This window comes from Pecten maximus, chromosome 16, assembly GCF_902652985.1.
Source record: "Pecten maximus chromosome 16, xPecMax1.1, whole genome shotgun sequence".
Lineage (NCBI taxonomy): Eukaryota > Metazoa > Mollusca > Bivalvia > Pectinida > Pectinidae > Pecten > Pecten maximus.
This window is the reverse complement of record NC_047030.1, coordinates 20,268,196-20,390,091: the sequence shown is the minus strand read 5'-3', so window position 1 is coordinate 20,390,091 and position 121,896 is coordinate 20,268,196. Positions and strand designations below refer to the sequence as shown.

Here is a 121,896-nt window from a genome sequence, read left to right as displayed (position 1 = left end):
GATTATATCAATACCTCTTCATTTTAACACGTCACACAGATACATGATACGTACATATTATTCTCTTTACCTGTGTTGACCTGGTTTAATTCCCCGATGTACAATAGGGTGTACGTCAGACCGGGCCGGGTATGTGTCCAGTTCACTAACCCTCTAATCACTGATATGTCGTAACCACTGTAACATAAGATCTTTCCACTAAAGGACATGGTCAGATTGTCCGGTTAAAATGGTCGTTATAAAAAAAATATGGACACAAGAAGTCGATCACCTAGGAGACAGTCACCCCCACCTCCGTACAGGGCCAGGTAGTAGTTGTATACGTAGTAGCAGCACTATATATTTTGTCAATTTGAATCACGTATTTGTAACAGATCAAAATCATTTATGTTACACGCTTATCCCTATATATTACGTTAATCCTATTATTTTATCAATCCTAACGAAAATAAAATAGCAGTTAGCTTAAAAACAAAACATTATAGTCGGGTGGCACAGTGGAAACACATTCGCTTTTCACCTAAGTGGCCGGGGTTCGATTCCCCGATCGGACGTGAAAAGGTATTGGGTCTCCTGCCCGACCACGTGGGACCCCGCGCGCGCTTCCACCCGGAACAACAAGTGCGTTTAATATCAGTTGATATAACCACTTTGCAATTGTCGTAAACATAATGAAGTTAATTTTTAACCAATATAAAAACAACTTTTATTCTACCAGTCTCTCACACGTTTTAGCGTACAGTAATAGTACCTTCGCCCTCTATTTCTCCTTACCCTCGCCTCTTAATCCTTCTTCCTCTAGCTTTCTATTTTTGTTCCTTGTCTCTTATCCGTCTTTCCTTCATTTTTTATTTTTTCTCCTTCGTGTCCTATTCTTTTTTTTTTTTACTTTATATCCTTCTTTCCCTCTGTCCTTCTACCATTATTTTCATTTCATTTTCATTTCAACATATTTTATTGATAATCAAATGGATTGAACATCAGGCTAAGCCTATATTAAAGTTCTCCCCATAAATTATTACATTTATTTCAAATAATTAGTATTTGGTTATTAGTCAAGAATGGAAATTACAGTATATATATATAGAAAGAGTATTTGTGAATAATATATAACGATAATCTTATGTATTTTCTTTTTCTTTATAACAATTTTCAAATTATTGTTAAATATTTATGAGAACTCGTTTACTATGCAGGAGAGAGACAAGTGCCTGATCAACAACAGAGTTTCTGACTATAATGTCCATCTGGTAAATACCAGTAGTCTTCTACTCATGTGTTGACCAAACACGCATCTCCCTACCGCATATAAACTGGTACCATATAAGAATTTAAAATAAAACATAAAATTGTATAATTCTGATTAAGTCCAAATCAAATAAGATTATCAATTGAGATTGTTCATAGGAAGGAGATAAATCAATTATACATAACTACATAAGTCACCACATCTCACCCAACTTTACCCTTTTCTTTTATCTCACCTTCTGTTCCTATTTTCCCCTTGTCTTCTATTCTTCCTTTCCCTTCGTCTCCTATCTAGCTTTACCTTCGCTTTATATCCTTTATTTCCACTAGCTTTCCATAAAGTTTTTCCTCGCTTCTTCTCCCTTTTTCCTTTCGACTTCTATCGATCTTTTCCCGCGCTATCGTTTACTATTTTTCCTCGCCTTCTCGTCAAGTATTACCGACATAAGGTACGAAACCAAGCATATTTAAAAATTTAAATCAATTAAACGAGGGCAAAATGAAAAAATAAGCAAAAATATAGATTTTTATTACATTTTTACAAGTGAAATATCAAAAATTATTCATTCTATAAAAGTGATATTTTTCACTAGTGAAGAATATCATATTTTTCACTAGTGAAAAATATCACTTTTGCTGATTTGACCAATCAAATTAATGATTAGAAAATACCAAAATAATTGACCAATCAGAAAGCCCGACATATATGTCAGCACCTGGACAGGGGAAACTACTTTTTTTGTTTACAAATTATCGCTGTAGTCCTAGTTAGCATACGGGGTAGGGTTTTCGTTGATAAAAAATGTAAGAAACAGAATATCTAACAGTGTCTTCAGTAAAACCAAATATATTTCACGAGTGGGGCTAATATTTTGATATTTTTCACGAGTGCGCAGCACGAGTGAAAAATATCAAAATATTAGCCACACGAGTGAAATATATTTGGTTTTACTGAAGACACTGTTAGATATCCTCTATGTATAGAGACTCATGGAAAAGTACAAGGTGAATAAGACTAGGTGATCCGGAAGCGTAAACGTCTTCTACTTCAGTAACGGCACCAGCCTTACAAATCTAGGTCACGACGACACCCGTCATACAAATCTAGGTCATGACGACACCCGCCATACAAATCTAGGTCACGACGACACCCGCCGTACAAATCTAGGTCACGACGACACCCGCCATACAAATCTAGGTCATGACGACACCCGTCATACAAATCTAGGTCATGACGACACCCGCCATACAAATCTAGGTCACGGCGACACCCGTCATACAAATCTAGGTCATGACGACACCAGCCTTACAAATCTAGGTCACGACGACACCCGTCATACAAATCTAGGTCATGACGACACCCGCCATACAAATCTAGGTCACGGCGACACCCGCCATACAAATCTAGGTCAAATCCAGATTAAGATATAATCTGAAATGATAGCTAGGGTGGTGATAACGAAACCACTTGGTATAACAGCAAACATCAAACACGTCTGAATCCATTTCGTATCAGAAATATTTCCAACCGAGATCATGATATCGACCATACAACATTCTCATGGTCTTCATTAAGTTGTATCTCTCGAAACTTTGTGTTGTTAATTTCTCCGTCAGTAGTCGACAACTGTAACGGAATTCGTAATAATGGGAACAATACCTTGAAATCCTATGTTGCGGGTGCATGGAAGTTGCTATCTAGAAATGGAAAATTAACAATCAGGATATCATTTAAAGATAACACATCGTGAAACATCTAAAGGTAAAATTGAAGAACTTTGCAAGATTTCAAAAAGTTCTTCAATTCCATCCGCTTCAAAAATAAGCCAGTCTACAGAGGGGCACAGTTTATTTATGTTAACCATAAATTGTTTGTATTTATATATATAGCTCTTATCATCACGGGTAAACACAAATCACAGGGACTTGAGAATGTGTTACAGTCTACATGTATTTTGACCTCCCTGAGTGTGTATAGCACATTTTCAGACGATATAAAATTAACACCAGGGTGTCATTTTTACCAAATGTTAATTTAGCCCCCCCCCCCCCCCCCCCCCCCCAAAAAAAAACGTCTGAAAATTTGCTATACACACTAGGGGAGGTCAAAATACATGTAGACTGTAACAAATTCTCAAATCCCTGTGATCAGAATTACAAATGTCTTGTTCACTCTCCGACCACAAACAGCACAGTGGTATACATTTTGTACATATACCTACGTACATTGTATAACTGTCTGTGTATATTCAGGCAGAGACCTATATAGTATATAGGTCTCTGATTCAGGTCACCATTGATCATCTACTTAAGTCGTCAAAGTAACGCATGACAGGTTATATAAGTAATAAAGTGACGTCTCGTCATCGACGACATTCATTTGATGACCAGGCGAGATCCGCGGACATTGTAGTAGACGGGGTCAGGAAAATTCCGTCTAGACAATGCAAAACGTAGTTTCAAAGTTGGTCGGGATCAGTGCCATGTACACAAACATCGGCGTAGTTTAAATTAATCGAGGACTTCAATTCAAGCTCTACCTGAATAAAACGGCTTAACACTCTACGAAACGTGAACGCATTCATCCATGACAACTTTCTACACCACGTGATGTTTTATTTACCTGTGTGAAGTAACCTGACGGACCAGTCGTAATCCCAGATCTCGTTAATGTGCGTGTTGGTCTAGCGGCGTTGTCTGGTCATATTATGTTTATATTCTCGTTACGACTATCAACAGAGACATCTGGTTAACAGCGATGGATGGATTACGTCAGAGTGTTACAACACTGATTACTGTTTGTATTTTAGCGTATCAAGGTAAGTTTAATACCTACACTCGATGTTTGTGTACCTGTGTGGATGGTGAGGCTCGCTATAGGGCCTCACGTGTGTTGAGAAGATCGGGATATTGCCATAGAAATTGTATTCGGTTAGTTTCTTACACTTCTTATTCATTTGTTTAAAAAATGTAAAATCTTATATAGGTGAACATTCGCCGACCCCGTGATCTCCCCAAGCACTTAAGTATATATGATAAAACAGCTAGCAACTGTGTTCTGTGTGTAGTCCGGTCACAATGGACACCGAGATTTTAACTGACCACTGCAATGGCATACTGTTATCACAACGATTTTTCCCGTCGTTGTAATATTTTTGTAGAATATATATAAAATCCAAAGATGTTAAAATACGGTCCAAGATAAAGTATTTATTACACTAAACTTTCTAGGAGTCGGCAGGCGATTTACGGAATATCCGAAAATCGACCCGTACAGTCCGAACTCTAGGTTCTAATTAATTTTACAAAACCTTACACATAGTATTTAAGCTAGAGTTAATACAAATGATTGACAGGTGGCATTTTAGTACTCAGATGGTCACATTTCAGACAGGTGAGATAATAAGCTTAATTGACCTTTGTCCGAGGCTAGGTGTCATACCTGGCCAGACCAGTTAATTAACTCAATTAACATCAAAAGGTAAATGTACATACATATTGCGCGGTTTAATCCGATAACAATGAGAAAAGGGGAATTATACATATCACTTTCAAAAGACAGACAGCTGGTTGAGATGTAATTAAATGATTTGTAAGTGTAACATTTTTACAAAGAGAAATTAGACATCGAAGAAGTCCAAAATTATGGAAAATGTAAAATGTCTAATAATGTTTATATTACAACAAATTTCATAAAATTCACTATGAAATATCCCTCCGGCTCCTGTAAAGTCGCGTCCCGCGACTTGTTTAAAATCTATCTTAGCTGTTCACTACTGTATGTCTAAAGTTCGGCCGGAAGTTAACTGTTCGTTGCTCCAAAGATATGCGCGATCGTTGCTGTCGTGAATTGTTATTTTGTGTTTGACCATGATATCCACTAAGCTGATTTTGTAGGCTCAAAATCACCCGTTGTTTCTGTTTGACTTGCTCGTCCTTCTCCGAAATCCTCGATTTTAAATTTGATATCTGTCTACTTGTTTGTTCTTTTTCTTTGGCTGTTATGTGAAGGCTGTTTATTGTCTCGTCCTTGCTCTTCATTATTTTCTTTCTATTATCCAAAGCTTTTTCAAGTTCTTTTATTTGGGACACGTAATTGTTGATGGTGACACTTTTTAAACGCGTACATTCCTCTTCTAGAATTCTGTTTGTTTCTTCAAGCTTCGCGCACTTTACAGAAATAGTCGAAATTGTTGACTTTGCACGTACAAGTTTTGATTGGAGATTGGTAATCTGATGTGTGATGGAAGATTCTTTCGGAAATTCGTTGTCAAATTCATCGGTAGAAATATAATAAAATGGTAAAACAGAAAGTACTTGTTTCGTGTCTCGGAATTTCCTGAGCCTTTCGGAATCTCGTCGCCGTTTAGAGGAAGATTTGTTCTTTTTCTGATGCGTTACCTGCACCACAGACTCGCTGTCCGAAGATACATGTATACGGACAGGAACAGGACGTCGATACGTTTGTGGACGCTGCCTGGTCCAAGAAAACGATCCTGTAACACAATTTGTGCTGTATTGTCTGCTCCGTGCAAAACACATTCTTGAAAAATGTCCAACATTTCCACAAAGAAAACAGTAACATCCTTTTGCAGGACAGTGCATCAGGTGGTTAGAGTTAAAGTGTCTACCACACCTATAACACGATGTCATCCTGACTTACTGTTATAACGTTATTCTGGAAAGTTCCAAAATATGACGAACACAGTCTTGGTGTAGTTCCAGTTCCGTGTGATTCCGATGATCGGTTTCTTCCCTTGTTTGTGGGAATATCGCTTGGCAGTAGAGGTTCCAGGAATCTTGTACGTAACTTGACTTATACAAATTAATGTGGCAAGTTACTCCGGTTTCTAGCACCAATTTATCACAACGATTTTTCCCGTCGTTGTAATATTTTTGTAGAATATAAATAAAATCCAAAGATGTTAAAATACGGTCCAAGATATAGTATTTATTACACTAAACTTTCTAGGAGTCGGCAGGCGATTTACGGAATATCCGAAAATCGACCCGTACAGTCCGAACTCTAGGTTCTAATTAATTTTACAAAACCTTACACATAGTATTTAAGCTAGAGTTAATACAAATGATTGACAGGTGGCATTTTAGTACTCAGATGGTCACATTTCAGACAGGTGAGATAATAAGCTTAATTGACCTTTGTCCGAGGCTAGGTGTCATACCTGGCCAGACCAGTTAATTAACTCAATTAACATCAAAAGGTAAATGTACATACATATTGCGCGGTTTAATCCGATAACAATGAGAAAAGGGGAATTATACATATCACTTTCAAAAGACAGACAGCTGGTTGAGATGTAATTAAATGATTTGTAAGTGTAACATTTTTACAAAGAGAAATTAGACATCGAAGAAGTCCAAAATTATGGAAAATGTAAAATGTCTAATAATGTTTATATTACAACAAATTTCATAAAATTCACTATGAAACTGTTACCGATGATTTTTCGAAGCATAGGCGGGTGCCGTATTTTATATCATCCAAATAACATTAATATATATATTTCATTTTTTATCTGTAGAATATTAAAATTAGAATTGTAATTTCCTGTGAATTTGGCCGCTCGGTCCTTTGCTCGAAAAAAAAACTGGAGCAAAAATTGTATGCAGTTTGATTTTTTTGGCATATCAGTCAGTCTTTAATAAAACTCATGATCATAGTTACTAGGAAAGATTGATGCCGAGTAATTCACAGGTCAGGGATTTCTTGATATTTTTAATTTGCCACTTACATGACTTATGAACATGTGGTTTATTTAAATCTAAATATGCTAACATCGCAATTTACGCATTGGATAGTTACATATACTCAACTTCCTGGTAAACCCCATTTACCGGTCACCTGTCGAGGTCTCTACTGGTAAACCCCATTTACCGGTCACCTGTCGAGGTCTCTACTGGTAAACCCCATTTACCGGTCACCTGTCGAGGTCTCTCTACTGGTAAACCCCATTTACCGGTCAGCTGTCGAGATCTCCCTACTGGTAAACCCCATTTATCGGTCACCTGTCGAGGTCTCTCTACTGGTAAACCCCATTCATTGGTCACCTGTCGAGATCTCCCTACTGGTAAACCCCATTTACCGGTCACCTGTCGAGATCTCTCTACTGGTAAACCCCATTTACCGGTCACCTGTCGAGATCTCCCTACTGGTAAACCCCATTTATCGGTCACCTGTCGAGGTCTCTACTGGTAAACCCCCATTTTTTTTTTTTTTTTTGTCCGCTTCCTGGACTAGGTAAAAGTCCAAAAAACGTGACGCATATTTAAAGTGTATTACCATTTAAATTGTGATTCAGATCTATAAATAGTTGAACCACTCGACCGTATCGAATACACCTACTCCTAAATGCAACTTCAGGATTCTTTGTACATTAGAGATGTGTATCGGTAGTCAACGAGTTATTGATACGGGATATCGGCCAAATTCAATATCCGCGGTGTAACTTTGAAACATATGTATTTAAAATATAGTATTCCTTGTTTCGTTTCAATATGTATTTAAGATACCCATATAGTTCGAATTCGCTTATAATTGAATTTGACACCTAAATAAGCTTGAATTGGTGGATATTTTAAAGATAATTTTTTGAAGTTTTTCAAGTTAATAAATATCTTTGATTATATTTTGTAATAAGTTAAAATGAATTACACAGACATACAATTAATTGCGACGACGACGACGAGTTTCCATATTGCGTGTACCTATATATATCTATATACTGTAGTTTATTGTCAGTAATGACCCCTGAGGTTTACGAGTACGTTGTATACATATGTAGTACATACACTTTATAACACTAGTTTATGTATTCAGCTCTTATATGGTAGGTCTGTCAGATAGGTTGTGATCGAGGAACAGGAGTTTCCTATTCAACACAGCAGACGTTATATATATATATATAGACGTTTTTTGTTCTGTCTATCAAAATGTCTAACCTCTGATGTTGGGGTCATAGGAATCTCGGGCTAGGGAACCAAGGAAGGGTGTGAGTTTTCCTCCAGAAGAGGGTGTGGGGGTAGGGGTTGTGTGATTTTTTCTGCGGAAATCGAGGGGGGGGGGGGGGGGGGGGGGGGGGGGGGGGGGGGCTTATAATTCGAACAGGGAATGTCTTCAATCTGTCATATTTATCAAATATCCTTATAAGTAATGTTGACCTCAACAGCTTACCATACACCATAACATAGTGGACATACAAAGTATATCAAATCCCGAACTACTTCAGACGGATAGAGATATTTACAGACAGGTATATAAATGTGTTGGCAGATGTACGTATATATGTATCTTGAGGCTACAAAGGCAAGGTGTGTCGGGAAACCTTTGTCAAGTGTGTGATACACAATACATACAACGTATATATAATTAGTGTGTACATCACATTTAACTCCATGTCCAGGCGCACGCTATGATGTACAGGAGGGTTGTATATGGGGGACGGACAACCATAATGTGTATTGGTACAGTTATACAGTAAAATACAGTACATTTCGGTAGTCGGCGATGAAGATTTTCAGAAACTACCGGTAAGAAACACCACAGCTCTTCAATTATTCAAACTGTTTCTCACATGAGGGCCAATTCACATTGGGAATCAATAAATGACGTCACTGATAAGAGACGTGTTACTTTTTGTACGTGTATAATTATAATTACTATGTACAACATTGGAAATTTCCTTTTCATATCGGTTAATATCATGTCCGGGTTAATAAACACCCCTGTTCTCCTCATCTGAAAACTATGATTGTAGAAATATAACATAAACTCGGATGTTACATTGTTTTGATGACGTCCTTATAAATTGGAACTTTATCATGCTCTCAAACAAATTCAGTAATTTTCTGTTGAAGATTTGTATGGGTCGCAGTTTCACTTTTGATAATCCACTGTAGTAAGATGACTTTAGTGGAACATGTAATATCCGTGTATCCAATACTTGGTCGGACGTGAAAAGGTATGGGGTCACCTGCCCGACCACGTGGGTTTTCTCTGGATACTCCGGTTTCCTCCCACAGTTAGACCTCTCGCGAGCTTCCATCCGGGCCAACAAGCGTGATTGATATAAGTTTATATAACTTGTTTCGCAAATGTTGTAAAATATATAAAGTTTACATTTACATCCCATACTTTTACGAAAATATCAGTGCGATAATGAGTACTTTGGTGTATATATATACTTTTATTGGTATTGTGTTAATATCTGCTTTCTCGTGGTTATGTGACCTCATTAGAGGTAAAAATTCTATTTATAAGTTGTACCCATTTGTGTACAAGTCTCCGTACAGATCGCGTATATCGAGTTCCATTAATTTCTCTTTGTATTCTGCCTGCATAAACTGAGGACATCCCTTTAAGATTTCCGACTGTATATATTATTTCCTCAATACACCTGAAGGTCGTGTCGGACAGGTACAGACAGATGTGATATCACGTGCTTAAACCACAACTAAGGTTTCAGATGACAGGAGAGATGACTGATGATTATGTTATATCGTGTACGCCTTACCAAGTTATTGAATATATCCTGTTAATAAACTATGACGTCTTTTTAAAAACCTGTTTTAAGGTTTTTCCCACATTGAAAAAGACAATTATCTGTCTCGTGAGCTTTAGCTGTAATCAAAGACTTGTATATCAGATATACAAGTATCTGCTGTAATGAGTTTCTCAGAAATATATGAGGAAGTTCCAACAGGTTATCAGTTAATGAATCCATTGTATAACCGTTCATGACGCTATGAACGCAGTGTTGTAAAGATACAAAATGTACCGTGATACATGCAGAAGATAACATACATTGTATTATTATTCTTTTTATTTCCTCCAATAATAAAGATTTCATAAACAGAATATTTAAAGTACAAACAACATCCAGACGAGGATCATATACATGTTTACAGTTATTTCACAGGTGAAAAAGACATTTGATAATTATTAGTAATTAAGCGGTTCATATATTTTAAACATTTGATACAAAAAATCTTGAATTTGTGAGTCTAAAATATTCAATATCTTCATTTGACATTTCATAGTTAAACGTTCTTCCCAACAAAATATTAGTTAAATCAAAGTCTGACGAATCATATAGATATGTAAAGAAATGTATACCCATGTTTCTGAATAAATGACACCACAATTCGTCTCGAAAACATGCAGTTTATCACAGTGAAGGATTATAGGTATTATAGTATCACTGTATAACATACCAAAGTATTGATATAATTCCATGTTGTTAAGCAAGCGAAACGTACACATACTCTAAGAATAGAGAACAGAGAACAAAATCATAGACGGAATATGTACATTGAACAGATAGAGAGGACAGAATTATAGACGGAACATTGAACAGATATATAGAGAACAGAATTATAGACGGAACATTGAACAGATAGAGAGAGGACAGAATTATAGACGGAACATTGAACAGATAGAGAGAACAGAATTATAGACGGAACATTGAACAGATAGAGAGGACAGAATTATAGACGGAACATTGAACAGATAGAGAACAGAATTATAGACGGAACATTGAACAGATAGAGAGAACAGAATTATAGACGGAACATTGAACAGATACAGAGGACAGAATTATAGACGGAACATTGAACAGAATTATAGACGGAACATTGAACAGATATATAGAGAAAAAAATTATAGACGGAACATTGAACAGATAGAAAGAACAGAATTATAGACGGAACATGGAACAGATACAGAGGACAGAATTATAGACGGAACATTGAACAGATACTGACGAAACATTAAATTTCGAGTGGACATTTTCATTCTTTTAAATCACTATGACAACAGGGCGTTCCCTGTAACGAGTCATTTTGTGGTTATATATCACATACATATCTTTCTCTATTTAAAGCATGACCTAAAATTTGACTTATATGTATATAAAGGTAAACCAAAGGACACTGCAGACATAACCGGTTTGTTTGGTTTGTATTATGAGAATATAAATAGTGATTCAAGGGACTTACGGCTCACAATTTAACTGAACACCAATCTATTAAATGAGTCTACAGTATCCTGAAGTGTAAACTGGTTCTACAGCAAACAAGTCAGAATATCTCATGGTAAAGTTATACGGAGGACAAACTACCGACAAGTGTCGAAATCATGTACTGTATATTTAGTTAATGTACAACTGTATATAACATGTACCTTTTGTTCGTATTTAAAGAAAATCACGAACAAAAAAGTTAAAAAGGAGGCGATATAATAGAACTTCGAGTCAAGCTTATAAAAGTAACAACTGTTCGGCCTGATTAATAGTCGGTTAGCCTACGTGACTGTAGGACAGAGAAATCGTTAACGACTGGGACTGACATCTTTGGTAGTATCTTATCAACAGACGAAGAGAGTCGTGTTCTTCTCTATGAACAACACTTTGTCTGCCCCATCTTGTCATATACAATGGCACATTTTTTCATGTGAATTTCACCAGAAAATGTTTACGTAAAATTCATATGAAAAAATCCACTTGAAATTAATGTGAACATCAGTTGAAATTCATGTAAAGTTCACTTGAAATTGATGTGAAATTTACGTGAAAAATTCTCATGTGAATTTCACCTTTTCGCCCTTTTCACGTGAAATTTTTCATGTGAATTTCACAAGAAAAGTGTTCACGTGAAATTCACATATAAAGATTAACGTGGAATCAATGTGAACATCAGTTGAAATTCATGTGAAGTTCACTTGAAACGCATGTGAAATTCACGTGAAAATTTCCATATGAATTTCACTTTTTTTGCCCTTTTCACGTACAAATTTCATATGTAGGTTTCCCCTTGGTGCCTAGATATGCATATTGCATTTTGAGACCAATTGAAAAACAACATGGCCGATAGGCAGCCATCTTGGATTTTGACAATTGAAGTTTGTTATCGCTATTCCTGAGAAAGCACTGAAGGGATCTTTCTCAAATTTCATAGGTTCCCCTTGGTGCCTAGTTATGCATATTGCATTTGGAGACCAATCGGAAAACAACATGGCCGACAGGCAGCCATCTTGGATTTTGACAATTGAAGTTTGTTATCGCTATTCTTGAGAAAGCACTGAAGGGATCTTTCTCAAATTTCAGATGTAGGTCCCCCTTGGTGCCTAGTTATGCATATTGCATTTTGAGACAAATCAGAAAACAACATGGCCGACGGGCAGCCATGTTGGATTTTGACAATTGAAGTTTGTTATCGCTATTCCTGAGAAAGTACTGAAGGGATCTTTCTCAAATTTCATATGTAGGTTCCCCTTGGTGCCTAGATATGCATATTGCATTTTGAGACCAATTGAAAAACAACATGGCCGACAGGCAGCCATGTTGGATTTTGACAATTGAAGTTTGTTATCTCTATTTCTCAGAAAGCGCTGAAGGGATCTTTCTCAAATTTCATAGGTCCCCCTTGGTGCCTAGTTATGCATATTGCATTTTGAGACCAATCGGAAAACAACATGGCCGACAGGCAGCCATCTTGGATTTTGACAATTGAAGTTTGTTATCGCTATTCTTGAGAAAGTACTGAAGGGATCTTTCTCAAATTTCATATGTATGTTCCCCTTGGTGCCTAGTTATGCATATTGCATTTTGAGACAAATCAGAAAACAACATGGCCGACAGGCAGCCATCTTGGATTTTGACGATTGAAGATTGTTATCGCTATTTCTGAGAAAGTACTGAAGGGATCTTTCTCAAATTTCATATATAGTTTCCCCTTGTTTGAAAAGTACTAGAGGGATGTTTCTCAATTTACACAGATTAGTAAAAGGAAGGGAAAAATAGAGAAAAGATCAATCTGACATGGAACCTATAAAGATCGTTCAATGGTAGGCGCCAAGATCCCTCTGGGATCTCTTGTTTCATTTCCTGATTTATGTTCAGTGGTTTCAGAAATTAGAAAAATGTCTCTAGTACACTATATATTGGTATACGACATTATTTTAATTAACTGAGTTGCACAAAATTGACCCGCAAGGGCTACCAATTCATGTGCATAAATGTATATTTGAATGTACACAACTTTAAGGTTCAAAATTAATTTTGTGCTTGACTCTTTGATTCTGAATGAGAATAATATTGCAAAGAACAGGAACAAAGTATAATCGTTCACCACAATGAAATACATATAGCTTTCAAACATTCAGAAATATTACTTTTTTTTTTTATCTATCATTTGATCCTTAATTAAAGATATTAATCTACTTGCATGTATAGTTATAACGACCATATAATATATTTAGAAACACTGACTTAGTCACGTGACGCCACCAGAAAGTTGGAAAACAGTCATTTCAGAATAACACCACCTATATAAGTATATATATCCCCTTTCCAGCAGTTATGCCATGCTCCAGCATCCCAAAACCTGTCCACTCCCTTCGATTTCCTCCTTTTGATATGAAGATTTAATAGTGTTTATAAATGAAGTCTTAAATACCTTACCAGGCAACCAAATTGTTAGACTTTTACATAAAAGAAAGCAAAGAAAAAATTACGCAAACACTAAATTCGAGTTAAATATTGTTGTTTTATCATATAGATTCTACAATTTTCAAAAACCGTTAATGAACACTTTCAAATCAGTGAGTTTTAGCCCTATTTTTTGTCGACATTCAGAACAGTTTCCCCTAGACAAAAAATGTGTTTTCCAAAAATTTCAGTGGTACATGTATTTTCCCAAATGGAAAACAGCAATAAGATAACTACTAAGTATATTAAACTGAAAGTTAAATGTAGTGTGGGCGGAGATAAGTTTTTATAAATAGTTCGGTTCATCGGGCCACTTATTCAACTTTAAGATGGATATATACATACAATAGGATCAGTCGAAATACTATAAGACGTGGAACATACTATTGGAGAGATTGTATATTAACCTTAATAGCGGTGACAATTTCACTTAAACTCCAATTTCCCCGTTTCTTGAGACCAAGATTCTTTAAACGTCTCTTCAAGATACGGTAGCTGCAAAATCATTTTGAATACTTATGCATATATCACATAGAATAAAATAAATCAATCAATTACTCTCCATCGAACTTCCGAACACGAAGGAGCGAAGGAGCAAAAATACGATGGCGAAGGAGCGAAAACACGATGGCGAAGGAGCGAAAACACGATGGCGAAGGAGCGAAGTTCCATCGCTCCTTCGCCATCGTGTTTTCGCTCCTTCGCCATCGTATGCGACGAAATTTTGATCTGCTTCTGAAAAAGAAATTCCCATTTTAACAAGACTTGATAAATATTAACTTAAAATAGTTCATATTTTTCTACATTTTCAAATTTATGTTTGCAAAGCATTAGCAAATACAAAGTTTGGTTGGGATTTTTTTTCCAGTTTCCTACAAATATTGACATATTGCCATACTGACAAATATGGACATCGGCCACATATAATGCATGTAACAAGGTTCATAACTGTTAAATTAAGGGAGTTTTAAAAAAGAAACTACGCGTTTTTTTAAGCGACATTGTTAAAAGCAACATGACACAAGTAACCGCCATAGTTTGGTGACATACGTGTTTTTATGCCACCGTCCCCTCCCGTCGCGTCGCGTCGCGTCGCGTCCCGTCCCGTCCCGTCCTCTCCCTTCCAGATGCAATGTAACTAGCTAACCTCAGGAACTGCTGAGGTTTCGGGGTACAGTATCAAGTGGCAGCGGGGACATTTATGTCTTATAGACATTTTTTAGTTCCAAAATATACTGTGTACAATACGTTTGTTAGAGCGGCAATGTCCGATGCCTCGATTGGTTATTTAATTATGAATTAAACTGATGAAATTACCTTGAACTTATATACCGAATGTTTAGAGCACGTCTTCATAGGCCTTGAACTTATATACCGAATGTTTAGAGCACGTCTTCATGGGCCTTGAACTTATATAACGAATGTTTAGAACACGTACTCATATGCCTTGAACTTATATAACGAATGAACTTATATAACGAATGAACTTATATAACGAATTAACTTATATAACGAATTAACTTATATAACGAATGTTTAGAACACGTACTCATATGCCTTGAACTTATATAACGAATGAACTTATATAACGAATGAACTTATATAACGAATTAACTTATATAACGAATGTTTAAAACAAGTATTCATACGCCTTGAACTTATATAACGATGTTTAGAAAACGCCCTCATATGAACATTTCCATTCACAGCGTCGGCGTATACTTCTAGTGAGTGGTACCGTTGCCCATCGAATCTTGCTCGGAATGGCTACCTGAGGACTTTCAATGGTCATTGTTATGAGTTCATCGATCATGAACTTTACTGGGGTGTAGCCAGCGACGCCTGTGGGAACAAGGGAGGTCATCTGATCGAGATCAGAAACCAAGAAACTCAGAATTTTGTGGAGTCAAGCCTCAGAGATCTGAACTGGGCCGCAAGATGGAATGGAGTATGGGTCGGCGCCCACGACAAGGCTAACGAAGGGACCTGGAAATGGGTAACAGGTGGATGTTTGTTTTGATATTTACGTGTTTATGTTCGTACTTGCTACCTCTGTTCTACCATCAATGTTATTTACAATGGTTTTATTTTATAGTTCCTGATGTAAAGGACCGGTCACGATGAACTTGCTGCAGCATCCGTCGTCCGTCCTTCCGTCCGTCAACTTTTCCTTAAAATTGCTACTTTTCATGAACGTCTATAATTGGATTTTGACCAGATTTGGTCTGGAACATTCTTTGTTGAAGGGGAACTATGCAATTTTGTATTGTTGCAAAATTATTTTGTTTAAAATGTTTCGGAAGAACGGGATATTTTTCATTGGATGCCGTATCAGCGTGGAGGGCTTATCATAACACAACTGCGCATGCCTGAATCTACCGGATAATTTATCTTCGGTGTTTTTTGTTTGTTCTAGGTGATCCTGTAACATGGGGATACTGGGATAGCGGACAACCCGAATCCTGTATTTTCCCCTGTATTGAAGATTGCGCAAATCTACGATTGAACCACAATTACAGATGGCATGACAAACCGTGTGACATATTTGGATACCGCTACACATATATCTGCCAGTATGGTGAGTACATACCATTGGCATCAAAGGTATTCACAATTGAATAAATAGAGTGAAGTGAAAAACAACTGATTCTCGAAATGGAAAAATTGCGACTGGCAACTTTGAGGTGAAAGCTGTATCATATCTTTATGCCTGTCTTGAATTTGTTACAGATATGGGGCCAGTTTCTACAACGACGACAACAAGTACTACAACTACCACACCAACCACCACAACTACCACACCTACAACTACAACTACAACACCGACAACCACAACCACTACACCGACAACCACAACTACTACACCAACAACCACAACTACCACACCTACAACTACAACGACCACACCGACAACCACAACGACCACACCAACAACTACAACGACCACACCGACAACCACAACTACCACACCAACAACCACAACTACCACACCGACAACCACAACTACTTCGACCACACCTACAACTACATCTACAACGTCCTCTACAACTTCCGGCGGATCAGATGGGTCCGGTGCCGGACCTGTGGCACAAGGTAAGATGTTTTAACAGGCGATGTTATGAAGTGAATTTCATAATCGCTTAGGGTTCAATTATGTTATTCACAAGAAGTTTCCTTATCAATCGGCTTTAAAATTTGTTTGTACAATCCGGAATGTCCAGTTAAACTTTAAGCCATGCCATGCCGATACAGTTGATCACAGAAAGTATAACGTCAACAATAATGCATTGTTTAGATATGACTAACAAACCTTTTGACGTCCTTCGCCAGACCAAGACGAACTTTAAACATAATCAAAATTATCAAGGAAATTCAAAGAGATAGGGAGTACTCGTGTGTAGAAAGATGTAAATGATATAGCAGGATATTTCATTTTGTTTAAAAATTGAACGTAAATTTTGTCAAAAAGTTCACGGATGTTTGAACGGCCTCCTCACGAAGTTTGTTTTATTCACACAATTTAGCCGTTATTTCTGATGTGTGTGATTGTGGCATTGTTAACATTGTACTACAGCCAATACTGTAGATGTACACCAAGGAAGTGACAGTTTAAAACTAGCACGTATTTCGTTTTATATTACAGGTCAAGTTTCTCCGGATGTTTTCAGTACTGGTAAGTCCTACAGAAATAATAGTGTTTAACAAAATAAACTCGGACATATGACTATAACACGTTAACGGCACTAAGTGGTGATTATCTCAACTAGTCGTTTGTTCCTTCTCCAGACATATATATGTTATAGAAACTTTCATTGGATAAATAAAAGGTTCATCAATCAAAAGTATATAAAATACTCGATTTCTGTCAGTAATAGATATTTTAACTGCATCTTTGGTTCACAAGAGAATAAATGAATGGACACAAGCTTTTTAGTACAGAATAATATTTATTATCTTTAATCTGTTGTCCCAGATAATATGATTGGTCTACCATCCTCTGTTACAGATAATGTGATTGGTCTATCATCCTTTGTTACAGATAATACGATTGGTCTATCATCATTTGTTACAAATTATTTCATAGGTCTGATATCATCCATCATTTTGTTACAGATGTTCTGATTGGCTTGATTGTCGGACTCCTGGTTGCCGTGTGTATCCTCATTGCTCTTGTAGGATTTCTGCTGATGCGAAGGTAAAAGTTGTCCCCAAAGCAATCGTTATATTTTCAAAGATTTTCACCAGAAGATTATAATTTTACTGCAAATGACCGTAGATATTGAAGTTAACTTGTGTACAATTTGAAGTAGTAATATGATTTCGGTAAAAATAATTGCTTTGTGAGTTCCTTCATTTTATAGATACATTATTGTATATTGTAAACAAAAACATTATTTTACCTTACAGATGTAAAACCACAAAGAAGAATCGTAATGATAGCATTCCGAACGGATTTGACAATGTTGGTTATTCCGTGAGCACAGAGCATGTATCTATAGCTCAACGCACACAAATGACCGATTCAAGAGCAACAGAAAATGTTTACGTCACAGGTTCTGATGTACCTACGTCACAGCATAATCATTACGACAACATACAGTACGACGTACCGGGAAAGCTTAATATCAGAACGGTTGATTCGGGTAAAACGTTTAGCAAATCAGACTATTTAAACTCGCTACCTGACCTCCATGTTGACCTTTGCAGTAAGAAAGGAGCTTGTGGTGGAGACTATGATACACTAAACACATCCTTTGACGACGACGATGACGATTCCGTATTTAAAGAGAAATTTGATCAGCATTATGTGGAAATACCGGATACCAAACCAAAAACTGATGAAAATGCGTCAACATTGACGTCAATGAAATCAAACCCTTACGATGACATTGACATGAGCAGGGAAAACACGATGAATAGTGAGGCCGAGAAGTACCTACGAGCTTACCACCCAGAAAACTTAACTAAATCATCCATTGCGTTCCATAACAATTTACAGGAAAAACAGTGATATTTTCTATCAACAGTTGTCTCCCCTGGATTGCTCCCTTGACTGATATCGATTTCCATGTCTCGTTTCTGAACCCGGTGCGCTTAGGGTTTCATACGCTCATTAAAACATTCTCATTTTTATTTGCATTTAATACTATATTCTTACGAACTTTTTGCTTACAAATGTTGTTCATACAAATGTTATACATTTAATATCAGACTACATGATTTTGTATTTAAACCATATTTCTTGTGAAACATTTAAGCATTGATGTCAATTTGTTTTTAGTTTCATCGGGGTATGAACCCTATGAAACTAAAAAATAATTGACATCAACGCTTATAATTAATTTTTGAAAATAATTTTCTTATTTAAAACATGTTTTATGTACTATTCTACTGGATTTATATGGGATTCTTTTTCTCAAATCAATACGCAACGTCAATTGTCGTATTGTGACGTCACATTTTTCGCGCCATTTTCAGAATTATTTTCATAGTGGTATGAAAAAAAAATCAGAAAGCTGCATTCTGCGTACAAACAATGGAAAATTAATTATTGTAACATAAAGACGTAAATTAAGCATTTATTAATATTTAGTGCGTTTATTGTGAAGTCTCATTGTGTAATAATTTAGAGTACAGAAATGTTTTGGATATTTATATAAACAATGCAAAGGACGTTCTACTGTCAAATGTGATTTTACATTGTTGTTATATATTTACATGTAAACTGAAATGTGAAGCTGAAATGGACTACATTGTCTATAGGGATATATACATTCATTGTGTTTGGTTATTTCCATTTTTGTACTGTTGTATATCTATATAAGGAAGTTTATTCACTATGAAAATATACAAAAATAATCAACAAATTAAAGGCTATTAATAAATTTGTAGAAGAATGAATTATGATTACAAGTAGAATGATACCAAAGTACTATGGAACAACGTTACTAACATCAGGCTCATATCAATTACTAATACTGACCCCCAAGGTCACAAAATCTTGCAAATTCGATCTATTATTTCTTATTTCACAAAGGCACTACCATGTGAAAAATTGTGTAACACATTTTGGCAGTGAAATACACTATTATGTCAAACCAAACTCCTCATGGACATAATTAGCATAGTCAGCCAGTCAGAAATTGTCCGCGTTATCTTTTGACGATAACGTGATTACAGCAGTTATATCCTCACAAAGGCAGTCAACGTCAAGCATAACATCTTTGGAGCTGTTTTGTGACAACGCTATAACATCCAAAGATAACTGCCGACAATTCCTGGCTACGTATGTCCATACGCGTACGGTCGACGTTCACGACCGACGATGGAATATACAATGTATATAATATGGTCATGTTATAAAATCAAAATACTAAATCAAACGTTCACACATGATATTGTTGATGCTGTACATATAAACGGAATCAATACAAGTAACAATGTTGTTTGTTATTTCTTTTAATCTACACAGCCATCTGATAACGAGGTTACAGTTGTCCATCCGTCCACAGGGGCATGCCTAGTCTTATATTAAAATATAGCCAGAAATACATATACATTAAGACAAGGGAAGCATCCGATCTGACCTATTTTTTTCATACTTATTTTTTTCCGTACAAATCTCCACCTATCTACATAATGCTACTAAAAGTTAGTTTCGTATATCAAAAATGTATTTATGGAATCATGGAGTCATCAAGGGTAATACAGTGATATTTAAGGTTAAAATAATCTAAAATATATGTAGTACATAGTATATTATGTTATATTACATCCATAATAGATGTCGATCGAGGATGGAAACATACAATTTCCCATTTCGTGACAGTGACATCATTGCTTTCCCAACCTTATTTGTAAAAAAAACCCATTAAGTTACCAGACATGTTATACAGATAACACCACACCACAGGCCTTAAACCAAGAAATTTGTAAAATAGATAAATACATATGGAAATGAATAATAGAAAACAATAACAATACAATCTCTTAAACCTTACGAATTACCCATCAAACCTACGGTACGAGCATCTTTCAATGTAACCAGGGCACTTGGTCAGGAAATGATACAATATATCAAGAAATATCACAAAATATCACGAATCCTAACAACATATCCTTAAATACATGTACATAGTAGTCGGCATCAACATCATACATTATAACTTATCTAATAAAAAAAATAGTAATTAAAAAAACATACACACATAGGTCTGACAATGTAACAAACGCAGAATACATGAAACTTAAAAAAATGTATTGTAATGACAATTGGCCGAACATATACCATGAGGAAATCTGATCAGGTAACGGGGAAACATTTAAGGCAGACATATCGCAATGAATGGAGTCTCTGTTTGATTAAGTCCTCAAAAGTTTTACTTCAAACCCTTTCAAAACGTAGGTTTTCTGAATTATATAATAAAAAGAGCCTTAAATGTGTTAACATTTCATATGAGGTTTAATGAAACTCATTTCAAAGGCTCGCTGAAAAATGTAACTTCTCTAAGAAATGGAGGTGACTTCCAGTAATGGTGAACGCAAAAACTTTTGAAGGAAGAGAAAAAAAAGAGTTTGATATATTGAAGGGGTGGAAAGGCAAGTGATTAGACGTAATTTAAGGTAGAAGAGCAGCACGTTGAAGGAATACTATGAAAATTTGGTCTTTGAGGGAATTAATGTAAAAAAGTACGATGGCAACTAGCGGTAAGCAAATACAAAATGGTTGACCGGATAAGATGAAGGTTGGTGCTGTAGACTGTGCAGCATTTCGTTCACGAGTTCTAATGATAAGCTATTGAAATGTCAGAGATGCACAGAACACTTTTGTATAAAATGCCTGAACAAGTCGATAAAGGAATACAAGAAAAAGTGACATTATGTGGTTTTGTAGTCCATGTAGAGAAAAGGATAAAAAAAAAACCATTGTTGTGGATAGAGAAACTGAGGAGAGGTGTAATGCCATGATGAAGCTGTTTGGCAGCAGGATAAAATTTATGGAGGAAGAATTGGGAAAGAAATGCAATGAGGAACAGGAGGTGAAGGCTATAGTCAATAACCAAATACACAAGATGCCGGGGTAAAGAAAGAGTTAGGGTCTTACAAAAGAGCGAGAGAAAGAAAACGTAGCAGCTGTCATGAGTGAAATAAATGCGAGAAAGAACAGAATTCAATATGATTGTTTACGGATTAGAAGTGATATGGACGACAGGGAAGCAAGGAAATAACATGACAGAGAACTAGTTAAGGAAGTGAGTAATTGATGTGGAGTAGACTTAACACATCCTAGTAAGGATAAGAGACTCAAAGTCAATGATCATTTGCATAACTGAAGTGAAGGCCAAAAACTCTACATTCTACCCTAATCTAGCTGAATACAGTCTGGACTGGAAAAGTGAATTAATGATGTTTCACATAAATGTAGACAAGGATACAGGGAGAGGAATACTTCTATATATACATGCACGAGGACTTAAATAATAAGGAAGTCTCAGTCCCAGATGTGTTTCAAGAGAAACTGTTTGTGAAGATAACAAGTAACACTGACTACATGCTGCTGGGTGTGATATACAGATCACCATCGGGCAATAAAGCGGAAGTTAACACAGAACTATGCAACCTGATCAACTTACCAGCAAAGGAGAAATATACCGACGACCCAACCTTAGGAGATTTCAACTACCCCAATATCAACTGGGAACTCCCGAGTGCCAAGAACAAACCTACTTGAAGTCTCGCAAGACAGCTACTCATTACAGATGATAAGCAAACCGACAAGATGGAAAGGGACGGATATACCAAATATCATTGACTTGATAATTACTAAAGATGAAAACGCAATAGAAGACATGGAGTACCAAAGCCCGCTCGGGAAAAGTGATCATTGTGTCATCTCTTTTAACTACATGTGCAGCACAGTTTTAAGAAATACTGAGAAAATAAGGGAAAAGTACAGGAAAGCTAATGTTGAGGAGTTGAAAAGAAAAAATAGGGAAACTAATGACAGGACATCCTGAGAAATACAGACCAAGTTAACAAGATGTGGGAAACCTTTAAAGAGCCTTACCCGCAGACGGACCGGTAAACGGCACATCTCCGATCACTAAATAAACTTCAGTACACGTTTCTATGTGACAAAATTAGAGGCTTTCCGACTTTATTTCTTGAAAACAATTACAGAATATGTACTTCAAAGACGTTTTAAAACTCAACCTGAGAGGGAAATGTATGGAATATAACGGCAAATCTTCTTTGTAAATCGCCGCTGCCTTTGAAGTTATCACTGTGCGGCACTGTGCACGTGCTTGTTTCTTTGATGTGTCAATCAAATTAGACTCCACTTTATAGCGGGGACTTATTGCGGGTTGCGATTAAATAAATAATATTTAAAAAATGAGGTTTTAATATCACTTCTCAGCGTTTTATAAGGAATATGAAATGAAAAACTCAACAATTCCAACAATCTGTCATGTGTAAAAAATCTTTTTCTATTAGCCAATTTTTCTGATCTCTCTGCGGGCAAGCCTCTTTAAGGGCAAACTCGTAGAGATCGAGGAAAACATGTGCCTTCGGTGAGAACTAACACTAAAAGGAAGAACAATACACCATTAGATAAGGAATCAATAGTACTGATTAAGGAGAAGAACTCACTAGCAAGGAAATTTATATTGAAAAAAGATCTTGAAATAAGAAGACTATGCGACAAAGTCAGAAACAAGTTAGCGAAAAAAGTCAAACAAGCTCGTAAACAATTTGAAAGGTGACTGGCAGCAGATGTTAAGACAGACCCTAATAGGATATTGAAATATGTTAACTCCAAAAGTAAAACTCGACAAGGTGTGAGCGACCTCTGCACTGACCCCAGTAACCCAAAGTCCGAGAAAACAGACAAAAGGCGAGGACAAAGCAAACATTTTGGCATATTTCTTGAGTGGCGTTTTCACCAAGGAGCCTGAAGACAACATTCCAGAACTAAACCCTCGCTGACTAAAAGGTAGAATGGCTGAACCTACATATATCAGACGAGGACGTCCGAAAAGCATTGAATACATTAAAGCTAGATAAATCACCAGGTATAGATAATATGCAGCCGAAACTGTTGAAGGAATTGAGGGATGAACTATCCATACCACTAGCCATTTTAAAGTCTCAGAGGAGTGGAAAAGAGCCAAAATCACAGCTATCTTTAAAAAAAGGAGTAGATATCTTGTCAGCAATTATAGGCCTGTCAGCCTAACATCAGTAGTATGTAAGGCAATGGAAAGAATTATAAGAGATCACACCATAACACACTCCACAGCCTCATCACTCCTAGACAATATAGTTTCATACCAGGAAGATATGCAGAGCCCCACTCGATTTGTAATCTTCTCCTTCTAGAATATATCTTGCGGTCACTCGGTTTGTAGCTCTTCTGATTCAAATCCCTCGCGAATATTTGTTTAAGAATGACAAGAATACTAAGCTGCGTCCATTTTGAGTCTACCGTAATCTTCAGTTGGTGAGCAAACATCGCCGTTTTAAGTAATGATAGAGTGATATATTATATGCTTTTATCAGAGTAATGGAGAAGCGGGGCCGCTGTGGCCGAGTGGTTAAGGTGTCTCGACACTTTTTCACTAGCCCTCCACCTCTGGGTTGCGAGTTCGAAACCTACAATTGTATGTGGGGCAGTTGCCAGGTACTGACCGTAGGCTGGTGGTTTTTCTTCGGGTACTTCGGCTTTCCTCCGCCTCCAAAACCTGGCACGTCCTTAAATGACCCTGGCTGTTAATAGGACATTAAAAAAAAACAAAAAAAAAAAACAACAACATACAAACAAATAATGGAGAAAGTGAAAACGGAAATTCAATCAGTGGATTAACACGTAAAATATTCCAGCATTTAGATGAGAAATCCTTTATACCTCTCTACAAGACCTTGGTAAAGACACAACTGGATTACGCCAGCTCTGCCTAGTTCCCACATAGAAAACAACATAATGAAACTATAGGAGTGCAAAGTAGAGCAACTAAGCAGATACCAGGGCTAGAAGACCTACCATATAAGTTACGACTAGAGAAGCTATAATTGCCAACAATGAAATATCGACGACACCACCCTTGAGAGAGAAGTATACAAGATGACCAGCGGGAAGTATGACAAAGAGGCAGCAAACTTTATCAAAACGACAATTAATGTACCAAGAGCACAAGGGAGAGGTCACTAAAAAAAGATCTACGCGCAGGGGCCACTAGGAAATAAAGTTTCGGCGTCAGAGTGACAAATCTTTGGAACAGCCTGTCAGAGAAGATTGTCTGTTTGTGGTAAAACCATAAACTCTTTCAGAAATCAACTGGAAAGTTTCTGGAAAGGTCAGGGAGTGCTCTATAACTACAAGGCTAACTTTACTCTAGATACTAATATAATGGCAGTCACAAGTCAGTCACAAGTACGACGAAGAAATAGAAGAGTCCAACGAAAAGGACCCAATTTGACATGTGTTGAAAATGCACCATCAGTAATCATTTAAGTAATTAATATAAGACTCGTTAAAAATCTCATATAAAATGATGACTAATAGATCTTTTACACGAGAAGGAAAATATATAAAAAATTACATGTATTGAATAAAAAAGAACAAACCATTACTCAGCATAATGCCTTACGCTAACAAAAGTTTTTTTCCGCAATATATCAAGATTATCTTTCAAGTCATACAGAAAATAAAAGAATATATCAACGTAAAAAGAAATCTTGTCTACTGACTCTTCCAAATTTCTGGGGTAGATATTGGATGAGCCAGCATGTGAACTTGAAAAGTAGAAAGGGACTCACTGTTATCGTCGTCAATGGCTAAGACGCCGAAAATATGGAACTGCAGAGACATGTTTGTTTACTTCATTCTTGTAGCTATTCTGGAAGGCTTATTATATTTTATAAAGGAATTTATAGGTCTTGTGTTCTTCTTTCAATTAAAAATATTAACACAGGCAAAATGTTTTCAGGTAAATTTGACCTGGGGTATCAAATTACAAACCGTTTGGTTATTTCTCAAAACTTTCTCGGCACAAGTGTTCTGAAGTACCTTAAGACTATTTCCTATTTTTTTTCATCATAAAAATAATAAGTAGACTAGTTTTTAATAATGTGACGTATCTATTCTTTATTATATAACAATGTCTATTCGAAGAATAAAACATTGCTGCAATGAATTATTCCGCTTTTTTTTATCATCTCGTATAATTTACAAAACATCTAGTGCCATTAATCTTATTAAAGCAACTATTTTTCTGTAATACTGTAACCGACCAGAAGCAGACGCCTGTGCACTACAGGTCGAGTCGATCGTTATATAAGGACATACACATAGATTAACGTCACCGGCCTGTTATCCATAATGCATTGCGAGGTTCAGCCAATCGACTAAATGAGATGTGATCACATGATCTCTTTTACTACATGTTTACTATGCGAAAAGCACGTGTTGCGTGCATCAATTCGTTTTTTTTGCTCTGGGTAATTCATTTATTTAATATATTGTTCAATATTTTGTATCAGTAAAGTTTACAAGATTATAAACAACTTCACCTTTGGAATTTCACGTTTTTATAAAAGACTGAGAAAATAAGCACCGAAATCGTTATCAATAATGTATTCACATACATTGTACATGTATTTTTTTACTAGGACATATACACGTGTCAATCAATGCGTGTATCGTGCAAACACGCGTAACACACATATCACGAGAATTAAGCAGTTTTACAATTAATACCGGAGTTCCAACTAGAAATTGGCCGTATATAAATTAAAGTGACATAACATTTTGAAGTTAGGGAATCCTATCCGAGAAGCCCTCAATTACAATAGATAACATAGTATGTACATGTATTATATAGTGGCTATTTCATATGGAATTTATTAAACTCGTTCAATAATTTGATATGCAATGGGCCTTTAGGTGTTTCTAATAGAAAAATTAAGTCGATTGATAGTAAAATTGAAATGTGTCGACAACTCACAACGTTTAAAAGCGTTAAACAATTGATCTTTTGAACTAATAAAAAAATATTCCTTAAATAAAGTAAGAAAATTCCCCGTAACTGAGAATGATACAGAAATTGATTGCAATGATTGATGAGAATGTGAGAGTGATGCCTGAAAGTGTAAAAGATGAATGGGTGACAAGAATGAAAGTTGAGAAAGTTAAAACAGCTAGCAAAAAGATATTACTGCAATTTTGACCAGTGTTCGGGAACTAGTAAATGAACAAACAATTCCCGATTTTTCCTGAATACATTGTAAATTGACTGAATTTTGATACCAATTTCTGTGTCTTTGTTAACATCTAAGTAACAAATTCCAAAGGTAGAATATTGAATTTATGTCTACAGTTAACATTTCGACAATTTTTACAGGTTGATAAACCATATTCTTTTACCCACTGCATTTTTTGCAACATTATTGACAAATCATTATCTAATGAATGGAACAGGTGACTGATGCGTAGTAACTGTGTAGTAACTGTGTAGTAAAAGAGATCATGTGATCACATCACATTTAGACGATTGGCTGAACCTCGCAATGCATTATGGTAACAGGCCCGTGACGTAAATCTATGTTTATGTCCTTATATAGCGATCGACTCGACCTGCACTACGTTCGCTTTGAAACCGGAAGTGGGGCGAGTACAAAACCCGGAATGCACTCAGGCGTGAAGAGATTTTTAATAATGTTTTGTATTTATTAGGTCATATCTTACCAAATTGTACTAATCTGTACTGCTGGAATCATATTAAAGGAGGCTTTAAATACTGGTTACAAAAGAATCACGCAGATAGGTCTGATATAGCTATTTATTTACAAGATTTAACTAGAATTCTTCAGTCAAACGATGAAGACTTTGACGACACATTCCAACTTCGCACAGGCAAGTGGTCCCAATTAGCACTAAACTACTTCAACAACCATCTCCAGAATGACATCAAATTACATGCTGCAAAGTGGAACATTCAACAGTTCAATCGTTGTATAATCCGCTGTCAGGTATTACAAATAACGCGTCAGAAAGTTTTAACGCTGTCTTGAAAACTCACGTGATAGGTAAGGAATTACCCGTCGATAATAAACATTAAGTTAACAGTTGCTCAGTAAAGATATTTTTATAACATTCAAACTGGAATGGCAGGAATAGGACAATATAATGATACAATAATGGTAGACAGTACGCCACCTAAAACGCCAAAATCTTCGAAAAAAATAGGTCCATCAAAAACGCTAAAAGTTCTACAGGTTTTTTTCCTTGTCAGAGTTACTTCCCTTGTATTAAAGTTTACATTCACATTTTGTTCAAAATGGCGTCCGTGACATTCACCTAGGTTCATTCCGGCCACCACTTTTGCACCGAATTTGTAATGAATATTAATAAAAAATTGATCAGCTTAAAGCCTATAAAATTATCTTCTCTAGAGTGTGTCCCGAACAGAAATCGGTTTGGTAATAAAAGAGCTATGGGCCAATAAAGATGGAAATTTACATGTAACTTTGATGCTTTTGCTAATTTTTCACACCACATCAATTCATTCCGGCCACCACTTTTGCAAGTAATATCGAAAATGTATTCAAACAATTTATACCATGTCAAAGAGTACTAAATTCAACGTTTTTGGGTGGTTCCCGAACAAAAATCTGTTCAGTATTATTTGAGATATAGGTATTTATTATAACGAAAACAGTTGTAAATATGGACATTTTTATTTCATATGGGTTCATTCCGGCCACTACTTTCACTTCTAATTTTTGATAGTGTTAAATATAACTTATACAATTTTAAAGCTGATAAATCAACCCTTTTACTGCTGGTGTCCGAACAAAATTCCATTCGATAATAACGGAGATATGACCTAATATATACAAAATATTATGAAAAATCTCTTCACGCCTGAGTGAATTCCGGGTTTTGTACTCGCCCCGGAAGTGTTGGAAGGGAAATAACTCCTGGTGTTATGACGTCATACACTACTTTCGTTTTATTCCGGAACTCCATAGGTAGTGTGTTCGTTTAATTTGCTTATCTCATTGATCAGCTGTTGGTGTGTACGTCGTTTCTTCTACCTTTGTATGGTAAGTATATATATATGTGTGTGTATCGATTCAGAGACTGAAATATATGTTCTTTTTTCGCGACAAAAGCATTTTAATTTTTCCTGTACAGGTGTGAATGCCTTGACAACACATGAAAATCCTACTATACTATAGGCCTTCACGTAGAACCTCTCATAAGTTAATCTGTATCAAAATAATTTAGTAAACAAGGCCATCTTTTTCATTTTAAACTAGACCTTGGTATACCAATATAAACATTTACATTGATACGTGTTTCGTTTGTTTGATGTCGTTTCGTCTTTTGCCCTCTTTTCTGATAATTTATACTTGTCATTTTTTCCCTAAAGAGTACAGTAACGTCCAGTATATAATGACATTTATAGTGTCCTGAGCCGTAAATAATTTACGGTATAAATAACTCACTTACTGTCTCTTAAGCTTTAGTGGTTCAGCATATGATAAAGACACAGGGGCTCGGTTTCGGGTTTCTGAGTAACATATGACATCAGTAAACAACCGCAACACTATATATTAAGTATTCATCTACATTTTTTTGTACATCGATAACCCCTATTTTTATAAGGTTTTAGAATGTATATGAATACTTTTATTTATAGTGTTGTGGTTGTTTACTGATGTCATATGTATTGTTACTCAGAAACGCAAAACCGAGCCCCTGAGGATAAAGCTAGTAATCAAGGTCGATCCCTATCTTAGGAATTGAAATAAATTTATATCATTGCGACTCTTGGTTTATACTTATAAGTGTTAACATTATTTCTCAAACCTGGTCTGGGTATACCACTCGTCAAAGAAAAGTTCCCTTTAGTAAACTTTTCTTTGATTTTAGTTTAATGGGCAGGGAATGAAAGTGGTAATTAAGCCAGGTCCCATGTTCGACCTATATTGGAGGGTTTAAAATCATTTTATCTAAATATGCTCTCTGTCAATAAACCCACACTGTTAAAGGATAACATGGTGAGAAACTCGTGAACGGTGCCTTATGGTATCATAAAAATAATTAGTCAGAGACCTATAACTACCAGAAGTATTTGTTGCGCTTGATTGTACGCTGTAATAACACGTAGGAAACTTACAATAGACTCAGGAGTTTAGACTATCTACATGGAAATGAAAATAACAATTATTTATCCTTGTTAACATGGTTTACAAGCAAAATAGGCTCTGTAGCTGAGGGAACAAATATTATTTTGAATGTTGGAGGAAAACCCATGGCGTGACGGGGGTAAAACTAACATGCCATCGATGGGGAAACAATGGACCCAACAGATATCATCCCCTGCCGCCAGTGCGGCTCGAACCCACGTTCTAGGTGAGAGTGGTCTGAAGCTCATGCATGACTGTACTGATGACTGTCAGTGCATATTAGCGATCACTGCTACCAAGGTACCCTGTACATATATTCATGATTTGTTTATTATCTCAACTGGTCCGAATGACCATTGACCTGTCCATTGTCCATCAACTTTTCCTTTAAATCAGTGCTAATTAAGCCATAAAGGACAGAATGGATTTTGACCAAATTTGGTTATATACATGTATAAGAGTTAAGCATCCTTGAAGAAAGCGGAACAATTTTTTTCTATAAATTGTTGCTCTACAGGCCCAGAGGGGATGGACCAAGTAGGGGAAAAAGAGTATCTTGTGATGACCATATTTGGTCACAAGCATCCATGAGGATTTTAATTGGAACAATTTTTGCATCAATGTTGATTCCCTGATTAGCAAGGCCAAATAGAAAAAGAAATATAAAAAAATGGCCCAAACTAAAAAATCTCAAAATATTTCTTACAGTAAATGGTAAGCAAAAAGTAGAATTTACATTTTTTAATGTATTGAATATTGAGTTTATATTTTTTAGGTGCTGGCCACTTCTGTCATGCATGAGAAGTTTATCTTGATGTTTAACTGGTAAAGTGGACAGAAAAACAGATATTTGTTGCAGCTAATTTGTTTTAAGATGGATGAAGTAGACAGGAGAAAACTGACTTCTAATAGAAGTTATTTAGTGAAAAATATCTATAAGACAATGAATGTGGTAGACAAACTAATGGAGGATCGTATCATAACAGATGGAATGAAACAGGACATTGAGGTTTGTATTTTGTAACTTTGTACAGAATCTAATTGTTTCTTCTCATGTTTTCTGGAATCCTATAATTTCTTCTCAAAACTGTTGGTTCTTAAAACTACAATTTTAATCTGTTTCTAACTGGATTTTTAACAACAAAACATTTCATTTCTGAATTTGGTTTCAAAATATGGCTCTCATCCTCTTAAATAGGTAGGTCAGGGTTAGCCAGGGGTTTGCCTGGTAGTTTAGGAATGGAGCCTTGCCCTAAGATTATGAAAGGTTATCAGAATTTTGACATTTTCAACCATTTCAATAAAAATTTAAAAAAGCCCTACAAATTTTTCATTTTAATTATTTCAGTATGCAATTCCCACCGTCCTATAGAGCACAAGAATCCTTTGGATAACTTTTTTTTTTTTAACACAAAGACAATTTTTGACTGAAATGTCATTCACAAAATTTCAGTTAGCAATTACAATGTATGTAATTTTACCAATGAAATTTATATTTGCAGGCTGAGCGTACTAATGATGATAGGAACAGGAGGCTGCTTGATATCATTCCGAGGAGGGGACCACAAGCATTCGAAGCATTCCTCAATGCCCTCGTTAATACAGATAATGACTTTGCTGCAGAACAGTTAAGCCCTGGAGCAGGATCAATATACAAAGTATCGATGACATCTAGTGAGAAAGGAATGGTTTCTCCCGAGGAAGAAAAGCCACAAAACCAACATTCTGAGATTATCCTCCCTAAAAGTAAGGTTTCAACACTTTAATACCCAACTGTAAATCTCAACCCTATCTGAGTTTGAAGATTATATGATCAGTTGATTTTCTTTTATCCAGATTGATGCTGACTTAAATGGATTTATTATAAATGCCCTGGTTTCTCAAAAATTAGCAGTGTCAATTTAGTTTTTAGATTTAAGTGTATGTGAAAATTCCTAAAAGAATTAATTGGTTCATTTTGTACCTCTATATATAAGTGACAAAACTTAAAAAGACCAAAGGCCTTTAAAGCTCACCTGCAACTAAAATTAAATGTAACTTTCAAGTTGATGGACACAAGAATATCTGTTCATTCCAATACTAGATCTAGAATACCTGTTCATTCCAATATGAGAATACTTGTTCATTCCAGTATAAGAATACCTGTTTATGCCAATACTAGAATACCTGTCTGTTCATTCCAATACAAGGATACCTGTTCATGTCATCAGCTGTTCTTTTCGATATAAGAATAAGCTTAATTTCTTTCAATTAGTTTGGGAACTTTTAACTTTTAATCCTGCAGCCTGCTTATATTAGACCGACCCAATATTGTATAGTTTCTGGCCTCTTGGTTATTGAGGAGAGGTTGTTGCCATACAAGGGGTCAAACTGATCAGAGGAACTGAGTCTGCAGTGTTTTATAAACTGACTTGTCATTCAGGCTATTGAGCTGAAAAGTTCCATGATGTCAAGGTTTGAATTTGATATTTATAAAACAGCAGTGATGTTTTTGTTTCAGAATGGCCAACTGAGCAAGACTGTGTGACAGATTTTATAGTTAAAAAGTGTAGTCATTCAGAAGAGAGAAAGTGGCAAAGTGATTATGTAAGTAAAGACAATATTACTACCTACAAATCTCAAAGCTCCCTAGTGAATTTTGTTTCATAACTTCGAAAACCAATTTACTGCAAATTGCTAGTTTTCAAAAATAATAATTTACTTTTTTTTTAATATATTTTTTTTTAATAATTTAATTTAATAAAAAATTTATGGATTTTATTTGAAAGTTTAATCTTTATTGATGTCAGTTATAATTGATGCAGGTGACATTTTTATTGTTGTCAGTTATAGTTGATGCCAGTGACATTGATAGAGTGAAACTTTTGTTTCAGTATTACAAAATGAGGAGTAAGCCTCGTGGACGGGTCTTAATGTTTAATAACTTTGTGGCTGTAGCTCACAGAGTAAAAGAGGATGGGTCTTGGAAAGAAAAGCTTCAGATGAGAGAGGGAACAGAAAAGGATGAACAAAGTCTTCGGAGATTATTTGAACAGCTACATTTTGATGTAGAAGTAAAAAAAGATAGAAAAGTTGAGGTAAAATTAAAATGATTTCCGTATTCTCATTATTGTCACACAGGACTCTTAAATATCGTAAGATTTCAGTATGCATTGGAAAGGCCCAAATTTTCAGATATTATCATATCATGTACCTATATTTATGGTACTCTGACTTTTTAGTTTAATACTGTTAATATTTGTATCCTCACAGGAAATGGATGAAAATATGTTAAATAACTTGTAATCTGGGCTGTTTATGCAGTGCCTTACATCAATCAGGTTTTCCTGTTGTCTGTTCATGTTTTAGTTTCTGCAAAATTCAATTGTGTAGATGATACTATTATTGAGAAAGTTTTATATAAATGATATGCCAGGATACAATCCTTCTGTAACAACCAAAGTAATGTATAAAATTCTGTTGTGCTTCATATTGGCCTCGGAAATCTTCTTGTCACTTCCAGCAAATGAGATCAGACATAGCTGAGGAGAAAGCACATCCTTTCCACAAGGATGCTGATTGCTTCATTTTGGTTTTCCTGAGCCACGGTTCAACGGAAGGGATCTATGGAACAGATGGAAATGTTCTTACAACAGATGAAGTGAAAAGCAGTTTTAATAACAAGAACTTCGGCAGCATGACCAACAAACCTAAACTGATTTTTATTCAGGCCTGCCGTGGAGGTAAAATTTTACAAAAATATCCGAAAGTTGTCCCTTTAAATATGTATTTAAAAATGGCAGACTTGCCATTAACTATATTGTTTTGGTAAAAAAAAAAAAAAACATAAAAAGAAATAAGTAGATATTCAATAAGAAAGTTTGATTGGTAGGCTCATAGGTAGAGGTGTTTCTTATTTTGAAATACTGAATTCAGTATTTTGGAATATTTTTTCTCAATAATCAATGTTAAACTTTTGTAAATTACCTAAAGTTTTTTTTCTCTATTTTGAGATTCTTATACTTTTCTCCGTGCAGGCTGTTATCTCCCTGTTGAAGTATGTTTATGTCTCCATGCAGGCTGTTATCTTCCTGTTGAAGTATGTTTATGTCTCAGACTCTCCGTGCGGGCTGTTATCTTCCTGTTGAAGTATGTTTATGTCTCTGTGCAGGCTGTTATCTTCCTGTTGAAGTATGTTTATGTCTCTGTGCGGGCTGTTATCTCCCTGTTGAAGTATGTTTATGTCTCGGACTCTCCGTGTGGGCTGTTATCTTCCTGTTGAAGTATGTTTATGTCTCCGTGCAGGCTGTTATCTTCCTGTTGAAGTATGTTTATGTCTCCGTGTGGGCTGTTATCTTCCTGTTGAAGTATGTTTATGTCTCCGTGCAGGCTGTTATCTTCCTGTTGAAGTATGTTTATGTCTCCGTGCAGGCTTTTATCTTCCTGTTGAAGTATGTTTATGTCTCCGTGCAGGCTGTTATCTCCCTGTTGAAGTATGTTTATGTCTCCATGCGGGCTGTTATCTCCCTGTTGAAGTATGTTTATGTCTCCGTGCAGGCTGTTATCTTCCTGTTGAAGTATGTTTATGTCTCCGTGCGGGCTGTAATCTTCCTGTTGAAGTATGTTTATGTCTCCGTGCGGGCTGTTATCTTCCTGTTGAAGTATGTTTATGTCTCCGTGCGGGCTGTTATCTTCCTGTTGAAGTATGTTTATGTCTCTGTGCAGGCTGTTATCTTCCTGTTGAAGTATGTTTATGTCTCTGTGCGGGCTGTTATCTCCCTGTTGAAGTATGTTTATGTCTCCATGCAGGCTGTTATCTTCCTGTTGAAGTATGTTTATGTCTCAGACTCTCTGTGCGGGCTGTTATCTTCCTGTTGAAGTATGTTTATGTCTCTGTGCAGGCTGTTATCTTCCTGTTGAAGTATGTTTATGTCTCTGTGCGGGCTGTTATCTCCCTGTTGAAGTATGTTTATGTCTCGGACTCTCCGTGTGGGCTGTTATCTTCCTGTTGAAGTATGTTTATGTCTCCGTGCAGGCTGTTATCTTCCTGTTGAAGTATGTTTATGTCTCCGTGCAGGCTGTTATCTTCCTGTTGAAGTATGTTTATGTCTCAGTGCAGGCTGTTATCTTCCTGTTGAAGTATGTTTATGTCTCCGTGCAGGCTGTTATCTTCCTGTTGAAGTATGTTTATGTCCATTAAGAAGGCTTCCCTTGGTTTCCAGTTGTCCATGTTTAACACTTTGAGATTTATCAGAAAAAAGAAATGGTTGACAGGTTGCTAATTTGAACTTCATAATTAAATTTGTTTTTGCTATTTCTTAGAAACTAGAAAGTATTTTACGGGTCTTTCTTTAATTTCATTGTAAGTTCCTCTTGGTCCCTAGTTGTGTTAACCAATTACAAATGGTTAACATTAGTTGTGTTAACCAATTACAAATGGTTAATATAATGATATGGCTACCTTAATTGTATTTTTGAAAATACTTATTTTTTTGTTAAGTACTTATTTAGGAACCCCTTGGTCCTGTGTGGATTATAAGAATCTATATGTACATGTAGGTTCTTGTTATTTTCAAAAGAATAATTTTAGAGGAAAAGAAGATACCATTAGGCGAGACAAGTGAATAAAACTTCATGAAGCATCCAGTTATCTTACAGCAAGCCTCGTGCTGACTGGCCAAACTCTTACACTCTGGTTGAGATATCCCTGTCCTCGGAACAGACCCATGTTAGATTCTATTAATCACCATGTACCTGAAAATAGAAAAATGTGACCAGTTTTATGACAATGCTAGTTTGAAATGTTCATTGCGTACAAGTAGGTTTAAAAGTGGAAAGTAGAGGTTGTCATCTTACTTACTCACACTAGGGCTAGTAACCAAGTTTCCTTTTAGCCTATAGTTAGGGGTAGGAGAGAGAGAGGTCGCTAGTTTGAGCCCAACAAGGGCAGGGTATATTTCCTTACAGAAGAATTTGTGTAGGAGGGAGTAGTATAAAAGTGGAGCATATAACCAGCTGGAAAAATTAGCCAAGTGCTAGGATGTCTGCTGGAAAAGCAAGAGATCGCTGATTTGAGGTTTAGTGATGTCAAGGTAGTTTTCATTACTCCATCCTATTACATGTACATACATTTCCGTGTATGTGCTATTCATCCGGAGCCTAAATCATTCACATTAATATGTAGATGTTTTATCACCATTCGCTGTCACTCCTAGAATTGGTTGTATTTTATCACAGATACATATGACAAGGGAGCTAACTATATTTTGTCACAGATACATATGACAAGGGAGCTCACTATTGCTTGTATTTTATCACAGATACGTATGACAAGGGAGCTAACTTTTGATTGTATTTTATCACAGATACATATGACAAGGGAGCTAACTATTGGTTGTATTTTATCAGATACGTATGACAAGGGAGCTAACTATTGGTTGTATTTGATCACAGATACATATGACAAGGGAGCTAACTATTGGTTGTATTTGATCACAGATACATATGACAAGGGAACTATACATATGACAAGGGAGCTAACTATTGGTTGTATTTTATCACAGATACGTATGACAAGGGAGCTAAATATTGGTTGTACTTTATCACAGATACGTACATGTATGACAAGGGAGCTAACTATTGGTTGTATTTTATCACAGATAAATATGACAAGGGAGCTAACGTGGCTGACAATATGGCTAAAGATATGTCAGATGCAAGGAAATCAATGTCTGCCTTGAATCTCAATGATCCTAAACTGGAGAATGTAGATGAGGCTGACAGCAAGGTGGAGAAATCACCATCTAATGCTGATATGTTTATAGCTAACGCTACTACACAGGGTAAGTCATTGTTTATAACACAGGGTAAGTCATTGTCTACTACACAGGATAAGTCATTGTCTACAACACAGGGTAAGTCATTGTCTAACACAGGGTACGTCATTGTCTACAACACAGGGTAAGTCATTGTCTACAACACAGGGTAAGTCATTGTCTACAACACAGGGTAATTATATATAAGTCATTGTCTACAACACAGGGTAATTATATATAAGTCATTGTCTACAACACAGGGTAATTATATATAAGTCATTGTCTACAACACAGGGTAAGACATTGTCTACAACACAGGGTAAGTCATTGTCTACAACACAGAGTAAGTCATTGTCTACAACACAGGGTAAGTCATTGTCTACAACACAGGGTAAGTCATTGTCTACAACACAGAGTAAGTCATTGTCTACAACACAGGGTAAGTCATTGTCTACAACACAGAGTAAGTCATTGTCTACAACACAGGGTAAGTCATTGTCTACAACACAGAGTAAGTCATTGTCTACAACACAGGGTAAGTCATTGTCTACAATACAAGGTTATTATATATAAGTCATTGTCTACAACACAGAGTAAGTCATTGTCTACAACACAGGGTAAGTCATTGTCTACAACACAGGGTAAGTCATTGTCTACAACACAGGGTAAGTCATTGTCTACAACACAGGGTCAGTCATTGTCTACTACACAGGGTAAGTCATTGTCTACAACACAGAGCACATGTAAGTCATTGTCTACAACAATATATGGTAAGTTATTGTCTACAACACAGAGTAAGTCATGTACAGGTAATTTGATATGTTAATTATGTAACTATACTCTTGCTATTTTACAAATGCAATACTGTATTGCAGTAAAATGAATAAATATAATGTAAGCCATCACAGAATGCTGTGTCGACACCTTATATTTGCTATATAATATAAAGGATGAAAGGTTTAAAATTAAATGAGTTTCATACACCTGTTTCTCCTTTATGATAGGTGAATTTCCACAGCTGAATGACTGTGTGTTTAGTATAATCATCCCATTGTTTTATATTTCCACACAAACAATACTTACCTGTTACTATAGAAGTGGTGTTTCCTGTAGAAATATTTCAGAGGATGAAGAAGTATACTGTTTCATTCCACTATTCTGTTATATTCTGCTTGATGACCAAAACAACAACACAAATATTTGATGCATAACATTTGTTCTATATTTATCTTTGCAGATAATGTTTCTTTTAGAAACACAAAGTTTGGATCTTGGTTCATCCAGGCCCTAGTGTATATCTTAAGGAACTACGCCTGTCAGACCGACCTCCTCGATATGCTCACTCTGGTATGCCTGATCACTATTACCTTTCATTATCCAATCATCTGATGATTCAAATCACCCTTCCCCCATGGTCGTGGTCTGTCTGTCTGTTTTTGAGTACTGGAAAGATATTTCTTCATATGTAGATTCCCCTTGTTCCCTAGTTGTGTCCAGTTGATTTTGAGTCTGATTTGGGAAACAAAATTGCCGACAGATGGCCATCTTCCATTCTGAATATTGAACTTTCTTGAGAAGTTCTGGAATTACAAAAGAGGAAAAGGGAAAAAAAGTAAAGGATTAAGAAATGATCAGTCTTACATAGAGCCAAGATTAGATTGTTCAATGGTTGTTGCAAAGATCCGTTTTGGGTCTAGTCTCCTATACAGTTCTGTATTAGGTAATGCAGTTCATAGGGCCTTGAACAGATCTCATTTAATGAAATAACTAGCAAAGCACATACATCATTGTTTATTGCCTTACAGTAAATGTAAATAGATGGTGTTTATAAGGCATTCATTAATACTGTAACTTATTTGAGAAGTAATCAAAAACTGTTGATATAAAACTATAAAGTAACTTCCCTTGTCTATTCATTGATATGTTGATGTTCAATGGAATTACTTCCCTTGTCTGTTCATGTTCGATGGAGTTTCTTCCCTTTTCTCTTCATTTCAAATGTTGATGTTTGATGAAGTTACTTCCCTTGTCTGTTCATGTTCGATGCAGTTACTTCCCTTGTCTGTTCATTTCTAATGTTGTTGTTTGATGGAGTTACTTCCCTTGTCTGTTCATGTTCGATGTTTATGCTCTATCATGACGTCAATTGTCCGTCCATTGTTCATCGTCTGTACATACATCAACAATTACTTCAAACGACTTCATCTTCTTAACTTATGATTAGAATTGAACTTAATTGGACTTGAAGTGTCCCCAGGTAGTTGAGCTGAGAGGTGGGGCCTAAAGGGGCAATTTGGCTATATTTTTATGAATGACTTCTTCTCTAGAAATATGCACTGGATAGTATTTATATTTGACTAGAAGCATCCGTAGGTGGTTGATTCAATATTGTACCAATGGTGGGTGGTTGATTCAATATTGTACCAATGGTGGGTGGTTGGGATTCAATATTGTACAAATGATTGGTGATGGGGCATCCTCTCCCCCCCCCCCCCTTAAAGGGTTTGTACTATACCATAATCACTGAAATATCCAGGGGAGTAATACAGGCCCTCTGGATATACATGTACATGTATTACTTCAATGTAATTTAGCAGACTGCAACCTACCTGGGAGTAAAGATAAATATATTTATCTCCAGATTGAAAGTAAAATTTGACATATTTGTCTGTAGATCTAGAGAAATGGTAGATACATGTATATCACGTACATGTATTTACTTATAGATCAAGAGTATAAGTAGACTAGATTTACCTGTGAGTTAATTATCATTATTATGTTAGTAAATGTTGGCTGTACATTTGATTGCGTTATGTTTTATTTATTTACAGGTGAACAAGCTAGTATCCGAGGGCAGAGCCTTAGATCGAGATAGAAACATTTCAGTGGCGGTTTCTGTGTTTGAATCCACACTCAGGCACAAGTTACACTTCTTTCCAGGATTGACCGAGGTTGTCACTCATTCTCCACAAGATTAACGCTCTGTTCATCTGACAAAAAAGTGTCTGCGAGCTTGAAGTGTTATATATATTAGTTCATCATCCACCCAACACCTCTTCCATTTCACTACTGTAAGAGCTTTGATAATAAGATATGGCCAGTTGCCACCAATAATTTTAAAGCTGTATATGTCACTTAAATTGTTAACTATATTATAGGTCATGATCTACATTCAAGCTGACAATGCAAGGGTCAAATATGTTTTTTAAAGCATGACATTTATTCCTACAATACTTAAGGTTTAGGTCAATGATAAAGATATACATGTAGATAAAAAATGAAATTATCAAAACAACCACTGGCATTAGTTCCGTGCATCTTTTTCTTACATTTTGTGATAAGGTTGAAGGTCAAAATAAAAAGGCTGCTTGAATGAAATGCCTACATGCACTCAATAAGTTTTGGTAAATGATTGAAGTGGAAACATTTTTAATATCTTTTCAAAGTTTGGAAGGCCTAGGGTAAGGTCATTTACCACTGTCCACCTGTGATGAACCACATTAACTTATAATCACATATCTTTAATATCTTTAAGGTCACAGGTTTTTTTTTAACAAAAGAGAGCATTTGGTAAAACAAAAGATGCTGGGAGATGTTTTTATTTGATGAAGTGCATAGTTCAGAAGTCAGTAAAAGTTAACCATCTGAGAAAAAGAAAAAAAGAACATGAAAAAGACGAAACAGTTACAAAACACATTTGAAGAGTTCCAGAAACTCTGACTAGTATAATGATATTTGCCAAAGGTACCCAGTATACAGGACTATTTTCTGATGTTTTTTTCCGGGTCTGATATATAGTGGGCCTCATGGTTTCATGTATACATGTATGTATAGTTTGTAATATTTTTCTTTTTCTCTTTTTATTGAAATAGATTTTAATCGTATTAAGGCACTCATTGTCACACAAATGTTTATAAATGTTGAGGTTCTCTGTGTCCAATTGATATATATATTGTAAAACTAGACACCTGTAGAATTGTAGAGCAGAAGTGCTAACTATTGTCTAATGATGCAGCGTCCAATTATAAAGCATTTAGTGATCAAAAGTGCTACTTACATTGTATGTCTCTATTTCTATTGGAACCATGTACATACATCATGCTATCCAGAGTAATAGGGACGAAGTGTCTGACCAAAACACCTCTACGTATTCAGCACAGATGAGTTCTTGGCTTAAGAAACACAAATCGTCCCGTCCAGGTTTAGACCACACACTTCGATTAGCTCAGATATTCACCTAAATTTTCATTAGCTCAGATATTCACCTGAATTTTCATTAGCTCAGATATTCACCTGAACTTTCATTAGCTCAGATATGCACATGCATTTTCATTATATACATAATTTAGATACTTTATTTACTGAGCTAAGCTTTGCTTACAAATTACTGTCGCAGATCGCTTAGGCCATGCATAACGTTATTATGGATGATTCCGTAGGTACAGTACGAGGAGGGTGATTTGGTACTCAAACGCTCACAGCGCGTTTCCGCACGTCGAGCGATGGGGATTAAAACCCCGCTGCAATCCCGCCGTAATCCCGCGCAAGCGATGTCGCTGTGATCCCGCTCACGCAGCGATTCCGCTCTGACAAGGCAGCAACCCCGCTCAGCCAGCGATTCAGCTCCGGAAGGTCTGCAAACCCGCTCAGACAGCGATCCCGCTCCGGCGGGCCAGCAAACCCGCTCAGCCAGCGATCCCGCTCCGGCGGGCCAGCAAACCCGCTCAGCGAGCGATCCCGCTCCCGTAACATGGACACAAGAAATCCTGCAATTTTTTTTTTTTTTTTAATATAACGATGAATAAGAAGGCACTCATATTTATTTCATCAGAAACGTTCGCAGAATGTAATGTAATGTTTACAAATGTGTTTCGTATCCACTTGCTTGAATTGTTTTCTGCTTGTGTAAGTATCAAATCAGGAAAAATTTGGCAGCGCGAGTAATGAACTTTAGTTAAACAAAAAATACATTTTATGGATCTTAAAGTATAATCATAGAAAAAGGTTAAACACAAAGTTATTTTTTAAACAACATATTGTATCTAAAAATGCAATTTGGCCTGTTTCGACCTAAAGGTGACCATTTTCAAATAAAAGGTAGTTCTCAGATTTGATATTCGCTGGTGTCAATAACATGGGGAAAACATAGTTGTTGATGAAATATTTAAGTTTGGATGTCAATTAGACTAACTACATGAATAATAGAAATCAAAACCATCAGTTTATGTAGCATACGGTAGATTAAGATATCAAACCACCAATAATTATCTATTTTGCATACATATGTACATATCTACAAGTTGCGAAGCTTACAACGATGACAACCGAGCAAAATATGAGTGCAATATATATGTTTATATCTATTTTGGTATAAGTTGATGTAGATTCGCAATAAGTCACGTGATATTTCACATGTACTCTAGTTAAGCTCTCGCTAGGCGCTGTGCGCGAACAATCATTTATCTTCTATATACATGTGTGCGTGGTATATCCACTTAAAGTATCGTAGTTACAGTATGTATGATATATTAAAATAAAGAAGACAATTAGTTTCTTTGATATAGGCAGGATTTGAAATGTGGTCGCATTGTACGATCGCCAGCCGTTATGTAGCCATGCCCGTCTGAGTTACCTACAAATGTATTCAATGCTTGGTAAAAGTTGTAGTATGCACAATGCACGCGTACAGGGTACCGAGACAGTTTTTCGACGGCTGGCGAGTGGCAGTATACACACTGATACATGTAGGCTTAGTTTGTTGTCCAACCCATTCATATATATATATATAGTATTTATGTAATTTTATGAATGAAATATTTGAATTGAATTGTGGTCATCCTTATCATTTACGTAAGCTGAGACGGTAAAATGTACAGTATTCGACCGTAAACTTATTAATCTGTATATCACTCATTTGATAGGTAACCAGTCTTGACATTTTTCTTAATATGAAAACACATTCGTTTTAAACAACCGGACCCAAAACGTATGTCTCATATATACATTATACATGTACATGTACATTTGTATGTGTTTGTTGAAACAAATACATGTACATGATTTATTACGGATAATGTTGTTGTTATGATAAGTATTGTGTGTATATATAGATATAAGTAAATTGTATATGCACGTTTGGGTAAAATATCCAAGTTCGTCCTTATTAAAGTAATATGAAGATCAATAAATAAGTGTATCACGATATCGATCTATATAGGCTATGCCTGATGTCTAATCCTATTGACTTAACATCTCGTCAATAAGATGTGTTGAAATTAAAAATATGGATACTGAGTGTTCTATTTTCTTACGAAACCTGACAAATAGTTACCCTGGTTTTTTATTTAAACATATTTTTATTGTAATTTATATTATATAAGAGATTTGGCAAAAACCACCTTTCCCGACACAAGTATACATGAAAAAAATACAGCAAGTTGGCATAATATAATATTTTAATATAATATTATTTTTAACATTTTTACAAATTGGTTTGAGCGGGAGAGAGAGAGAGGAGGGGGTATATATAAAGATATAGTGAAAGTAATTGCTCTTATTTCAATCCATTAAACCAATACGTACATATTATAAATGTATAACTTTCAACAATACAAATTACGTACCTAATTTAAATCTGAAATATATATATGATTTAAGAATGATTAATACAACTATCATCGCATACGGATTTAATGGGTTTTACTTCCGCTGTTACGGCCTCAAAAGGAAAACGGCAGGTGCCTTATTCTAAAAGACCTAAATGTAAGAGGTGAGATACAGGTAAACAAGGAAACATGGAGCATTCTCGAAGTCGGTCATCCGGGTACTTGTCACGTGACTGAACCCGGAAACGAAACCGCCATATTTGTTTGGGGGTAAAGTGGGGTAACGCGGTTGAAGATGCCGAAAAGCTGTTGTGTGTCGGGATGCACTGCAAACAAGAAGAAGAACCCGAATTTCAAGTTCTTCATTATACCGTCCGATAAACTCCGACGATCTAGATGGTTGTCAGCCATCAACAGAGCGTTTTTAAACGCAGACGGAACGATAAATAATGGCAAAGTTTGGTCTCCACCATCAGCACATTGTTACGTATGCTCGGCACATTTCATTTCTGGTGAGTATATTTTTGAATTAATACTATCATCTCCTTTATACACACGTAATTATGCAACGGCGTACATTATATCGGCAATATCATATATTGATATATTTACGTATCTCTAAATGAAGTGATAAAACCTTAACTCAATGCCAGTCTACAGTAGACAGAATGTTTTCTGCACAGCATGTCTACTCGCGATCGTTTCCGGTACGGTGTTATTACAAGTAGTATTGCACAACTCGTCATTTAATAACAAAATTCAAAATAAATTATATAATTTTTAGCTGTACCACTGATGGTCAGGAGATAAATGGCTGAATCATTTAACTGTTTAATACAAGGTTGAATACCAACCTCGCTGTCACCGTTTTGGAAGACTTCTTTTAATTCTTGAAACTATACAGTAAGTTTACAAACTATTATAAGTGGCATCTGAAAATTAATCCCATTACAATCAAGTTTCTTGTGCTTTGGTTGTTTGAAATCATTCCATAACTGTATTTTTTAAATTTCAGGTGAGAAGGTAAATGATCCTCGGCACCCTGATTATGTGCCTTCTGTTTTTCCTCACAATGAAAACAGAGTCTCTGATGCAACATCATCAAAGTCTACAGGAAAGATGGATCGCTATCAAAGGGTCATGAAGAGATCAGCTAATACAAGTTCAGGTGTGTAATAAATTACATGTACCTATCAATAGAATAACTATTGATTTGTTGCATAAATACATGCAGTACAGATTACTTCCCTAGTTATATTCATATTGTATTATTACAACTCAAAATCATTAAGTGAGTATTTATAAAGAAAAAAATATTGAGAATCACAGTGAAACCAATAATATGGAATGGAAATAATTCTTAGTATTTCTTTATAAATTCAGCGAGACTTTCCAGTGTTCTGAGACAGTATATTGTGTATCTACAAAGTATGTAATGTTTTTTCCTCTATATTTAGCTACATCACATGTGAGAAAGAGGCTTAAACTGAACAACCTACCCATCCCTGAGTCTGAAAACAACGAGGAGGATGGAAAGATAACTGAACCAGATCATGTTGTAACTGAACCAGATCATATTGATGAACCAACAAACAAGGATGATGAAGAACATGTGACATTTGAATCCTCAATGTGTCTGGAAGAGAGTGTTGATTTTAATGTTTCGGAATTTGAAACCCCAATGCAACGAGCAATGGAGCCATCAGAGAGAGAAATGCTGTACGCAGAGATTTCCAACTTGAGGCATGAGCGGGATCAGGCACTTGACCAGGTGAAATCTCTTGAGAAACTCTTAAGTGCTTCTTCCCTGTCTTCAGAAAGTGTGGCAGGAAATGATGATGCTTGCAAAAACATGATTGGTATAAGCTGGGGAGCATTTTTGAAAATTTTCCTTTTTCTTAGTACTTTCATGAATGCAACAAACAACAATCTACCATTGAAGGAACAGTTATTCTTAACTCTTATCAAACTACGACACAACTTATCTTTTGATTTCCTTGCTCATGTGAAAGGAATTCCAAAAACAACTGTGTTGGATTACTTCTGGAAGTGGATTGACTTGATGCATGCCAAATTAGGTTTTCTTGTGAAATGGCAAGACAGGGAAATCATTTTTAAAACTATCCCACCTGTGTTTAAGGAGAAATTTCCACGCTTAACTTCAATTATTGATTGTTTTGAAATTTTCATGGAGGCACCTAGAAATTTATTGGCAAGAGCACAGTGTTTCAGTAGCTACAAGAGACATACTACAGTGAAAGTGTTTATCTCTTGCAGTCCGCTAGGTTCTATAAACTTCTTGTCTAAAGCGTGGGGAGGTCGTGTTTCAGATGTACAGATTGTGCGCGACTCAAATTTTATAGATCCAAAATATCATTTGCCAGGTGATCAAATTTTAGCAGATCGTGGTTTTACGCTAGCCGAGGACTTTGCAACAAAATGTTCAGCTGAACTTATAACACCAGCTTTCACGAAAGGAAAAAAACAATTGCCAGCTTCAGAGGTCGAAACATCTAGGAAGATATCTTCTGTGAGAATTCACATTGAACGAGTTATAGGACTAATGAAGAACAGGTTTACCATACTAAAGGGAACCATGCCAGTTAGATGTGTTCAGAGTTTGAAAGATGAAAGTTTGGAGTCTGCTGAATCTAGTTGTGATAAACTGATAACTGTTTGTGCTGCATTAACCAATCTAGGTCAAGGCATTGTGTACAAAGGCTGAGGTATTTTATAACTGTATGATACTATTTAGTTGTACATGTTGGAATATTTCAAATTCTATGGATATTTTTGAAATAATCAGGAGAATGTCTTTGAAGTTAATTTTTGCCAGGATACAAAGTCTATAGGATGCTTAAGCTTTTACAAATAAATATTGTTTCAAAATCTTATATTGTATTATTGATCAACAATTTCAAAAAAATTTTGCAAAACCGTCAACTATCTTGTAATTAACAACAGTTTTGTCACTGGTATGTAAAATAAATTTAAAGTAATTCTTTATTCTTGAGTTACTATTCTTTATCATCAGTGTTTGCTTCTTTCATCTAGTAAAATTATCACGAGAAGACATTATAAATAAAAGGGACCCATATGCCAAGTGTATAGAATGTATCAACACATGGGAATTAGCTAATATAGTTGTTTTATGTGTGTTGGGATTCATCCACCAGACATTTGATGGATATAACTTAAATCGGAGAAAACAATGACAAGTCCAAATTCACACACGTGTATATATATAAATACTTAATTCCATACCTGTCCTATGAGGGGTGATCATGATGGTCCGCAAAGAAAAGAGGACTTAATTGGACTATATAGATAACCTGGTGCGCATGTCAATTATATAATTATAAAGAGAATTTTTGCCCTAGTTTAGAATTTAAATGCTAGAAAAGTAAAAAAACAAATGTGAACTTTAACTGTATTGGTATCCTGGGCAAAATGTCCCTTTAAAACATTATTGTACACACGCATACATAGAAGGAACAGAAAAAAAAAGACTTTTTAAAATTCAAATGATTCTTTCATCATTCATCTTTTATATATTAACATCAAAAAAATAAATCCAACAAATTGAAGAACATATTCTGCAACTTAAAACATATTGCAACACTATATATATATATGAATATCTAGTACTACTATCACGATCTTGCACAGCCTAACGCACAATTCTCATACATTATAAATATATTATCCATGGGCATTTATATATAATTCATTTGGGTCTAGTACTATTCTGTATTCACAACATTGCACAACCTATACACCACATATCTTTGAATCAAAATCGAAAGAGTTATTTCAATTTTTTTGTTATACATATGAGATCATGATCATAAATTAATAGTAATAACAAGTATAATACACAACCTCCTAGCAATATATATAAACAGAACTGTGAATCAAAGTCATAAGAAATATTTTGAATCTTTTGTTATATTGATCATGCAGTTGATCTTATTTGAATAGGTCTATATCTGAGATCATGATTGCAAATTAAAAGTAATAACAAGTATAAAACACAAAATGTTCTGGCATATCATCATCAGTAATTGTGAAATAAAAGAGAAAATTTCACTTTCCATCACTTTTTTACAGGAAAGCATTATTGATTTTGCCAAATATACATTAACACTAGACACTACATATCGAAGTCACTTCATAGTTCACAAGATACACCCGAAATCCCTGGGAATACATAGCAAAACCTTTCACATTATGTCAGAATGTCACAATTTCTGTTTTTTCTTTTGCTGTCTACATTTAGGACAGTACCATGTTTTGGATTTGGGTAGTCTCTTTAACTTCAAGCACGCTGGATGAAACCAGTCATCACATCTATCACATCCAACCATGTCTGCATTGTCCTTCGTGGTTTTACATAAACAGAATGTTTTGTCAGCATCTTTCTGAACTATGTATCCAGTTATGTTGCCAGACTTGTTTACATTGCTGTTTTCAATCTTTCTGGTCAACAACTCTGGTAAAACCACACACTTCCAAAACTGTTCAAGACTTTCAACCATTTCGTCGATAAAGGCATCGTCCCTTCGAATACGGCTAATTACACAATCGTTGGGGCTCCATACCACAAAATCTGTGTATTGACCATCACAAGCGTACATCTGTAGCTGTACTTGTGCAAAGTACTTGTGGTTTCTCTTCACACTGAATGTGTCTGCATCCAGACAGAAAGTTTTGTCCTTTAAAGCCTCCATCAATGTTGTTTGTCTCATGTTGTATGGACATTTAATTTCCAGAAGGCCTTTCCCACAACACTCACAAAACACATGGCCATCTGGTGAAGCCCCAAGGAAAGGTTTACTGAAAGAAATACAAAATCCTGCCTTTGCCACGTTTAAGTTCACATGCTTATGAGATATGTCTTTCAAAAAGATCTCTCCTTTTGGAATAATATCTAGCTCACCGCTGTCTTCCACTTCCATCAGAAACTGATACAGTTTATAAGCATCTTCTTCATGCTGCTTTCCCCAATTCAATGAAGGTACATTTGGTGATGACGTGTTGGGAATGCATATCTTCTTCAAGAGGGAAAGTGACGGATTTGATGTTGAAGTATGCAGTACCTCCCCTGCAACTGAGGCAGTGATGCGGCCAGATCTCTGATGGTGCCAGGCTAAGGAACTTGATTGGCTCCTAGTAATGTCCTCCACCTTCTTTACTTCATCAACTGTTATTTTGAAATTTTCAATGGTTTTCTCAGATAACTGCAAAAAGTCTTCATCTGACATCATATTGTTTCTTTCATTAAACATGTTCCTCAAAGAGGGTGGTAGTTTATCTTTTACCAGTTTTGGTCCTAGTCCAACAAAAGGCCCCGCATACTCCTTGAAGGCACTAAGTCCAACTAAATTTTCCTCCAGGCTACTTAAAGACTCTAAAAATGTCTGTTGCTCTTCCTCTGTTGATGGTGTAGGTTGAGTCTTAAATTTCTTATTAGTAAGTCTATCCTTAGCTGCCTGTTTATAAAACTTAATGTCCGATATTGGTGCTGGCTGCACATCCTTGGTGAAACACTGGTTCCATAGACACGATTCATCGGTGCAGGTGGACCTTGTATATCCGAAACGGACCGCTGCTTCCATCTTGAACAACAGGGCGCCAATGTGAGAACAGGTCTCTCCGAGTCTACAAAATTTAAAAACAAAATAAACATCAAACAACAAGCTAAAAAAAATGATAAATGACATAGCCGAATCATGGAAAATAAATAATAGGCATTATGTTTCACATTTTATGGATATAATTTATCATTCAGTCTCATTTCTTCACAATTTATTGGTAAATTTTCTACACGTTTCCCTTATGGCCTTAAATATCTTCAATGTTGTTAAGTTACTGAATAATGCAATATGATCATTTTTTAACACAGTTATTTGGTCAAGAATCCTGTACGTATAAGTAGGCATGGCATATTTGCCATTTTATTAATTTTAATATACCAGATATTGAATTATTTTAATTCATTAAGACAACTCATTGAGTTTAAGTATAAACAACACTTATGTAATTTAAAAGACTTCAACTTTTTTAAAACTTGCCCTCTGATCCATCTCTAATTAGTCATAAAACAAATTTACGATGGGACGTACACAGATTACTTACCCAGCCATACAGTCGCAATGGGCAGTGATAACTGGTCCATTTCTCTTTAAAGCAACCCAAGGGTGATGAGGCTCGTCTGTCACTCTCCATGATGGTTTCACATCTGCCTTTGCAATCACATGTCCACAGGTTGTCTTTCTATGAAAAACTGTCTGCACCCATCCAGATACGAAGAACACATGGGCATCAAGGGATCTGTAGTTTTCCATAGCCTCTGATGAATATACACCTGTTAAATAAAGCAAAACAAAAATTAACAACACTAGTGATATAATTTTCTAACCATTTAAGAACCTAATGAATGTGTCATAGAGCTTGAGGCATTTTGCATATTTAAAATGAAGACCTTGAGGACCAATGAACATGTAATTATAAATTCTAAAGTATGAATATTTTTTCTATATATTATTTCTATTTCAACATATGTATGTGTTAAAAATCTTTACATGAACTTGGGTAAAATATAATTAGAAGTGTTTTGCTAATAGAAATGAAATAATGTTAAGGCCAAAGTATATATATGTTTGTGAGGGATTCAAATTCCTGTTCCATGATTTTTTGAGAGCAGGTACAAATTGAAGTTATATTTATAATTATGTAAAAGTTCAAGGAGTAGTAGTGTGCAGCCAGCTGGGATCAAACCCGTGACCCTCGGCTTACTGGTCCGCCACTCTTCCAACTGAGCTAAAGGGAAATTCCCCCTAGCCGGAAGTAGAAGGCGACCACACAACTATGTACGGTATTTACAATTAAAACCTGGCCTGCTACACTTATAAACTATATATATGCACAGTACTGGAAGTAGGAAAAACACTCAATTTTGGAGACATAAATATTGTAACTATCACATACAGTATAATCTGTATACAAATGTATTTTATTTTTTATTGCATGTGTATTGACTTTTAACATTTATTTATATACTTGGAGGGATCCCGGAGGGGCTATCAAGATTAGATAAAGTGGAAAATGGCCCAACATGTAGACTAGGAAACAACATGCATAATATTTCATTTTGACATAATAAGTAGTTGATATCTTTAAATTTATACACTGTGTCATAATATAGTTATATATGAACCGTTAAACCGACTGAATTTTATAATTATTGTGCTTGAGCTAGGTAGGCCAATGTCATTTATTAAACTGAATCCAGAAACCAATGTGTCAATTATTTAACTTTGTACCGGTGCTTTGATTCATATTGCTGCCGGCGTGCTATATTTATTCACCTGTGGAAGGTGTAGTGTCACGGTTCGTGTGTCACTGTTTGCTTTGTGTGCCAAAAATAGAATTCATACCTTCCAAAATAAACATGTTAAAACAGAGGAAATAACTACTAATACAGCCTTATTCGCGTGTCCTTTTGTTAAGCAGGTGCCCCAGGGTATATCTGTGATTATATATTGACTATTTATTAGCAGTGGTTAAATACTCACGAGGAAATTTGATGAGGTAACTGTAAACATCGTTGTACTGTAATGGCGGCCATTGCTTCGGGTCATTGATCCAGGTGTCAGCGGGGACCTTGTAGGGGCAGATATCTTCACCAATAATATGCAATTTTTCAATATACCGTCCCTTAGCATCTGGGGGTAACTCTTCTTGATATCCGAACGACATGATTAAGAAATATCATAGCTTGACTCAAAAATATGGCAGATGAAAATGGGACGTACGTAATTTAGCAACAATTTCCCCAGCTTACCCCCAAACAAATATGGCGGATTTGTTGCGAAGAATTGTCACGTGACTGTGACGTCATGCCGACATCGAGAATACTGGCTAAATCCTTATGTAACAACATTCTGCCCGCAGGTCAAAAAGCCGTAGGGGTCCGATGGGGGTCACTGCGATACAGGTATACTCGCTATTGTAATCAAAATATGTGATTGGCAGATGTTAACAGCAGGTGAAAACATTTCTATAACGGTAACTACACTGTACACGACCGGTATTTGTCCTGTGTATAGAGGATTTATCTATATCACATTGATTAACTCCAATCATGATTTGTAAATGACGCGATTTTAACCACGTGGTCTCCATGCACAGTTTTATTTGGAGACTATATAACACATGGAAATGTGTAACATGAGGAACATTAACATTGTATCATAAGTACATATATATGAATATTCATAGGATTATTTTACATACACGTAATCAAAGAAGAGATATTTTTTTAGAAAAAAAAAAGACAAACCATTTAGAACTTCGTTTATAATTATGACCTTTTAACAGACCTTTTAGTTTAGTTTTATTTGGATTTGAGCGGTAATAATTTAGAATAGTACAGATAATGATACTCATCTCCTACATTTTCTGAAGACAGGGTTCATATCTTCTCCTGAAAATCTTTGTTACCTACCAGTTTCAATGGAAAATTTCAATTACATGTACGTACACTGTGTATCTAATACAATTACAGTTAATCTAATTTCAGGCTTCATCGGACATAAAATGGACAATGGTCAATAGCTCGGTGAAGGACGAAATACTTCAAATTGTTTGGGTGTTGGGTCTTGATAATAATGGTGACTTTCGCATAGTCAGTACGTATTTTTTTTAATTCCGAAATAAAAAGGACCGGAAATATTCCCATCTTGTCGATATAATTGATTAAAATATGTTTAAAATGTGTTTTTGTAGACGTTTTCATCACATACACATGATAGATGACACCAATGTATTGTTTTTCTCACAATAAAGAAAGAATATTGGACTACACACAGAATCATTCTGTGGTCTATATAGTTTAAACTGTATTTTATTTGACAATTTCCGTTTAACAGTATACATGTGTATATACAATATAAGATATACATACATACATGTACATACATACTATAATGTTCTGTCTTGTAATCAAAGTGAAATCTTGTGACGATTTTTTTCTGAGAAGATAGTAATTAAATGATTAGCTACTATAGTTGGGAAACTATTAGCACTGATTTCGATATCTACCGGTAATATGTATGTAAGTGTATGTCCGTGATATAATTATCCATGCAAGAGATGTCCCCGATGGACACATAAATAATGATAGTAATAAAAACACAATATTTTTAGGCCGTGTATTTAAAACTACGAAATGTTCAAATAATTGTAAAGTTTATGAAACTTACTACAGAAATTCAACGATAATGTTCTCAAACAGACATGTTGCTAGCTAAATACTTCAAATGTCTATGTGAAAATAAGTCGAGATCAAAATAACGAGCCCCTTATATGTGGCCTCTCCGAGGTCATGCACAAAACGCCATCTATACAAAGGTCAGCTAAATCAGAATTGTAATAATGCTGCCTTGGACATGCGGCTCATTGTCCACTATTAAAATGGTTACAGGATTGAGCACATTTCCGTGTTCCTCATATCCCACTCGAGATGCACAAAAATTCTGACCAAGATCCGACCGTCCTAGGTACTCTAGAAATGATCACAAAACCGCCTTTTGACCCGTCTCCAAGTTCCGTAAGAATGAAATAATGCTACTGCTGACACTTGGTTCATTGTCCACCATTAACCAAAAAGATTACATTTTCGTTTTTCCAAAGAAGACAGTCACAAGTTAGTAGTCACAGGATACATTTACAATGTATTGACTCAGCTCCTAACACTAAATGACGACTATATCCAATATTACTGGATTTATGAGAGTGTTCTTGCACATGCATGAAAATAGTCTATTTGAACTTTAATAATTACAATATTTCCCTACAAATAGTTTTTATCAAAATGGGCTGAAATCAAGTACACTGTCATACAGTTCATCATTGTAGATATTATTCAACTTATAACAACGATTGCATTTGCAATACATTACACATATGAATTTGTATCTCATGGTAATTAAAGTATAATTAATCGACATCGGGCTGTTGAAAGTCTACCGTCATTACTGATTGAGCGGGTCCTATTCAATTCCGCTCGAGCGGGTCCGCTACAAGTCCGCTCGAGCGGGTCCGCTACAAGTCCGCTCGAGCGGGCCCGCTACAAGCCCGCCCGGCGAGCGGGTCCGATACTAGTCCGCTCAAGCCCGCTACAAAACCGCTCAAGCCCGCTGCGAACCCGCTCAAGCCCGCGCCCGAACCTGCTGCCAATCCGCTCGAAGCCCGCTCAAACCCCGCTCAAATCCCGCTGCAAACCCGCGCAAATTCTGAGCGGAGGACTGCGCGGGTCAACGCTCTGTGAGCGTTTGAGTACCAAATCACCCTCCTCGTACTGTATAAGGTCTCGGAACTGCATCACGGACAATGCCCAGTCAAGTCTAGAGTCTGTACCATCAATGAATATTTAACGGATTGGGTGTGTTCTGTAAGTTTGTACTTTTTTCCAATTTGTTCGAATGTGATTCGTCCAATAACAAAAGGGACCACACCATAAGTTATATAAAAAAACAATTTATTGATGGTTTAGGAAGAAATGTGTTTATAAAATATAGATGCAACAAGGAGAAAGAGCCAGACTGATTTGATTTATAAGAGTACATATTGCCTAAGCCTTCTCAATACTTCGGGGAAAATAGCATACCTGGGCGAGATTGGTGTTGTATTGTAAGATTTATATAGAGTGATGCACAACATTCCCAGGACAAGCAGACCTTGGGAAATCAAAAACGTTTTCGTACACTTTTTCATCTGTCGAATAACTTAAGTGAATTTTATGTTATGGCGTTATCCCTCCGTATTTTTGTCCAAAGTCTTCCTCTCTTGGTTCTCAACGACTGCATTATCATGTCGTGAAGCTTCAGTAAGAGAGACAGGATTTTGACCTTTCATTTTGACACAATATATGCAAGTTTTATTATCATGACACGTGATTTCGCTTTTAGCTTTGTCTTGTTTAGTTTTCTGTTTCCAAATTTCATACATTTTGGTACGAATACATAGGTTTCTTTGTCATGCTATGGCCGAAAGGAGCATCCAACGACCTAGGGACTTATTGTAGACTGAATACGTAATACACATTAATTATATTGGTTGTTGACATGAGCTGGGCTAAGCTGTGATGAGGTATGTAGATATGGACGATGGACGGACGATTTCTGACATGGTTGTCGTTAGATATAGGGCTACCGGAGAGTATACTCCAACAATGTTAGAGGTTTTACACGGCGAGATACTTTTGACAGGCGCCGTCGGCAAAATCATATCCGATAGAAAAAGAGCCGACCAGCGCGCGGCCGCTTATATGTTATAGGAGTACCGGAGAGTAGTGTATACGTAGGCAGGGTATATATAGGCTGGTCATTCATGCCAAGTCCTGTGATTGCGTCCCTCAAAAACCACCTGTTAACGTGTACAGTTTTAGATGTATATATAACTTTTATATAAATGAAAATTGTATGCAATAGGTTACGTCAATAAATGCATTGTGATATTGAACTACATAGGTACACAGGCAAAATGTAATGAGGTAAATTTGACCTGAAAATGAGGTTAATTTCACATGATGAAAATTTCATGTTAATGTAAAATTTCAGGTCAATTTGACCCGAAAAATCTTCATATGATTTCAGATGAATTTTCATGTCAATTTACGGTATTTTCAGGTCAAGTTGACCTGTTGACCTGAAAAAAACAACTTCAAGATGAAACTTAATTCGATGTCAATTTGAGGTAAACTTTAAGTGAAGTTCAGGTGGTCAATGTTCTGAATTTGACCTGAATTGACATGAAGACATTTTGAGTACTAGACCTGCTGGATGACTTCTACATGTAGCGTTTGGATGGGACAAACTTATTAATGATTAATTGTATACTTTTTATCTTGTATTAACGAGACATACCTGGAAATGACAAGCCTTTAAATTCAATAAAATGTGTGTAATACTGTTTATTTTTGTTTGTGTTTTGCAAACTTTTGTGAAAGTATCACTTATTTGCATATACAATGTAAATATAAATGACTGAAAACTATGCCATACCGTTCTGGTGAAATGGAATCTATTGTTTTTTGGGATGGAAACATATAAGTAAACCAGTGGAATGGATGTAAAAATGAAAATTATATTTTACAACAATTACGGAACAAGTTATATTAATCACGTTTGTTGGCACGGATTGAAGGAAACCCGGTGAAAACCCGCGTGGTCGGGCAGGTGACCCCATACCTTTTCACGTCAGTTCGGGGAAACGAACCCAGGCCGTACGCGTCTAGGCGAAAAGCAACTTTGTTACCACTGTGCCTCTCGACCACCCTGAATTAGAAGAACCGTGATGTTACTTACACGTATGGCTGTACAGTAACACGGACGCATGGAAAAATATTAAAAAAAAAATAGCCATAGCTCTGTACACCGACAAGGGGAAAAGGTCATTAGGGCCTGTAAAAAGGTTATCGAAAGAGTTTTCATAAAGAAAGTAACATTAAACAAACGAGGAATGGCGGATATTAGGATATTTAGGGTTCGTATTAAATTGGCTTTTAGTGTTATAGCGTCTAACACGGGCGGTTTACCGCTCAGAGGGATTATTTCCAATTTCTGGAACGTATCATTCATGCTTTCGGAACATATTAAGTTTCGTAATTGATTCGACATTCAAGGGCTTGTTCATAACATTTTTTTCACAATATCATGATTTCAAGAACAGTCAAGATAAGTGTTACGTCATCCATAGTTTTATGGTTCGTCTTTAAAGGTTTAGTGATTTTGGTTTGATGGCGTGATTGTTCATCGCTTGTGCATTACGTACGAAGAGGAGCGAATACAAATATGATATTATAACGCTTCAGACGGCCAACGGAGTGTTAACACGAGGTACATGTATATCGTTGCTACCCGCTTTTTAGATTCCGTCTACATGATACTAGCTATTTGGTTCCGTCTACAGTAAAAGTTTATTTACCGCGTGTAACGGATTCCGTCGCGCCATTTTCAGCACACCGTCAGCAGAATTTGGGTAAATATTAGGTAAGTATTAACTGTTTCAAACAGATATATTTCATCAGTATCCCCTTTTTAGATGTTTGTTTTATGGATATCTAACAGTTTGAGTACGCAATGTTGGTTAGTTAGGACGAAAACTTGGTTTATATTACAGAAGTAACTGTTATGTACGTAAAACCAAAGTAAGGCCATTTTTCAACATATTTTTCCGAGATAAATTAAATGCATTAGTAGTAGCGAGCAGCGACGATATACCCCGTGATTAATATTGTAACTGGAGTTATCTCTCTTCCTTCAAAAAGATTTCAACATCGCCACATGTCGCTGTAGAGTCACGACTCGCTGTGGGGTACCTAACATGTCTGGGAGTTAACAGAATGTGCCAGCATATTCTTCTCAAAATCGTCGACACAAGTTCATTAATAACAATCAAATGATTCAGTCTTGTTTGCGTTCAGTCCTGCCAACAAAACGAATGTCATGTATATAAATATGATTCCTTTCTTGTACTGATTAGACGAGAAAACATTCGCGGCGAATCACGCCTCGATGCCGAGTTAACCTTTCACCAAACTTTGCGACGAATTCACAGTTGTTTATTAACTAAACATCAGCAGATAAACTTAATATAAAATTTGACTATATCTTATTTATACTTAATTTGTACTTGTCTCAGTCGAAGTGTATTTAATTATTTTTGTAGCTTAAAGTGCACACCCCCTTTTTGTGATCGTCTTTGTCCGTGATCTTAAAAAAGAACCGATATGTTAACGAATACTCGGCAGTATATGCAACGCAATCCTATTGTCTCCCGACTCCCGTTTGGGTACTTATAAGGACCACTATTTGTATTCCAAAGCAATTCGGAATATTAGCTGGCAGGACCGTCTTTGTAGTTTTTTTTGGATAGGGTTTGGTAAATATCACAACTAGTGTATATATTGTAGGTTTTTGCATTTTTTGTTTTTATATACACTGGACCACAGGTGCCTGACTCGTTTTATAAAATAATAACATATAAGAGTACATATAAATGAAAACATGTACTCTTATATGTTAGTATTTCCTAAAACGAGTCTGGCACCTGTGACTGGACATGTAATACACAAAATGAACTGTAGCATCACGTGATTAACTGAACCGGAAGTTTAACCTCTGTAATCAGGACCTGGTAATTACACACTATTTCTCATTGATTAAATGCCTAGTACTTCTGAAATCTAAAAACACTGTTTACTGGCGGAGCTAAAACCACATTTCCTTGGAGGCCATTCGATACCCTTACAACAATTAAGAAAATGAATATTGACTGCTGTGGGCTCAGATTTTTGATATGGTATCGAGTTCGTTGCCTTAGGTATTAATCTCGCCACATCTCTGGGATATTTGTCTCTCAGTAATCTGTAGCTGGTTTTGTAAATATAACCGGCTTTCTCCTCGTACATGTCTTTAACTCAGTGTTGATATTTTTTCTAATATTCTAAATCTCACCGGATCTCTGATCCAGACTTATCGGCATTACCAAGGTCTGGAAAGTCTTTTGATATGACCATTGAAACCAAATGCCTCTATCTCTGACAAGATATACATATACAACAATCACACGATCCCTAGGGAACGCCTGAGGTCACTTGGATGCAGCTTGGTTTTTCACTTTTGGAAAAAGAAAAACATCCTGGTCCGAAATTCACGCACGTACATATGTACGCACTTACAAATTTAACAAACAAATTATATCAATGATTACTGAATAGGTTTTAACCAGAGACATATGTCTGTGATCTTAACGTGGCTTAAATAAAGAAACTTATTATACTTTGTTTCTCTTAACTCTGTGTTGAGTGTCCGACAGCAGTAGGCGTTCATAATATAAATAATGATGCTAAGTTTGCAATCAAGATCAGCTCTAGGCGGGTAAATATCGTAGAATGGGAGGCAGGAATGCTACTATTGGGAATTTGGGAATTTCACATACATGTAATTACTTTCATCATACTAGTGGGGTGACACCTGAAGCGGATGTCACAGAAAGAAATGAAGCAAAACGTTATCACTAGCCCTCCATCTCTGGGTTGCGAGTTCGAAATCCACGTGGGGCAGTTGCCTGGTACTGACCGTAGGTCGGTGGTTTTTCTCCGGGTACTCCAGCTTTCCCCTACAACCAAAACCAGGCACGTCTTTAAATGACCCCGGCTTTTAATAGGACGTTAAACAAAAATAAGTAAAACTGTGTTGTTGCCATTAAGTTGAATTTGCTGTCCGATATAATCCTATTTCATTGAAATCAGACAATATCTAAATTTAGACCAATTAGAGGCCAGGAAATGGCGACCATTTCGGTGAAAAGTGAAAATGAAGTTAACAGAGGGACCAGTGTCCGATGATGTACCTAATAGTAAATTTCATTGCATTCGGACAATATCTAAATTTGGACAAATATCCTCGAAAATTAGGGATTAAATTGTTTAGATAGGAATATCCAGGATTTAATGGGAATTCACTCACCCTAATATTATTTGGAGTCCATCTGTTCAACGGTGCTAAACGGAAGGAAACGCCCGGTCTTATATCATCAAAACAGTCGGTCTATTTATAGGAAAATACCCCAATGGAGTGGAAAAATACTGAGAAGGTCGAAAAATTGGCTATTTTCACAACAATCTTGTGACTAAACAGACCGTTTTCTTCAGGAAACATTTATCTATTTATCTTTGCATTGTATTTATCTCTTGGCTTTTTTTTTAATTTTGAGGGCGATTTAAACAGAACCTCTCGCTCAAAATGACGATTTTTGCATGTTTAACCCAAAATATCTAGTAAAAACGAATTTCCACAGGGATACCAGATACACCCAGGACAGATCGAGCCGAGTTTTACAATGGCTAAAAGTATCAGCAAAATTGTATGTGCCGATTTTTCTGTCTTAAAATCGCTATATATTATATCCGACAAAATAGGCGAATATTAGCTCGTATTATCATTACGTTCCGTAAGGAACGATAACTCTAACGAGTTATCGCCCCTCACTACACTTCATTCTTTATATCGATCTATCTAACAGTTAAATTAAGAGCTTGATAATGTTCACATTAATACCAAAATCTAGTTAGAGATAGAGACACTTAGTTTCAATTGCCATATCAAAAGACCTTGCAAAGGAATGCAATGATGGCGTTACATAACTTTGAAATGAGGTTTAGTGTACTTATGTAAAGTTGATAAGAAAGGTGACAATAATGAAGTTCAGGAAATGACTACGTAAAATCATTTGAAAGACTCAAAAAAGAGAAAAATAAGGAATAAAAATAAAATTTTGAAATTTATGAGCATTATAATCCGTAAATATTAGAAAAGTGCCCTCGTCTCTCCTTAAGTATGGAAGAGGAAGCACCATGTAAAGAGAAGAGTAGTGCATGTTCGCAACAATAATAAGCCTGGAGTGCCATACCGTTTTACTTGTTGATCTGCTATTGTGCGTGAACAAGATTTTTCAGCGTAAACCATTGCACTCACCGATTAACGCGAGGAGAACGGAATGTTTATTAGAGGTTTCTCCTTTGTAATATCGACTATCAACAGATGTGGATTTATAATGGCGAACCTTATGAATGCCTCAAACACTTGTTTTATATCTGGATTGCATGCAATGAAAAATTACATTAGAGATGAACTCTGGAAATCTGTTGTCATGCGAGCGCATTATCATGTGCAGTAATCTATCATTGGCTATTGCAAGGTCCATAACACAAGAGCATAGTGACAGGGAAACGCACCGTTAGATTTAATCCATAAAAGCAGTGTTAACTATGAACACGAATAGATTAGAATTGCATGCATTTTTATTGCGTTTCGAAGGGTTCAACGTCCTTGCAACAGCCAGAGTAAAATGAAAGAAACAAAGAGAAAAAGGAAAAACCGGAAAGAATGGTAAGATACAGAAACTCATGTGTTGCAATAAGGACAGCAAATCTATTTGTCTTCATCTTTATGAACCCTAAATACAGGACACAGAAGAAAACCTCGATTCTCTCATTGGGACCTTTTAAAAGTAAAAGGACATAAGAGCAGAAAAGGAAAGGATATCCTGCTTCATCAGTGTAGTCAAGGTCAAGTCTAGGTCAAGTCTAGCCCGAGTTTCCTCTGGCTTTAACACCATGTCTGATGTAGGCATACAAGTATTTTGTAGCCATCCATCTGTCCTACCCTCAGCTGTAACTACTTGGAATAATATTGCTGTAGGAACTCGTTATAAGCCTTCCTTTTATCGGGACTACACCGAACATGGTTTTAGGTCCAGAGAAAACTCGGGCTAGGTCAAATCTAGGTCAAATCCGGGTACTTTTGGTAAATAAAGAAAAAAAAAATAACAAAGGACGACCAACTTACACGCAGCTTTCGCCCTTTCCGAGCTCTTCAGGTCACGTTTATTTTCAAATGACAACTCAATGACTCATTTCCAAATATATTTTCAAATCATTAAAGTGTTAGGGTTAATGAAGGGGTTAACAAGGAAACTCGTCAAAACTAGATTTTTTTCCTTTAAAATATTAACACAGATAAAGGCATCATATTTAATGAATTAATGAATTATTTAGCTTCAAAAACAGTGTTAGTTATTAGATTGTTTTGTTCACAGATTGTGATTTTGTAATGATCATTCTCGGCTGAGGATCAAGGTCGATTTCTATCCCATTCATTATCTTGTTCAACAAGTTATTTTATTCTTCATTTATTGTATTATTTATGGGCTAAGGGTAACAGAAAACTATGTGTCCTCATTTATAAATCAACAGATGTAAAATGTCCACTAAATAAACTAAAACTAAACTAAAAATGCATATTGGAAATAATCATAATAAATTAAAAAAAACCAACCTTAACATTAAATGCAATATTGTACAGAACGGGCTTCATGTATGGCGGTACGTAAAAACAATGGTCTTGGATTTTTATTATTCTAGCGGAAAAAAGGAAACGCAAGTTTATTTTCGATACATATTATTTCACATGATTCTTGAATGATGTGTTCATGTTGTTGGTTTCTCGATTTTTGCATCATATATTTTGATGATTTTTGTTGTCCTATCCTCAATACTCAGAGCTTGTTGCCTTTTCTGCCTTATAATTTTGAACGTGTTTTTATTCATTATAATTTCATGAAAAGTGCATTAATTAGTATCTGCTAGCAACATATTTTGTATTTAAACGCTCCAGGAAAAATATCCCCATTTCGATCAAATGCTGTTATAGACTCTTTATGTGAAATTGCGAAGGAAACATTGAATATCCATTATCTATTTCTCCGAAATGCTTATTCACTACAATACTGTGATGCATATCGCTATCTTTTCCTTGAAATGTATGGTGAAATTGATTATCATTTCTAAAGCAGAGCCAGATCAAAGTCTCTGAGATGATATGACATTCACAACGAAAACACTGATGGCCGACTTTTAGGTGGTCAGATATACTAAAACCTAGATTTTCAGTGACAAGAACAAATCAAAAAAATAAAAATACTTCTAAAATTTGCAATAAAATAAATTTTGGCCTATTTAAATGGTTCAGTCGTTGAGGGCAAACAAAATTTTAATTTTGGCTTTGTGTTGTTGGTTTATCTTGCGATACACACCTTGGGTTTGGTGGGACATGAAAGTCCTGTCCTAAAGCCGGGATTCTTCAAACTTACGTAACCTTGACTCCAAATAGACTTCCCTGCAATCAAGATACATGAACTCACAAGGTGACCCATTCGAGTCTCAACTAGATCTGGCCATTCCTTCACAAGTATTTAACCCAAGACACTAACAATCACCCAATAGAAGATTTACAAGTAATAACAGCCTGACACATGGTGGTCCATTGGATTACTAGGCCCGGACCATACAGGCCTGGCACCCAATCATGATGCTGTATTGCTTAACTTGTACTAGATTCATGTCTGCATATTGAGTTAAACCTTGTCAAGGAAGGGACGGAACGAACTGAGAAATGAATGAACCATCTGAGATTCCAAATATCTCCATTGCAAGGTCATCTGTCCAGAGCTAGATCACGCTCGCTTTAAAACCCCGACCCAGCGAATGTCCTGACGTTAGACATTCTCCTGCAAATAACATTCTCAATTTTTTTATCAAAAAAAAAAATTAAAAAAAAACAACAAAAAAAACAAAAAAAAAAAAAAAAAAACAGGAGGGATATGGGCGTTATCCATCTCCACCTTTAAGACAATTATTGAAATCTACAGGAGATCTCCGTATATGTTAAAGGTTCAATTTGATTTAACCATATTTTATTTGTAATTTACAATCTATTACAAAGGGATTGGGCACAAGTTTTCCAACTTATATTAAGCCCTCTCCCGATACAATTTTACATTGAGAGAAAATTTACATGATGGCAGTTTTATTTACATATTTACAATCTAATTTTATAAGAAATAGAGAGAGAGAGAGAGAGAGAGAGAGAGAGAGAGAGAGAGAGAGAGAGAGAGAGAGAGAGAGAGAGAGACAGAAGGGGAGGGAGACGGAGAGAGTGACGGAGAGAAAGGGGAAGAGAGGGGGAGTGGGAGGTGGGAAGAAGAGAGAGAGAGACAGAGAGAGATTTTATAAGATATTGATACAAATAATCTTATATATTTGGGATATACATGTATATCTAAATACTTAATAAAAACAAATAGTTTTGTGGTAGACCTTAGCGGACTCGGGCAACAATCACTTTGGTACACAATTCGACTTTCCTTTCGTTCAAACTTGTCTAATGTCTATGATAATCCATGCCAGTGGTGTCTTCCTCCTTTTCTTTTCCGGTCCATCATTTATAACATTTCACACACACCCGAATGTCACCCGAGTCCGCAAAGACAAAAATACAATGTACATTAATTTCCAATAAAGATATTATTAAAATCTATTTGTATTTTTAATAAATAGTTGGGTTGATTGGCATATAGTTACATTTTCGAGAGACTATAGCCAACATACCCAACCATAAGAGTAACACAGGGAAAAGTAGTAACGTGACCCTGTGGTCAGGATCAGCTGAGGGTAGTCAGATCAGATCTGCAGATCTAGACCAGTCAATTGTAAACAAAGATGCACTGTACATGAGAAGTACAAATATTCTTAATAGAAAAATTCAGCGGATACGTAATTATATGACTATGGTTGAGAAGATCAATTATTTATATGATCATATCTGTAAACTGTAAAACGAAAGTAGGTCTAGCCAAACTACATGTACTAGGTGAAGCAAATACTGCTAGTGTATTTTCGCAATAACTATTCATTTTACTTGATACTATAGCAATAAACAAAATCAGTGTTACCTTCCGTTGTATTTTAGCACATTGGTGTCTCAAAAAATGAGAAAATAAGCCGGTATAACGTTCAATGATTTCTGTTTTTATTATCGCATGTTTTCCGGGTCACGTTCTATTAGCATGTGGGCTTCCGGTTACGTCATCAAATTCATTTCCCGCGAATTTATTGGGAAATCTATCTTAAAACTTACAATGAAATGAAGTGAAAGAAATAAAAAAAATGTCTAAATAAAAATATTGTGATCAGTATTTAGTGCAACATTAAATTTTTACTGTAAAAAATTGCTACGATTTGCTTACCTAAGCATAAGTAATTAAAATCAAATTATTTTAAAATCCATATTTCGTTTCTATTATAATCTTAAAATTTGCATCACAAGATCGTTTAGAAGCTTTGCAGTGCTGACTCTTTCAAACGCACAGATGCTTTGATTTGAGCAAAGATGGCGACCTGAAGCTGTGAGGCGGTTTGGATTGGAATTAAATTGCGTATATTTCGGCAAGTAAACATCGTACAATGTCCCCGTATGGTCAGATCATCTAATTTTGTCATTATGTATTCAGAACAGTTGTTGTTTAGTCGCTACGGTCATTAACATAAAAATTCGGATTATTATATAAATACTTATTTAATTACAAGCTAACCGGTAATAAGTATTGATATAGTAAAGTATTTAAACGGTAAAAATTGTAATCCAGACGATTCTGCCGTTGATACATTTATTATGAGGTGTTCACAAAAGGATACGATATTAACGTGGCCCTGTGGTCAGGGTCAGCTGTGGGAGTCAGATCAGACCTGCAGACCAGTCAATTTTAAACAAAGATGCACCCTGTACATGAGAAGTACAAATATACTTGATACAAATATCCCGCAATTAAGTAATTAGATCGACTATGGTTCAGAATATGAATTATTTTATGACCATATCCGTAAACTGTAAAACGAAAGTAGGTCTAGCCTACTCCAATAATATTAGAGGTTTACACGACAGGAAACTTTTGACAGGCTGTCATGTAACCTCTAATCACCACCGCACATAAAACCTGTACTCCAACAATGTTAGAGGTTTTACACGGCGAGATACTTTTGACAGGCGCCGTGTAACCTCTAACTGCCCATAGCTGATTTTCCCGATGCTGACGATGAAATTTTCAAAGTTCGTATATTGAAAAAATATAGCGTGTCAACTTACATTTAAATGATCCACAGGGTCCAATATATATTTCTTTCCATAATCGAATGATTAAATGAGAATAATTTCGTAAAAAAACACAAATTATGAAGTTTTCTTCTTCCGAAGCGGAGCAGAGCTCAAGCAGACAATACTGTCGGTAGTGATAGTAGAAATACCACGTGATTTGCCGGTTAATACAAAAATGGATTACAACCTCTGTCCTACAAGCGGAATACAACAAAGTCCGTATCATTTCGTTCCGTTTGAAATAACGACACCTATTTTGTATCAACCTTTAGGCAGCCATTTTTAAAAACGACTAGAAAAGTGCTACAACGACATGGGCATGTATTTTGTGTGTTATACACCGTATTATACTATATATTTGTGTCTGTGACATATATATGGGATAAATATTGCATAAATGATACGTAGACATCGTTGTAATGACCTGTCAACCTCTTAAGAGTTTTTTTCAAGCATATTTAGTTCCGCCCGGATTTCGGGCGGAAACTGCATCAAAGAATTAGTGCTTCGGAAATAAGAGGTCGCAGTCGGCAAAATATTATCCGATAGAAAAAGAGCCGACCAGCGGCCTCTTATGTTATAGGAGTAATAAAACCTGTTGCTGTGACCCACCTAATTAAAGTCGTTTAAAAGTTATCTTTACTCACATTTCATATGATCTGACCTACCTTATTCTATTTATCTATCATAAATACACAAAGTCACACAACGTGTGTCCATATCTATATCCAAGATCAGTGATTATTAGCCTCTTTTGTCGTTTAAGCGTAGGTCCCATTTGTATATACCGCCATACTTGTTTTGATTGTGACCTCTCGAGGTTATTTCCGGTTTATCCAAATATGGAGTTGAAATAGACAAAACAAACGAAACGCTGTGAAAATATTACGCTACGTTTTCCGTTTTATTTGCATTCCGTATTTTATAATAACCGCAACAGCAAAGTTGTTTTAGTGACCCAATATTTAACACAGTAGGTTGCAAGTGAATTATTGTGGATATAATTATATTTAAGAGGTGTCCATCAACAGTTTGTGCATAAATGGATTGATACTTCATCAACAAGTAAGCGTACACATATTTGTTAACATGAATTATCGTTTTAGATGGTTTATGACACTTTTTCGTCGCGCCCTAGAATCAGGGCGCTGGCAGCTACAAGAAAAACAAGCTGAGGGGATATGAGGTCGCAATATCCACCAATGTAATCAGGTGGAATAAGAACTCATATACGTATAGGATTAGGTCTAGCCCAACTAGGCTACATAGGTTACGATACGATAGCTATGAATTAAATCTGTGTTACTTTCCGTTGTATTTTAGCACATTGGTGTCTCAAAAATAGCGAAAATAATCCGGGAATGTTCAATGATCTTCTGTTTTTTGTATCGTTGTGCTTTCCGTGTCACGTTCTAATAACCGACGCCACGAAATATCATACAGCTAATGGACCGAAGTGGTATCCACTCCAAACCTCCATTTATCGACTATAGATGCCTGATTCTGTAGACTAACGGTTACGTCATCAAATGCATTTCCCGCGAAATTATTGGGAAATCTAAATCAATTCTTAAAATGGTATGAAGAGAAAGATATAGAAAATGTCTAAATAAAAACATTGTGATCAGTATTGAGTACAACGTTAGAGTGCATTGTAAATAATTGCTACGATTCGCTAACCTAATGCATAAGTAATTTAAATCAAATTATTTTAAAATCCATATTTCGTTTCTATTATAATCCTAAAATTTGTAACACAAGATCATTTAGAAGCTTTGCAGTACTGAATCTTTCAAACGCACAGATGTTTTGATATGAGCAAAGATGGCGACCCGAAGCTGTGAGGCGGTTTGGATTGGAATTAAAATGCGTATATTTCGGCAAGTAAACATCGTACAATGTCCCCGTGTGGTCAGATCATCTAATTTTGTCATAATGTATTCAGAACAGTTGTTGTTTGGTCGCTACGGTCATTAACATAAAAATTCGGATTATTATATAAACACTTATTTAATTTTTTTTTTTTTTTTTTTTGCAATATAACATAGAAATATAGCAAAAATAAAGCAAAACTTAAACACAGATTATGAGGTTGACAGACAATAGAGATGTACTGGTCGGAAAAGTCTGTTTGTGTTCATGACGGGTAGTATTTTTTCTCTAATTCAAGGACCATTTCGGCTGAGTGTACCAGGACTTTTGGGGAGTCCTTTTGCTGTTTATAAAAAATACGTCCATCCGCTGTCCACAATGAAAAAATATGGCGGTCTTTTCTCAATTTATTTAGCCGACTAACAAGACTTTGACGGAATTTTGTCAGGCTTTCCGTCACGAATATTTTGTCTCTGTGATCTTTCAGTGACTTTTTGTTGCTGAAAATGCGTTGACGATACGCGTATCGTACAAATCGAGCAATGACGGTGGTTTTACCCTGTTTAACCCCACCGAGGACGTGGGTGCGAGATAGGGCGTCCCGCGGCAGATCCACCCCGATTTCACTGGCAATCTGAGTAACTATTTGGTGAGTATCTAGGTTCGACACGTTTCCATCAGGAACAGGGACGTTATGGAATTTCAGGGCCGTACGTCTGGAGTACTGTTGCTGCTCCTCAAGGGAGGCTTCAGCTTCCTGTAGACGAATATGCAGGGTCTTTATATCAGTTTCCTGTTGTTTTATAACACCAACAAGTGGATGTACGGCCATTTTGACATGCTGATCAACTGTTTCCTTGATAAAATTAGAGTCTCGGAGAGTACTGTCAACAGTGCGTTTCACTAATGGTACCAGTTTTTTTCAGTAAGCATATTGTCAATCATATCTGAAACCGTTGAAGCAATAATTGGCGCCATTTTGTCAGCAAGAGTTTTAAGGAAAGTGTCCGAACTAAGTTTACTTTCAATCTTAGTGGCGATAGACTCGTCGTTTTCACCAGATATATTGGATTTAATAGTACTAAATGGGGGAGTACTAGAAATCTCAGTTGTTGAGGTAAAAGGTGTGGCACTCAAGTACTGTGAAAGATCAGATGACGTTGGCGAATTCATTGCGGGGCGCTTTCTGTCGTACAGATCAAGAGGTGAGACGGGACTGCAGAGCGTCTTACGTTTTAGAATGTTTTCAACACTAACTGGCGAGGAATAAATGAGTGCTTGTTCGGCAGTTATAATGTCACTCTGAGCTGTGGAGTGAGGGGTTTGCACAGTGGCCATACAAGTTTATCAGGTGTCAATCTATATATAGCTCAATGTCTTACACATGTATACCTGAGTACATGTAACGCAGATATATTGTGTCCAAATATATTAAAATATAGCGAGTTCCATAGTTTAAATTTCACACAATTTGAAAGGTATATGTGATGTGCACTCACCAACCAAAAATGTTCCACCTTAGTTCATTAGAAAACACATATTTAGAAAAAATTCTTCTCTACACACACGGTCGCTGCTACACACTCAGGCCATCACCACACATAAAGGTACAAGATATACACAAAGGACCATAACCTTTGCAAAAATAGTCAAAACAAAATTCTTTTTAATGAATTACAACTCCGAACAAAAATTGAATACTGAAATTAACAAAGGGCAATAACTTTTGCAAACAGTCCAATCAAAATTCTTTTCGGTATCATGATGTAATGCATACCAAGTTTTAAAGAGATCAGTCGAAAAATGTAGGATATCTCCAGACAGAAATCAAATACTGAAAAAGTTAATAACTTTTGCAAAAATAACACAACTTACAATGTATATATATTGTCAATATGCATCTTTCTCGGTACAAGTGTACTGAAGCACCTTAAGACGAATTCCTATTTTTTTTCTCTCCAAAAGTAACGGGAATGCTTACAGTATGTCAAAACCCGTTACAATAATAAGTATTTAATTATATGATTTATCTATTCTTTATTTCAAGGAGTTTATTTTTTACTTTATAATGTAAAAAAAGTCAATTCGAAGAGTCAAACATTGCTGCAATTAATTAGTCCGTGCTCTTTTATCATTTGGTTAATTTTACTAAACACCCACTACTCTTATAACCAGAAGCAGACGCCTGTACGTTCGCTTTGAAACCGGAAGTGTTGGAAGGGAAATAACTCGCGGTGTTATGACGTCATACACTACTTTCGTTTTATTCCGGAATTCCATAGTGTGTGTTCGTTTAATTTGCTTATCACATTGATCAGCTGTTGGTGTATACTTGTACGTCGTTTATTCTACCTTTGTAGGGTACGTATATATATGTATCGATTCGGAGACTGAAAAACATGTTCTTTTTTCGGGACAGAATTACTTAATTTTCCTGTACAGGTGTGAATGCCTTGACATTAATTTAATGACGACACCACAGGTACTTGTGTTGTGGATATGATTATGATGTTTTTAATCAAAATTTTACATTATAGAGGAGTAAATTATTGTATTTTTTTGGTAATTGCGTAATTATCGTGAAGTGATTGAGAGCCTTAATTGTGATTTTATACTTTCCATTCGTGTGTCACAAGTCATGTCTTTTCTTAAAACAGGACTTATAAAAAGATATACAAACACGTTCGGAGAATTACGAATTCTCAAGTTTCAGTATACCGCTAAATAATTACCAGGTGTGAAATTACGGTCCACAAGCTCGTCACACCTGTCACTGCACCACAAGTGTCTGTGATTTCTGGCGTTCTAATCGGCACGCGGCGATATTTACTTGTGAGATGACGCGTTTGGTTGGTGTGTTCCCCGAACGCCTACATATTTAGAACAATAGACATAGACATCAAAGGAAGGGTAATTATAGTCTGTTTCATACATGTTCTGTATTTACCTGAGATATTTTACCTGTATTTTACCTGTAGAAATCACTTGACAATTAAAGAAAACCAAGACACTAGCATATAAATTTCAACATTTTATTTAAATAGAATTGTGAAATTTATAGTATAGTATTAATCACATTGATATATAAGTTATAAGAGCATTAGAATTCTGCAAGTTAATATATCTTTATATCTTATTTTGAAAACAACACTATGAGAATCTTAATAATAAATGATTCAAACTGATATAATTTTGTTATCCGTGCTGAAACTGGGCATTTATTAATTAGTTCGTTAATTTATTTCACCAGAAGTTTGACATTATAACCACCAGCATTAAAACTATGCCGTTTATCTTTTTTAAAGATATTTCTTGTTTTCTGTTGGAATTGTAACACAAACAGGATTTCCCTTATTTTTGAGCAAGTCGATATTCAGTTCTTCAATTGGTTCATTTCCGTAATTTGACATATAACACGTTTGGACCTGACCAAACTCACATGTCCATTGTATTCATTTTAGTTAGCCAAAAGCTGTTTGAAAGTGTTAACACAGTTGTTTCATTGAATACGGTTGATGTTAACTTATTAACAAATAGACACAGAAAACTGTAACAGGCATGTAAATATACATGTACGCAGTTGGAACAAATTAACAAATACATTTTCACAGTGTAATAAAATACATTAAGATTAAGATGCAAAACACATTGTACCAATGGCAATAGTACTTGCTGAGAGGCGACGTGCATGAAAATCGCATATTGTTGACAGCGTCTTTGATACATACACGATAAAGCAATGTCCATATGTTACATCACTACACACATTTTACTTAAATGGGGAAGTTCGGAGGCTGCATCGGCGTAAGATATGATATCAATAGTTTGGTTATCCAGTCTCTGTTTAAGGACAAGGCGAGTGTCGATGTTTCTGTACCTTCAGCGCGACGTTGAATTCTAGTTATCTCATTAGTAGCCTGTATGTCCTTTAATGTCCGTATAATGGTGAAGATGTTGGGATGTACATGCATGGTGTACAATCTTTTTGAATTTCCTGTGCCAGGCTTCTAAGTGGTTGGTCGTCCTTGGTCGTTGTCGTAGTGGTTTCAAACGGTTCCGTCTCCCTCTATCCTTTTGTGCTCGGAACCTTACGTCTTTTCATTGGTGTAGTGGTACAAGTGGCAATACAGCTGCGGGGCGAACCAGTCTCCTAGTGTCGTCGTTGTATTGGGTGAAATGGAAAAGCATCCCTTGATGTTGGTCCACGGGATGATGGTGAGGAGTGCAAACTGATGATAATTTTGAAGTTTATATAGATACATACATGTAGCTCCGGTATTCATCTTCAAGTGTTATGCCGTCCCGTAGCCAGGGCTACATCACATCTCACCGTTTTAACTGATATCGATCAGTAAAATGAGCGATTTTTACTTATCAACATCATTATCTTCAGTCTTTGTGATATCAGAGAGGTGTTCAAATGAGAAAAGAGAGCCGTTTGAGTATAACTTGTAATTAAGAACAAAGCAAAGTATTTGATTTACGTTTTGGTTTGATGAAATTGATAATTAAAGAATTATTAATGAATATTTTACAATATTAATTTCAATGAATTATTAATTTATATTTTATGCAATGAATTATTAATTAATATTAATTTGATAATTATTGATATTTATTAATTTGATCATTTCTTATTTGTTTAAATAAGTATTGACAAATATCATGTGCATATATAGGTAATTCTAAAATATGATATTTTTGTCCAGTATTTATTCATTGAATATTGACCTTTGATTTTGATGAGAAATACTATAAAATCTACAGGTAACACACACAGGTAAAATACAGGTGACTTAAGTGACTTCACCAGAACAGACTATAATTACTTTACAAACATACTCAGTATGGTGTTATTTCAAAATGTAGGCGTTCAGAGAATCAGCCGTTTGGTTTCCATGCACTTCAAAAATGTTCAGAAGATATGCTTTTACAGGTTGTACGTAAATTCAGCTTGAATTTTCATAAGAATTGCGTTTTTACTATAGGGAATACATTTTCAAGTTGTTTAAATCAAATACACTATTTTTGGAATTCGGTGAGTTTCGTTTTCCCTACAAGCAAATTCGTATCTCAAAGGTTTGCCTATAGAATACTTAACCTCAGTTGGCTCATTTATATACCTACGATGTTAAAAATTTACTCTGTGAATCTTGTCTGGGAGTTACTAATCTTTCATGGACAAGTTTTATCAATTTCGGACAATTATCCGAAAATCACAAATAGCGGTATCTTCAAGTGGATTTGCAACGTATCCATTGCTGTTTTGCTAGTACAAATTCAAAATTTTCGGTATCTATTTCACATCATGTATGAATTCAATTTTAAACTTCTATTACTAGAAGTATGATAACCGAAATCAATATTGGTATGCAACAAACCATGCCCTCATAATAAAGGCTATATGATGTAAGTCGTTACATGTTATAAACGATCCGTTATTCAAATGTCATATATGTTACAACGACCCGTTAAAATAGAAAATTATTCTAATTTTACATGTTAAATACGACCCGTTATAATAGAAAATTAGTAAGATGATACACGTTGTATTTGGCCCGTTATAACAGAAAATTAGTAAGATGTTACATGTTGTATACGGTTCGATATAATAGAAAATTAATAAGATGTTACATGTTATATATGGCCCGTTATAATAGAAAATTATATCTCCCTAGTTTCCATAGCACTTGTTATTAACTAATTCACAAATATAACTCAAAAAGTTTATTCATCACTTACATAATTGTTGTCTAATTCGCATTAATTGCAGGCACGTGTTCACGTTTGTTTCTATATATTTCCCATATGGCGGCTCTGATCCCGTTAAACTTGTGACGTCACAGGTCAGAGGTCACTGAAACGAGGTCATTGACTTTGGGCTTCAGGTGTGTTTTCGAGAAAAGTCGCGATTACTCTAAAACTAAAGTCGCTATGAAAGTCGGACTTCAGAATTTTTAGTTTCATCCTAAATTACAATTTTAAGTTTAACATAGCAAATCGTTCCGGCTACACTTTAATTACTGTCTTTTTAGCTTTAGTGGTTGAGCATATGATTAAGCTAGTAATCAAGGTCGATCCCTATCGTTGTATTATAATAAATTAATATCATGCTATCTTCTACTTCAGCGCCCACGTTGCGACTTTTGATTTATACTTATCATAGTGTTTACATTATTTCTCAAACCTGGAATTGAACTATGTATCCCTGGTAAATACTGGTCCCGGTGTAGCAGCCTATATATATATTCTTCCCCCAAAATGACGGGAATGACTAACTCAGCTAGCCAATTGTTTCCCCCCTTAGTTGTCTTGAATCTTTCCCCGGGGGGGGGGGGGGGGGGGGGGGGGGGGGGGGGGGGGGGGGGGGGGGGGGAATTGGCAAGCCACTTCTTTATACCTACCCGCTCAATGATGATGGGGAAACTTTTGACTAAACAATTCTTTCCCCCTATCTATTTGGCCCGTTTATCATGTGTTTATTAACTTTTTTTTTTATCAAAACTTCATTTGCTGATATTAAAAAGAATTATGATATTTAAGCATTTATTATATTATCAAATATTGTTATAACTATACGATATAACTATACTTTGTGCCATTTAAACCGTGCGTTCTAGTCTATAAGTATAGTTTGCATACTGCCGTATACGTACTTATGTCTATATATTTATATTTTGGTGGAAAAGCTACGATATGAACTAAGTGAACAGATTTCGCTGTCTATGTGAGCATAATTGAAACCCAAAACGTGACATCAATCCATGCCGTGCGATTCACCCACCGGAACTCCTTGTAACTAACGTAAACAATCATATGACTCATAAAGAAAAGCCTAGGACTACGTCGTTTTTTTATGTTAATTAAAAAGTATCAAAATTAATTCCTTCTCCGGAGAAACTTTTACAATGGGGAAGAATTGACTCCTTCACCGGTTTACCATTGGTCTAAAGGGAACTTATCTTTGATTTATGTTTGATTGGCAGGGAATAAAACTGGTAAGCCAAGTCCCATGTTCGACGTATAACGGAAGTTTTAAAATAATGTTATCTAAATATGCTGTTTTCTATGCTCTCCGTCGCTACACCCACACCGTTAAAGGATAACATGGTGTGAAACTCATAAACAGTGCCTTGTGGAAAACCAACGTGCTATCAGTGGGGAAACAACGAACCCAACAGACATCATCCCCTGCCGGCAGTGCGGCTCGAAACAACGTTCTAGGGGAGAGTAGTCTGAAGCTCATGCATGGCAGAATTGATGACTGTCAGCACATATTAGCGATCACTACTACTAAGGCACACTGTGCATATATTCATGATTTGTTTATTATCTCAACTGGTCCGAATGACCATTGACCTGTCCATTGTCCATCACCTTTTCCTTTAAATCAGTGCTAATTAAGTCATAAGGACAGAATGGATTTTGACCGAATTCGGTTATATAAGAAGCATCCTTGGAGAAAGCGGAATATTTTTTTCTATAAATGGTTGCTCTGCAAGTCCAGATGGGATGAACCAAATAGGGGAAAAAGATATCTTGTGCTGACAATATTTGGTCAGAAGCATCCATGGGGGTCCAATTGGGACAATTTTTGCAACAATGTTGATTCCCTGGGGCCAGATTAGCAAGGCCAAATATATATAGAAATATAAAAAAAATTGCAAACATTATCCAAAAATCTCAACAAAATATTTCTTACAGCAATGAAAAGCAAGAGGTACATGCATAATTTACAATTTTTAATGTATTGAACATTGTGTTAATATCTTTCTAGGTGCTGTCATGTATGAGATGAATGTAGAAGACCGGGGAAAACTGACTTCTAATAGAACTTTTTTGGTGAAAAATATCACTAAGACAATGAATGTGGTAGACAAACTTATGGAGGATGGTACCATAACAGATGATTTGAAACAGGACATTGAGGTTTGTATTGTGTAACTTTGTACAGAATCTGATTCTTTCTTCTCATGCTCTTTACAAAGTTTCCTGGAGTCCTATAATGTCTTCTTATACTGGTCACTAAGTTTTCCTTCAGTTATGGTAGCTGTTAACAACTGATAACAAAGGAGTTCTCAGCGACAGAGCTAGCCAAAAATTATGTGGATGCTTTATAGAATTTCATCTCTCTCTCTCTTGATACCTTAAAACTACAATTTTAATATGTTTCTAACTGGATTTTAAAAGTTATAAACAACAAAACACTTCATTTATGAATTTAGTTTCAAAATCTGACTCTCATCCTCTGAGATAGGTAGGCCAGGGTTAGCCAGGGGTTTGCCTGGTAGTTTGGGAATGGAGCCTTGCCCTAAGATTAAAAAAGGTTATCAAAATTTTGACATTTTTAACTATTTCAAAGAAAGTTTAATTAAGCCCTACAAATATTTCATTTTTAATTATTATACCCCCGCAACGAAGTTAGGGGGGTATACAGGAATCAGGTTGTCCGTCCGTCTGTCCGCCTGTAGACACAACGATGTACCGACTATTCATCCTAAACTACTTCAACGAAACTTTATGGCAATAACCCTTATATATTGTAGATGTGCGTAATCAATATCGTGTTGTAATTGTGTGGTTATCATGGTAACCAGGTCACTATACCTCGTTTTTTGGGTGAGGGAGATTTTTGTCCAGTCAACTCGTCATAAACCTGCGAACTGCTTCAAGTCAAACTACGCAGGAGTGATAGGGACTATGTGTAAATGTACATGCATGATATTTCTCTACAGAAGTTTTGGTTTACATGGTTACCAGGTTTCGATAAATTCCTTTAGATAAATTCAATTTATTTTTAACACAAAGGAAATCTTTGACTGAAATGTCGTTCACAAAATATTTCAGTTAGCAATCACAATGTATGTAAATTTATCAATGATTCTAAGGCTCAACATTACTAAATTTGCAGGCTAAACTTACTGATAACGATAAGAACAGGAAGCTGCTTGATATCATTCCGAGGAGGGGACCAAAAGCATTCAAAGCATTCCTCAATGCCCTCGTTAAAACAGATAATGCCTTTTCTGCAGAACAGTTAAGCCCTGGAGCAGGAGCAATATACAAAGTATCGATGACATCTAGTGAGAAAGGAATGGTTTCTCCTGAGGAAGAGAAGCCACAAAACCAACATTCTGAGATTATCCTCCCTAAAAGTAAGGTTTAAACACTTTAATACTCAACTGTAAATCTCAACCATATCCGAATGTGAAAATCGTATGATCAGTTGATTTTCTTTTATCCAGATTGATGCTGACTTCATTGGATTTATCATAAATGCCCTGGTTTCTCAAAAATTTACAGTGTCAATTTATATTTTAGATTTAAGTGTATGTAAAAATTCCTATAATAATTAACCGGTTCATTTGGTACATCTATCAATACATACCTTACAAAAGACCAAGGGTCTGTATTGCTTACCTGATGCTAAAATTTAATATGAATTTCAAGCTGTTGGATACAAGAATACCTGTTCATTCCAATACTACAATACCTGGTAATTCAAATACAAGAATATACCTGTTCTTCCTATACCTGTTCATTTCGATATATGAAGAAGCTAAATTTGTTTGAATTAATTTGGTAACTTTTAACTTTTAATCCTGCAGCCTGCTATATTAGACTGGCCCAATATTGTAGTTTTTGGGTTCTTGGTTATTGAGGAGAGGTTGTTGCCATAAGAAAGGTCAAACTGATCAGAGGAACTGAGTCTGCAGTGTTTTATAAACTGACTTGTCATTCAGGCTGGTGAGCTGAAAAGTTCCATGATGTCAACGTTTGAATTTGATAGTTTATAAAACAGCAGTGATGTTTTTGTTGCAGAATGGCCAACTGAACAAGACTTTGTGAAAGATTTTATAGTAAAAACGTGTAGTCATTCAGAAAAGGGAAAGTTGCAAAGTGACAATGTAAGTAAGGACGATGTTACTACCTGCAAAATCTCAAAGCTCCCTAGTGAATTTTGTTTCATAACTTCAAAAACCAATTTACTGCAAATTGCTAGTTTTCAAAAATGATAATTTCCTTGATTTTCTTGGTTTTTTAAGTAATTATTTAATTAATTTTATTAGAAATTTTAATCTTTATTGTTGTCAGTTATAGTTGATGCCAGTGACATTGATAGAGTGAAACTTTTGTTTCAGTATTACAAAATGAGGAGTAAGCCTCGTGGACGGGTCTTAATGTTTAATAACTTTGTGGCTGTAGCTCACAAAGTAGAAGAAGAGGATGGGCTTTGGAAAGAAAAGCTACAGATGAGAGATGGAACAGAAAAGGATGAACAAAGTCTTCGGAGATTATTTGAACAGCTACATTTTGATGTAGAAGTAAAAAAAGATAGAAAAGTTGAGGTAAAATAAGAATTATTTCCGTACTCTCATTGTTGTCACATAGGACTCTTAAATATCGTATGATTTGAAATTTGAAATTATTTTATGCGACCAAAATATATAAAAGTTCAGTTAGAATTAAAATGATTTCCGTACTCTCATTATTGTCCCAATAGACTCTTAGATGTCGTAAGATTTTAAACTTTGTTGACAAGACCATCAAATTTTAGTGAACATACTGTAATATATTCCTTCTTTATCTGTCTATCTGTACAACAGCAAGTGGTTTAAGGTTTTGAGCAATTAACTTTAACAGTTCAGTAAAAGACAATGTCTGATTGTTGATTATTTAAAAGTTCACGCACGCACGCACGCACGCACGCACACACCCACACACACACACACACATGGCCCACTAGTTAAATTTTCAGATAATATCATATCATGTACCTGTTATACTGTTAATATGTGTATCTTCAATGGAAATGCATGAAAATATATTAAATAACTTGATGCCTGGATACAATCCTCGTGTAACGACCAAAGAAGTGTACAAAATTCTATTATGATTCATATTGGCATCAGAACTCTTCTTGTCACTTCCAGCAAATGAGATCAGACATAGCTGAGGAGAAAGCACATCGTTTCCACAAAGATGCTGATTGCTTCATTTTGGTTTTCCTGAGCCATGGTTCAACGGAAGGGATCTATGGAACAGATGGAAATGTTCTTACAACCGACGAAGTGAAAAGCAGTTTAAATAACAAGAACTTCGGCAGCATGACGAACAAACCTAAACTGATTTTTATTCAGGCCTGTTGTGCAGGTAAAATTTTACGAAAGTTGCCCCTTTGAATATGTAATTAAAAATGGTAGACTTTCTGTTAACTATATTGTTTCGGTAAAAAAAAAAAAAAAAAAAATAGAAAAAAATAAAAATAAAATCCGTAGATATTCAATAAGAAAGTTTGATTGGTATAGGCTCATGGTTAGAGATGTTTCTTATTTTGAAATACTGAATTCAGTATTTTGGAATATTTGTGTCAATGAACTTTTGTAAATTAATTTTTTCTCTTTTTTAAGATTCTAGAACTTTTCTCCGTGCAGGCTATAATCTTCCAGTTGAAGTATGTTAATATTCATTATGTAGGCTTCCCTTGGTTTCCAGTTGTCCATGTTTAATACTTTGAGATTTATCAGAAAAAGAAAATGATTGACAGGGTGTTAATTTGAATTTGATAATGAAATTTGTTTTTGCTATTTCTTAGAAACTAGAAAGTATTTCACGGGTATTTCTTAAATTACATTGTAAGTTCCCCTTGGTCCCTAGTTTTGTTAAACAATTACAAATGGTTAAGATAATGATATGGCTACCTTGTCATTCTAAAAGTACTTATTTTTTTGTTATGTACTTATAAGGGATCCTCTTGGTCCTGTGTGTGGATTATCAGAATCTATATGTAGGTTCTCGTTATTTTCAAAAGAATAACTTTTAAGATACCAGTAGGTGAGAAAAATGGAGAACAGGTCAGTCTAGTTATCTTAAAAAAAGATAAATGAATACATATTCAATTGTGTGTACTAAGAACACTCTGGGATCTCATGTTATCACCTCACGATGAGTCGTCGAGGGGATAGATTGTACGTAAAGTCATAACCAAGCAATAACATCGCTATGCTAGCTTCATGAAGCATCCAGTTATCCTGAAGCAAGCCTCGGGCTGACTGGCCAAAACACTTACACACGGGTTGAGATATTTAAAAAAAAATGTGACCAGTGTTATGACCATGCTAGTTTGAAATGTTGTGAAATGTTATCCCTTTATATATTCATTGTGTACATGTAGGTGTAAAAGTGCAAAGTATAAGCTGTCATCTTTATAACTCAGACTATGGGGAGTAAACATATTAGCCTATGGGTAGGTTTGCCCAGAGAAAGAGAGAGAGAGAGAGAGGTCGCTAAGTTGAACCCCAAAAGGGCAGGGTATATTTCCTTACAGAAGAATTTGTGTAGGAGGGAGTAGTATAAAAGTTGAGCATATAACCAGCTGGAAAAATTAGCCAAGTGGTAGGATGTCTGCTGGAAAAGCAGGAGATCGCTGATTTGAGGCCTAGTGATGTCAAGGTAGTTTTCATTACTCCATCCTATTACATGTACATACATTTCCGTGTATGTGCTATTCATCCGGAGCCTAAATCATTCACTATAGTATGTAGATGTTTTATCACCCTTGGCTGTAACTCCAAGGTACATATGACAAGGGAGCTAACTATTGGTTGTATTTTATCACAGATGCGTATGACAAGGGAGCTAACTATTGGTTGTATTTTATCACATATACGTATGACAAGGGAGCTAACTATTGGTTGTATTTTATCACAGATACGTATGACAAGGGAGCTAACTATTGGTTATATTTTATCACAGATACGTATGACAAGGGAGCTAATTATTGGTTGTGTTTTATCACAGATACGTATGACAAGGGAGCTAACTATTGGTTGTATTTTATCACAGATACGTATGACAAGGGAGCTAACTATTGGTTGTATTTTATCACAGATACGTATGACAAGGGAGCGAACGTGGCTGACAATATGGCTAAAGATATGTCAGATGCAAGGAAATCAATGTCTGCCTTGAATCTCAATGATCCTAAACTGGAGAATGTAGATGAGGCTGACAGCAAGGTTGAGAAATCACCATCTGATGCAGATATGTTTATAGCTAATGCTACTACACAGGGTAAGTCATCTATAACACAGGGTAAGACATTGTCTACAACACAGAGTAAGTCATTGTCTAACACAGGGTAAGTCATTGTCTACAACACAGGGTAAGTCATTGTCTACTACACAGGGTAAGTTATTGTCTACAACACAGGGTAAGTCATTGTCTACAACACAGGGTAAGTCATTGTCTACAACACAGGGTAAGTCATTGTCTACTACACATGGTAAGTCATTGTTTACAACACAGGATAAGTCATTGTCTATAACACAGGGTAAGTCATTGTCTACTACTCATGGTAAGACATTGTCTACTACACAGGGTAAGTCATTGTCTACAATACATGATAAGTCATTGTTTACAACACAGGGTAAGTCATTGTCTACTACACATGGTAAGTCATTGTCTACAACACAGGGTAAGTCATTGTCTACAACACAGGGTAAGTCATTGTCTACAACACAGGGTAAGTCATTGTCTACAACACAGGGTAAATCATTGTCTACAACACATGGTAAGTCATTGTTTACAATACAGGATAGGTCAGTGTCTACAACACAGGCTAAGTCATTGTCTACTACACAAGGTAAGTCATTGTCTATAACACAGGGTAAGTCATTGTCTACCACACAGGGTAAGTCATTGTCTACAACACAGGGTAAGTCATTGTCTACTACACATGGTCAGTCATTGTCTACTACACAGGGTAAGTCATTGTCTACAACATAGGGTAAGTTATTGTCTACAACAATAGGGTAAGTTATTGTCTACACCACAGGGTAAGTCATTGTTTACAACACAGGGTAAGTTATTGTCTACAATACAGGGTAAGTCATTGTCTACAACACAGGGTAAGTCATTATCTACAACACAGGGTAAGTCATTGTCTACAACACAGGGTAAGTTATTGTCTACTACACATGGTAAGTCATTGTCTACAACACAGGGTAAGTCATTATCTACAACACAGGGTAAGTCATTGTCTACAACACAGGGTAAGTCATTGTCTACTACACAGGGTAAGTCATTGTCTACAACACAGGGTAAGTCATTGTCTACAACACAGGGTAAGTTATTGTCTACTACACAGGGTAAGTCATTGTTTGTAACACAGGTTAAGTCTTTGTCTACAACACTGGGTAAGTCATTATCTACAGCATATAGGGTAAGTTATTGTCTTCATCATAGAGTACCTATTGTACAGGTAACTTGATATATTAACTGTGTATGTGTACTCTTTCTTTTTTACAAATGCAATACTGTATTGCAGTAAAATGAATAAATATAATGTAAGCGATCACAGAATGCCATGCTGACTCTGTATACTTGCTATATAATATAAACGATGAAAGGTTTAAAATTAAATGAGTTTCATACACCTGTTTCTCCTTTATGATAGGTGAATTTCCACAGCTGAATGACTGTGTGTTTAGTATAATCATCCCATTGTTTAATATTTCCACACAAATAATACTTACCTGTAACTATAGAAGTGTTGTTTACTGTAGAAATATTTCAGAGGATGAAGAAGTATGCTGTTTCGTTTCATTATTCTATTATATTCTGCTTGATGACCAAAAAAACAAAAAACAAAAATTTATGCATAGCATTTTTTCTATATTTATCTTTGCAGATAATGTTTCTTTTAGAAACACAAAGTTTGGATCTTGGTTCATCCAGGCCCTAGTGTATATCTTCAGGAACTACGCCTGTCAGACCGACCTCCTCGATATGCTCACTCTGGTATGCCTGATCACTATTACCTTTCATTATCCAATATTCTGAGGATTTAAATCACCCTTCCCCAGTGGTCCGTGGTCTGTCTGTCTGTGAAAAGCCCTTGCTTTTTCTATTTTTTGAGTACTGGAAAGAGTACTGTAGATTCCCCTTGGTCCCTAGTTGTGTCCAGTTAATTTTGAGTCGGATTTGGGAAACAAAATGGCCGACTTCATTTTCTTAACTTATGATTAGAATTGAACTTAATTGGACTTGATGCAACCCGAGGTAGTTGGGATTGTAAATGGTACAAGTGTTTGGGCTGAGAGCTGGGGTGTAAAGGGGGTAATTTGGCTATATTTCTATGAATGTCTTCTTCTCTAGAACTATGCACCGAATATCATTCGTATTTGACTGGAAGCATCCTGGTGGTTGGGATTTGATACAATAATTGTACAAATGATAGTTGATGGGGCATCTCCCCCTCCCCACCCTAAAAGGGTTTTACCATATTACTTCAATGTAATTTAGCAGACTGCAACCTACCTGGGAGTAAAGATAAATGTATTTTTCTCCAGATTTAAAGTATAAATTGACATCTTTACCTGTAGATCTAGAGAAATTGTAGACATATCATGTACATGTATTTACTTGTAGACTGAGAGTATAAGTATACTAGATTTACCTGTGAGTTGATTATTATCATTATTACATTTGTGTTTAAATGTTGGCTGTACATTTGATCGCATTATGTTTTATTTGCTTGCAGGTGAACAAGCTAGTATCCGAGGGCAGAGCCTCAGATCGAGATAGAAACATTGCAGTGGCGGTTTCTGTGTTTGAATCCACACTCAGGCACAAGTTGCACTTTTTTCCCTGATTGACCGAGGTTGTCACTCATTCTCCACAAGATTAACTCGCTTCATCTGATACAAAGTGTCTGCGAGCTTGAAGTGTTGTACATATTAGTTCATCATCCACCCAACACCTCATCCATTTCACTACTGTAAGAGCTTTGATAATAAGATATGGCCAGTTGCCACCAATAATATTAAAGCTGTATATGTCACTTCAATTGTTAACTATATTATAGGTCATGATCTACATTCAAGCTGACAATGCAAGGATCAAATATGTTTTTTAAAGCATGACATTTATCCCTACAATACTTAAGGTTTAGGTCAATGATAAAGATATACATGTAGATAAAAAATGAAATTATCAAAACAACCACTGGCATTAGTTCCGTGCATCTTTTTCTTACATTTTGTGATAAGGTTGAAGGTCAAAATAAAAAGGCTGCTTGAATGAAATGCCTACATGCACTCAATAAGTTTTGGTAAATGATTGAAGTGGAAACATTTTTAATGTCTTTTCAAGTTGTGGAAGGCCTAGGGTAAGGTCATTTACCACTGACCACCTGTGATGAACCACATTAACCTATAATCACTTATCGTTAATATCTTTAATATCTTTAAGGTTACAGGTTATTTTTTTTAACAAAAGAGCATTTGGTAAAACAAAAGATGCTGGGAGATGTTTTTATTTGATGAAGTGCATAGTTCAGAAGTCAGTAAAAGTTAACCATCTGAGAAAAAGAAAAAAAGAACATGAAAAAGACAAAACAGTTACAAAACATGTTTGTAGAGTGCCAGAAACTCTGACTAGTATAATGATATTTTGGCAAAGGTACCCAGTATACAGCACTATTTTCTGATGTTTTTTTTCGGGTCTGATATATAGTGGGCCTCATGGTTTCATGTATACATGTATGTGTATTGTTTTAATATTTTTCTTTTTCTCTTTTTATTGAAAGAGATTTTAATCGTATTAAGGCACTCATTGTCACACAAATGTTTATAAATGTTGAGGTTCTCTGTGTCCAATTGATATATATATTGTAAAACTAGACACCTGTAGAATTGTAGAGCAGAAGTGCTAACTATTGTCTAATGATGCAGCATCCAATTATAAAGCATTTAGTGATCAAAAGTGCTACTTATATTGTATGTCTTTAAATTTCTATTGGAAACATGTACATACATCATGCTATCCAGAGTAATAGGGACGAAGTGTCTGACCAAAACACCTCTACGTATTCAGCACAGATGAGTTCTTGGCTTAAGAAACACAAATCGTCCCGTCCAGGTTTAGACCACACACTTGCATATTCATCTGCATGTTCATTAGCTCAGATGTTCACCTGAATTATCATTAGCTCAGATATTCACCAGAACTTTCATTAGCTCAGATATGCACATGCATTTTCATTATATAGATACTTTATTTACTGAGCTAAGCTTTGCTTACAAATTATTGTCGCAGATCGTTTAGGCCATGTATAACGTTATTATGGATGTTTCCGTAGGTAAGGTCTCAGAACTGTATCACAGACAATGCCCAGTCAAGTCTAGAGTCTGTACCATCAATGAACATTTAACGGATTGGGTGTGTTCTGTAAGTTTGTACTTTTTTGTTCGCATGTGACTCCTCCAATAACAAAAGGGACCACGCCATAAGTTATATAAAAAAAACAATTTATTGATAGTTTATAAAATATAAATGCAACAAGAAGAAAGAGCCTGACTGATTTGAATTATAAGAGTACATATTGCCTAAGCCTTCTCAATACTTCGGGGAAAATAGCGTACCTGGGCGAGATTGGTGTTGTATTGTAAGATTTATATAGAGTGATGCGAAGCTTTCCCAGGACAAGCAGACCTTGGGAAATCGAAATCATTTTGGTACACTTTTTGATCTGTCGAATATATTAACTGGAATTTTATGTTATGGCGTTATCCCTCCGTAGTTTTGTCCAAAGTCTTCCTCTCTTGGTTCTCAACGACTGCATTATCATGTCGTGAAGCTTCCATAGGAGAGACAGGATTTTGACCTTTCATTTTGACACAATGCAAGTTTTATTATCATGACACGTGATTTCGCTTTTAGATTTATTTTGTTTAAATAGTTTTCTGTTTCCAACTGTCATCCATTTTGGTACGAATACATAGGTCGCTTTGTCGTGCTATGGCCGAAAGGAGCGTCCAAAGACCTAGGTACTTATTGTAGACTGAATACGTAATACACATTGATTGTTGACATGAGGTGGGCTAAGCTGTGATGAGGTATATAGATATGGACGATGGACGGACGATTTCTGACATGGTTGTCGTTAGATATAGGGGTACCGAAGAGTATACTCCAACAATGTTAGAGGTTTTACACGGCGAGATACTTTTGTCAGGCGCCGTCGGCAAAATCATATCCGATAGAAAAAGAGCCGACCAGCGCGCGGCCGCTTATATGTTATAGGAGTACCGGAGAGTAGTGTATACGTACATGTAGGCAGGGTATATATAGGCTGGTCATTCATGCCAAGTCCTGTGATTGCGTCCCTCAAAAACCACCTGTTAACGTGTACAGTTTTAGATGTATATATAACTTTTATATAAATGAAAATTGTATACAATAGGTTACGTCAATAAATGCATTGTGATATTGAACTACATAGGTACACAGGCAAAATGTAATGAGGTAAATTTGACCTGAAAATGAGGTTAATTTCACATGATGAAAATTTCATGTTAATGTAAAATTTCAGGTCAATTTGACCCGAAAAATCTTCATATGATTTCAGATGAATGTTCATGTCAATTTACGGTATTTCAGGTCAAGTTGACCTGTTGACCTGAAAAAAAACACTTCAAGATGAAACTTTTAATTCGATGTCAATTTGAGGTAAACTTTAAGTGAAGTTCAGGTGGTCAATGTTCTGAATTTGACCTGAATTGACATGAAGACATTTTGAGTACTAGACCTGACGGGTAACTTCTACATGTAGCGTTTGGATGGGACAAACTTATTAATGATTAATTATATACTTTTAATCTTGTATTAACGAGACATACCTGGAAATGACAAGCCTTTAAATTCAATATAATGTGTGTAATACTGTTTATTTTTGTTTGTGTTTTGCAAACTTTTGTGAAAGTATCACTTATTTGCATATACAATGTAAATATAAATGACTGAAAACTATGCCATACCGTTCTGGTGAAATGGAATCTATTGTTATTTGGGATGGAAACATATAAGTAAACCAGTGGAATGGATGTAAATTTTACAACAATTACGGAACAAGTTATATTAATCACGTTTGTTGGCACGGATTGAAGGAAACCCGGTGAAAACCCGCGTGGTCGGGCAGGTGACCCCATACATTTTCACGTCAGTTCGGGGAAACGAACCCAGGCCGTCTAGGTGAAAAGCAACTTTGTTACCACTGTGCCTCTCGACCAACCTGAATTAGAAGAACCGTGATGTTACTTACACGTATGGCTGTACAGTAACACGGACGCATGGAAAATATTAAAAAAAATAGCCATAGCTCTGTACACCGACAAGGGGAAAAGGTCATTAGGGCCTGTAAAAAGGTTATCGAAAGAGTTTTCATAAAGAAAGTAACATTAAACAAACGAGGAATGGCGGATATTAGGATATTTAGGGTTCGTATTAAATTAGCTTTTAGTGTTATAGCGTCTAACACGGGCGGTTTACCGCTCAGAGGGATTATTTCCAATTTCTGGAACGTATCATTCATGCTTTCGGAACATATTAAGTTTCGTAATTGATTCGACATTCAAGGGCTTGTTCATAACATTTTTTTCACAATATTATGATTTCAAGAACAGTCAAGATAAGTGTTACGTCATCCATAGTTTTATGGTTCGTCTTTAAACGTTTAGGTGACTTTGGTTTGATGGCGTGATTGTTCATCGCTTGTGCATTACGTACGAAGAGGAGCGAATAAAAATATGATATTATAACGCTTCAGACGGCCAACGGAGTGTTAACACGAGGTATATCGTTGCTATCCGCTTTTTAGATTCCGTCTACATGATACTAGCTATTTGGTTCCGTCTACAGTAAAAGTTTATTTACCGCGTGTAACGGATTCCGTCGCGCCATTTTCAGCACACCGTCAGCAGAATTTGGGTAAATATTAGGTAAGTATTAACTGTTTCAAACAGATATATTTCATCAGTATCCCCTTTTTAGATGTTTGTTTCATGGATATCTAACAGTTTGAGTACGCAATGTTGGTTAGTTAGGACGAAAACTTGGTTTATATTACAGAAGTTACTGTAATGTACGTAAAACCAAAGTAAGGCCATTTTTCAACATATTTTTCCGAGATAAATTAAATGCATTAGTAGTAGCGAGCAGCGACGATATACCCCGTGATTAATATTGTAACTGGAGTTATCTCTCTTCCTTCAAAAAGATTTCAACATCGCCACATGTCGCTGTAGAGTCACGACTCGCTGTGGGGTACCTAACATGTCTGGGAGTTAACAGAATGTGCCAGCATATTCTTCTTAAAATCGTCGACACAAGTTCATTAATAACAATCAAATGATTCAGTCTTGTTTGCGTTCAGTCCTGCCAACAAAACGAATGTCATGTATATAAACATGATTCCTTTCTTGTACTGATTAGACGAGCAAAAATTCGCGGCGAATCACGCCTCGATGCCGAGTTAACCTTTCACCAAACTTTGCGAAGAATTCACAGTTGTTTATGAACTAAACATCAGCAGATAAACTTAATATAAAATTTGACTATATTTTATTTAGACTTAATTTGTACTTGTCTCAGTCGAAGTGTATTTAATTGTTTATGTAGCTTAAAGTGCACACCCCCTTTTTGTGATCGTCTTAGTCCGTCATCTTAAAAACGAACCGATATGTTAACGAATACTCGGCAGTATATGCAACGCAATCTTATAGCCTCCCGACTCCCGTTTGGGTACTTATAAGGACCACTATTTGTATCCCAGAGCATTTCGGAATATTAGCTGGCAGGACCGTCTTTGTAGGTTTTTTTGGATAGGTCTTGGTATATATCACAACTACAACTGTAGTGTATATATTGTAGGTTTTTGCATTTTTTGTTTTGATACACTGGACCACAGGTGCCTGACTCGTTTTATAAAATAATAACATATAAGAGTACATATAAATGAGAACATGTACTCTTATATGTTAGTATTTCCTAAAACGAGTCAGGCACCTGTGACTGGACATGTAATACACAAAATGAACTGTGGCATCACGTGATTAACTGAACCGGAAGTTTAACCTCTGTAATCAGGACCTGATAATTACGCACTATTTCTCATTGATTAAATGCCTAGTACTTCTCAAATCTAAACACACTGTTTACTGGCGGAGCTAAAACCACATTTCCTTGGAGGCCATTCGATACCCTTACAACAATTAAGAAAATGAATATTGACTGCTGTGGGCTCAGATTTTTGATATGGTATCGAGTTCGTTGCCTTAGGTATTAATCTCGCCACATCTCTGGGATATTTGTCTCTCAGTAATCTGTAGCTGGTTTTGTAAATATATCCGGCTTTCTCCTCGTACATGTCTTTAACTCAGTGTTGATATTTTCTAATATTCTAAATCTCACCGGATCTCTGATCCAGACTTATCGGCATTACCAAGGTCTGGAAAGTCTTTTGATATGACCATTGAAACCAAATGCCTCTATCTATGACAAGATATACATATACAACAATCACACGATCCCTAGGGAACGCCTGAGGTCACTTTGGTGCAGCTTGGTTTTTCATTTTTAGAAAAAGCAAAACATCATGGTCCGAAATTCACGCACGTACGCACTTACAAATTTAACAAACAAATTATATAATGATTACTGAATAGGTTTTAACCAGAGACATATGTCTCTGATCTTAACGTGGCTTACATAAAGAAACTTATTATACTTCGTTTCTCTTAACTCTGTGTTGAGTTTCCGACAGCAGTAGGCGTTTATAATATAAATAATGATGCTAAGTTTGCAATCAAGATCAGCTCTAGGAGGGTAAATATCGTAGAATGGGAGACAGGAATGCTACTATTGAGAATTTGGGAATTTCACATACATGTAATTACTTTCATCATACTAGTGGGGTGACACCTGAAGCGGATGTCACAGAAAGAAATGAAGCAAAACGTTATCACTAGCCCTCCATCTCAGGGTTGCGAGTTCGAAATCCACGTGGGACAGTTGTCTGGTACTGACCGTAGGTCGGTGGTTTTTCTCCGGGTACTCCAGCTTTCCCCTACAACCAAAACCAGGCACGTCTTTAAATGACCCTGGCTGTTAATAGGACGTTAAACAAAAATAAATAAAACTGTGTTGTTGCCATTAAGTTGAATTTGCTGTCCGATATAATCCTATTTCATTGAAATCAAACAATATATAAATTTAGACCAATTAGAGGCCAGGAAATGGCGACCATTTCGGTGAAAAGTGAAAATGAAGTTAACAGGGGGACCAGTGTCCGATGATGTACCTAATACTCAATTTCATTGCATTCGGACAATATCTAAATTTGGACAAATATCCTCGAAAATTAGGGATTAAATTGTTTAGATAGGAATATCCAGGATTTAATGGGAATTTACTCACCCTAATATTATTTGGAGTCCATCTGTTCAACGGTGCTAAACGGAAGGAAACGCCCGGTCTTATATCATCAAAACAGTCGGTCTATTTATAGGAAAATACCCCAGTGGAGTGGAAAAATACTGAGAAGGTCGAAAAATTGGCTATTTTCACAACAATCTTGTGACTAAACAGACCGTTTTCTTCAGAAAACATTTATCTATTTATCTTTGCATTGTATTTATCTCTTGGCTTTTTTTTTTTTAATTTTGAGGGCGATTTAAACAGAACCTCTCGGTCAAAATGACGATTTTTGCATGTTTAACCCGAAATATCTAGTAAAAACGAATTTCCACAGGGATACCAGATACACCCAGGCCTAGATCGAGCCGAGTTTTACAATGGCTAAAAGTATCAGCAAAATTGTATGTGCCGATTTTTCTGTCCTAAAATCGCTATATATTATATCCGACAAAATAGGCGAATATTAGCTCGTATTATCATTACGTTCCGTAAGGAACGATAACTCTAACGAGTTATCGCCCCTCACTACACTTCATTCTTTATATCGATCTATCTAACAGTTAACTTAGAGCTTGATAATGTTCACATTAATCCAAAATCTAGTTAGAGATAGAGACACTTTGTTTCAATTGCCATATCAAAAGACCTTGCAAAGGAATGCAATGATGGCGTTACATAACTTTGAAATGAGGTTTAGTGTACTTATGTAAAGTTGATAAGAAAAGTGACAATAATGAAGTTCAGGAAATGACTACGTAAAATCATTTGAAAGACTCAAAAAAGAGAAAAATAAGGAATAAAAATAAAATTTTGAAATTTATGAGCATTATAATCCGTTAATATTAGAAAAGTGCCTTCGTCTCTCCTTAAGTATGGAAGAGGAAGCACCATGTAAAGAGAAGAGTAGTGCATGTTCGCAACAATTATCAAGCCTGGAGTGCCATACCGTTTTACTTGTTGATCTGCTATTGTGCGTGAACAAGATTTTTCAGCGTAAACCATTGCACTCACCGATTAACGCGAGGAGAACGGAATGTTTATTAGAGGTTTCTCCTTTGTAATATCGACTATCAACAGATGTGGATTTATAATGGCGAACCTTATGAATGTCTCAAACACTTGTTTTATATCTGGATTGCATGCAATGAAAAAATACATTAGAGATGAACTCTGGAAATCTGTTGACATGCGAGCGCATTATCATGTGCAGTAATCTATCTTTGGCTATTGCAAGGTCCATAACACAAGAGCATAGTGACAGGGAAACGCACCGTTAGATTTAATCCATAAAAGCAGTGCTAACGATGAACAAAAATAGATTAGAATTGCATGCTTTTTGATTGCGTTTCGAAGGGTTCAACGTCCTTGCAACAGCCAGAGTAAAATGAAAGAAACAAAGAGAAAAGGAAAAACCGGAAAGAATGGTAAGATACAGAGACTCGTGTGTTGCAATAAGGACAGTAAATCTATTTGTCTTCATCTTTATGAACCCTAAATACAGGACACAGAAGAAAACCTCGATTCTTTCATTGGGACCTTTTAAAAGTAAAATGACATAAGAGCAGAAAAGGAAAGGATATCCTGCTTCATCAGTGTAGTCAAGGTCAAGTCTAGGTCAAGTCTAGCCCGAGTTTCCTCTGGCTCTAACACCATGTCTGATGTAGGCATACACGTATTTTGTAGCCATCCATCTGTCCTACCCTCAGCTGTAACCACTTGGAATACTATTGCTGTAGGAACTCGTTATAAGCCTTCCTTTTATCGGGACTACACCGAACATGGTTTCAGGACCAGAGAAAACTCGGGCTAGGTCAAATCTAGGTCAAATCCGGGTACTTTTGGTAAATAAGAAAAAAAAATAATAAAGGACGACCAACTTACACGCAGCTTGCGCCCTTTCTGAGCTCTTCAGGTCACGTTTATTTTCAAATGACAACTCAATGACTCATTTCCAAATATATTTCCTAATCATTAAAGTGTCAGGGTTAATGTAGGGGTCAACAAGGAAACTCGTCAAAACTAGATTTTTTTCTTTAAGATATTAACACAGATAAAGGCATCATATTTAATGAATTAATGAATTATTTAGCTTCAAAAACAGTGTTAGTTATTAAATTGTTTTGTTTACAGATTGTGATTTTGTAATGATCATTCTCGGCTGAGGATGGATATAATGCAGAATTTATTTGATAAGAAAAGTGAATTGATCAAGGTCATTTTCTATCCCATTCATGCCCTGCAGGTAGGGCGTAAGAATTGCACCTGCTTCCCCCATTGCATGATCGTAGGAGGCGATTAAATTTGGGATCTTATCTTTTCTCTTCTTTCTGAACAACTTTCTTCTTACTAATGTCTCCCCTGACAATGCCTCACTTTTGGCCTTTAGTTGAGCGTTCGCCCCTGTGAGGAAGGCTTTGGGTTATGTCCCCTGGCCGAGACATACCAGAGTCTTTAAAAATGGTAGTTGCTACCCCTGCTTAGCGCTCAGCATGTCTGGAGTGGGACGACTGGTTCGCCCGTTGTCAATATAATGTGACCGGGTGGGGTGTCCTGCTTGGTGTCTTCGGCAGTATGCTTCAGTGAGGTAGCACTATAAATCGGAAAAAAGTTCCGGCCTATCACAAGGAGACTTAACACGAACATACCGCAGCCTCTCAAAACACACACGCACTCACCACAAGCATGCATGTCGCACGCAGCCTCCCTAAACACACATACGCACTCACCACAAGCATGCATGTCGCACGCAGTCTCCCTAAACACACATACGCACTCAACACACGCATGCATGTCGCACGCACGGGAGGCCGTCCTTAAATTACCTTAGCTGTTAATAGGACGTTAAACAAAATAAACCAAACCAACCCAAACTATCCCATTCACTATCTTGTTCAACAAATTATCTTATTCTTCATTTATTGTTTTATTTATGGACTAAGGATAACAGAAAACTATGTATATAGTCCTCATTTATAAATCCATTATAAAAAGATGTAAAATGTCCACTAAGTAAACTAAACTAAAATGCTTATTGAAAATAATCATAATAAATTAAAAAAAAATACCTTAACATAAAATGCAATAGTGTACAGAACGGGCTTCATTTATGGCGGTACGTTAAAACAATGGTCTTAGATTTTTGTTGTGCTAGCGGAAAAAAAAGGAAACGCAAGTTTATTTTCGATAGATATTATTTCACAAAATACTTGGATGATTGTTCATGTTGTTGGTTTCCCGCCTTTTGCATCATAGATTTTTATGATTTTTGTTGTCCTATTACAAACGGTCTTTGAATGAATACTGTTAAATCAAGATAAACTTACGCCGTTTCCTGATCCAAATCAGTGATCGTCATGGTCCGTTATCTTGTACAGACCACGTGTTAACGTATTCCAATGCACTTCGGAATATTTAGCCGTCAGGGCCGTCTTTGTAGGTTTTTGATGATATATCAACTAGGATATAATGTGTAGGTTTTTTGTATTTTTATCTTGATACAAAATTAATATGACCATCTTCACTGGACATGTAATGCCCAAAATAAATGAACTATAACATCACGTGATTAACTGAGCCGGAACGTTTAACCTCTGTAATCAGGACCTGGTAATTACACACTGATTCTCATTGATTAAATGCCTAGTACTTCTTTAAAATTAAAAACAAAACAAAAACAATAACAAAAACAAAAACAAAAACAAAAAACAACAAAAAAACAAACAAACAAAAAAACAAGTTAACTGGCGGAGCTAAAACCACATTTCCTTGGAGGCCATTCGATATCCCTTACAACAATTAAGAAAATGAATATTGACTGCTGTGGGCTCAGATGTTTGATATGGCATCGATTTCGTTGCCTTAGGTATTAATCTCGTCACATCTTTAGGATGTTTGTCGCTCAGCAATCGTAGACGATGCTAGTTTTCTAAACATTTCCGGCTTTCTCCTCGTACACGTCCCTAACTACTCACAGTTGACAATTTTTAATATTCTTAGTCTCGCCGGATCTCTGAAACAGACTAATTGGTATTTGCAAGGTCTTTGATATGTCCATTGAAACCAAACGCCTCTATCTCTAACTAGGTATACATATACAACAATCACAAGATCCCCAGGGAACACCTAGGGTCACTACAGTGCAGCTTGATTATTCACTTTTGAAAAAAGGAAAACGGTAAAAAATACTACTTTACATAACTCTTTGATGATGTGTTCATGGTTCGATTTTTTCCTCATTACTGAATACATTTTGATGAATTTTGTTGTCCTATCACAAACGGTGTTTGAGTGAATACTGTTAAGAAGAACGTATGGCCTCAAGACCTGATCCCGATATCGTACAGCTGTAAGATTGCCATTGATAGCCACGAGAGATGCTTTCACGCCTTGAAATATTGATATCCCAGGCCATGCCATAAGATACCCTCCCCCGAATCTGTCGCTTTCCGTTACGCAAGCATCAGAATATCGCTCACCATGACCTCGATAGACACTTTGTCGTCCATCTGACCTATAAAGTGTAAAGCGAGACTCGTCAGTGAACAACACACGTCTCCACTCGGCCAAACGAAACCGATTAGTTGCATGTGCAAGCAGCCACTGCATTCGACATTGGCGTCGCCTCTGTTTAAATGGCAGACTAATATTTGGACGTTGTGGTCTTAAATGAAACAACTGCAACATATTTCTAACCGTTCTGGGACAAATTGGCCGACCATGAGTGCTAACAATTTGACGTGCAATCTCTGTCGACGTCTGATATCGGTTACGTAAGTGGAGAGACGTACAGTGACGTATGGTCCGGTCCGCTCCTCAGACAGTTACCCAATCTCCCTGTGTCTCCATATTGCCATATTGCTGGGCTACATAACGTTGCGAATGTCCCTGAATTATCAGAGCATTGGCCCTACCCCCTATCGACTTCATGCAGCATTTCGCTGTACAATCACTTCGAAAAGAAACCCCGTGTAACTTATCTCTAATGATCCAATAGCCGATTTGTAATGAGTTACCAACACAGATGGTGCAAGAGAACCTCAGATGCACGTATTCATGAAAAATCTGCTGAAAGCATGCAGCGTCGAGCGGAGTCAGGGTCGACTAAACGAAAAACCTAACTTGAGTGTCTTTTTTCTGCTAGTATATGCTGCTATATGATTGTATATAATTTGTGATCATGATGGGGCTCTGACACCAAAATAAATCATTAATATATATTAACGGTATTTGGGAGATGCCTGTATTATACGTACTGGAGGTCCAGCCTGGTGTTTTTACGTATTTTCGACACGCTACACTCCACTATATCGCACGCACGCTAAACTATACATTGTGTATGATCCTCACGGGGAGCCTGTGTCGTTATACGATTTATAGTCATCAAGCCTAAAAGTGATGATGCCTTTAAGAAAGTGACACGAGAGCAGTTCCACACGAAGAGTCCAGACTGTTTTAGTAATGGATTTACTACACTATATACACGAAGTATATATTTGTTTTCATATAAATTATAAATACCTTTTGATCAATTACTTAGATACTATCAGTAACATAATACATAGTTATCATTGCCTTCAAAAGTAATTTATTTGAATATTCACAATTACAGTAATAATTTAAAAAGTAACTTTACCTATGACAAATTTTTCACATTATGAACCGAGTTAGTTTATCATATAATACAAGGATTGAAACAAAGCATAGAGGAAAGAGACCACGGAGTTTTTTTTTTTTTTTTTTTTTTGTTTTTATAGTATCATCATACTGAAAAGCCACGTCTGGAGACGTTAGAGTGACGCCCTATCCGGTCTCAAGCATACTATACTGACAAAGAACAAGTTATTTCCGCCAATAAAACGCTGAATTAAAGCAGAGAGCTTCGATCGAATGTCCAGAGCTGTTTTTCATGTGCAATGAAATATAGATATTGAATATATTTAAGATGAGCAATAGACAACAACACAATTATTACGTTTATCTCGGCCACAACGCATTACATTTCTCACAGGTACTGATATTTTCACGTGATATATGGACATTGTTTAGCGCGGTACTCCTCAAGGTCACACTAAAATGTCACATCTGGGCAAGTTAGCGCTGTACTCCTCCCGGTCGTATTACTTCGAAAACGGCTGCAGCATAAACGTTTATTTATTTCTGTTTATTTGTTGTTGAGTGAAAGAAAGTCCGGAATTTATCGATTTGTTTTCTAGTATGTCCGTAGTTTCGTACCTTGTTTTTCATTCTCTTTCCGGGATAAATAGAGATGGTTACGAACTTGATATAGTACATGTGTCACCTCTCTTTCCCAACTAATGTAATTTCCTAGGATACAACTCAGTCCTTATTGTCAACACCTGAAAGTCAAGCGCTGAGCAGCACGTACCATTTTTTTTAGACAAGCGATGCCAGCTGACAGAACGAACACGGATGAGCGATCTACGTTCGTTCTTAAGTGAAGCCATGTCACGGGAGACATTAAGGTGTGGTGAAAACAGACAGTTAATATAACAGCAGGACATGATCCATTGTAGCTGTTAACAGAGTAATGTAGATTGTTTTCTCGACGAGCAATTGTACTGATTAAGGTTTTCAATAGTTAGTTCTCTTAAATGATACATTTATAATTGTAATGTCTTACGTTTCCGTCAGGTTACTGTAGTGTCCCAATGGTCACATGTATACGTTATATACTCATTTAAGTATATCTGGCTCCCCATTGGCTACAAACTCAAAGCTATTGTGACGTCACTTTCACTGTTGTTGTAGACGAAAATGGCTGATGCTGAAAGGCCATTCGGTGCTTTCGGAAATTTTGAGTTCATTAATGAAAGTAGCCAAGTAAAATATACAAGTAAGTGTGATGTACTCAAATACCTTTGCCTTATTTTGAAGGAAACTATTGTCTGATAACGATGCTTTCAAAGAAGACAATAAAGCATGATTAGGGCTACTCAAAGAACTATCACATTTGGCGTGAGATTGAGCATGAATCTCTAGTAAATTTTCTCTCAGACAAGATATCATTTTTTTTAGCAAGAAGTTGTTTTGAATTTCCCCATGGACCCTACATACCGCAGTAACTTCCAATACTTTATGTAGGATAGCATACTAGTTTGGGATTATGTTCACTCATGTTGGTAAGTGTGACGCGTTTCGGTTTACAGGCAACGTTCGTAAAAAATAATTTGTAAGATACATTTTAAAGATCCTCATCATTTTCCATGTTTCCGTATTCCTATCGTACAGTTTAATCCCAGTTCTGTCTTTTCATAATGTAAAGTTATCCACTTTTTGAGCAGGTATTGATTTTTACGTTATTTGTTTGTGAGAAGTACGTCATACGTTTGTGAGAAAATGACGTAATTATCTCACGCAAACTGATGACGTAACAATCAATACCTATTCCCTGCATTACTAAAAGAAGGAATTACAGTTCCATCCTCTTACATGTTTATATCCATATTTAAAATTTACGGGTTCACCTTTCGGTATATCCATCAACTAAAACAGCTCTGATGTCATCCATTATTTTCTTACTATATTCAGTAGATACAAAAGGCATCACCTGTAATCGTCCAATAAGTGACATGTAACTGTCAAATAAGTACACAAAATAATGCACTTATTGGACAGTTACAGGTACATCTTATTAGAAGATTACAGGTAACTTATTGGACAGTTACAGGTATCGTATAAGAAGGTTACAGCTAACAGAGTTATGCTAGACAGTGGAAAACAGAAACATCAACATCAGGATGACCTTTGAAAATAGAAGAGATGTGAAAATAGATGTCAATTCAATGTAATGCACAATTTAGACATCAACATTCTCAAAAGTATATCTGGTATGGATGTTCAGATAATCGATTTCCTATGCATTGTAATTTTTCGTTAATAAATCAGGCACATTATTTGAAATCTGCTTTATTCTGCTTCATTAATGCATCAGAATGTTGCAATAGTTGGTTGAGATTGCTAGATGCTGAGACTAAATGATGCTCATTCAGAGAAACAGATGGTGTGGTCATATATTCAATTCGAGAACTCTATTTAACTAGTTGTATAATTTATTGGCATTACATAACACAATAAAAAACATATATAACAAAAGCAGGTATGGTAACAAAATCCACAGTAGTGTTTAATCCATTTCAGTACATGATACTTGTGCTACAAATGCAATGTAGATGGACAATGCTTGTAAGACACTTTCACTTGACATAATCTGTAATTGCAACACATTCGTATAAACGACTAGTGGGTCTGTGATCAATTAGATTATCATTGCTTCAAACGCCTTAAGTTCCTGACGTCACATGCATTGTTATAATCTCAAATATCACAATTGAGCGAAAAGATCGAATTCTAAAATTCATATCAGTCTGAAAAAATAAATTCATAATCATAGAAATATAGTAAACGGAATCTTGCATTCGTTTCCGTATTCGTGTTAAATTTATGAAAGTCTTAATGACTTTGCTTTTAATATTGGGTTCTTATTATTATTCTTAAGTTGATGTCCGTGTTTTGTTGTGCCAAATTTTATATCAAACTTAAATTTTGAAAACTTTCCAAAATGCCAAAATACATACAGTATTGACGCGGAACACGTTATGCTAATAAAACTTTTAAACTGTAACTAACCGGCACCAAGAACGTGTTAAATTGTTGTTTATATTCAGTGAGTGTGAAACTGCTTGTAAACCGGAAGTGAAATGCCGATTGGGATTTCATATAAAGGTAGAACTATATAATCCTTTCTTTGTCCATTTAAAGATTATCATATCATCAGGCTAATATTTGCATTTAATCATTATTCGCTAGATCAGAGACATGTCTCTGGCTAGATGTTCATACCAATTGGTTATCAATTTAATTTGATTTTACGCATGTCGTCTGCTATTCCTATGAGAATGTAGAAAATACTTGTCCTTTAAACATTTTGTTTAGGTAAACTTGTCCCCATTGTTTAAATGGCTTTGGGTTACAACACTATGGATAAGGACACGAACATTTCTTTTAACATTCTGAATATTGGAATGGTTATGTGTGAGCGAGAGGAACTGTTTTGTGAGAATGGGTGTGGGAGGTGATTAGATCGGCTGAGAGATATCATATGATCTTATGAAAAAAATATAAGAGAGCGCAAAAGACAATCTCAATCGCTTGGTCTGCACATCAACTTCGCCCCACACCATATATTTCACTACTTTCACTACTTTTCTATTACTATTCAAGGGATATTTAGGTATGTTCATAGTCTTGTTATTTTACACGTTTTATTTTGTATTGAAATTTATTTATTATTGTTTATTAATAGAAGCTTAAGATATCTGTCACGGAAGGCAGATACTACAATATACACTCTATTGCTACAATACAAAGTAAAGAAATTCTAAGTCATTTCTACTCCACTTCGTTACATCATATTCATTGAGACTTAGCTGTAGTTCTATAAGTCATTGACGCAGCACAATATTTTTTCTTCCACCACACTGACTTCTGACAGAATGGTGATTGTGAGGTGCTTTCAAAGAAGCATTCTCTATTAATGATTACCGGAGACCAAGGTCAGGACTGCTACAATACATCAATTAGTCCATTTGGTGAGTAGGTGATCACAGTTAATACTATTTTGGGCGTTTGGGTGTTTTTGTGTATCATACACGTAACTACAAAAAATGATGGACTGTTATAGGAAACGCCATTACTATAGCTTCTCCACCTAAGGATATCAACCCTGTCTGCGAGTTGATTCACAGGGGAGTTGCGCCAAAGCTCACAATACGTTAATATATTTACACATATTATACAGTGTTGAGATGACACTTTCCCATCACCAAATAGTACCCCTAGAGGTTTCTTTGCACCGTCTGACATCTTGACTGTGTTTTTATGTGTTTTTTTCTTTCCTTTTTCTACTCAATCTTAGGTTCACGTTTCATTTAATTGTGATAATGCAAATTCAGTAATAACGCTAGAATGTTATCACAAACTTGCCAGTGTCTCTGGATAGCTGAGTATAAGAAAATTACCGTCTGCATATACTGAATTCATCTATTATTATAATTCACATATCTCCTTTTATTAACCTCTTTTACATTCGCTAACGATAATTTCACCACCATCATCGTAATGACTAAGGTCATTTGCATAAGCATTATCACCGTCGTCATGGCCGTCGCTAGCGAAGATCCAAGACAATGTACTGTTTTTAAATCATTACAAAATAGTGTAGACAAAATTAAAGATATGATTCCCATTGGAATAAAATACAAATACATTTATAAGCAAAAGAGTCACGCATTTGAAATTTAAAGTTATAATTTTCAGAAATGTCTCGCATTAGAAATCTCTTTCTATAGTCCGTCCCAAAGGACAAAAAAGTCAAAATGTTTTGCAGACTTCCTTCAATTACTGAGTAATGGAATACGTATGCTGATATATTCCTATGTTCTAAATATCATGATGTGTAGTCAATTTGAATTTTGTCTCATAATGTTTCTAGGTTGAAGGTTAAGCAGAGTCTGCCATGTTCTCAATAGTAGTGATAGGATTATGATATTTTGTATGAAGGTTAGTTAGGTGTCAGGTCACAGTCATCTTAGAACAAGACATTTTTTCTTTATATATTGACATGCTTTGCTTCGGTAAAACTTTACCCTTAGCTACATATTTCTTTTAGAATAGGTGTGAGTGAACAAATATTAAAAAAAACACACGTGGATTTCTATTGCAAAAAAAACACTGAAAATTCGATACGGTTTTCTGATTTTTTTTATTAATTGGTAGATGAAAAACAGCAAAACAGACAGTAAAGTGTGTATTAATGTTTTAAATTGAACCTTACATTAGAACTTAAGAAATATTTCATAATACTCCCTATTAACGTAATAGCTTTCTTTAACCACAATGAAGAAGCCATATTTCTGGAATTCTATTTAAACACTTCATTGCACAATTCTTCAAAGACATCGTTAAGTTTTAAATCACATACAGTAAAACAATTCATTCCGGCAATATCTACATCTCATTCCTAATAATGGTATATATCATCGTCGAGATCTATCACCAATATTCTCATTGACGAAAAACGCAAAGGACATACATGTATGTTACATTTTAATTCATTCAAAAATTGAAATGGTTGACAATACAAACATATACTTGTTCTTTAAAATCCAGCATTGAAAATTACAAAATACATTGAATTATAGTGCTATTGCACCTGCAGGTCTAGATTGTGACATTTCTCACGAACTGTCTTGTGTTTCCTGCGTCGCTTCCTAGGTACCCTAGCAACGGTAGGTTCTTGGTAACATTGACGAGTCCTAGAAGGACGAAACAGCTGTTAGTGTCCCCAGCATCACTGGCGAGTCCAAGAAGGGCGAAAAAAACTGTACGGTGTATCTAACATCACTGACGAGTCCACGAAGGACGAAACAGCTGTATGGTGTCACTAACATCACTGACGAGTCCAACAAGGACAAACAGCTGTATGGTTTCCCCAGCATCACCGGCGAGTCCAAGAAGGACGAAAAACCTGTATGGTGTATCTAACATCACTGACGAGTCCAAGAAGGACGAAACAGCTGTACGGTGTCCCAAGCATCACTGGCGAGTCCAAGAAGGACGAAAAAACTGTATGGTGTATCAAACATCACTGACGAGTCCTAGAAGGACGAAACAGATGTATGGTGTTCTCAGCAGCACTGACGAGTCCTACAAAGACTAAACATCTTGATGGTGCAGTTTAATTCGTTCTTGGCTCTACTTTGTCTAATTCCTAGTTAGTATTGACATGTAAGTGTCTTTCGTATAATCCATTGAAACAACCTTAAATTTTGTTTAAGCTAGATTTTCTAGGGAAATCCTTAACGGTTCCCATGCATCCTAACTCCAAAATAAAGTCACTTTTTTTAAATTTAAAACTTTAATGTGTTCACCACCATCGAACCGAAATAGGTAAATGAGAGAGTTGTTCGTCATGCGCTCTTCTTTTTGACAATAAAGTGATTCTACTTTCGCCAACTTCATTATCTTATCTTCCCCAGAATGCTTACTTTAGTCATTGACGGTATTAATTATTTGGATGTATGCAGTCCGCCTAATATCAATTTGTTCATTTTCCTCACATTCCTTCTTGATTAGCTCACTTGCTCCTAGCATCACTGATGAGTCCTACAAAGACTGTTTGTTTTGTTTTAAACAATTTTTTTGCGTCTCTTACGTCATGCATATATAAAAAGGTTATGTACATTTTCTTTATCTATATATTTGGAACAATTTCTGATTGATCATTTTAATCTTGTGTATTTGTATAATCGACTTTGATCATCATTTATTTTGTGCTAAAGATATTACGAATGTATAATATTATGCTAGCAAAGCTACACTTCTCTGACTCTGACTAAATGCAACTAATAGGATACAATTTGTTGACTATTTTGATCTCGTTAAAATTCCATTGTTAAATCTTGTATAAAATGGTGAAGACAGAATACCGTTAATATCGGTCAATACTTGGTCATTTTCTACCTTCTAAATATGACGCGTGCTATAATACACCATTAACGCCTTAAAGCTTCGTTGACTTTTAGCATCAGCTTCGTAGAGTACGTATCTAAAACCATCTCCTGTCTTCCTGCAGGCATTAATTTGGAGACGCTTACCCTATGATTTACCCCGCTCTTACCTCTACTCTGTCCTTTGTTAATGACGAGGACCATGCTCATTTAATCTGCCTATGTCTGCGGACAATCTAATCTCCTGGTTTAATGGCTAGGCAAGGCGTCACTATGGGTCGTCAACGCGACGCTAAATTTGTTATTAAGGCCGCGTTTTTGTTCTTGTAATACCCACCAGCTATTTCCGGGGATGATCCCATTCTCTCTGATATCTGATCTGTGTTAAGGTTTCCTTAGGCCACTTAAAATATTGATGATGTGACAGTTTGTTGTTTCATGCGTCCCGATAGAACAGTATAATCCGAGGCATTTCCTGAGGCTTTAGTGCCTTTTCCGGTAATCGCATATTTTATATTAAAAAAAGAAAGGAAAAAAAACAACAAACAAACAAACAAATAAAAAAAAAAAAAACAACAACAAAAACAAACAAACAAAAAACAAATAAGAAAAATGAACAAATAAAAAACAAAGAAACATACATATCCAGGATATTTTCCGAGACTGCAATACACATTTTGACTGTAGCATGTTGTTAACGTCAAGCAAACATAGATGTTTTATAGAATAATGGAAAAGTTAATCTAAAACCCGTTTTCGATGTTTAAATGGTGTGCGTATCAACATTTTAGTTGCCTGGTCATGATAACTGTAACTATCTGTCTTAGCTTCACGAGTATGGCGAAGGTATCGAAATACTTTGTAATAACTTGTCATCAATCGTCTCAGCCTTCGCCCATATTAGGAAGGTTATCGGTTACATGGATGTCATCTGGCCGAGACCATTCCAAGCGTAAAAGCTGTAAGCATATGTTTGAGTGGCGTTTTTCAATACTTCTGAGGGTGGGACCGGACATATCAATGTCGGGCATATTATTTCGTGGAAACACAATCGTATTGAGCTCAAAAGCAATAATTTCTTTGTCACCAGATAGGATGAACTTTCCAAATCTTTCACGTTAGGACAAAATGGGCAATGCTGTAATTCTATGAAGCGGAGTATTGTGACACAACCACGTGTAATGAAGATAAATGTCACCAACATGTTTTTGCCGTTGAATGTTCCAACAAATAATTAAATTTGACGTCGGTGGTGATATTAAGGACTCGTTATGAGACTTTGTAATCGGTGGTAAGGCTGTGGAGGTGTAATAAACCGAGATTAGATGACGGTGATATCTCTTATCATAACATGGTAATATGAATTTTAATAATAAACAATGATAGCGATAATGTCCAATATGGCTATCTTGAAGCTATATTGTCTTCGCAAATTTACACATTTTCCCTTGAAAGCATTTCATTTTGTTTCAATTAAGTGATCGATTGATGCGTTTTTATCCACGCTATGTCGATGAAGGATGCTTAAGGTTTTAAACAGCATCAATTATCTGTAATATCCGTATAGGAAGGCCACTTTAGGGTTTCAAAACATGTAGAAATTGTTTGTAGTTGTGATTAAGGGTTGGCGTACTAGGCTAATGTCAACCTTACCATACCTTTTCCCTCCAGTTAAAATCTACTAATATATATTTGAAAATCTAAACTATTAAATTAGCAATCCCAATTGTGGCACCTTTTAAGGAGTGTCCGTGTTTCACCAGCGGTAACAAGTTTTTTGGTTCAGTTTTTGTTATTTTGATGTAATTTGCAGCCCCCTGAGGCTGCTAGTTTTCTGATAATGGCTAGTTACACAGTCTGATAATCATTCACTAATATCCTTTACAAAACCAGGACTAGGGGTGTTCAAAATCGGACACTAACCTAAATTGGTTATTTTTTCATAAAACGAACCCACCTTCGGATGGTCATAATTAAAAAAAAAATTTTTTTTGGAACAGTTTCCATATTTTCGTTCATTTAATGATAGATGATAATTCAGAAGTTTTGACGAGGAACCGATCCCATTTACTAGCGTAGTATACATCAACTGAAATCCTAGTCCATTCCATTTAGTTGTATTCCCTAGTCGTTTACATGTTTAGTGGTTCCGTCTGGACTTTTTTTTGATTGTTGGTAACATCGCTGAAGCAGAAGCCTTTGGTTTATTTTTTTTTAAACGTCCTATTAACGTCCTATTAACGTCCTATTAACAGCATGGTTAATTTAAGGATGTGCCAGATTTTGGAAGTTGAGAAAAGCCCGAGTACCCGATAAAAATCACCAGCCTACAGTCAGTACCAGGCAACTTCCCCACGTAGGTTTCGAACCCGTAGCACTGAGGTGAAGGGCTAGTAATAAAGTGTCGGGATATCTTAACCTCTCGGCCACCACGGCCCCTTGAAGTAGAAGCCACGGATCTTTTAGGAACATCTAGGCTTTGGCTCTTTTTGTTCTTTTTCATTTCATGTTTGGCCTCCTGCTACAGCCGTAGGTATGGATATCTTTCTACACGAGCATACTAAAAATGGGAAATATTTGCCTGTTATAAGATGACACATACATTGCTATCCGTTCTGTGCCCTTTGAAGCGCTGGATTACCGTTCTGATAATTTTCTGTAGTTTGAGCCTTTTAAATGGACAGGTTGGTTCCCTAGATAATTTGATATAGTGTGGTCTATGTGTTTTAAAGTTAAATGTCTATGTCTTGATAAATAGTTTGGCTTCATGGACAATTTGCTATAGCATGCTCTTTGTGATGTAAAAGTATACTTGAGCCTTGCTAACGTGATTAAGGTCTTTGTCAGTCGTTAAACGAGATAATTGGCTCTTGAGACTTTTTTTTATGTCTTAAGGGGATTGTACGTGACGATATCATCAGAACAAAGCAGACAATTGTAAAGTCCAATTATCTTCTACATCAATTGTTCCCGCTGATTAGAATTCAAATAAAAAGGCATCAAGCTCGAATGATATACTATAAGTCTATATCGAAGCTTAATTATATATATGATATATATTTATGTATTTTATCTATTTGGATTGCGAACGCACTTTTAAATTTTCATTTCAACGTCAAAAGTACGGACGTCTGGTTTCAGCATATGAATTGACGCAGGGAATACAAGCTTTCAACAAGATTGATCGAGTTGTACTTTTGGAAACAAAGAGACACGAAGTCATATAAGGAACGTCTTGCTCATATGATCAACAGTTCATAATGCAAGTAAATATCCCTCTGCACTCCAGCAAACATACAATAAAGTATGTCAATGCGACATAATGATATTTGAAGTTGCATAGCATGGTAAATAACGATTTCAATACCAATTAAATCTCCATACCCGTTTCAGTTAGTGTTTCCTTGGAACCTGAGAAACCGGCCGGTTTGCGTTGTCGAAGTTGTGTCTTGGGAGAAACACTTTACCCTGATATGATCTGGATGGCATGCGACGGCCCTCCCGTATGTTGTTCAATGAGGTAGTCACCAACTACTACAAGGCTACTTCGCCTTGGAATGATGCTGGCCGTTCCTAGGGCGATAGACCCAGGGAATAAAAATCTGTATATACTCGACAGCATTGTGTTTGTTATTTACACCTATAACACGAGTGAATCCGTGTATATTGAAGTTTGAGCTTGAAAAACCAATTGATGACTAAACATCGCTCTTTTTCATTTTTCCCCATTTCATTATTAAACTTTGAATACTTTGATTATAACTTTAAGCTTTAAGATACAAATTGTAAATATTTACAAATGTTGATTGCATGACTATGCGAGAGTGAAACCAACCTCTTTTTATTTTTACAAGATGATGTATAGCAAAAATGAATTCAACGCCTTTTACCATTTAAAATTTCTGAACCATTAATTTCAGTAAGATGTTTAAATTTGATGATATCGTTAAAGATAATGTAACGATTATCAGCAGCATTGAAAGAATGGATATTTAAGTTTTGTGCTGGATATCAGTTTCACTTCCGTTTATTTAAGAAATAATTAACGATGATTCGTGTATTATTGCAGGATATACAACGAGGACGAGGATATTTTGCGATTAAATTAATAACGAAGGCCGCAGGCCTGAGTTATTAATTAAAATTGCAAAATATCCGAGTCCGAGTTGTATATCCTGCAACAATACACGAGTCAAAGTTGATTATTTCTATTCTACCATGTACTGTTTAGTTCTGAGATCGACCTCTTTCTAATAGAAAAACAGCAAAGAAACCCCGGGAAAACCTTGTAAGTTATTTCTTGAGTATAGCATTATTTGTTGATGAAATATACAGGCAATACAGTACTACGATCGAGAGTATCTATCATATGGCATTGATTTTGAAAATTAAAAAAAAAGGATAAAAAAAAAAAGAAAAAAAAGTGGGGGCCTCCGTAGGATTCGAACTCGCGTCGTGATAAAAATATATTGAAATACTAACCCATTAGCCCACTCGGCTATAGCAACCTTTTATGAAACTGGTGAATATTAGATATTTAAAATTGTCACAGCCGTAACTCACGAGCGTGTATTATTGGCACGAGCGTGGGTTATTGGAAAATAATACATGGTTTTTAACCTATCAAAACTGGCGTTACATAGCAAACATGGTAGAATAAGCCATGATGATGGGCGATATCCCTATCTGAACTTAATTAACTTATATCAATCGGATGCTATATCATGTCAAGTTGATCGTATGAATTACACTTGCTTTGATTTTGTAAGGTATTATCTTCTTAAGCCAAAGCACCCTGTAAAATATATTGATTAATTTTATTTCGTTAATAAAACGAGAGAGATGAACCGAATGCACCAAAAACTGGTATTTTAGTTTGAGGTATAAAATATACCGCATCAAATTGGGAACGACTCTTCTCATTCTCCGCATCTGTTTCTACCATTTTGTATGTTTGTGCTAACGCCGTGTTGTCCTCGGCGTAGTGCGTTTAAATTTTTCTTTTTTTTGATAGTTTTGTTTATTTCGTGATTACGTATTAGGGTATGTTATATGTTTTGTCCTGCAGTTTTGTTGACGTGGTTGTTCTCTCATATCTCGCCATGTTGGATAGAGTTTGCCCATGTAAGATAGCTATGTAAGATAAATCTATCTTACATAGCATTTCACGCGCGCGGATTAATCTGCGTTCAAGGGGGACAACTCTCACAACGTCGTCTGCTTGTGTTCACATCCGACAGTCCTTATCGTCGGTGTCGGTTTTGAAACGTTGGACTTAACTATAAAAATACATACATTCTTAGATAAATATATATCATATCAGCAGTAAATCAATAGGGCTACACGGTTAAACGATTAGACATTTCATCTGAGCGAACATATAACTCCGTTACTGTAACAAACAGTTAGACTACGCCTAACGTTACAGGCCTGTTGTAACAGTTGCAGTACAATACAGACTTGCCTACCCGACAGATTTGTCATTTGTCATTAAAAACATGTAAACACACACAATCACCTGGCAATGACAGGAAGTAAAATAAAAGCCATACATAAAAAAATATAAAAAAGAAAATGTCAAACGTCACAACCTATGAAATGGTTCCGTTTGCGTCAGCAGGGGGCCCTGGAATTTGTTTACTCTACGGTACTGTCAGTAACTGTTAGGCCTACTCAGTAACCTGTGTATTTGGAAGTTGGGAATTGGCTCTTAAATGAACGAACATTCGGTAAAAATGACACCCCTCGATGTTCATATAAAAAATATTTATTTCAATTGTAACTCAGAGTCTATATTTGTGTAGAGTAACCATGAAAACTAACTGCCATCCTAGCCTTTCAATATGATCATCGTTAGCCTATCGACTGACCTACCTTCGTCATTCCATCAAGACAACCGGTTAAACACATATAATCCTATGTCACAGAAAAGATCGAATACTCGTATAGAGTCACTGTTCGCTGGTTCACACACGAAGTTGCCAAAATCACAGTGAATTTAAAATTACCAGCCACGAAACATCGCCGCGTCATGGCGATCGAGATCGACATCACTCTCATTGAACTATGAATGGAATTCCAATGACAGTCGTGACGTCATGCAGTGACGTAGTATTTTATAAAAAAAAATTTGACTTGACATTTAAAAGTACAGTGTGTTCTGTGAAATGATTAAATATGTCGAAGTGCAAATCAAATTATATGTGAAGTTGGAAAACTCATTTCAGCGTTGGCTTTCAGTATTGTTGATAGAACTTCTTTTTCTCGGATGTTGACAATTTGATCACGGCCACGTAAAAGTCGGTCAAGTTACGGTAATTTTTATCGGCGAATTGTTCATTCGTTCATCACTTAACCACAAAATGAATGAAATTTGTGTGCAAACACTGTTTGCCAAAAATAGGGTATGATCTTTCAGAATATCACAAGTATATTTAGTAAAAACGTCAAATAAAGAAATTAAAAAATTGAAGAAAATGGATGGCTGAGGGACACTTTCGCCAGAAATTCGGTAATGATATGAGAGAAAAAGACTCTTTCATTATGTGTGTATGTAGGATAGGGATATTCCACCCTCGGGATCACAAAATGTGGTAAAACCCTCGGCAAGCCTCGGGTTTCACCACATTTTGTGACCCCTCGGGTGGAATGTCCCTATCCTACATATACACATATGAAAGAGTCTTATAATATTCGTTGTATTAAATCTCTGATATATTGTTTTCTTATGTATTGACGTTATGGTATGGTTTTAATTGTGTGTTAACGGTGTGGTATATCTTGTTACTGTGTGTTAACGTTGTGGTATATTTTGTTATTGTGTATAAACGGCGTGGTAGATTTTGATTCCTTAAATTTTTTTACAGCCGAGTCTGTCGCTCTTCTTGTGTTTATGGAATCCTTTTCTGTCATTAACTTGTTAATGTTCTTATCGTTTAGAGACGCAAACCGCATTTTTTAGGACTCGAATCCGGCGAAACAGCAGACGCAGCCATTTCCTATGCGTTGCGATGGTATTACGTAACTTCCGTTAGGGTATTTCCAGAATCTATTTTAAGCGGAGATGTTATTAACTGGTTTTTCATAATCTATTTTTAGCGCCGGTGTTATTAACTGGTTTTTTTATATTAACTGGTTTTGCTTTGGAAACCAGCCAATGAGAATATGGATAAATACACTTTATATAATAATGTGTGTTACCGGTGTGGTATATTTTGTAATTGTATGTTAACGTTGCGGTATATTTTGTTATTGTGTGTTAACGGTGTGGTATATTTTGTTATGGTGTGTTAACGGTGTGGTATATTTTGTAATTGTGTGTTACCGGTGTGGTATATTTTGTTATGGTGTGTTAACGTTGTGGTATATTTTGTTATTGTGTGTTAACGTTGTGGTGTATTTTGTTATTGTGTGTTAACGTTGTGGTATATTTTGTTATTGTATGTTAACGTTGCGGTATAAATTGTTATTGTGTGTTAACGTTGCGGTATATTTTGTTATTGTGTGTTAACGTTGCGGTATAAATTGTTATTGTGTGTTAACGTTGCGGTATATTTTGTTATTGTGTGTTAACGGTATGGTATATTTTGTTATTGTGTGTTAACGTTGTGGTATATTTTGTAATTGTGTGTTAACGGTGTGGTATATTTTGTTATGGTGTGTTAACGGTGTGGTATATTTTGTAATTGTGTGTTACCGGTGTGGTATATTTTGTAATTGTATGTTAACGTTGCGGTATAAATTGTTATTGTGTGTTAACGTTGCGGTATATTTTGTTATTGTGTGTTAACGTTGCGGTATAAATTGTTATTGTGTGTTAACGTTGCGGTATATTTTGTTATTGTGTGTTAACGGTATGGTATATTTTGTTATTGTGTGTTAACGTTGTGGTATATTTTGTAATTGTGTGTTAACGGTGTGGTATATTTTGTTATGGTGTGTTAACGGTGTGGTATATTTTGTAATTGTGTGTTACCGGTGTGGTATATTTTGTTATGGTGTGTTAACGGTGTGGTATATTTTGTTATTGTGTGTTAACGTTGTGGTATATTTTGTTATTGTGTGTTAACGTTGCGGTATATTTTGTTATTGTGTGTTAACGGTGTGGTATATTTTGTTATGGTGTGTTAACGGTGTGGTATATTTTGTAATTGTGTGTTACCGGTGTGGTATATTTTGTTATTGTGTGTTAACGTTGTGGTATATTTTGTTATTGTGTGTTAACGTTGTGGTATATTTTGTTATTGTGTGTTAACGGTGTGGTATATTTTGTTATTGTGTGTTAACGGTGTGGTATATTTTGTTATGGTGTGTTAACGTTGTGGTATATTTTGTTATTGTGTGTTAACGTTGTGGTATATTTTGTTATGGTGTGTTAACGTAGTGGTATATTTTGGTATTGTGTGTTAACGGTGTAGTATATTTTAAAATCCGCTAGATCCTCTAAACGCTTGTATTTAATTCTCAAAACAATTTTCAGACTTTGGTTTATCATGGCAGTATAGAGAACCCATAGACTTCCTCACAGGGACGAATACTCAACTAAGGGCCAAACAGAAAAGAATATTGTGAACAGTAGGTATATTTCTTTCGTACTTCCTTCGGGGAAGAGTCAGCAGTGCAGACGTATTCATCTCCGAAAAAGAAAAGCCAAATTCATTCCATTTTTATAAACGAGAGATGTGTCCAGATATGTAAACGAACGCGACAGAAAAAAACACATTAAAAAAAGAGAGAAAGTGGTTTGATCTGGTGATTTAACGATAAAATGTTATTTTAGTAAAATTTCAAAATAGGCTAAGCTATTAGGCGGTCACATTCGAAAATAAATACAGTTGTCAATATGTTATATACCTGTAATTGATAAGGTCATTATGGTGAAATATACATCAGACAGACTCTTAATTAGACATAATGCCCTCAAGGCCCACGCCAGCAAAGACCGATCCACTTCTCAGATTTCCAAAAAAAAACATAAACTGACACGGGTAGGGAGCGTTGAACAAGGGAACTCGCTTCTTCACCTTTGGGTACGTGGCCAGCACTCTAGTTCATGATATAATTTGATATAGTTATACACCTGGGCACAACTTGTACTTCCTACCTGTCCCATCTTAGTACCGAACTTTACGTTCTCACACATCAAAACAACCCAGGGGATAAAATTAGACTTTGCTTTGCACTTTGCAACTTACTAGAACATATTTTAGCAAATGCTTTTTCACCTAGTGTTGTTATTTTTATTAGCTTGCTGCTAGAATACATTTGCGACTACCCAATCAGGGAAAGTGTAAACTGTCAAATATCTTGTTGTGTTCAGATAAGTAAAGGAACAGGTCAGCATCAGGCCCAGTGCCCCTCTTTTTCATGTCCGGTTTCTCAAAGAGGACTTCGAAAAAACCCCGATGTCAGTTAATAATGACGTTGTGTATTGTATGTAATTATTATTATTATTATTGAGGATGAAGGGGGTTAGTATTGCGAGCAAAATCCTAATTAAGTTCATCTCAATGAATCTATGATTACATCATAATTGGTAATGCTCACCAAGTGATTATTTGATTGATAGTTCCTTGTTGCGAATGCAGAAACGGCTAATCCATTTAGTATTGGCAATGCTCTTTATCTCATGCAATGAATGAGCAGTAGTTACATCCGCTGAATGTTCCTGTTTATAATCACACTTGTCCGGAATAGCTGTGGCGGCTGATCACATGTCTGTAGTGACCCCGTTCACACACTGTCTTACCGAGTGGTCTAGTGACGAGGTTATGTAGATCAGGACTATATTAACACCCTAGCTTCTATTTTAATGATATATAGACCGAACTCTTCTTTATTGGTGTTTGAAGTAGTGATTTCTGCCATTCTCCTGTTCAATTTTGTTCCTTCTGCCGGGACTCATCTTTGCTGTGTATCATCGTTTATATGCAGCAAGAGGCGCAACGCTTTGCGTTTAACTCTTTCTGTTTTTGAACCACCTGCAGACATCATTGCTCACTGATTATCTCCATTTATACTTATATATAAACATTAACCCAAAAGAGTTAAAGTCGTCCAAGAATACCTTGGATTTGTCAATATAGGCTGATAGTATTTTGTTCAATTGACTTCTATGTACATTCAGGTATGTATGCATTTGTTGATTGCAGTGCATTGAGAAATTGAGAAATTATATTTATATACCAAATAATATTATGTAAATATAAGACGCGTCCCTCTAAACAAATATATATGATTGCAAAGTGCTCTAATACTTGGAATAGACAAATTATAACTACTCAATTTTACTTTATGCTTAACTTAGCAAGACTACAAGATTATTTTTTTATCATTTTAAAAATCTTATCTAGTACACTTTTAAAATGAAAACATAAATTATCAATGGTCTAAGATTACTTTAAATCCCGCCTGTATATTTTCGTCAGGCTTGATTGTCTTTTGAAATCAAATATATACATGAATTTGGAATAAAGTGTTGGCATCAAATGCTTTCCTGATGTATATAGGTGTTTTACATCGCTCTCAGCATATCGAGTATATAGAATTTAAATGAGTAATAATGATTTTAATCTGGAGAATCACATCATCAAAGACAAAGGTTTAGGATATTTCCAAGCTACCACATTAAAATCAAGACACATATTTTGAGAATCGAATTTGAAATTGCTTGAACCTCAAATACATATACCATTCAATTGCCCTTGGTTCATGAAACTGTTATTTTAGATAATGCAGCGTGTATACTGTGCATACGCAGAATTAACACTTAATCACATAATGCATTACCAGTTTCATTTTATTTCATTATGATTCTTTGTATTATTATCGTTTTTTTGTTTTTTTTAAAATTAAAAAGCCCAACTCAAATGCCGAGCAATTTGATATTATAAAGTTAAAAGCTTCAGGAAATGAATAATTTTTCGTTTGGTAATTTACAAATGCCAATGTATTTCCACTCAAAAGTAATTAAGAACTTGCATAATTTTGTTATAGGAATAGAATTTGAATCATATTATAATGTCTGCATGTGAGTTAAACAGTATCAGTGTTCAAAATATTTAATGGGAGAAGGGCATGCTTATTCTTTGTGCAAATTCGTTTAGATACAGTTTTCTTCGTTTAAAATTACTGTATGTTATTTTAATTTTCTTAACTTTATCAGTTTTCTGTATTTTATCCGTTCACTTGACACCTAGATCATATAACTTTCACAACATTAAAATGATATAAGGGTCTGTCAGTTTCATTTATCAGAAAAGACGCGTTCAGAGTTATATTTTTTTGGTAAATGCAATAATAAAATCACCGATTCCTCTTTTCCACGCCATCCTAAATCTAATAAGATTGAATTATAATAATTATTTTTCCCAACTGATATTCTATAATCATTTTACAGTTTAAGAGCCATTACGTAAATGTGAGTTATTTCATATATCTTTTTATATCGGAGCTTTAAACAATTTTTAAATAACTATTCAAACAAGGTGTGATATTTATACAACTCATACTGGTATGTCTTTCTAAGAAAGCTAGCATGCAATATAATGTGCGCCTGCAATGCTGTCATATTGCTGAAAATAACAATAGCAAATCAATACGTCTGTGTGTTGTTTATTACTATCTCCTACAACTTGTTTGGTTTAATATATAATTTCTTTTCCGAGATTTTTAATAAGTGCTTCATTACCAACTACGTTTCCATTTAGAAGGAACAGCCATTTTGACGTTGAGATGTATTCTTCTCCATCGCTACAATTATGACGTCATAGCACTCATGTTTTCAATGTCATTTACGATCAATCAAGTTATGCATATATACTAATTAGCATTTATTTGCTATTTAAGCATATGTCCAATGTTTGTTATAAAAGTACATATCCTTTGTTTTAAGGCACGTGCTGCATGGAAGTGATGCATTATTTAACTGATTTATTTATTTTTGACATTTTAGTCAGTCGTGAAAGGAAACTACTACATGCAGCAACACATCAACAAAAACATGAACATTCCATGTCACAAAAAATGGTTTGATTAATTTTCAAATTTCGCCTCTGGATATAATTGTACGTGTTGACTGATGAGTGAAGCCGTGTTTGGCAAAATTAAAACATAACTTTTCCCGCGAATGGATATGACATAAAATATATTTCATTGCAATACATCTATTTTGTACTTTCATTTAAGAATATTTCATAGTTAAGATCACATATGAAGCAATAATTGTGCAATATGCGCAATCTACGGAAGGCATTTTCAATAACATTGTAAGTTCCGAAATTCAGTTTGATTGATTAGATGAACAGCAAAGATACATTTTCAATTTCAACAAATCTATTCTAAATGTCGATCGGATCGGATACCAGACTAGCACCGATACATTTCCGTGCACTTGCAATATACTGTAAATTAGGAAAAAAGATATAACTATTAATGTTATTACTCTGAAGTTTTTTCCTCTCGACCAGTATATTGATATATGCATGGCAATGCCTCTATAGAAACTTACAAGAAAGAAATGTGATTTAAGTAGCTGTCAGTGGCATCGTGTGTACGTTACAACCTTAAGTGAAGCCATGGGAACGGCAACAGTTTGTAGTCAAAATGGCTGTTCAATCAAAAGAATTACTCTGTCCGTAATGAATAATTTATTAGTTAGAATCTACATATGACTGCAAAGTATGTGTGCATATAAATATTAGCACGGAATAACAAAACTCCGTTGTAAAAGTACATTTTTGGTCCCTAGCATCACTAATGAGCTTTAGAAGGACCAAACAGTTGTATGTTGTCCCTAACATCACTGACGAGTCCTAGAAGGACCAAACAGTTGTATGATGTCCCTAACATCACTGACGGGCTCTAGAAGGACCAAACATTTGTATGATGTCCCTAACATCACTGACGAGCTCTAGAAGGACTAAACAGTTGTATGATGTCCCTAACATCACTGGCGAGCTCTAAAAGGATCCAGAAGTTGTATGATGTCCCTAACATCACTGACGAGCCCTAGAAGGACCAAACAGCTGCATGGTGTCTCTAGCATCACTGATGGGCCATAGATGGACCAAACAGCTCTATGGTGTCCATAGCATCGCTGACGTTTTCTAGAAGAACCAAACAACATTATGCTGTCACTGACGAGTCCAAAAAGGGCCAAACAGCTGTATGGTTGAGTGGTTTAAGAATACAATGTACATAACCAGCTTCCTGTTCCTTTTTAAAACTAAATCTTGTACAAAACTACCCTTTGGTCCCAAAGATCCCTGACGAGTTTTAGAAGGACCAAACATATATATTGCGCCTTTTTTATTTATTAATTACTGAATCATCTGTAACTTAATTCATTCTTGAGTTGCCATTTATCCGTGTGCCACCATTTTTCTAATTCTTTGAAGTTCTTTTCTATTTCATTCATAGTAATCTACAACGATCAAAGTAGGACGATCCTTAAAAATCAACTCTGATACTTCCTACATCTTAATGTTCATTTTGCAACCAATATATGTATCTAATTTATGCGCATGATCAGGACTGTTCGTAGTAACTTAAAAAGGAGTTATTTCCTGAAACCAAATGAAAAACTTGATGAAAAGTAAAAAAAAAGTTACTTGAAGAGATATGTTATGGAATTTCTGAAATCATACTGACACAAATGTGTTTAAAAACAATCACAGCAACGGCAAGTGTCTTATGAAACGGGTATCAAAAAGACACAAAAACAGAAAACAAAGCAAACAAGCGGCTTGTCAGGACAAGTGTCAATGGGACATCACAACAGAAAACGAAACACAGAAAAAAATGTATGCTTTCTCCCCTCCATTGGATATCTGTCTTATTCAGTTAATGTTGCAACCGTACCGTTGCAGTCTATGTGCAAAAGAAAGTACAGACACGATTCATATTTTAATTCAGTAAATAAGGTATTGTTTTATATGTGATATTTTGACACAGTAGAGCATTACATCTGAAAAACCAATTAATCAATTAATTGATTAATTAATTAATTGATTGATTGATTCCTTCATTCATTTATTCATCCAGATCCAAAGCGTTAAAAATGACACCCAAAATGTATTACAAAGATAAATAGACTGATTGCAAGAATACACGCCAATGATGAAATTTAGTATAAGTGATTAAACAAGAGAATTACATGATGACATAATATAGGATGTACACAAAGATAGTTAAAGATATAAACAGGACTAATTAAGTAAATATGTATATACAACTTTTTAAAATGCTAGGATGAACCGTATATAATACATATGTATATGGTTTATATTGTTTCCAGCAGTTATTCCCCTGCAATTATATTTTTTCGACATGAATGCAAATTTTCTCGATTGATACAAAAAAGGGCATCTACATTAAAAAAAAAATCATGCTTTTATGACAACAGAGGGAATGTCGCATGGATTTCAAACTCCTTGTACGAATTAGAAAGTAATGCATTCACATCGACCGGATAATCATTGACCATTTTGCTGAAATAAATACGTCCCGTTTAGCAACACAGGACTAGATCAGTCTGACATACAATGAACAACTGCATCTTCTACATAGATATCGACTTGAACATAACAATAGTTTGCGGGAATACTGGGAAATAACGAAATGTTTTGAAATGCATCATTGAGGACGTCTACCATCATTTCATCTTGAATATATGCTGGCTAACCCTGATTCTGCTTTTTGTTTTAGACCCTCTGCGGCTTTTCGGTGGTGTTAACTATCTGGTAAATCAGAAATGTACGAAGAAGATAATTAATTGGAAATCTATCTTTAAAGATGTCTATTAAATACCTAAAAGTGATCATCACGCCCGTTTTTATGGTCTGATAATACTGACAAATGATTACCAGTATATTTACTAGTGTTAATAACAAATCCATGAACCTGTTGGACTCGGCGGTAAGAGGTGAGGATGCATTAAAGAAACCACTGAAGTAACCTCCTTCCGATTAACTGAAGAGTTCTGGGGTAGTAATTGATCAATCGTTTATTAACACTATGATACTCTTAGATCGATGAAGACAAATATAGCATCGAAACTATTCGAAATGTACAAACAAAATTGGATGTTTGCTATAAGACGTCAGTTCGAAGTGATGTATGAAAGTCTGTCTATAAAATGGCGTGACGCAAGGCAATATGATACTAGCTGGGGACAAAGATAAACGGATAAGGAGGCATGAACTAATAAGACAAAGACTAACCAGGGTGTGTGTGTGTGTAATGGCATAATTGCAAAGACGTCGCCAATATTCTAGGCGACTTGGTGCAGAGCGTTCAATGTCCAGATACGAATCCTTGACTGATTTAATCTGTTTCCCTTACAATCGGAAGTGTATCTATGGAATGTGAAGAAATCTTTCGTCGGTATAATTGAGGATTCAACCGCCCATGGCTATCCTTTCAGCTGACAAGATTTTAATAACGTCAGGTTGCATTCGTTTCATTGTTACAAATTGTGTATATAGGTAGCAGTGTACAGTAAAAATGCCCAATTTTGAAAAATATGACACATGTCTTAGATTTGTAAACATTGCCAGTTAACCCTACATATAAACTCTAATAAAGTATATATATTTGTAATCTGTACAACATTTGCAATTTTGATACAGCTCTGAAGGATAAGTTAACTGATATTTTCTGTGATTTTTAGATCTGTGAATACCATGGTAACAGCTTAAAAAATGCTCAAAAATTGCAAAATATTATATTTGACTCAAAATGAAACTTATTTAAAATTAAATATCTCTATCCCAAAGACAGAATTAATGTTGTTTTGACATATGTTATAAATTAAGTTTTTCCGCTGCTATCTTTACTGTGGGCATCCATTTTTCGCTGTAGGCAAAACTGAATTTCCTGTGTAAACACACTTGCGGAAAATCCGGAAATTTAAAATCCGGAACCAATTTATTAATTTTTGTTTTAACAAATGTGAAGCCTGTATGTACTTCTTCATACTGAATATACCAATTATAGTGTACATTTATTTTTTCATTTTTTATGCATATCATAATACAGGAGTTATTTGCTTAACAAAAAAATTGCCCATGGCCAGGCTGTCCTACTGTAGTGTGCTACCATAGTGACATTATTGTGTTTTTGCCATGACATTATTGTGTTGCTACCATGACATCATTGTATTATTTTAGTGACATCATTGTATTATTTTAGTGACATCATTGTGTTGTTACCTGCACGTGCTATGTCATTTTCCAGGGGTTGACAAGTGAATCACGCCGTGGGTGTGACAGAGAAAATCTGCTCAGGAAATTGTGGACATGTAAATGAATGGTTTTGTGATACTGAATTTGTCGCTAGTTTTCTCCAAAAATATCGTTCTCATAATGCAGATACAGGATTGCAGACGTGAGAGTAAGAAAATAATTTATCTTTGATGAAAAGAGAGGAATGCAGTCCGGTGAACACCGACAAAGTATGTGATAACTTATGTAAACAAAACAATTCACTTTTGCTACATTTTCCCACCATTTCATCTTCTATTAACATCAGTGAATAACTATTTTTGTATGAAAACGTTTCTATGGAAGTTTTCTGAATACCCATGTATCCGGTATTTTCGCGACCATATCTGTATCACGAATATTAAAAATCACAACCCGCTAGTGTTGTTTGTCTGTACTATTAAAATTCATTATTCCTGTATCATATTGTAACAGGAGGGGTGTACGCTCTACATGTACATACATTGATGTTCAGTACTGTCCTTGTATTACTGGACCAAACCAGGTTCAAATTGAGTTGTTGTTTGAACTATTGGCCTGATGAAATAAAGAACAAAGACACATAAACAATTAACATTTACTGCATTTTTGCCAGTGAAAAACAGAAATATATCAAACTAATAAAACTTGTATTTTCACTGCAGCGATGAGCAGCGAAAATGTAAAATTTTGCAGTGAAAATACCATTTTTTTTTGTTTTTGACCAATCAGAGCGAACCTTTTTATTCACTTCAGTGAAACTTGCCGGTTTATCCAATCGAAGCGAAGACATAAATTGGTCATTGCGCTGTATTTCTGAAATATGCAGACTTAGTTTTTGACAAAATACTCACTTGACGTTAACTATTCATGCACACATTTTCCGATAACAGCAGAAAACGCTTAAATTGCGTTGATCAGTCATTTCAAAATGGCGCCGTCAAATTGACTTGGAGTAACGTCACAAGGACATGACGTCATGAACCATATAACTGATTCCCGCACTTTTTGACACTTTTAATTTTTCGATGTCTTTGATTTTGTTTTGAAGTATATCAAATGCAATAAAAAGAAAATTGAATAATTTCCCGTTTAATATAACATATACTTCACTCGTGAAAATATCGATATTATATCAAACGGTAAACCATTCCATATCCTCTATATATCTATTAACAATAACAAGAAATGACAACGACTAGAAAAAGCATTAGAACAGACGCCTATCGTAGTGGTAACAACAAACGTTTAAACATGACACTCAACACATCATAAAACAAACTTCGAGACGACCCCCCAACCTTCATACCACTAAGCCCTACCAACCTCCCATGCTATATAAAACTAAATCTAAAATCACCGATGACACAGTCTTTACGTCGCTCCCTGTGTGGTCTTTAAAAATCAGTTCAATATTCTATTTCAGTATTCCTGCCTTTGTCGTATAAAAATCTGCTTCCCCATGAAAGTTAATTTGTGTTTTTTTTTGTGTGCAATTCAATTATCCGGTGAGAGTAACGACAAGGCTTATACAATCAAATACAATGCGTGACGGATTGTAGCGTAGTTATCTAATAAAAAAATATCAATTTATTCCAGCATTCAAACGTAACAGAGTTTCTGTCGCTTCTTGATTTCCCCCGATTAACGAAATAGTTCTAGGATCCACACCGGAAAGTGTGGCTGGTTTTCGTCTGTTTTTGTCAGTGAAGAACTGAATGTCCATCCCGGCGGAAATGTTGATTATTTATTTTGGTTAATGAAATGAGTTGAACGGATTCGAATTTGTAATTATGTAAATGTAACCAATTAAACATGCAACACACAGTTCATAATATTGATTTTAGTTGTTTTTTTTTAGATTTATTTTTTACAAGTTTTGCAGGTTTTAGTCATACACAACGTTAGCTTGCCTTCTAGCTTGGCGCTATAGGGATCTCCCCTTAGCCAAGTCGGTAGAGTGGCGGATCAGTAAGTCGAGGGTCGCGGGTTTAAATTCAAAATCAAATTCATTATATTATCTTTTCACAAACTGACAAGATGTATAGAGAAAAACACATATTTACAATATGTCATAAATATTATAGTAGTGTTCGTTGTTGATACACAGCACTGTTTCACAACAAAACATTTTAATTTCTATAAAGGAGGACATATCATGTTATTAATTATTGTGATAAAAGTATACATTTTCATTAGTGTTTCAACATTAGTTATATTCATTAGTTCGTTAAACTTAATGATATCTGGTGTTGGCCAATAGTATTTGTCTATATATAAAATTCTATGAGCAAATAAAGCTGTACATTCAAGTAGATGATGAAATTCATCACCACTTATACTACTTCAGGTGTACGAAATTTACAAAAACTGACTATCTTGATCAGTTAAAGTATCTAAATAATTTTCAAAATTACAGCTATCCTTAAACAATTGTGAACATCACTCTACTATTTCTAAATGTACTGGTCATTAAGCCTTAACTTAAGAGGCACACTGCTCGCTTTACTTTTGCCAATGCACCATTATCAAAGAAGAACGATATCTAAACGTTTCTACTCCATATCTCTACATCTAAACCTTTAGAAAAAGCACAATATCCTCAATACTCCAGGGGTAAAGATCACATACGCTTCCCTTAGCCCTGGTAATGTCATTGCAAAATGGAAGGCTCCTGCAAAGTAATTCGATTGGTATAGATCAGTTTTCAGGAGAATAATCTGACTAATCAAAATCCCCTTTATCGTCTTTCGGCTCTGCAACTTCTTGTCAAAACAAACATTGCGATTGCCTTGTTGGATTGTCGCTTGCGTTGGACAGCTTACCAGCGAAAGACTGTCGAGTGATATTTGGTATGTTTCTCATTGTATTAGAGCATTTTTATTGCAAACTTTAAAAAAAAAAAAATACGCGCAATTGGCATCGGAAAACGGCTGTTTTTCGTGATATGTAGTATATACCTGTTTACTAAAATGTACATTTAGTAACGCGACGCAGACCCTCCATTCTATAGAACTGGCGTGGTCCCGATCTTCAACAAGTCAAACACTAGTAATTCTCACTAATATGTATATTAAAGGAAATGAAATTATCGATGATCATCTCGATAATTCGTCCAGTCACATGTGATTGTTAAAAATCTGGCTTTACACGTTAGGTGACCACATGCGAATGTGGAATATTATAGCGATATATCACAGTGTACTTCACCTTAATAGTACTATCACACACATCATAACATTGATGTTTATTCGCTTGTGGTATTCATCCTTTTTGTTAAAATATTTTAAGACCCATGTGTAGCTCAACATGCACATATAATACACAGTAAAATTGTCTTCATGTCAATTCAGGTCAATTTCAGGTCAAGATTTTCGGGTCAAACTGTGAAACTGACCTCATTTCCAGGTCATTTTTAGGTTAATTTCAGGTAAATTTTTTTCAAATCAAATTGACATGAAAAGATTTTGACTATGTAATCAATCATACATGCATACATTTATGTATACACATATGTTACAAGCACATTGGTAGCACAATTACTTCTCAATTTAGTTATTTAAAGGCAGATGTACTGTTCATTATGTAGGTATAATTAATAGTGTACCTCTGTCATTACAAGACAGACCTAGAGCATACCTCTTCCAAAGCAATTATCAAAGCATGGTCATACGTCACAAAACATATGTGACAACAACCCTAAGTTGATTTAGCGTATTCTTGCATTAAATCGATCATAATTACTCTTTGTCGACACTGTAGTATCTCTAAACATAATTATTTACCATTTAGTGTTTGGAAATTGGACATTTAAGTAAACCAAGCTGTTTTTTTGCAAAAGGGATTGTAAAAGTGTTTTGAGACAGGATGCAACTATTGTAATGCTATATATGCAGACACAACCACATACGCATACAGGAGAGGAACGAGAAGGCAGGTTTACTGAAGCGCAATGACTGTCCTTACTGGGAGGCTTTAATATGTAACATCGTTTTATACGTAATTATTTGAGCCTACATGTACAATTGGTATAATTAATTGAACCTGGGTGCAATATCAATTATACCCGGGATTAAATAAACGAATGTAAACCTA

At 35.8% G+C, this 121,896-nt stretch overlaps 5 protein-coding genes across 5 annotated transcripts; 4 read left to right on the top strand and 1 right to left on the bottom strand.

Annotated features, from left to right (window-relative positions):
• The first annotated feature begins 3,670 nt into the window (after nt 1-3,670).
• LOC117345086 (serine-rich adhesin for platelets-like) lies at nt 3,671-20,187 on the top strand. The gene is made up of 7 exons (XM_033908033.1): nt 3,671-4,067; nt 15,461-15,754; nt 16,168-16,329; nt 16,482-16,844; nt 17,395-17,424; nt 17,865-17,946; nt 18,159-20,187. Exons 1-7 carry the CDS (start codon nt 4,007-4,009, stop codon nt 18,760-18,762), a joined length of 1,596 nt encoding a protein of 531 aa, XP_033763924.1. The 5' UTR covers nt 3,671-4,006; the 3' UTR covers nt 18,763-20,187.
• Nucleotides 20,188-28,747: 8,560 nt separating this feature from the next.
• Nucleotides 28,748-40,034, top strand: LOC117314633 (caspase-2-like). Its single transcript, XM_033868713.1, has 9 exons — nt 28,748-28,856; nt 30,721-30,954; nt 31,448-31,691; nt 32,446-32,531; nt 32,819-33,022; nt 33,448-33,667; nt 36,584-36,766; nt 37,977-38,086; nt 39,571-40,034. Exons 2-9 carry the CDS (start codon nt 30,820-30,822, stop codon nt 39,715-39,717), a joined length of 1,329 nt encoding a protein of 442 aa, XP_033724604.1. The 5' UTR covers nt 28,748-28,856; nt 30,721-30,819; the 3' UTR covers nt 39,718-40,034.
• Nucleotides 40,035-43,563: 3,529 nt separating this feature from the next.
• LOC117314632 lies at nt 43,564-46,350 on the top strand. The gene is made up of 3 exons (XM_033868712.1): nt 43,564-43,856; nt 44,360-44,512; nt 44,802-46,350. The coding sequence occupies exons 1-3, from the start codon at nt 43,640-43,642 to the stop codon at nt 46,067-46,069; spliced, it is 1,638 nt and encodes a 545-aa protein (XP_033724603.1). The 5' UTR covers nt 43,564-43,639; the 3' UTR covers nt 46,070-46,350.
• Nucleotides 46,351-46,854: 504 nt separating this feature from the next.
• LOC117314631 lies at nt 46,855-51,239 on the bottom strand. Its single transcript, XM_033868711.1, has 3 exons — nt 50,922-51,239; nt 49,483-49,711; nt 46,855-49,005 (listed from the first exon to the last, which is right to left on the bottom strand). The coding sequence occupies exons 1-3, from the start codon at nt 51,103-51,105 to the stop codon at nt 47,586-47,588; spliced, it is 1,833 nt and encodes a 610-aa protein (XP_033724602.1). The 5' UTR covers nt 51,106-51,239; the 3' UTR covers nt 46,855-47,585.
• A 17,787-nt stretch (nt 51,240-69,026) lies between these two features.
• On the top strand, nt 69,027-85,507 carry LOC117314630 (caspase-2-like). The gene is made up of 9 exons (XM_033868710.1): nt 69,027-69,137; nt 74,554-74,705; nt 75,688-75,931; nt 76,599-76,684; nt 76,919-77,125; nt 77,711-77,930; nt 79,668-79,850; nt 81,469-81,578; nt 82,321-85,507. Exons 2-9 carry the CDS (start codon nt 74,562-74,564, stop codon nt 82,429-82,431), a joined length of 1,305 nt encoding a protein of 434 aa, XP_033724601.1. The 5' UTR covers nt 69,027-69,137; nt 74,554-74,561; the 3' UTR covers nt 82,432-85,507.
• Nucleotides 85,508-121,896: the final 36,389 nt, after the last annotated feature.

What these genes read in the sequence shown, in the direction of transcription:
- LOC117345086 (XM_033908033.1), top strand. Translation starts at nt 4,007, where the DNA reads ATGGATGGATTACGTCAGAGTGTTACAACACTGATTACTGTTTGTATT. An exon ending in GACCTGGAAATGGGTAACAG is followed by an intron (nt 15,755 to 16,167) that starts GTGGATGTTTGT and finishes TGTTTGTTCTAG; the next exon opens with GTGATCCTGTAACATGGGGA. An exon ending in TGCCGGACCTGTGGCACAAG is followed by an intron (nt 16,845 to 17,394) that starts GTAAGATGTTTT and finishes TTTATATTACAG; the next exon opens with GTCAAGTTTCTCCGGATGTT.
- LOC117314633 (XM_033868713.1), top strand. Translation starts at nt 30,820, where the DNA reads ATGGATGAAGTAGACAGGAGAAAACTGACTTCTAATAGAAGTTATTTA. An exon ending in GAAAGTGGCAAAGTGATTAT is followed by an intron (nt 32,532 to 32,818) that starts GTAAGTAAAGAC and finishes CTTTTGTTTCAG; the next exon opens with TATTACAAAATGAGGAGTAA. An exon ending in TATTCAGGCCTGCCGTGGAG is followed by an intron (nt 33,668 to 36,583) that starts GTAAAATTTTAC and finishes ATTTTATCACAG; the next exon opens with ATAAATATGACAAGGGAGCT.
- LOC117314632 (XM_033868712.1), top strand. Translation starts at nt 43,640, where the DNA reads ATGCCGAAAAGCTGTTGTGTGTCGGGATGCACTGCAAACAAGAAGAAG. An exon ending in CTCGGCACATTTCATTTCTG is followed by an intron (nt 43,857 to 44,359) that starts GTGAGTATATTT and finishes TTTAAATTTCAG; the next exon opens with GTGAGAAGGTAAATGATCCT. An exon ending in ATCAGCTAATACAAGTTCAG is followed by an intron (nt 44,513 to 44,801) that starts GTGTGTAATAAA and finishes CTCTATATTTAG; the next exon opens with CTACATCACATGTGAGAAAG.
- LOC117314631 (XM_033868711.1), bottom strand. Translation starts at nt 51,105, where the DNA reads ATGTCGTTCGGATATCAAGAAGAGTTACCCCCAGATGCTAAGGGACGG. An exon ending in TTACCTCATCAAATTTCCTC is followed by an intron (nt 49,712 to 50,921) that starts GTGAGTATTTAA and finishes TTTATTTAACAG; the next exon opens with GTGTATATTCATCAGAGGCT. An exon ending in CATTGCGACTGTATGGCTGG is followed by an intron (nt 49,006 to 49,482) that starts GTAAGTAATCTG and finishes TAAATTTTGTAG; the next exon opens with ACTCGGAGAGACCTGTTCTC.
- LOC117314630 (XM_033868710.1), top strand. Translation starts at nt 74,562, where the DNA reads ATGTATGAGATGAATGTAGAAGACCGGGGAAAACTGACTTCTAATAGA. An exon ending in TATTCAGGCCTGTTGTGCAG is followed by an intron (nt 77,931 to 79,667) that starts GTAAAATTTTAC and finishes ATTTTATCACAG; the next exon opens with ATACGTATGACAAGGGAGCG. An exon ending in AGCTAATGCTACTACACAGG is followed by an intron (nt 79,851 to 81,468) that starts GTAAGTCATCTA and finishes TTATCTTTGCAG; the next exon opens with ATAATGTTTCTTTTAGAAAC.